Source organism: Ctenopharyngodon idella, chromosome 2 (assembly GCF_019924925.1).
Source record: "Ctenopharyngodon idella isolate HZGC_01 chromosome 2, HZGC01, whole genome shotgun sequence".
Classification (NCBI taxonomy): Eukaryota; Metazoa; Chordata; class Actinopteri; order Cypriniformes; family Xenocyprididae; genus Ctenopharyngodon; species Ctenopharyngodon idella.
Window position 1 is genome coordinate 11,864,071 of NC_067221.1, and position 144,179 is coordinate 12,008,249.

At 37.1% G+C, this 144,179-nt stretch overlaps 1 protein-coding gene across 1 annotated transcript; it reads right to left on the bottom strand.

Annotated features, from left to right (window-relative positions):
• Positions 1-46,211: 46,211 nt before the first annotated feature.
• cdh18a (cadherin 18, type 2a) lies at positions 46,212-96,700 on the bottom strand. Its single transcript, XM_051878050.1, has 12 exons — positions 96,527-96,700; positions 89,666-90,146; positions 75,090-75,384; positions 72,459-72,578; positions 63,257-63,424; positions 62,758-62,945; positions 62,345-62,598; positions 60,255-60,391; positions 57,997-58,118; positions 54,388-54,502; positions 49,828-50,079; positions 46,212-46,988 (listed from the first exon to the last, which is right to left on the bottom strand). The coding sequence occupies exons 2-12, from the start codon at positions 89,894-89,896 to the stop codon at positions 46,483-46,485; spliced, it is 2,388 nt and encodes a 795-aa protein (XP_051734010.1). The 5' UTR covers positions 89,897-90,146; positions 96,527-96,700; the 3' UTR covers positions 46,212-46,482.
• Positions 96,701-144,179: the final 47,479 nt, after the last annotated feature.

Sequence of the window (144,179 nt, forward strand, 5' to 3'; positions counted from 1 at the left end):
AAAAAAACCATCAAATTGACGTCAATTTTTTGACGTCAACACACTGATTTCCAATTGATGTAGAAAAAAACGTCAAATTGACGTCAATTTTTTGACGTCAACACACTGATTTCCAATTGATGTCGAAAAAAAACGTCAAATTGACGTCAATTTTTTTACTTCAATTTGACATCCTCACACTCATGTCAAATTGATGTCGAAAAAAAACATCAAATTGACCTAATTTTTTTGACGTCAAATTGACGTCCTCACACTGATGTCAAATTGATGTAGAAAAAAACATCAAATTGACATCAATTTTTTGATGTGAATTTGACGTCCACACAATGATGTCCAATTGATGTCCAAAAAACCCATCAAATTTACGTCAATTTGACGTCCTCACACTGATGTCAAATTGATGTCGAAAAAAAACATCAAATTGACGTCAAATTTTTTGACGTCCACACACTGATGTCAAATTGATGTCGAAAAAAACCCATCAAATTGACGTAAATTTTTTGACATCCACACACTGATGTCCAATTGATGTCGAAAAAAACCATCAAATTTACGTCAATTTGACGTCCTCACACTGATGTCACATTGATGTCTAAAAAAACCATCAAATTGACGTCAATTTTTTGACGTCAATTTGACGTCCACACACTGATGTCAAATTGATGTCGAAAAAAACATCAAATTGACGTAAATTTTTTGACGTCAACACACTGATTTCCAATTGATGTCGAAAAAAACCATCAAATTGATGTCAATTTTTTTACTTCAATTTGACATCCTCACACTCATGTCAAATTGATGTCGAAAAAAACCCATCAAATTGACGTCCTCACACTGATGTCACATTGATGTCTAAAAAAACCATCAAATTGATGTCAATTTTTTGACGTCAATTTGACATCCACACAATGTTCAAATTGATGTCGAAAAAAACCCATCAAATTGACGTCAATTTTTTGACGTCAATTTGACGTCCACACACTGATGTCCAATTGATGTCGAAAAAAAAACATCAAATTGACGTCAATTTTTTGACGTCAATCTGACGTCCTCACACTGATGTCAAATTGATGTCGAAAAAAACATCAAATTGACATAAATTTTTTGAAGTCAACACACTGATGTCCAATTGATGTCGAAAAAAACCATCAAATTTACGTCAATTTGACGTCCTCACACTGATGTCACATTGATGTCTAAAAAAACCATCAAATTGACGTCAATTTTTTGACGTGAATTTGACGTCCACACACTGATGTCCAATTGATGTCGAAAAAACCCATCAAATTTACGTCAACACACTGATTTCCAATTGATGTCGAAAAAAAACGTCAAATTGACGTCAATTTTTTTACTTCAATTTGACATCCTCACACTCATGTCAAATTGATGTAGAAAAAAAACATCAAATTGACCTAATTTTTTTGACGTCAAATTGACGTCCTCACACTGATGTCAAATTGTTGGCGAAAAAAACATCAAATTGACATCAATTTTTTGACGTGAATTTGACGTCCACACACTGATGTCCAATTGATGTCGAAAAAAAACATCAAATTGACGTCAAATTTTTTTGCCGTGAATTTGATGTCCACACACTGATGTCAAATTGATGTCGAAAAAAACCCATCAAATTGACGTAAATTTTTTGACGTCCACACACTGATGTCAAATTGATGTCGAAAAAAACCCATCAAATTGACGTAAATTTTTTGACGTCAACACACTGATTTCCAATTGATGTCGAAAAAAAACGTCAAATTGACGTCAATTTTTTTACTTCAATTTGACATCCTCACACTCATGTCAAATTGATGTCGAAAAAAAACATCAAATTGACCTAATTTTTTTGACGTCAAATTGACATCCTCACACTGATGTCAAATTGATGTAGAAAAAAACATCAAATTGACATCAATTTTTTGACGTGAATTTGACGTCCACACACTGATGTCCAATTGATGTCGAAAAAAACCATCAAATTTACGTCAATTTGACGTCCTCACACTGATGTCAAATTGATGTCGAAAAAAACCATGAAATTGACGTCAAATTTTTTTGCCGTGAATTTGATGTCCACACACTGATGTCAAATTGATGTCGAAAAAAACCCATCAAATTGACGTCAATTTTTTGACGTCAATTTGACGTCCACACACTGATGTCCAATTGATGTCGAAAAAAAAACATCAAATTGACGTCAATTTTTTGACGTCAATCTGACGTCCTCACACTGATGTCAAATTGATGTCGAAAAAAACATCAAATTGACATAAATTTTTTGAAGTCAACACACTGATGTCCAATTGATGTCGAAAAAAACCATCAAATTTACGTCAATTTGACGTCCTCACACTGATGTCACATTGATGTCTAAAAAAACCATCAAATTGACGTCAATTTTTTGACGTGAATTTGACGTCCACACACTGATGTCCAATTGATGTCGAAAAAACCCATCAAATTTACGTCAACACACTGATTTCCAATTGATGTCGAAAAAAAAACGTCAAATTGACGTCAATTTTTTTACTTCAATTTGACATCCTCACACTCATGTCAAATTGATGTAGAAAAAAAACATCAAATTGACCTAATTTTTTTGACGTCAAATTGACGTCCTCACACTGATGTCAAATTGTTGGCGAAAAAAACATCAAATTGACATCAATTTTTTGACGTGAATTTGACGTCCACACACTGATGTCCAATTGATGTCGAAAAAAAACATCAAATTGACGTCAAATTTTTTTGCCGTGAATTTGATGTCCACACACTGATGTCAAATTGATGTCGAAAAAAACCCATCAAATTGACGTAAATTTTTTGACGTCCACACACTGATGTCAAATTGATGTCGAAAAAAACCCATCAAATTGACGTAAATTTTTTGACGTCAACACACTGATTTCCAATTGATGTCGAAAAAAAACGTCAAATTGACGTCAATTTTTTTACTTCAATTTGACATCCTCACACTCATGTCAAATTGATGTCGAAAAAAAACATCAAATTGACCTAATTTTTTTGACGTCAAATTGACATCCTCACACTGATGTCAAATTGATGTAGAAAAAAACATCAAATTGACATCAATTTTTTGACGTGAATTTGACGTCCACACACTGATGTCCAATTGATGTCGAAAAAAACCATCAAATTTACGTCAATTTGACGTCCTCACACTGATGTCAAATTGATGTCGAAAAAAACCATGAAATTGACGTCAAATTTTTTTGCCGTGAATTTGATGTCCACACACTGATGTCAAATTGATGTCGAAAAAAACCCATCAAATTGACGTAAATTTTTTGACGTCCACACACTGATGTCAAATTGATGTCGAAAAAACCCCCATCAAATTGACATCAATTTTTTGACGTGAATTTGACGTCCACACACTGATGTCCAATTGATGTCGAAAAAACCCATCATATTTATGTCAATTTGATGTCCTCACACTGATGTCAAATTGATGTCGAAAAAAACCCATCAAATTGACGTCAAATTCACGGCAAAAAAATTTGACGTCAATTTGATGGGTTTTTTTCGACATCAATTTGACATCAGTGTGAGGACATCAAATTGACATAAATATGATGGGTTTTTTCAATTTGACATCCTCACACTCATGTCAAATTGATGTCGAAAAAAAACATCAAATTGACCTAATTTTTTTGACGTCAAATTGACGTCCTCACACTGATGTCAAATTGATGTAGAAAAAAACATCAAATTGACATCAATTTTTTGACGTGAATTTGACGTCCACACACTGATGTCCAATTGATGTCGAAAAAAACCATCAAATTTACGTCAATTTGACGTCCTCACACTGATGTCAAATTGATGTCGAAAAAAACCCCATCAAATTGACGTCAAATTTTTGACGTGAATTTGACGTCCACACACTGATGTCAAATTGATGTCGAAAAAAAACATCAAATTGACGTAAATTTTTTGACGTCCACACAGATGTCAAATTGATGTCGAAAAAAACCCCATCAAATTGACATCAATTTGACATCAATCAAATTGACATCAATTTGACGTCCACACACTGATATTCAAATTGATGTCGAAAAAAACCCATCAAATTGACGTCAATTTTTTGACGTCAATTTGACGTCCACACACTGATGTCAAATTGATGTCGAAAAAAAACCATCAAATTGACGTCAATTTTTTGACGTCAATCTGACGTCCTCGCACTGATGTCAAATTGATGTCGAAAAAAACATCAAATTGACGTAATTTTTTTGACGTCCACACACTGATGTCCGATTGATGTCGAAAGAAACCATCAAATTGACGTCAATTTGACGTCCTCACACTGATGTCAAATTGATGTTGAAAAAAAACATCAAATTGACGTCAATTTTTTTTGCCGTGAATTTGACGTCCACACACTGATGTCAAATTGATGTCGAAAAAAAAACATGAAATTGACGTAAATTTGACGTCCTGACACTGATGTCAAATTGATGTCGAAAAAAAACATCAAACTGACGTCAAATTTTTTTGCCGGGAATTTGACGTCCACACACTGATGTCAAATTGATGTAGAAAAAAAAACATCAAATTGACGTAAATTTTTTTTATAGCTTAACTAACGCTATCGTTATAAAGGTGTTTAAACAGCAAAACACATCCACTTGCACATAGTTGACAGTTGGAAAATCAGATATTTCATGCTACAAATAATATTTTTGTAAATATTTTGAATAAAAAAGGAAAAATGAAATAAAAGCAGATCATCAGTCATACAGTGCTATTGTGGCTGCGGTGTGTCACGTAACAAGCAATGACGCGTCACCATGTAAACAATAAAGTGATACGTTCTAAATAACAGTCACCTTGAAAAACTCGTGCTGGGGGTTCAGCCAGAATGTTTTAAACTTACGTGTGAAAGGGTTAACGCTGTCTCTCGTGACGCTTTGCAGACTCTGCTCTGGCTGTGCGCATTCATGTTTTGGAGGAGTCGTGGCTTTGGAGAGCACTCTGAATGGAAAGTGGGATCTTATGATTTTAAAGCTAGCTTGCTATTGCTAGCCTCTCCAAAACTGCCTACCCTACCTTTAATTTGGATCTTTGTTAATTTAGGTATTATTAGGTATAATTTAGGTTACCTTCTAAAAGGTTTTCTACCACTGATAATGCTGTGATGACTTTACAGAAGCAGCTGTATAACAGTGGAAAGAAAAACTCCCTAAGACGGTCAAAAGTTAAATACGCTTGTTGTGGCTCCTGGACATAACCCTTCAATGCTTGCCATTGTACAGTATCAACAGTTTCAAAGTTGCTGACCCAATACCCTATGATATGAATTTGCTTCCGGAAAGTGACTTAAGTTACACGCTGCTCCCAGTCATCATTAAGACTTGCCAGGCACATAATTAGCAATTATGAATGAGATAGATAAGTGAGTGCAATGATGGTCTCATTTCTCCATCTGTAAGTCTACCCTGGAATTTAATTATTAATACATGAGCTTTAATTGAGCTTCTGTCTGAGCACATGCTCAGAGTAATTAAAATGTGACTGAGATATGCTTTAAAAGTTAATCGGAATATCGGGGCCCAATTTAAAATATTTTATGAGAAAAGGAGGGATGCTGATAGCAGGGAACATTAAATTTGAGGAAGAAATGGGACAGTCATCAGCAAACTTTATGATATACTCACTCATTCATCATGGCTTCCAGGCAAACATTTCACTTCCGCAACATTATGAATCCATTGAAGAGATGTTTAAAGCATTTTTCATAGCAGCCATTAAAGGTGAAGTGTGTCATTTCTACACCACTAGCAGCTCCAAACTGAACTGCAATCTGTGTGTTTGAGTGGCCCAATCAGGCTAGACTTAACTCTGACTCAACCAATCGTGTTAGTTTGAGACAGGACTATATTTTTGTTGCACAATGGAAGGAAGGAGAAAGACTTAAACTTGTTTGAAAACAGATAATTATTCTTTACTATCCTGTTTGTTGCTGTTAGAAATGAAAAAGTATACACTTCACCTTTAAACAAGACACCACTGTCATTGCGTTGCAAATGAAATCGATATTTCACCATGTGATAACTGAGGTAAAACATGTGTCTTGGATGAATCAGTTTAACTTGGGGTTTGTCTGTTTTGCAGCAACATCCTTGCAAAAAAGTATAGTGGCAGTACCATGGTACAGTGCTGGTAACCTATACCACGATTACCACATGTCATGGTATTTAGATGATGCTACAATACATAAAAAAAAAAAAAAAATACTAGGGTATTGCCATGGCACGTTTTGTTAATAACAAATGTCGGGCTTCTCACAAATAATTTAATAACACAGTTAAATGTATAATCTTAAGCATATCTCGAAATGAATATCCATTTTTCAAACTGTACATTATAATGTTGTGATGCCTAAATTCACTTGTAGCATTTTAAAAGGCCACTTTTAGTGAATGTAGGCAAAATAGTGTATTTCTCGATTATAACATGAAAATGATCTTATTATCAATTATCTTATTGGCCATAATTGTAATATCGGTCAATCGAATCATACCAGCCCTCACATCTGTAAGCAATACAAATTGATTTCAGAGAAAAGTCAGGATTCGGTACCAAGCACATTGCAGGCACCGCATGCTACAGTAAGGTGGTCTGCTTTGAATTATGAAGGCTACAGTGTAAATAGCTTCCTTCAGCCTAGTATTCAGTGAATAGAAGCCTAGACCTGCACAAATGGGTGGAGAAGACCTCCCTACAGATACACGTAAAGGTCACCTTTGTTCGCGTTCACCACATTTCGACAAAAGCATTTCCCAACAGATTGGAGGGAATCAGAGCTGGCTGGAACTCCTTAAAGGGATGCTGTCTCTGTTTCATCCATTTTCTGAAATTCTCAGAGACACAATCCGCAGATCTGTTCGGTTCGGGTCTCCTGCAGAGCTCTGACCTTTGGCGAAATCAGAGAGAGAGAGAAGCAATCTGCTCGTCTGATCAAAGCTCTGGTGGACATTTCTCACATAAAACAGTGAGAGAGAGAGAGGATTGCAATGGTAATTGAGGCAGTATCTGAGATAGATTCAACAAATCATAGTGAGAGGGGTGCAAATATACATTACCAGTTAAAAGTCTGGGGTCGGTAAGGTTTTTTATAATGTTTTAGAAAGAAGTCTTTTATGCTCACCAAGGCAGCATTTATTTGATGAAATATTATTACGAATTAAAAAAAAGGTTTGTTTGTTTTATTGATGATGCTGACCCCAAACTTTTGAATGATAGTGTGTTTCTGATTACCTTAATTTTTTGATATAAGGGCTTATGCTGAAATGCTTAAATTAATTTTGTAAACAAATATAAATTGTACCTTTTTTCTTTACAAAACTAACATTTTAAATTTAAAATTATAATCACCATCACCTGCTCCTCATCACCGCAGCACTCAGCACCAGTACTGACGCACTCACCTCTCAGTCACTCATCATCTGGCCTTGAATGTGGAAACAGACAAGAAACAGAACATCCATTTACTCACCTGAAATGTGCCATTCATCCCTATGTTCAATAAACAACTGTTTGGATTGTTTATATCTGTCTTTGAGTCTGGTTATGTGCATTTACTTAAAAAAAGCAGTGTCAAGTGGTTCCACGTGACTATTTTGTGTAATTTGTATGAACAAAAGAAATTCAAGTAAAGTTGACAACATTTCTTTGAGTAAATATAAATCATTTGAATTTGTCACTGTTACATAATAAGTCCCTTTCAAGGAAAGTCTGTTCACTCGACGGCCATATTTGCAATGCCTCCAGGCAGCTATTTCGGGCATTCAAGACCAAGTCCTGTCTATTTGAATGGGGGAATCCTGAAATCTCAAAAACTGCTTGGAGAACTCACAATTAACATATTTCAAATCAGCAACAAAATCTGACATGAACTGTCCCATAAATATTGTTTCTTATGCTCAAATAGCGTTAAAAAGCTTCTTTTTCAGGCTAGACGAGCCAACGCGCATTTGCAGTCCTAAGCGCGAGTCTCAGGTTTCTATGGGAACCGGAACTTCTAAAGGCAGCTGCAGTAACGCAATGACTATCAATCCGCGATTGGCCTTTTTACTTAGAAGGCGGGACGTATTCCGCCATATTGCGTGTTGCAGTTTCTTCCATTCATAAGTAATAGGAGTGAACCGTCTTTCTATATCTATAGTCTTTGATAATATTTATATGTGCAGTTTACTTAATAATGTTATGTTAAATTTATAAAAGTTTATCACGTAAGGTGGCAGGTGCGCTCATAATGCGACGCGCATGTGTTGCGTTGTCCAGGCACATCGAGATGAAAAATTCTTCAAAACTTTTCAGAATGCTGCAAGCGCACCGCAGGACATGTGACAAGAACCAACCGATCAGCTTCGGCCTATTTCCGTAACAAAACATTGAAACATCCATAAATATATCTAGTAGTAAAGCTAATGCAAGGGCTAGAAATCAATTTATCTTTTGCTGAAACTTCCTTGTCGTCGTGGAGAGCGCAGTTCATGGTTGCATAGCAATGACAGACGCAACAGGAGTGCAAGCGCTTTGGAAGGAAGGAGAAAGCAGCGTGACCGCGCTTTCCATGCGTTTTTAGACCCGATATGTGAACCACCCCTAATGCAGTCCCTTGCAAAGCATGCTGGGAATTACGGATTCACTGCCCAGTAAGTTATGTCAACATTAATTTGTGCGTTTCACTCAGCAATGTAATGTTGACTAAACAAACACTTATTAAGTTAAGCTGGCAATACTCATTTTTAGTAGAAACAACTCAGTTAAATTAAGTTCATGTATGAGTTTATAAGTAATGTCAACAAGGATGGTTTGAGTGAAACTAACAACAGTGAAAGTTCTTTTTTTTTGAGTGTGGTATACTGACACGTGTTGTTTCATCATTTTGATGACCTTACTATTTTATTAAAATTGGAAAATAGAAATAAAGAATAAGTAGTGTCTAAACTTTTAACTGGTAGCTTATGTCTGAGAAAACAGCTTCATTCCATAATTGCCCGTAATTGCCTTTGCACATTTTGAAAACCAGCTCATCCGAGTTTACTCTTCTGCTAATTCATTGTTAAAATCTTTAATCATTCACCCTAATTGACTGAAGGGGCTTAATTAAAAGCGTTGTTAAAAGAGTGTCACATGTATCCTCTTACAAATGACAAATGCTTGACACTCATTGTCCTCCATTTAAGGATCCAACCTGTGATTTGTGTGACAACGGTTAAACAGAAAATAATTAATAAATACCTAAATAGGATATCATGAGGCAACAGAAGCATCATCTTCAGAGCTCAGTTGCATCCCTCAAATCTCAAAAGACACAGTGATAAGCATTCTTGTTTATGCAACACTTCACCTCTGGTTTTTAAGTTCACTGTCATGGAAGGTTCAGCAGTGTGACACTGTTATTAGATGTTTCAACTGTTCATTCTTACGGAGGACACATTCATGTGACACATTGCCCTAAAGAGAAAACTTTATTCAGAGACAAGAGCAATTTTTAAAAGTGAAAGTGTGAAATGAGATTTAAAAGACTGAATCGTGTCACAGCCAGATTAAAACAACAACAACAACAACAAAAAAACATATTAAAAATACATATAATATATATAAAAAAAGTACACTCGAAAAAATGCTGGGTTAAAAACAACTCAAGTTGGGTTTAAAAATGTTTGCCCAACCTGCTGGGTAGTTTTATTTAAATCAACTATTGTTTAAAAATGACTGTATAGCTTGCTTAAAATGAACCCAAAATATGTTGGAAATTAACATTTATTAATATGTTTAATAAATGAACGTTTATTAATACGTTTAATGAATAATAATTAAACAATGAACATTTATTTAATTGCTTATTAATATATGTTCACCTTTTGATTATTATTGTTGCCTCTAGTAATTTTGTGTCTGATTTTTAATTTCCAACCTATTTTGGGTTTATTTAAAGCCAGCCATATATGTGTATAGTAGAACATTACATATTTGCACTGGTTAAACTGTGTGGGAGTTTAGTGCTCTCAGAAAGGATGGCCACCAGATAAAATGACAGGTTTGATGACTGTCGTCTTTGAAATAAAGCAGAAATGGAGGCATGTTTCCCATAGGACACTATCTGAGCTGTACTTGTGACCTTCAAGCATCCGCCTTTTACTTTTAGGGATTCAGCAATGACCCAGTACACAACCAGTCTCTCTGTAAGCAGGGGCTGACATTTAATGCTTTTATCAGCATGCAGTGCATCTCGGAAAATATCAGCAAGCAATTATGTCACTAGCCAGGAAAAATGAATGTCGTCATGTGAGTCTTATTGAAGGTTTTCCTCCCACAAGAACGGTGGCTTAAACATTTTGACTTTATTACAGTGGTGATTCTTGCCTCATGGCCACACAGTCGAGAATAAATGCACACAGTCTACACTTGTTTAAATTATGCTAATGTGGACATTAGACGTGGCTCAAGGAATCCTGGAGAACAGGACACTCAGGAGACTTTGATTACGCTCGGAATGTGAAATCACCCAGGAGATATGTTTAATATCTCAATTGTTCATCCTAGAAGTGAGATATATGGAGAGAAAACCAAGAAAAAGAATTCTAATTCCAAAGTTAACATTATTTTTCTCTGGTGATTGAAATTATGCCTCAAATTCTGTCTATTGAGCTTAACTTGACATTCTTTTGAATAATAATTTGGGTGCAAAAAATGGCAGGGCACCACACTTTCTTACAATATAATTAGAGACAATAGTTACTCCTTTGTGCTACTGATACCTTTGTAAATTATAATAATACTGGCAAAAGTGACAAGCATTATATAAAGACCTGTCATCTATTTATGGAAGAAAACAAACAGCATGATGATTATAAACTGTACAATCATAGTATCATAAAAGATCTCTGAAAAAGAATATTGGTAACACTTTACAATAAGGTCCCATTTGTTAATGTTAGTTAATGCATTAAGTAACATTAACAATGAGCAATACATTTGTTACAGTATTTATTAATATTTGTTAATGTATAGTTAATAAAAAAATAATAATGTTAACCAATGGAACCTCACTGTAAAGTGTGAACAAAATATCTAAATATCTATTTGCAATATGAGCTGCTGTCTAGAGGGAAAACAAAACTTTCAGAGAGAAAACATAACATAAACATCTAGATTTACAAGAGACAGGCCCTATTTCCATTTTAGAAAAACAAGGCGGATAGCATCCTACTGCATTTGCAATTCCACCCTTGCCTACACCATTACGCACAGGCCATGTTTCCCAATCTAATGACCATGGTTTACAATATAACTAAAAATAAGCCCTGCATTAGCAGGAGATGGTTTCACAATGCGAGGTTTTAACCTTCCGAAGAGACGTGTCAGTCATGCCTGCCTGTCAGTTCTATCCATTTTCCATGACTGCTGTGGAGATCTGCTTAGGGATTCCACGAGCATGCACATCTTCCAATCAAAGGAAGGGCCAGAAGTGATGGAGTGGATGCATGCAATCAATACCACCCCCAGCCTCAGTGCTCACATTTCATTACAAATGAAATAAATGATCCTCCCTCTCCCTTTACATGAAAATAAATGAGTGTTAAAAGGGGAGTGTTAAGCCAGGTGTGAGTGTTATTGAAGGTTTTCCTCCCACAGGAGCAGTGGTTTAAGCCTTCCGACTTTATTACAGTGGTGCTCTCTATGGATCTTGTCTCATGTGGCCACACATTGAAGAATAGTTACACACGGTCTACCCTAATGTGGACATTAGATGTGGTTCAAGCAAACCTGCAGAACAGGACACTTTGGAGGCTTTGATTATGCTCAGAATGAGAAACTACACAAGATATATTTAATATATCAACTGTTAATCCAGACAGAAGTGAGATTACATGGAGAGCAAAAAGAGAAAAACAGCAAATTTTAGCTACTGTAACAATATTTGTGTAAAGGGTGGTTAGTTAAGATTAGCTAAATGCTTGCTAAAGACACAACAACAACACATTGTTTTTGTAATTAGAATTTGGGTGCAAAACTCCATATAGAGTAAATGACATTGTATCGGTCGAACCTGAGCCGCAGTCACAATTAACAAAACTTTTTTGGCGATTTAAAAACATGGCAAATAGGCTTTCAATACTTGGGACATGTGAACCACATTGGGACAACTCTGATGAACTGTAATAAAGTGCTCTCACCTTCATTACTGCCGTATCCAGTATCACTCTGGAGACTGTAAGCTGGATCACGAACAGTTTGTACTGATCTATCCTTGAGTAAGAAATTTTTAGCACAACCTCTGTTTTGTATTGTCCCTTTGTATTGACATTCATTCACAAAAGCAGTCCGGTGTGAAATGACTCGCGCAGACATAAATGAATTTCGGTAGAGTTGAGGGAGCATTTTCTTCGAAAACAAAATGAATCCACCTCGTCTTCAGCAGCTCAGATTTAGGGAGTAAATGGAGAGAGCTATGTGGATTAATCCATCCAGCTACAGAACACCTAAAACGCTTTGGTAGATGTTCTCGTCAGTGCAGCAATGGCGGACTGTGTAAACTTGCTGTGAACTCGCTCAGTGCGGTTCTATGTTAAAACGGCAGTGTCTGACAACATTCGTGGGTGGGGCCTGTGGCTAATGTGATGTCACATTTCCAGGGATCTGGAAGCGGCTTGTTCTGAGACACTGCTTATGATTTATGGGGATTAAAAAAAAAGGAGAGGTTGGATTTTGATCATTATAGGGTGGTTGTGTACACACACTAACAACACACATTTATGTCCAAACACCATGCAAAAGTGAATTTTGCAGAATAGGTCCCCTTTAATTTGTGTTCTGAATATGAACAAAGGTCTTACGGGTTTGGAACGACATGAGGGTGAGTAATTAATGACAGAATTTTCATTTTTGGGTGAACTAAACCTTTAACACACACATGGACAACTTTATTAACATAAAAAGGTATGTCTTTTTTTATTACTTTATAAATTCACTAAAAGAGGACAAGGTCTACTAAAAATGACTAAAAAATAAATTTTCTGCATGAATGACTTATTCAAATGAATTACGACTGTAGGCCTATGTAAGTTATGCTGTATTTTCTCTGTAACACTCATCAGTAAAACCAATTGACCCAGTCTAAAGTGGCATAGAGCTTTACAGCAAGTCTCAGAAATAGCTGTGAAACTCCCCTGGCACTTTGTGGGAAAGAGGCACGCAAATAGCCATAATAACAAGTGGATTGTGCTCTTGTGCATCTGCCTTGTCTCACTTACAGCTTATGAATTTCATCTGTACAGTGCAAAAAAAAAAAAAAAAAAATGGCACAGGATTCACTTCTCAGCCTGTTACAGATTGCTTTTCCTCCAGGATACATCTGAGATGGATACAAACTGGAGTCAGGACTGGCGTTACTCACAGTATGCCCTATATGATGTTTAGCAGTGTCAGGTTATAGTCCAGATTTTCAGTAAGCGATCATTTTCTACATGCTCCTCTCTACACGTCAAATACGCTAGTAAGATTCTCAACAGTTCTAGACACAAAGATTCAACTGACTTTGCAAAGTTTGCAGTGCATTGCATCAAGTTTGTTACAACCAATTTGAAGAGTTTGTGTCCAAATCTGTCTGTAAGTAAGCCAACAACGCCTTAGGGAACTTCTTTTCCAGTATATTCAGCTTATCATCTGTAATGTTCTTTGATACTTTCCATCACTCTGTTGTCCTTGAAAGAGCACTATTGAATCAAGACAAAGAGATCGAAATGTGCATGCAAATGATATTGTGCGGTGATGGCGCAAGGAAAGTCATCTTTTTACATTACAGATTTCATGCAGAGTATTTCTAGGTGGTCTCTGCACACCAGGATGGAACAACTGGCACTTGAAAGCCCACCCGATGTGCATTTGATACAGTCACGGCTGAAATTCTTCCTGCTAATGGAAACGTTTTGATCCAACGGAAATGTTAATCATCTACAAAAGTGGCCCACTCACTGAAATGTCATTGCCACCCTCTTCATTGCCTTCCTATAATTAAGAACCTGTTATGAAATTCTTTTTGCCTTTTTTTTTTTTTTATTTGAAACACTGTGAGCTCTTTTGAAAGTTTAAAGGATTGAATGTTTCATCATTTGGACCCCCTGAGTAGCTGCCAACAACATGTTCTCTCTGAATGATACCTCTCACTTAATCCATCCTCCCTTCATCCACACAAACTTAGAGCATGTCTGGAACAGACATAATTTAAATTTCAGTCAGCTTTCCAAATGCTCCAACAGGTGGTCCACTCAGCATTAGAAAACCATACACTTAGCTTTACACATTGCAATTATAAAGTAGACATGAACTTCAGACATGCCGCACCATATTGTAGAGAAAATATTAATGTTTTAATCTATATTTAGGGTACAACTGTCAAATTCAATAAAAAGCTAATGGCTGATGAAAGTGAGCTAGTCCTTATTCACTGTAATTTTCATACTGTTTACTGTTACACATTACCAGTGTTGGGTAAAGTTACTTTTAAAACTAATGTGTTACGATATTGCATTACGTCCTAAAAAATTAACTTAGTTACCTTCATGGAAAGTAACTTTTGCGTTACTTTTTCATCACCTGGGCTTGGCTCACTTGTTTTTTTTATTAACAAAAAACACAAAAGTTCTATTTTTGAAAATGCAAAAGCCCTTTCACACCAAAAGTGAAATTGATTAATGCCCGGTTCAGACAACACGATTTTAGCGATTTTGCAATGATCTGCTTGACGTAGGGTGTCGTGAGGATTCGTAAACGACAATGGGCGTCGGGATGCAAGATTCAATTGTTTCAGCTCGTGTAATGTGTCGTAATGGACGACAACTGATGCCGCGTCTGTGAAGCTCAAGACGTCACAACAGAAAGACTAGTATGTTTAAAGTAGTCATGAAATCAAAATTGACCCTATTTACTTTGTTAGCACATATTACTAGTCTTGTGGTTAATACACAGAAAAAAATTTGTTGTGGTAGTCTTTAATCAAAATCTGAAAAGTTACTTCCGGTCTGGAATGGGGTTCCTTCTCTGATGACGTCAGTTTGACGGCTTGGGTTGAAAACGCGTAAACCACTCCCCTCCAACCGTTAGTCTGCTATGAGCCAGAGATGGAGAGGAGGAGCGCTAAAGTAAAACCCTGCCCTCTATTCAATATTCCGTTTCACTTGGAAATACGTCACAACAGTGGAGAAAAGTCGTTTGCAACTTCCGGTTCACGGGGACTTTAATTTTTTCTCAGTCGTCCACTACGAGTTCCGTCACGTGTGTGACACTGGCCAATAGAAGCACAGAAGCGTCTTCCTACATGCTTTCAAACATGGCAAAACGAAAGAGAGACAATGGTATCGTCAAAGAATATACACTAACAAGAAGCGACACTTAATAGAACGTTCCATTGAAACACCGGCGCCCAGCAGACGCCCTGCGTTTCTGCCATTTTGGGGTGAAAGCGAGTTGGCAGTCCACTAGTTTCTATGGCAATATCAGCTGCTTTGTTTAAAAAAAGTACTTTAAAGCTGAAATCCAACCTGAATGATGACAACACAGAATAAAATACTATCACTAGTGATCATTAAATCCTTTTTACAGTTTATTTTACGCACTTTGTGTTTAAGTCTTCCACTTTTTTCACAAAACCTTTGCTCTCTAGAAACCCAGTCAGTTTGGGTTAAAATTCTTTAAAAGGCTTATAAACACTGAATTATTACCAACATATGAAATTAAATTAAGGACATGCATCAGAAAAATTGGGAATGTTGGACAATAAATATATGAATATAACAGCTTGATTTTGCAGTATTGTCTAATGTCCGTTAAAGCAAAAGTGTCCAAAAGTGGGAATTATGCGATAACGGACACAGCAATGCATCATGTATTATAAGATCGTTATGTTTGTAGCGTGATCCATTAAAACGTACAATATATATATATTTCAATACAGACCTAGACATTATTACTATTACTCCACTAGGTCTGAAATATATTGTTTGCTGCAAACATGATGATCTTAAATGTATTAATTATTAATTTATTATTAATAAATGAGTAAAGTTGCATAAAATGGAAATACTCAATAAAGTAGGCTAACTACGTTACCTCAGATGGTTGAATGGTTGGATTCCACAACTGGTAAAATAAAACATATATAAGACAATACAACATTTACTGTAGGAGCCATTCAATTTACTGGTGACTTAATTTAAAAAACTGTTCTATTGCGCTTCTGATTTGGCAGTGAAATTCACCGATTTTGGGTGCGTAAGATGTGAAGGATTCTATGGTCCAGTTAATATTTTCACCCCATAATGGCAGCCGCGCTACCGGAACGCCATCTAGTGGCTATTACCCAAAAAATATCAAAGTGTCGCCTCTTGGGTTCTAAGCTCTTTGGTATCATTCATGCTAGATGGAATTTACAATGAAAGAAAGTGTTTGTGGAGCTATGGCAACAATACTCCTGCGTTTATGATGTTTCCTCGAGGGACTAATTTACCGCGACAGAGTGAAAAATAAAATGAAACATATGTTACCTCAGTTCTCTTTGGAGGAAATCCAAATACCATTCCATGCAATCCAGATATGTGTCCACTTTTGGGCTTTTCTGACGACAAGACAAGCATATGACAAGCAAAACACGCTGCTAGCCATTGTTTGTTTATGCTCATGGCACCTTCTGTCAGTCGGTAGTCCCGCCTTCTAGATGACAGCACGCACGCGGTTAAAGACGGCATGCGATGAATGGTCGGGTAGTCTAACTGAGTCTGACATGTTTCTTCTCCATGAAACGACAAGATTTTAGGAATCAAAATCGTATAATCTGACACAGTGACTATCGTGACCGACAAAATTATCGTGTAGCCTCATGCTGAAGGAAATGCAAATTCACACCTGTACAGTTGAGGGCGCAGATCAAACAAACCTTTTAGCTGTGCTGCCATTCTGCCATATCTAAAGTCATTTTTGCTCATTAGAATGGCTTAATTGAATCATCGAAGTTTCAGCAGCAAAGACCTTGGTTAATAAAGTGAGATTAAATACATAAATTAATACTTCTGAGGAATACTGAGATGAATAAATACATTGTAACATTTAGTCTAGAACTAACAGTAACCATCATGTTTATACAGCGCACACAACTCCTATAACTTTCAACAGGGGAACAGGAGAGGTATCAATGAATAAATGGGAAAACAAAGTAACTTGTGTTACTAATTTGAAAAAGTAACTCAGATATTTTGTTGTAAATTTAAAAGTAATGCGTTACTTTACTAGGTACTAAAAAAAGGTAATCTGATTAGGTAATCATGTTACTTGTAATGTGTTACCCCCAACACTGCACATTACATGAGGTATACTTGCGTTATTTGTTATTTTATTGCATTTGAACAATTAAATATACAGAGGCGTAAGTGGCATACACACTAAGACAAAACACCATCAGGGTAACAAAATGCAACACAAAACACCCTAATATACTTTACTGATAACAAAAATAAAAAACACAATTATTAATATAAAATATAGTCATATGTCATGTGTCAGGGATTTCTGGAATTTCATGTTTCTCACCATGAATGATATGGTAAATCATAGTTTGTACTTCGAAAAAACATACATTTGACCATATTTTACAGTAAGGTTAAATATAATGCGACATCAAACAATTTGCAATTTTCACCATACAGTATATGTTAAGGTAAAAATAGCATTTTTGCAGTGTAATATGCTAGAACCTTAGCACTGATGAATCGATTATGGAGCAGCATTGCACTGAGAACAGCTGTCACCTTATCTGCGCATGAGTTTGTGATGATGAAGGCATCTTAAGCTATTTTGTATGCTCAGTCCTCCTTGCTGATATATACGGTACTGGTTTCTTTAATGTCGAACGTGCTCAGTAGCTGATAGCCTTGAATTAATGTGGAGGAAGGGAGTCATGACCACCAGATCAGGGCTCATGCAGCTAACACCATCATATCACATTCTTCGAAATGTGACCCCTAGATATGTTTCCCTTCTTAAGATATTGTGACAGGCTTGATTAATGGGAGATTACAATGGTTGTTGTAATCATTCTCTGCCGTATCATTGATAATATTTTACCATGATTTATATTGCTTGCTGCAAATATATTCATGGCAGGTAACCCAGCGGCGGTTACATGTGTCACGCCAAATAAGCAGGCTGCTTTATCAGCAGGAATAGAGATGGGCACAACAAATACAGTATTAGAAGCTTTTACAGAACCCTGTTAAACCAAAACCATATTGATTAGGACAGGTTTATATTTATTATGAAAAAGCAATCTGCTTAAATATATATGAAAAGTCTTTCCTGAACTCCAATATAAAACATTTGAGGAACCTATAATTCCCCAGCTAGTACAAAGTGCAGTATATTTTGACAGGCCAATTATAGAAGTTGGACCCTTTTTTGTTTTGTTTTATTGTTTATTCAATGGTAGTAGGATGCTGGATATTTTCTTTTCCTGAGGATAAAAAACACCCCTTTAAAAACTTTAATCAGTGAGTGATGTCTGTAATAAACAAATGTAATGGGACTCCGTTGCGCTAGTTAAGGTTTTAATTATTTCAAAGAAATTGTGTTTTTGTTGCTGGCTAATCAAAAAGGCTTTTCCCTAACTTTGAATCACACACAGCTTTACAAGTCAGTCACAGTTTGATGCCAGCTGCAAGCAGATGGAGACACAGCTGGCAGCTCTTGTCTTTTTACCCTCTAACGCAGTTCCAAGCGATGTACTCTGCTGGACACCTCCCAGTCCTCAACTCCAATGAGTAAGTGAGTAGCAAAAATGTACTTGGGTATGCTAAAGCACTCCACATGACAGTAGATAGACAAGTGCAATACACTGGAGCAATAATCAGCACTTATCCAGAGAAGTAACATGATACCTGAGAGTGCTTTTAGATAATTTTCTATCACTTTCTCCTTGTTTTTGTTGTTAAAATACTTTATCTTTTCCCAGTTTAATATGAAACAACTATAAGTGAGTTATTGGTTGATTTCCTGGGGGACCTCCACATTTCACTGCTTGTATTCCTGTGCAGTAATGATGGGCATTTTCAGGGACTCTTTCTCTAGGTTACATTGATAAGCCATTAGGTGGAGACAACTGACTGTCTTAAATGATCATTGAATTATTCATACAACTGATTCATTCCAAACGCATTCAAAAACTCGCTCACAATGGCAAAAAAGTATAGTCCTGCGTGCATACTATTCATCCTAAATAGTATGTGAGATTAGAATAAGTGTGTCTCAAAGCATAGTAGTTGAAAAGAGAATGCCAAAAGTCCCTGGATGGTCTATTATTTCCAGTAGATTTTCAAAGTGTGGATACATGCACACTATAATGGCTAATATTGCCCACAACCCATGCGCTTTGGAGGAGGATTTGACTTTAGATATACACACTCTGAAACACACACACACACACATGCATACAATATATATATATATAAATATATTCACTCATAAGCCGCTTTTCCACCATCGGACCGAACGGTTCTCATTACGTAACCGTTCCATTCCGTGCCGATCAGGGCCAACTGGTACGGTTACGGTTTTATTGTCCACTGTGGGGCTGATAATGGCCGCTCTTTTGAATGTAATACAAAAGCGTCAGTTGTTGCCTTGGTAACGCAACTGTTTACCGATGATCTCAGATGTAAATAACAACCGCATTATGGAGGATGATCAGATATTTCTTTTAATTTTATTATTAATTTGTGTTTACGATGCTCAAATAGAGCGCTTAGCCAGCTACGGAGAAACTGGTAGCCAGGTAACCATTCTAACAGCACGATTCAGGGTGGTTAGACAACCGTGCTGAGAATTCTGGGCCGAGAACAGTTTGTAATCGTGCCGTGCTGTACCAGGCTCCAGTGGAAACACAACTGGAACCGTTCCTTATCATTCTAAGAACCGTTTGGCCTGACGGTGGAAAAGCGGCTATACTTATCTATGGTTAAAAGCTACGGTTGCTATACAAACAGTCAGTGTTCTGAAACTCACACTTATGACTGCACATGTGCATTGGCTGGTCCACTTTGAAAAATGCAGTTTTTTTTTTGTCATGATTTGAGCGTTTAGAAACAAAATTTATGAGACAGTTGTTGTCAGATTTCACTGGCGATTTCAAATATGAAATTTAATTGTTAGCTTGGTGAACAGCTTTGTTGAATTTGATGTTTCCCCATTCAAAGAGATAAGAGCTGCACTTGCATGATTGAAATAGCTGCCTGAGAGGCGTTTCAGAGATGTCCGCCAAGTGAAATGACTAGCCTGAAAGGGACTTTGATTCGGTGTAAAACATACAGTGCCACTTGAAAGTTTGTGAACCCCTTGCAGAATCTGTGAAAATGTGGAAAATTTTTACAAAATAAAAGAGTTAATACAAAATGCATGTTATTTTTATTTAGTACTGTCCTGATTAAGATATTTTACATAAAAGATGTTTACATATAATTCACAAGACAAAAAAATAGCTGAATTTATTAAAATGACCACGTTCAAAAGTTTGTGAACCCTTGATTCCTAATACTGTGTGTGGTTACCTGGATGATCTACGACTGTTTTTTTTGTTTTGTGATGGTTGTTCATGAGTCCCTTGTTTGTCCTGAGCAGTTAAACTGAGCTCTGTTCTTCAGAAAAATCCTCCTGGTCCTGCAGATTCTTCAGATTTCCAGCATCTTTTGCACATTTAAACCCTTTCCAGCAGTGACTGAATGATTTTGAGATCCATCTTTTCACACTGAGGACAATTGAGGGACTCAAACACAACTATTAAAAAAGGTTCAAACATTCACTGATGCTACAGAAGGAAACACGATGCATTAAGAGTCAGGGGTGAAAACTTTTGAACAGGATGAAGATGTCCAAATTTTTCTTATTTTGTTTAAATATCAATTTTCTTCATTTAGTACTGCCCTTTGGAAGCAACAGAAGATACCTACATGTTTCCCGGAGACAAATTAAGTACAATTTACCTTGATCTTCAAATTCAAAAAGTTTTCACCTCCGGCTCTTAATGCATCGTGTTTCCTTCTGGAGCATCAGTGAATGTTTGAACCTTTTTTAATAGTTGTGTTTGAGTCCCTCAATTGTCCTCAGTGTGAAAAGATGGATCTCAAAATCATACAGTCACTGCTGGAAAGAGTTCAAATATGCAAAAAATGCTTGAAATCTGAAGAATCTGCAGGACCTAGAGGATTTTTCTGAAGAACGCTGGGCAATTTAACTGCTCAGAACAAACAAGGGACTTATGAACAACCATCACAAAACAAAAAAACAGTTGTAGATCATCCAGGTAACCACACACAGTATTAGGAATCAATGGTTCACATACTTTTGAATGTGGTAATTTTAATAAATTCAGCTATTTTTTTGTCTTGTGAATTATATGTAAACATCTTTTATGTAAAATATCTTAATCAGGACAGTACTAAATTAAAAAAAACATGCATTTTGTATTATCTCTTTTATTTTGTTAAAATTTTGCACATTTTCACAGATTCTGCAAGTGGTTCACAAACTTTCAAGTGGCAGTGTAGATATGTACAGTTCATGTAGATTCCACATTCGACTGCTCCAGACACATCAGTGCACCCACAATCTTGGAACGGTCAAGTTGTCGTCACTCACAGTAAGAATCAATGATGCCACAACATTGGGCAGCTTCTGGTTGTGAAACTGCCAAGATTTAAATTACCAAAGAGAATGTGTTGGTTTGTGTTTTTATATTGTATGTATCAATATTACAGGTTTTTACTATGGTACTTTTTAATGTTTTTACTTTTACTATGGTAACTTTTTAATGTTGTGTTAGCCTTCATCTTGTTGTATTGTGTTAGTTTAGCAAAATCATCTGCTGGAAATCATCTGCTATCTATTGCAGATATAGATATAGATCATACACGTATCTAACTATGGTTGCAAACGCTCAGTGAACTTGCTCTTGAATGTTTACAGACTGGCTTTGATTGTTCCAATATGACGGACTTCTTATGTATAACGGCCTATAGAAATAGATATGTATGGGTTCAGAACTACAAACACAAATAAAAAGTGTTAAAAAACTACAAACATGGTGGGCGACCAACGATTAAGTAGAGAGGTTTAGTGAAGGAGTGACTGATAATCAACATTTAACCTGATAAAAATTACAGATCATCATCACAACAAAAACAATGTTTATAAAGATGCATTTAGCCATTAACTTTGCATCATTATGCAAAAATATGAGGAGAGTTCTCCACATGAAAGATCCACGACTGGCAGATCAGCGTGATACTTCTTTTCTCTCTAATACAGAAGGTTATTATCAAGAAGCAGAATAAGCGTGTTCAGCTTGAAACGGTGCTGCACAGATCGATCGGTGTATGACATCAAAGTACCATGAGAGGGATTAGAGAGCAGACGGTTCGCATTTTTAGAGTGCCATGTCATGCACGAGACAATGCAAAAGATGCGAGACACAATATAAAAGCACTGAGTTTATGCTGGTCACATCCTTTACTTCAAACTCAAACCCAAACCCATATGCATGAACCTATAGTCTACAAGAAATGTAAAGTCAGTCTCACATTAAGACCGAGAAATAATTAGTGAAGTGAGAATATGCTTAACAAAAGGTTTAAAGTAGTTACTCAGGCACTGGATCTAATACAATCCAGTCTCAATAGCCAAAAACAAAGTGATCAGGGTGAGCCACCTTTTTATCCACTGCTGAGGGAGTCGATGCATTTGGCTCATACACAAAAGCTTTAATTGGCCGTGCACCTCCCACACACTCCAAAAGCCTAACAGCCTGCAGACAATATGGCTATTTATACTGAGAGCTTGGCATTGTCCACAGGTGCATTCTAGGAGGGTTCAAAACCTCTTGCGTGGTGGGGCTCACTTGTTTGAAAGGGACACCAGCAATCCGGTTATTACTCTTGTGCATGCTGAGATCCAACTTTAGCTTGCTTCATACAAACAAAGTGAACCTTATGAGGGCAGAATGTATATTATGAGTGACCATAGAGAAGGCACTGACTGTGCTATTAACACAACTTGCAACCTTCCATAATTCATGGGTTTGTACGCAACTACAATAGTAATGGAAATAAATAGCCTTGAGGTGTTTTTCTTGTGTTTTTCTGCTGCACCTAACACTTGGCTTATTGGTTTGTTCTACATCCTCCTCGAGCCAGATTCATAAGTGCACTTTTTGCACATGCTAACTCATTTACCTCATTTATTATGCCCTGTCCTGATTATGCCACAACAACTTCACCATGGGCTGACAGCTATTCACAAAGCTCTGTAAATATGTTTACATGCGCTGTTCTAAATGAACTACAGTGGGTTTTGGGTATTTGAGCTACAGTTTTCTTCATCCAAGTATACATGACAATGTATAATCGAGTATTTGAAGAATTTAATATGCATCACTTCTGTCTTTCAGAGCAAGCACAGGATTTGTAGTCTGGTTAATGTACTGTATGTACATGCTGGATGAAGCCAAGCTACAATCACATTAGCTAGGTTTTTTAGTCTGGTATGATTTCAATAAGACTAAAGAGTTTACACAAAAGAAAATGTATTGTTTTAATCCAATTCAAATTGAACTGTCTGTGTTTCAGACTCTTCCCTAAATTATGTGACCAAGATTATAGCAGGTTCATTTTCAAGGCAGAAAGGCAAGTGTTATGCTTTGTTTATGTGGACAGTTCCTCCCTATTCTGATCCACTGACTGTCTTCTGTCACACTCTCCCTTGAAGGTGACTGGCTTAGTGTTTACTGTGACCTTATCTCCACTGACTGTATCTGTAGGGATGCCTTTGACTTTTTCTGACACAGCGCCAACTAATCTAAAGAGGTAAATGCTGTGCTGAATTTTCCCCATGCTGGGTGTAATACTCCCTAGTACAAGAGCGTAAATGTCCTGTTCCTATAGGGCTCCAAGTGGATACAGTCAGGAATAAATCCCATATTAAAATTTGTCTACTTGTGTGCCTCAGACGAAACTCCTCAGATTATATTATAAGAACACATATTATTCACAAAATTCTACACTTACTGTGTTTGTTTATTAAACATTTGATTATTCTGTTAAAAACATTTAACATCCCCCTGTAGTCAATAATTTTATCCCTTAAAACTAATCTTTGATCACTAAAATGACATTAAAACATTTTTTTTTCCTGTGAATTTTTTTTTTCATGCCTTAAAATAGTTTGAATGTAACTCTACACCCTTGCCTCATTTATTATACGCGGATATATGAATATGCCAATTAGCTCCGCCTCCACTCACTCGCACAAGCTCAAGAAATCCACTCGGTGAACTTACTGAGGTAAACCCTGCACAATGGAAACACTTTTTACAACGCCAGACACATAACGATAATTAATATGATTAGCCTTTTGCTTGACTACATTATCAAACAGCTAATCATGTGTTGCACAAACCATGTTCACATTCATGTGTCAGACAGCTGTCTTCTAACTATCAGTATCCTTAGAAATGCTTTGAACACCTTAATGTCAGTGAAGTAAGGCATATAGTTCATCAAAACATTGTTATATACATCATACACCCGCTATATTGCCAAATCTACCTGATTTTTAATATGAACAGAAAAATATACTGGGATATATTCTCTAGAGAGAGACTCTCTTGCTTCAGAGTGGTCAGTTAATGATATGCTAAAGCTCGCCTGCACATTGACATGATTGGTTACAAGGTAGTTTGTGACGTCAGAAACACCAGCGATTTCAAACCACAGGTTTGAGACTGTCTTTTTTTTTTTCACTGCAGTTTTAAATAGAAAATACTCAGCAATAGAATGGAACTTATGAATTTGCACATGGTTTGTCTTAAAGCATATTAAAAACACCACATACACATATAAACAACATTAAAAACTTGATTTTCACCACAGAGGGACAGATCTCAACACATTTATTGAATGGTTATGCTTTTATTATTCTTGACTTTTCATGTGAACATCAAAAAATCTAATTTTGTTAATGGGGGATATGTGGGGTAAGATGCCCCTTAGGTATAGAGCAGAAGTTTTTTTTTTTTTTTTAATATTATATAATTCACGTAATTATGATTCTACAAATTCAATGTGGCATTATTTAAATGTACTAAACTTCAAATTTACATTATTATTATTTATGTATGAAAACATCAAATTTAAATAATCCTAAAATGCTGAATGTAAATGTAAATTAGAAACTAAATGCATCTCGTTACAATTCAGCAGTAAATGCACACTGATCTTAAGGATGGCATCTTCCCCATTATCAACTTCCACAGATTTACCCATAGAAGATTCAAAAGATGTTTGCAGATTCTGTCGGGTCCTGCCCTTGTGCACGGCAACACAAACAAGCCTCTTTATTTCAAGATCAAGAGGATCTATTTACATATAAGTTAATTTTCCATTTTACCATGATATTCTAACTGAAAATAAAACATCTGAAATGGGCCAAACCCCACCTGCACACTCTTATAGCAGCCGCATAATGTACAGTTGAGTAGAGAGGAGAGAAATTATTCTCTTTTTTCCTCCCTCAAAAGAAGAGTAAACTGCTGCGCTTCCATAATAATGAGATCAATTACACTTCTCCATCGTGTTTTGTGCCTCCATTCCCAATCGATTTTTTTGACAGTCCTCTTTGAAGTTTTTGCTGCTCCATTTCAAGAGCCATTCTGCTATTTGTCCTTGACTTCATTGAGGTATGTACCTGATAAAAACATACCCAGGGGATGGTACATGGTAAGAAGAAAAAAAAAAAATCTGCAATCCTTTGAAGGTGCAGTGAGTCAAATGTTTTGGAGTCAACCCAAAATAAAAATTAAATGTTTCTTCTCCATCTTGCTATAATGTAAGAACTCGGAATGACAATGCCTTAAAAGGAGATCAAAACCCCTGGGTTGCCCTTTGAATATCAGTCAGTTTCAATGTATTGCAGCAACCTCACTCTAATGAAAGATCACATTAAAACTTTCTTCAAAGTGTATAAAATCAGCCCTTCCAACCTTTTTAGCACAGGTATTTGTTTCTTTCACTAGTTTGAACTATTATTAAGGTGTGGTCACTGTAGCAAAATTTCAACAAGATGTATGAAGCAGCTCACACAAAAGGCACTTTCAAACCAAGCTGATTTTATTTATTAAATGCAGCAAATACATGCGACCAACTCGAACCCGTTGCAAAATTTGCATAGGGAGATCTCATGGATTCCAATTGAAATGATTGAATTTTATAGAGGGAAAAAAATATGAGTGAAGGAAAAAAATATGAGATGGAGGAAAAATTATTTGTCAATGTTTCTTGAGGGAACCCAAAGGTTATGCAAGAGAATGCAAAGTTTCTTGGGGGAACACAAAACATTTGCGAGAGAACACAAATGCATTGACTTCACTATTTTTCCTCCTATCTCATATTTTTTACCACCATGTCCCTTTAGGGGTAACCTGAAAAAAAGAAAGAAAGAAAGAAATTAAAGAACAACAGTAAATGTGACCTCACCTTTATTCTAATTTATTTCTGGAATATTCAGTTCTATACTGGTAAATCGCGTTATCTATTTCGCTGTAGCCATCAAATGAGACTGATCTTTCATGTCCCATATCACACTGCGGACTGACTTCCAATCATTTTATACAAACAGGACTGGTGCCATCTTGCATCTCAGTTATCAGTTGTACCGAAAATGACATTCAGTATTAAAATTACTGTTTATTTTTGCAGTGTTCGTCTTGTCGATGCCGGTTGTTTATTACATTGCACTATTTTTTTCTTAGTGGCAGCTTTATGATATACAGGTTCAATTATACAATAAAGGGTTAGTTCACACAAAAATTCTGTCATTAATTATTTACCCTCGTGTCGTTCCAAACCCGTAAGACCTTCGTTCATCATCGAAAAACAAATTAAGATATTTTTCATGAAATCCGAGAGCTAGAAAGATAAAGACGTCGTTAAAATAGTCCATGTGACTACAGTTATTCAACCTTAATGTTATGAAGCGACAAGAATACTTTTAAATAACATAAATAATGACTTTATTCAATAATTTCTTCTCTTCTGTGTCAGTCTCTGACGCTGTTCATGTGAGCACCATGACGCATGCTTGTGATGCTGACGCAGGAGTCAGTCAATACTGAGCCGGCGTTCCAACCCGATCTCATGGCAATTCATATGTATTTTACGAGGTGGCTAATTCATACAAATTCGTACGACCTCACTTGTATGAATTAGTATGTTTTTTGCTAAAGCATAAGTATTTTACGAGTTGCCAAATTCGTATGAATTTGTACAAATGACCTACCCCTAACCCCGCCCCTAAACCTACCCGTCACTGGAGTTTAGACAAATCGTATGAATTCGTACAAGTGAGGTCGTACAAAGTCGTATGAATTAGCCACGTCGTTAAATATGTACGAATTGGTCGTGAGATAGTGTTATTGGCATTCTGACGTAGAACCAGGAAGTAAACTGTGTTTACTACGTCAACAGCGTAGGAGACTGACAGAAATTGTAGAAATAAAGTGTTTTTGTTTTGTTTTTTTCGCACAAAAGTATTATTGCCACTTCATAACAATAAGGTTGAACAACTGTAGTCACATGGACTATTTTAACGATGTCTTTACTACCTTTCAGGGCCTTGAATGTGGTAATTACGTTGCAGTCTATGGGGGTCAGAAAGCTCTCAGATTTCATAAAAAATATCTTAATTTGTGTTCTGAAGATGAACGAAGGTCTTACAGGTTTGGAACGACTTGATGGTGAGTAATTAATGACAGAATTTTCAATTTTGGGTGAACTTTTTAACTCAAATCTATATTTTATGTCCACATATTTATTTATTTATTTGGTGAGTATAAAAAAATGTACACATGCCTCCCGTTTGCAAGATTTGTGAGCATTGTCTCCACTGCTCTTCCTTATATGTCACCAAAATATCATCAACTTCCCCATGCGTACCCCCATGACATCTCCGGCAGACAGCAATATGTCAACTTCCTTCATCACTCTTGTGTCATCAATCATCCCACTGAAGCAATCAAGCCAAGCCAGGGAAAATTGTTTTCGGAGGGATTGTGTTAACTCTGAAAAACCAACATGTCAAGCACAGAACTAAGAACTTAATATCAAAAAATTCATTATAAGCTAAACACTGTTGCAGACTGCAATTGTGACTGCATTATTTGCACTATTTAGGTCTTGCTTTTTATACTGCTGTGCAATTTTGACAGGCAGTCAGTTTTAAAACACCCTGATAGCCGAGTAAATACATTTGAATCTCTGTAGGGCCGATATAATGTGATCCTATGGGGCTGGAGTTGGACAGAACGGTCAAAGTGCTGTGTCACAGTAGACTGACATTATTTTCTCATCCTCTTTGTCTCCTTCTCGCCTGTCAGCCTCCCCACTGTGGTAGACAAGCAGAAGAGTAATCCCTGTGACTCAACCTACCCTGACATTCACAAAGCACCTGCGTCTGGATACAGACAAACAGCAGGATGCTTTTGCCTCCATATCAAAGCATTTGAGATGAGCTGAGTTTTACGCCCAGCTTAAGCTCACTACTCTATATTGGCCCTCCTGTGGCGCCAACATGATTCATTAGAACCATGCATTAAAACACTATTTGGACAAACAAACTGCTTTCTCACCCCCTGCTGTATTAGAGTGAGCCTAATTTTAAGAAAATAACTAATAAAAAGGGTAATAGACTGTGATTTGTCTTTTTACAAATTGTGCAGTTTAAGCTGTTTTAAATTTCTTGATTTTGTTGTGATCAGTATAAGGTCATGGTTGTTAAACATCTTGTGTTCTTTGTGGCTGGTCATGATAGAACTGATGTGATGCTAATTTAACAGCATATAACTATGGCAAATCAATTAACATGACACTATGGCTAAAATAGCAAAGGGAACTATTCATTACCTTTTTTTAAGGGGGTCTCTTGGAGAATTAAATTGAAATTCCAAATCAAATTGGGAGCTACGGATACATACAAATCGCATAATTAAATTATACTAAAAATGTGTCCACACGATGCAAAGTGATTCAAGCCTTAAAGCTACTTTGACTAAACTCCATTTTACAAAGTAGGTTACCCAAACTCACCTGTCATATGGTCACTTTTTTGAAAGCTTGAAATGAAGCAAAAGCTTAATACATTCTGTCTTTCATTACACCTCCATTAAGGATGGAACACCTCATTTGACTAAAGCTTTAATTTAATAACCTTCATCTAGATCTCATTAGGTATGCCTGTTTGACCTAAAAGCTGCCATTGGTCACTTATATGCCTATGAATAGAGCTCCAACCTACTTAGAATAATGTAAAAGGTTCTGACGTAAGCAGCATATTGTGTTATATGGAAAAAAAGATGTGCTAAATGCAAGTGACTAATGTTATGTGGCCTCAACTGTCTGAATTGCATCTGATCAATTTCTGTGAATAATCTCACTGAGGACATTGACAGTATGTGCTTCAAGGAAATGCCGTCTGGATACAGGCTACAAAAACAGAGGAAAAGCCAAATCAGATAGAGAAGCATAAAAGCACAGAACAACAACACTCAAGACGGTCTATGTCTAGTGCAAGCTTATTAAAGGGACAGTTCACCCAAAAATGAAAATTACCCCATGATTTACTCACCCTAAAGCAATCCTAGGTGTATATGACTTTCTTCTTTCAGATGAATACAGTCAGACAGCTGTATGCACGTACGCCAAAAGAGTTACCCCAGACGCAATGTAGGAGTATCGTAAACTTAGACGCCTCTTGCTGTTCAAACAAATACGGCTGGGCAACAAACTCAAGCTCCTCTTTTCTTATATCGAAATCCTCATTTCTCTTTAAAAATTCTCGTTTTAGACCACTGTAAAACCCGATAAGTTACAGTAACTCAAACCATTTGAGGAAACCGATTGCCTTAAACCATTTAAGTTTTAAAACCAATAAGTATGAGTACTGTAAACTGATATATTGAGTTAAATTCATTTATATTTTAGTGTTTTAGTCAAGTTTTAGTTTTAAGTTAATTCCACTCATTCAGTTTGAATTCGGGTAACAAATCTAAGTCTTAACAACTATATAGCTACTTAAATGTTTTGAGGAAACCGATTGCCTTAAATGGTTTAAGTTAATCAAACTCAAAGTAATAAAGTTACATTTATTTGACCCTATACAGTCCGATGCAACGCATACTGTGAATTAGAAATCTGCTGCAACTCAATCATACTTACTACAATCAAATTTTGAGTTCACGCTACTTTTTCTATTAAGTACAATGAACTTTCATTATTATTTGAGTGAAACGAACTAATTTAATTTAATTAATTTCACTGTTCGGTTTTACAGTGTTTTGTTTTGCTCTCTCCTCTGTGCTTCCGTGTTCATCAATACGTCATGCGTCAGGTCAGAGTACTCTTTTGCCGTAAATCGCTACGTCGGAAGCTAATTATTTTACTTTTTAAAGTTTTAAATATGGATATTTTTCTTACACAAATGCATTGTTTTGCTTCAGAAGGCCTTTATTAACCCCCAGAGCCGTGTGGATATCTTTTATGATGGATGGTTGCACTTTTTTGGGCTTCAAAATCTCATCCTTTATTTACTGCCAAATGCCATTATAAAGCTTGGAAGAGCCAGGACATTATTTAATATAACTCCAATTGTAATTATCTGAAAGTCATATGCACCTAGGATGGCTTGAGGGTGAGTAAATCATGGCGTAATTTCATTTTTGGGTCAATTAACCCTTTAATAACAACAGATTGTAAAGTAATTATTGATGTCAGTGTCACACAACTGACTCTTCACTAAGCCCCACCTTAAAAACATCACTGACCAATCATATCTTTGACTGTCTGCCTTATTTTCTAATATAAGTCTATGAAAGTCATGTTCATTTGAATGCTGGGAAATCATGTCAAACCTAGCAACAGTAAGCAAGTGGGAGGGGCTTAACAAAGAGTCATCACTACAAACTGCTGGACATTAGTCAAAGATTATAGGCCATTAGTGCTGCACGATAAGCATTGAAGCACTGATCAATACTGTAGTGAATTATTGTGACAGGCTAAATGTACTAATTCCTAATAAATCACTCTAATAGAATTAACTTCATTCTGTATTGACTAAACATCTTTCCATTTCTACAGTGTACTTTCTTCATGCTGTCATTCCTCATTCAAGATTTAACGGTACCTACTGTCTGCTTACCTTTTTTTTATTTATTTTTTATTCATTCTTGATTATGTGGCATATCCTTGTCTTGACTACAGAGGTTCTGATTGACTTCAGAGATTCTAGTCACACAAGAGTGGCAGGTAAAAATAGCTCCATGCTTCAGGAACAGAGCTGCCAAAGAGCTGTGACAGTGGCAGAACTGAACTGTGCCATGCAGGTGAGTTCCAGAACCTTGAAGGGACGGGTAAGTAGTAGTAAAGTCTCTTATCATGTATAAAATATGCCAGAAAGCCATGATATATAGTCTTATCTTAAAATGAGTTTGGTCACCTTTTTTAAATTTACAGGGTATTTTGCCATATAAAAATTAGTACATGAGTAGAAAGAAAGAAAGAAAGAAGTTTTGATTACACTAGTTTAACATTAGTTAATGCAACAGCTTACATGAAATGACAACCAACATTTTTTTACAGCATTTTTTATTCCCGGTTAATGTTCATTTCTACATAAAACAAAAATATAAATTAACAATGTATTATGTACAAAGAAAATTAATTAATGATAAACAATATAAATTAATATTAAAATATATTATTAAATGCTGTAAATTGTTTGTTCATGACACATAATGCTTTAAATAATGTTAAATTAAATCTTACTGTAAAGTGGTAAAGTGTTATCAAAATTTTTAATCTTATACATTAACATTACCTTTCAAATGTTTGGGGTTGGTAAGATGTTTTAATTATTTTTTTAAATGAGTCTTTTATGCTCACCAATGCTGCATTTATGTGATATTAAAATATAAAAACAGTAACATTGTGAAATAGTATTACAATGAATAAATGATCTATTTTAAATGTTTTCTATTTTAATACACTATAAAATATAATTAATGTGATGGCAAAGCTGTATTTTCAGCATCATTCCTCTAGTCTTCAGTGTCACATGATCCTTCAGAAATCATTTGATATGCTGATTTGCTGCTTGAGAATTTATTTTTTATTTATTTATTTACAATATTGAAAACAATGTTAATATTTTTGTGGAAATTATGATGGATTTTTTTTTTTTTTTAGGATTCTTTGATGATAAGTTTAGCATTTATTTGAAATATCTGAAGGTTTTTTTTTTTTTTTTGCATGACAATGCATATACTCTAAACAAAAATGGTGCTAAATAGCACTAAAAGTGGTTTATTTGGCTTGTAATCATAGGGGAACCATTTTAAGTGCGATGTAGCACCTATCTTTAAAGGTGCTTTGGCACCTTTGTCAAATTGTGCAATGTAGAACCATAAGAGTTGACTGAAAACATTACTTACAGAATGCTTCAATCACAAAGCATCAAAATATAGCCTAATTAGCTGACTACATAAATAACACAAAGCAGTTAACATATGAATATAGCCTTTTTATTGAAGTTTGTGACATAATTTCAGCATATAACTGACTTCACAAACATCTACTGTTAAGCCTCTTATCAGTTTACATTCATTCAAAAACCACAGCAATTCACCATGTCTTAGCTTTCTCTCATCCTCCAATTGTACTCCTCCTTCCACATAATTTAACCTGCAACTGACAGCTCTCAGTATCCAAACTCCGTCTTGTTGCATTGCACCACCACCCCATTCTCCTCCTTAGATTTTAGATATGCTACTCCACTCTCATATGTTTGCTATGAATGGGAATTTACTACAATGACAAAAGCTGTTTTGAATCACTTTTATGCTTTTCTGAGGTCAAAAAGTCTTGTGTGGGGGCCTTAGGGGCAAAAAGGTTTTTTAATCCTTTCCCCAACTAAACTAAGAGACTAAGATAAACGGGTTCTTTGTATGGCACTGGTGCTATCCACATTTTTCCTGATGAGCCTACTGCGTTTTGATTTATGGGTGGCACTTCCGGTTTGGGGAACTTCCATTCAAAAAGACTGCAATGAATCATTTCAAATCATATGGTTGCACTACAAATAAAGCTTATCCACCAGCTTGACTGAATGAGCTGTGAATTTTCCTTCATGTTTTATTTTCAGATGTCATGAGAATGTCATGTCTTTTTCCCTTTGTAGTTCGCTGTAACAGTATGAAAAAGGACAACATATACTGCACATTTGTGGTCTGTTCTCCTGATTTAATTTACGATATATTCCATTAATAATTCACTGGAATGCACGAAGAATCTCTTGTGTTTCTCCCCAAATCCTCTCTTCTCTTTTCAGGTTTGTTTTCACACAGATGCTTTAAAATGTAATCGTCTCCTCTTTTCACTTCGAATCCCTATATTAGCAGTGTTTACCGGAATGTTTCTAAAGCAGGTAAATACAATTTATTATCTGTCAAAATGATGGAAATCACTTTGAAATAGTATCACGCAATGCTGAAGTTAATGAACATTTTTGATTATGTATGTTACATATTACAGATATATATGACCACAGTGATATTTAACCCGTCCATATGTTGCTGTGGAAAGAATCGTGCTTTTGGGGTTATTCATGGTCTGTTAAAAGCAACTTGTTGGTGCTTTTACACTTTTAAATGTACTTTTAATGTTCAATGGTTGAAAGGTAAGTAGAATAATGTTATCTCATTGTACCCAGTTTTTTTTTTTTTTTTTTAAAGCATATTATTGTGTTCATAGAGCGAGCCTTTCACTGATTGTTTACAGTTTAACTGAAGTTACACCCATAATTCACGCAAAGTGTCGTGGGGCATAGGAATAAGGTGGATATAGCACCTCAATCACCCCAAGGAACCATTGAAGAACCAATTTTTTTGTGTGTATGTAATGGGTATCCTGTGTCTGTCTGGGTTGGTTTGGCAGTGGCACATGTTTTAGTTCAGTTTCCTGTGTTTGAGTTTGTCTCTATGGTTTCTCATTGATTGATTGATTTCTTGTTTTGTTGATTGGTTTAAGTATTTAAGCCCTGTGGGTTTTTTTTTTTTTTGTGTGTGTGTTTGTTTTGTTTTTTCAGTTCTTGGTCTTGCACGTTAATACCGTTCTTTGAGTTATCTTTTAATAAATCCAACTGCCGCATTTAGATCCAGATCTTTACTTCACTTTTGCAACCGAGTGTAACAGTGTATGTCTATACTACAAATTTTGACCAATTTAATGCTTACTTGCTGAATAAAACAATGCATTTCTTAATAAAAAAAAAAAATTCTGACCCCAAACTTTTGAACAGTAGCGTATATGACATTTCAAATAAAATATTCGAAAGGCGCTGTAGGAACCGTGGACGAACCAGACAAATGAATCATTCAGGTGATTCTTTCAAAACATTATTCCAGAAACCCAAACTCAGAGAACCTAATTTTCAGCTCCAGTCCGTCTACAGAACAACTCCCTGCTAGGTACTTTATGGCACCCATGCTTCCTGACTGAAGGAGAGGTGAAAAAACTCAAGCCATGTGTAAAAACCAAATGATCGAAAAGAAGATAAAGAGTCTTTGATCTCCAGATCAAAAGAGACAGAGACAATGCAGGCCTGTTTCTCTGAGTGACCTAACTTTACAGAAAAACTCACAGAGACTCTTTCTACAACTAAAACTGCATTGAATTGTTCCAAACAATTTGAAACGGACTTATCAAACATCTTTCAATTGCATACATTTTATATCATGTCCACACATGTAATCAGTTATGTTTTAGAACACCCACAACACATGTAACTCTATAACTATTGAATGGTTGAATGAAAGTATTTCGTGTTTGATATACATTTTAATCTCTTCTTCTCCTTTAAATCATGGCTTGAATGAAATCTGTGTAAAATGTATCATATTCCATTTAATAGAAATTATGTCTAAGGTACTCTCTGCCAAAGCCGGCAATTCCAGAAACCGGAGATAACGCTTATTTTATGATTGGGGCCGGAGAAAAGCCACCTTTTGAAACAAGATGATACCTGATTGGTCAGAACTCCTCTCAGAGGTGGGACAAACACCTAAGTTTAAATAGTCACAAGACAAAGAACTAGGTAACGAGTAACAATGGAGTAACAAGAAGAACAAAATGAAGACAAGACTAAGCTGACAAACGGACAGACAAGCAGCTCATTTAAGCCATCCAGCTTTTACTCACTTTTCTTCTCTTTTACTGTAACTTTCTTTTCCGTTGAGAGTCTCGTGTTCTAAGTTTTGCCGCAAAGTTTAACCAACGACTTTTGCCGCCTTAACTTTAAAATCCAGCCACTACAAGAGACTTCATTTCATTTGCCAGCACGCTCAAACATGATTGGTTTTTACCTAACCACAATCTGGACCTGAAAAGACAAATCATCGACTCAGAAAAACCCTTCTCGCCACGCCGACGACGAGTTTCCCATTTAAAGTCGACTCGACAAGCAAGTACCTCCAGATTCTAAAGCTAAACTGGTGCATTAAATTAATGATTCATGGTTCGTCCAGGTCAGGTCTTTTGAAGTGCATATTTTGCTAGAAATCCTGCTCATCATTTCATTTTCTCTCTTAAAAAACCTTTCTCTCCCATTTCCTTCCCAGACAGCAACATAGTGTTGGCCCAGATCCGGCCCACATCTGGTACGCATGTAATCCACATGTACCAGATGTGTGCCAGATCTGGGCCAACACTAGGTTGCTGTCTGGGTTTCTTTCTGCAACGTGAATGAATGTTTGTGTGTGTGTGTGCGTGTTTGTGTTAGATTAGTTTGTGTTAGAATAATCAATAAAGTCTCTAGTAAATTTTAAAAGAAAGTGTCTTGTATTATGTGTTTGTAAAATTTAATGTCTTAAACCGTCAATCTTAAAGTTACTGGGCTCTAATCAGGGTTTTCACGATAGTTGGATATTCATATCCGCTACAAGAGCTTATTACGGCCCGAGCGAATGAACGCTGGACGATTCAGTTGCTCGGTCGTAAACTAAATGACTCTTTATAATTCCTTATAAATTAATTATTTCATTTGAGCTGATTTTGGTCCTACAGCACAAACATGAAATAATGAAATGTGAATGGTAACAGTGGAAGGGGAAGCAGAATGCGATAACTAGATTGGACAGCTAAGGTTGATGACAATAGACTATATTACATGTCCTCACAGTATGTCATAGTAAACTCATTGGATTAGTGCCTCTACAGAGTAATGTCCTGGTGTGAGTAGTCTTCTAGTGTCAGAGCAAGTGTCAGATCTATAAACCTGCTCCCAGCTATGCCCGAAGGCACCACTTTCCCATTCAGCAATCCCCACACCTATGACAGCCTGACAAATGATTACTACTGTGGATAGACTATACTAAATCCCTCTCATGTGGCAGCTCTCGTTGCCTTGAAAGAAATCAACAAGAGTATGGAGACCAGTGGTCATGGCTTCAGTTAGTGAAAATGTTTATAGCAAGGCTTGAGCGGATGGTCAGGATTTTACAGGATTTGGATTTAATTTTTAGCACGTCAAAAATCTGGACTTCTGCCATTAGCACGGCAGTCGTGCCATTAACCTGCTTGTTAAGTGTCTGGATCCAATTATCACCTGAACAATCTGCCTAATTACACTTATATCACTTTCTGCAATTTTCACTCGCAAGGTTTAAAAGGGGAAACAGAAAACACTATTTGGGCAAAAATGTTTCACAGCATGCAGTTTTTTGCTGCAAAGTGTCCTGCCCAAATGTTCCATGGGGATGACGCTAATTGTTTTCATAATTTCCATAGTCTGGTAAGAGTGCCTTGAGTTGTTTCTGTCTGCTCTCTTGATCATCTAAAAGCAGAAGTAGTCTCATTCAGCCATCTGCCATTTATAACATCACTAAACAAGTTTGCGTGTATGCCTCAGGGATGTCTAGACTTAAATGGTGCGTTTTGTCGCATATGAGCTGATAAGTGCGGGTCCATTCCCGTTTTGTTATGTACATTCCTTTTAAACACTAACATCAGGACTGGGCTGTGCAGGGAGGATCATGGGTTCTGATAAAAAATGAATTTAAGATGGTACATGAGAAATTTCATAACCACTTATATATTAAGGCATTGTGCAAAAATGAAAATTCTGTCATCATTTAATCTGATGTAATTCCAAACCTGTATGACTTTTTACCTTCTGCAGAACACAGAAGAAGATATTTTAAATAATGTTGGTAACCAAACTGTTTTGGTGACCATTGACTTCCATTCTATGGAAAAAACAAACAAAAAAAAACACGGAGACATTTCTCAAAATATCTTCGTTTATATTCCACAGAAGAAAGAAAGTCACACAGGTTTGGAATGACATGAGGATGAGCAAATGATGACAGAATTTTCATTTTCAAGTGAATTTTACTTTAAAATTTTACTCGCATAAAGACAAAATACCACCACGATAACACAGTAAGGTAATACAGTAAACACTAAGTAAACAACATAAAATGTAAAATTAAACTAATGTAGATAACTGATAGCAAAAGTACATAGAAACACTACTATTTTGTCACAGATTAACTTCTAATAATGGCCTTTGTTTTCACTGTAAATAATGTGAATCTTATTTTTTATTCACAAAAATGTACAAAATTTTAACAATATTTTACTGTAAATATGCATATGTCATCTTAAGTGTGGTAAGTTATTAAGATCCAAAGGCCATACAGTGTCAATTACTAAGACTTTTCTGGTATCATTTAATGTGTTTTACACAGTAATTTTAAAACCGTCAAATAATTTGATATACAACAATAGTGTAACAGCAATTGTACACTAAATTTCACTCATTAGCTTTTTATGTCTTTGACACACAATTATATCATTTAAAGTCAGTGACTCCTAAGCAATTATTAAGAGGTTTTTCTTGTGTACTTTTTTAAGGGAACATAATATCCTACACAAAAAACTGATTGACCTTGGCGAGAAGTTACCATGATGCATTTCTCCTGTCTAGATTGGCCCCTAGTGCTCCTGTGACCAACTAGCCTATATAGACTGTATAGAGATGCTCATGTTAGTGGTTCACTGTAGTTCACTATCACTGAACAGTGTCCACTTAATCATATTCTGATCCCATCCAGTCTGAGCTTAAGGGCCAAAGTTCTAGAAAACAATTTTATCTGGCCCAACATATTGTAACAGGCTCAGGCCTCTTTCACTTAGGATAATGCTACTACACACCGCTAGCGGTGCTAGGATGCTCTAGTGACTGGTATATACCCAAGTGGGTAGTAGAGAAAGTCAGATTTGTTGGGCAGAGGAAGCATGGCCTACTTGCTGTATTACCGCAATACCGCATGGAACAATATCAGATAAGGCCTTCACATTCATTTCAACTCATGCACTGTTGTTTCTATAGCTCCATATCAGGCTATCATATGCTTGGGTTTCAAGGACTATAAGTATTTACAGCTGAGCCTGTCTACATCTATACTTTATTTCTTTCTCATATGCTCATTGTTGGTTTTGTTTTGATTGATTGATTGATCGATTGACTGACTGACTGATTGGTTGATTGATTGATTGATTGGTTGATTGATTGATGGATTGATTGATGGATTGATGGATTGATTGATTAATTGACTGGTTTATTTGATTGATTGACCAATTGACAAATCCTAGTGTGTAAAATTGCAAAAAGCCAATTTTAATTACCTTACTGTTTCATTACCTTACCTGGTTTAATTTATGTTCATGTAAATATAAGTTGGCAAATCCCTTCCTAAAATCATACTTATAGTAGTCTTATACTCAAAGAGGTTGAAGCTGTTATAATATACTAAAGTACTCTATTTATATTCTGCATAGCAAGTCTGATACACATTATCCCAAAAATTTTGATGTCTCTCATAATGTGTTGCCCAAGAGGAATCGTTGGTCACTTCTGTAAATACAGACCAATAAACGTAAAAACCAGGAAAGCCTTATATGGGCATTTGTAGTTCCACAAAGTCTCTGCCCTTTTGTTGAAATGGTTTCTAGAGAGAGCTCATTGTTCTTAGCGGAAAAGCGGTAGATAAACAAGACTCGCACTAGAGCACAATGTACGTCTCGGAAAGGGCATCTAGGTCCCGGGAAGTAATTACCCTCAATCTACACACAAAAAGGCTGTGTGTCATCTATGGGCCAGTAATGAAATGGGCAATTATGTAGTTCATTATTTTTAATGCAAGCTGCCATGTTGAACAGGGGCGTGGAGAATCCACCAGAGTTAGCTCCTGCGCCATAAAAGTAGTCATCAAAGGCAGCGTGGGAAATTGCTACACACTAGCAAGCTCTGTGTCGTACAGCTCATCACGGTTTGATTCCCCAAGCAATTTATGCAGACGGGATCAAATACATTTGACATTGCGGGACTCATTCAAGGTCTATTTTTGTGGCAACTAGTACATCTGAGGAAGACAAACAAAGAGGGCAAAAAAGGAATATGACAAAAGAAGCACTTTTCTATAATATCTGGGGTCTTGCAGGCTTGTATCAGTGTCTTTATTGTCACTTTTGATCAATTTAATGTATTCTTACTGAATAATGTAATACTTTCTTAAAATCTTACTGACCCTAAACTTTTGAAGGATAGTGTATCTCTACTGAATTGAACTCAAGTATCAAAGTCTAAGTTTTGTTAAAGAATATTCTCAGTAAAATGTCAACAACATTGGGACACACACACACACACACACAATTTTAATTTGCAGTAGCACCCCGAACGGAAGTCATTAACTGCTAGATGGGCTCATCAGACGTCCGAATAAAAACGAGAACAACGTCAAACTACAAGACAATAATCAATCACGCAAGAATCACAACTGATTGTTCCAACGTTTCATTATACTTTGGCCCTTCGGGAGAATTTTCCAACTGAATCGCAAATTATTCCAACCTTTGTAATGCTTTAATTGTTTCGAGAGCAAGACTGTGTAGAAAGATACGTTTGGTGGATCTGTTGGGTTGTATTAGGTTTCAAAATATTTGCATAATAACTTCACTGAGCATTATCTCAACAGAGACCTGTTAAAGCAGACTAACATGTTACAGTAAAACTCATTAGCGCTAGCATTCTCTTCTATTATGAATTATTATAAAGGCGTTTTATTAACAATTAGATCCATTATGTTTTTCTATATCGTTTGTAATTCTTTAGATTACATTACAATGACTCAGAATTCAGAAATGAATCTGATTGATAGGTCCAAACATTAAGTGTGCAACTGTGGAACAGAACTGGGCCACTCGCCTCAGCCACGGCATTGATGAGTTCCTCTAACACTAATTGGACTGTATAATTAGAACAGTGCAGGCTAAAAGACAAAGCTGAGGGGTATTAAAGGAGAAATCTGTCAACAAAATCTGTTGACTATGATTTTTTTTCTCTCTGAGGCATGAATATGAAATTGAACTGAAAGACTATACTAATAGCCTAGAAACAGATGAGGTCAGGTCCATTAGGGTGCCTCTCTTTTCACAGTGCCATTGTATTTTCTTTATTCAAGGAATAAATGTTGGGGGGGGAAAAAAAGAGGACAAGAAATTACACCCTTGTGGATGTGAAAGTAGCATTGTGAGCAGAAAGAGTATCACAAATCTGTTCACACTGTCAGAACAGAATAACACAGTTCTTAGATAATCACACGACAAAAAATCAGACTACAAAAATAATAATGATTTACACACAGGGAGGGAAGAACTTTAAAAATCTAATAAGATCATAACAACAATACCTTTCATAGATTAATTTAATGCATTTTCCATGCAAGTTACATTCTAAAAAATGCTGGGTTAAAAACAATCCAAGTTGGGTTGAGAATGGACAAACCCAGCGATTGGGTTAAATGTTTGCCCAGTGTACTTTGGGTTCATTTTAAGCAAACAATACAGTAATTTTTAAACAATAGTTGAGTTAAATAAAACTACCCAGCAGGTTGGGCAAACATTCAACCCAACCGCTGGGTTTGTCCATTTTCAACCCAGCATTTTGGGGGTTACAATCAAGTCATTGTTTACAGACTTACAATGTTTTTTTTTTTAAGTTGTTTTTAAGTTGTCAGATCATATTAATAAATAATGTTATAATAATTTTGTAACTTAATTAGCTCTAATGAATAAGAAAATATGAATAAAGAAATGTCTTGCTCTATAACTATAGTGGTTGATTTGTTAAATTCAATGTCAATTGCCATTCACAAACCATTTTGCTTTCATAATGTGATGTTTCTGGCAGGATATTCAACCAGAAAAATGTAATGCGAAACTTATCCATGACTGGATTAATATAATAATAAAAAAATAATAATATAAAAAAACCCTACTGATTGTGAATGTTGGGTCCATGGCATGCAAAAGTTTTAAATAAAATGCATTTAAATCCTTTAAAAGAAGCATTCTAAAACATCCACGTTAACTACAGCCCTCATAACAACATGACATCATACATCTTTTCCTAAAAGCAATTAATTTTTGATGCTAACCTAGATACAGCCAGAACCACTCTATTCTATTGTCATTGATCTCATTACAGGGACTTATAGGATCTTTTGCTCACATATATGTGATTCTCAAACTATTGCACGCTACACCCATCAGACAAGCAGGTCAAAACTAGTCTGTGAAGAAAGGAGTCACCAGATCGAGTCTAAATGTAATTGCCACAAAGTCAAGTCTCTCAAGTCATCCAAAAGTGTTATAGTTCAATTCTTAAATCCCCATGTCTGATATTATTGCACATTTTGAGTAGAATGGTCTTATACAATACCTGAATTATTTCCTTTCATGTTTGAACAATGTTGGTGAATTGATACACGCTGCCAATTCATTTTGAATTCAAATACCTGCAAGAAAAAAACCCTCAAAAGAAGAATCAAAAGTGACATGCCAATCTATGTGTACTTCATCCAGCGTCAGTCACCCAAATCGAACAGGTCAGTTACTATAAATCCAGACCGCATTTCACCCCACTTCAAATTGTGTTAAAACATTTTATCTGCTTTTGGTCGCATGATAATGATGTATTCAGCTCACAATAATCAGGGTCAGAGTGTTGATGAGCTGCCAGATTGTGTAGGAAAAGTCCATTTCTGTGATGAGGCTAATCAACAGTCTAGATCATCATCACCACCACCATCATCATCATTAACAGCAAAATAGCCTCTTCTTCAGTGCAAACAAAAACAACAAATTATCAATCAACATTGAAGGCTGAAACAGGAAGAAAAATGCACTGGTGGATTGGGTGTGGTGTGCGTGAGTAGTTTTTATTCTGTGTGTGTGGTTTGGTGGATGGGTGTAGAGGAGATAGAGGCACAGACATTTAAAAAAGTAAAAAAAATACTGTTTTAAATTAGATTAAAAATATACTTTTTTTTATACATTACAGTTATATAGTGTATATATAAAACATTATAATAAAATTTCCTTAAACATTGGTATACAGTATAACTCGAGTAGCCTCTATCAATACCTTTTATGTTTCAGTTTTAAATTTTAAAACTACTAACATAAGAGTTCAGCTGAATGCTGATTCATAAACAGTCAGATCAGTCAAGAAGGATGCCTGGGGCACACTGGCCTGATTAAGAGAGGTGTGAGAACAAAAATAAGAGCAATGATGCAATTATTATCATTACAATTATGTTTTGCCAATTAAATGTCAGGGTCTTAAATACCATGACTCTTTGCAAAGTGCTGTTTTCTGTTCATGGCCAGAATGTAAAACTTATAATATACCCAGAGGACCAACAATCACATGGTCAAGCAATATTCAGGATTCGAGCACTTGAATTATCCCTCCTTGCAATATTAAAATATGAGCTAAACATTGTGTAATTCTTTTAAAGACCAATTACAATGTCCAACGACACTCAAATGTAATCATTTAAAATGTATATTCCACACAGTAAACTCATTAAAACAATCATGTTGTCCTTGTTAAATGTTACTTGACATTGCATCTTTTTTGAAATTATGCTTCAAATATTTATTTATTTTTCTTCTACTTTTACTTCTTTGGCTTTAAAGTCCAAAAAATTAAGAATTTAAAGCTTAATAACTCAAAACAATCAAGTATAAAACCGAGCCTTCGGGAATACCCCTAAGCCCTTGTGCTTGAATAATTTAATTATGCATACTTGGTCAAAGCATAGGAGATTATGCAGACATGAAGTAGTTGTTTAATTATGTTGAGGTTGTTTTGTTACAGTTGATAGTCATGTTTTGTGAGTATTCACAAAACATTATTTGTTTTCCTCTGGTAAACTTGGGTGCTGTTAAATTCAAGCCATTTCTCCCCATACATATTTCTTCTTCTATTTAGAAAAAATATATATATACACCGATCAGGCATATCATTATGACCACTGACAGGTGAAGTGAATAACACTGATTATCTCTTTATCACGGGACCTGTTAGTGGGTGGGATATATTAGGCAGCAAGTGAACATTTTGTCTTCAAAGTTGATGTGTTAGAAGCAGGAAAATTGAGCGAGCAAATTTGAGCGAGTTTAACATGGGCCAAATTGTGATGGCTAGACGACTTGGTCAGAGCATCTCCAAAACTGCAGCTCTTGTGGGGTGTTCCCGGTCTGCAGTGGTCAGTATCTATCAAAAGTGGTCCAAGGAAGGAACAGTGCTGAACCAGCGACAGGGTCATGGGCGGCCAAGGATCATTGATGCACGTGGGGAGCAAAGGCTGGCTTATGTGGTCCGATCCAACAGACAGGCTACTGTAGCTCAAATTACTCAAGAAGTTAATGCTGGTTCTGATAGAAAGGTGTCAGAATACACAGTGCATCGCAGTTTGTCGCGTATGGGGCTGCATAGCCGCAGACCAGTCAGAGTGCCCATGCTGACCCCGGTCCATATATAATATATATGGGTCAATGACGTGATGGGTACTTTTTTGTCCAAAGGCCTTAATAACAATAAAAACAAAGATATGACATCCAAAGTATGTAAGGTAGTACAACTAGATCTCTTTTATTGAATCCAAAAGGTTTTAATTATATTTTGCTACATATAAATGTATTTTAAAGATTTTGAAGTGTCAAAAGGTCATTCGGTTTAACCGGCCAAAGGCCAATACAGCCATTTCATTTGTGATTAAAATATCTTTAAATGTACTAAATGTATATATTTTTTATTCTGGCATGATTTTATATCAACATAGTGCAAAATGGTATGAAAATTATGTGTAGAAGTCTTTGCTTTGTTATGAGAAAGAATGTCCGGTAAAATTAATTTCATTGATATCATTCGGAGTAACCAATATAAAGGGACTATTTTGGATCAAGTCATGCGGTCAATATCATGTGACAGGATGTGACATCATTCAGACACATGCAAAGGACCACATGGTCGTGAAACAAAGTAACTAACTCTCTTTTAACTATTTGAAAAATTTGTTTTCACTTGCTGCAAATGCATGTCCCGAAACATCAGAAAACATGGAAAATGTAATATTTTAAAAACTTTTACTAAATATAAAATGTTTGATTGTCCTTTTGTTAGCTAGCAAGCTAACTAGCTAGATATCAGCATGTTAGCATTGTTTGTTTGAAAATCGTCATTCAGTATAACCAGTCGGTAGTGTCAGTCGGTAGAACTGAAATTTTGCTTAAACCAAATGACTTTTTTTGTGACACATTTTGTCCATCTTGTAAAAAATGACAAAAAGCAGTGTTAATTGATTATAAAAACCACATAATCTCACTGTTAACACTTAATAAAACTTCAAAATTAATTATATCTCCATTGTTTTTTTTTTACACTTAAAAACCTTATTCGTCAATGACCCATTTATATATTATTCTCGTTTGTTTATGTGATAAATGAGATTTAAGCAACAAAAAAATACTGTTAATGTACACATATGTATACTGTATGTGTACACATACAATATTCAACAACATATGTACAACATATGTATACACTAACAATATTTCTATTATATTTTACTTATATTCTCATTCATCACATAAACAAACAAGAGTAAAATAAAAAATCTAAAAATAAAATTCTAAATATATAAAAAGTTTAGTTTAGTTGCATCTTGTATACTTAAATGGTTAAGTTCACTATTCAAGACTATTAAAACAACACATTAGGTGAACTTGATGATATGAGTCTTGTAGACTTAATTAATTTGGGGGAATGAGTTACCTCAAATAATTTGGGTACATTAAACCCATTAGGTCTACAGTGTAGAAAAATATAGTCTTGAGAAAGCAAGACTGTTTGATTAGCAAGCCCTTACATGTTAGCCTGTCAAAAACAAGGTTTTCATCTTATCATTTTAACCAACTGTCTTTTTAAAGTCATTGATTTTGCTGTCAGTAGGTATGTTTCCGGAATAGGCTTACTAATTAGCTAATGCTGCTGTCAGAGGAAATGATCCCACTTTTGAAACTCCTTCAGTTTTCAAAAAGTCATCCTCCTAAACAATCCAACACTACTTGTGACAGCCGAGCGCATTTAGATCAGTAAAAGCGGCCGTCGTGTTGATGCTCTCAAGTCATCATCATCATTACGCTGGCTATTAAAGCAGTCTGTGGGCTCTTTATCTGCGTGTTGTGAGGCTCGTGGGAATTGATCAGGACTGGATTGCAACACAGACTTTTCACAGTTGATTTATAAGTCCTAGGAAAGTAATAAAAGGTGCCCACTCAAGCATTTGAATCCAATTATCTTTCACAGAATGCCGTTGTTATCCAATTAAAACTCTCTCTGCTCATGAGAATTATAATAAGTTATTTTCTTGCTTTTGACAGAGGTGATTTATACTAAATGTTGCACACTATGTTCAATGTCGATCTAGTATAGAAGGGCACATTCATATTTGGTGTAAAAACTGAAACTTAAACACTACAGGCTGTGAAAACAGAAATCAAATTTCTATTTTGAGAAGGAAAATGATCAGTGTAGTAGTATGAAAGATGTCATCACAAACCAGCCAGGATATTGAATTGGACACCTTTGAAGCTAGAAAAAGAGGAATATGCAATAGAGCCATGTTTTACTTATCTGGAATCATGAATTTTATTAAGCAATAGAAAATATACACCAGGGAAAATAGCTTCCTTTATGAGTTCTCATTTTTTTCTCAATTTTAAACTTTTTCTTCAAAAATCAACTTCCACTTGTAGAGGCCAGTGAAAAACAACAGTCAAATAATCCCACAGCAAAACTGGATGACAAAAAAACTTCAGTCTTCACTGCGGTCCCATTTGACCAGACATCAGGGAAACGACACACAACTTCTGGTTGACGGAACATGCGCAGCCATTAGGGGGCGTGCTGCTGGCCTTTCTCTTGAAAGACTCTGCTAAGTATTTGTACCTCAGGGCCCCAGTTTTCTACCTCACTGAGGTCCAGCTCCGACTGAAGTTCCGGCAGGTCCAGAGAGCTGATGGAACCAGACGGGGAGCCGCGGCCCTCGTAAGCATACGTCTGAAGAGAATCGTAAGGAGGGCCGCTCGTGTCCCGGTCCGCCTCGACCACTTTGAGCTTAATCACCTCATGGATGTCCTCATCCATGACGGTCAATGACGGGCTGAGAGCCTCCGTTCCCATTGCCCTCCACACCTCCGACTGCAGGTCCTTCCTCATTCTCATCTCTTCGGCTGCCGCGGGGTTCCTCAGCGCCGCTATGTCAAAGGCCTCTGTGTCTTCCTCGCCTCCCCCCTCGTCATCGTACGTGACTACGTTCTCTCTGATATCCTCCGACGAGATGATCAGAGGCTCCTTTTTGCTCTTCTTGCTACGCAGGGTGACAAACAGAACCACGATGGCTACAAGAGAGGAGACACAAGCTCAGTTTGTTCGTCCATGTAAATGGTGATGTGAATTAGCTTTACTACTATTGTGAGTTAGAGAAGTATCGCACGGGAGTGCAGTCATCTGCCTGCTGACATTTTCATACAGGGAAAAGCTTTGTCTGGGTAAATAATCACCTAATCACTCATGTACTGATGTGAAATCAATGATGTTTTGCTATAAATAGCCATAATCCTCTTCATTTGAACAGATTAGCCTTGTTCTAAAACCTAGTGAGCTGCCTTACTGTCTACATACAGTAGGCAGCTACCTTTTAAGGCAGCATACTAAATAAAATGGACCCTCATAAGTAGGAGTTTTATAGTTAACTAAAACCATAAAACAACAACAACAAAGTTAAATATATAAAAAGACCTTAAACTTATTTTATTTCAGCTGGTTTCCAAAAAAATATTTCTCATCAACTTCATATACTAAAATAACTAAAACAGAAATAAAAGTTAATTTTAACTGTATAGACATTTAAAAAAATTAACTAAAATTAAAATGCAAAATATAATTTTTTTTTTTTTTTTAAAACCCTAGTATCTCAATACTAAAATAACACTGCTCATAAGTGACTGATTTGGAATGCATAAATCGATGTGCCACAAATAATTAACCTCATGTGAAGGGCAAGGGAGATTCTGCATAGCGTGTTGCGGTGCAATATTTTAATACATTTACTTTCCGTTTCACAGACAAGACTTAAGACTGGTAAAAGACTAAAATGCATTTTTAAGTAACTTGCACTGACATATCTTAAAAAATGTCAGTGCCATTGTTTTGTCTCAAGATGCACATCAGTAATGTTTTTTCTTATGGCATGATTATAAAAGCTGCACTCAAAAAAATTATACATTGGATTTACTTAACCCAATTATGTGGAACCTGTTGTCATAAAAAAAGTTATGTTGCATTTAATTAACATGATTTATTTCAGTTAACTTAACTTAACTCAATGCCATTTAGTTGAATCAGGTTAATATTCTTAATTTTGTCCAAAACTATTAATTTCAATTATCCAAATGTTAATATCAAACAAAAATTAAAACAAGTAATCCAGTTTAATTGGTTAGTTATTTAGTGACTGCGTTCATGGACAATTTTCACAATTTTTACAAAATCTTTACTCTGTAAAGACTATTATTGTTAGTTGTTAGCCAGAAGATGGTTTTATTACATCTATGGCATGCCCAAAATAGTTGTTTTTTATTTTTAAAACAACTTTAATTGTTGTTAGCAGGTCCTAAACTCAAGCACATGCTCTACACTTCACCATGGTAACCCCCCAAAACACTAACATACCAGAAACTCTTTTAAATATAAACATAAAAGAACATTAGACATTAACAAGTCTCCTAATTTTATCATCTTGATAAAAAATGCATTAAATAACATTTTATTTCAACATCGACACTATCCCTATCCTGTGCAAAGCATGATGCGAAGGGGAGATCCTGATTATGTAGTCTCAACTCAAATGGGTTAAGTGGATGAAAAGTATTGTGTTGGCTTAACTTAATTAGTAAATTGAACAAGCATCAAATGTTATTTTTGGCCTACTTGAAACATGTTTTTTTTTTTTTCCCAAAATAAAAATGTTGAGTTGAGCCAAAACGCAACTGTTTCAAGTCAGTTTAACACAATGCAATTGTTTGAATGAGAAACCTAATACAATGGTGTTAAATGAAAATGATTTTTTAACAATATTGTAAAATAATTTTTTTTGAGTGTACTTAAAAGTCCTTATTGAACTAAGGCCTAATCCTGGCTTAATCTAAGCCCTGTCTCTGAAACCAGGCCTTAAGATTACATAGCATATACATATTAGGTAAAGAATTCTATGTTCATTAGATAAAACTTAACTGTATTATTGACATTTGGATGAGTGTTTTCACTGAGCTTCATGAAGGATACATGGGATACTGCCTTATTTTGTTTTTATACCTTATTTTAATGTTGCTGTCTACTTCTTAAAACAACCTTCACATATTAACTGAAAATGTTGTCAACCCTGTTGAAAACACCCATCACATCTTATCTGGTTTAAGCCTGGCCAAGCCAGTGTTTAGCTAGTTTAACTGCACAAAATCCCTCTAAAAACCAGCCAACAGACCAGCATGACGAGGCAGGGAGACCAACTGACATTTGCAAACCAGCTTAGGCTTGCATAATATGTCATCTTCAACAAGGTAGGTAGGCAGCTCACTAGACTTTGGAATGGAGCTATTGTGTTTGAGTATTATGCACTGGTCAGACAAAATCAGCTGTATTGTGTTTTGCCGTAAATGGTAATGAGCATCTAAATTCAAGAAGACAAAAAGACTGTTTCCCAATATTTGAAGGTCTGCTCAGGTATGTGGATGTTACAATTGTTGTTCCTGGTTTCAGCCCACACAGTTGTGCAACATTCCTGAGTAGTGTCTATATTTGGCCTTGTCAGCAGACCAGAGAGAGACGGGGATTTCACACTTCCTACAGGGTGAAACTTCTCATCTACAACCAGTGAATTTCAAGCAGTGTGTCTTAGGAGGTAAGGTAAAAGAAATGAGCAGAGGAGAACATCCATCCATCCATCCATCCATCCATCCATCTATCTATCTATCTATCTATCTATCTATCTATCTATCTATCTATCTATCTATCTATCTATCTATCAAACAATGTAAAAAAAATAAACAGGTAAATAAACAGAACAACAGTGGATTCAAAACTTTGGACCCCATTGTATGCTTCTGCACTTTCCCTGATGGCAAATTCATTGAGGAAAAAAACAAGCACTTCTCTTGGCCCTTGAGTTTTCAATCTTACCCAAGAGGATGAGCACACATAGCAGGATGGCAATGAGGGCTCCAGTGCTGAGACCGGCCGAGGACAGGAAGGCTTGAGCCCTGCACACTGGCATTCTGGCCCCGCGTTGGCACGGACACACCCTGAGCGTAACCGTGCTGGTGCTGCTGAGAAGGGGCTCTCCTCCATCCCACACAACCACGGGCAGCTGGTACAGCTCCTGTTCTGCCTGGCTGAAGCCTTGCCTGCGCGCCAACACGCTCGCGCTGCTATCTGTCAGAGAGAGCAGAGGTTTATTCTCGCTGGCTGCATGCATGACGACGGCGTACAACAGAAGCCAACAAAACAATTCGCTCCCCATCCTCGACAGTCGCCTCCGAGAATGGAGAACAGCTTTTTGAATATTGCATTCTGTTACTTCATTTTCAAGCTGTCTGATATGATTTTTGGATTCTTCGCTGTTGAAATGACAGCGGCTATATAACGACAGCCACAGCACTATGATAAAAGACAACAATGTTCAATAAACAGTTACATTTATTAATAATGTGATTGCGATTGTTTAATGTTACTGGTTCATTAAGTAAAGTAGGCCAATATATTTAGGCTAATGAATTATAGTCAAATGATCATGGGACCCCACCATTTTCTAGTTGGCCTATCCACCTTATTTTGCAATGAGGAAGTAAGTATAGTTTGACAAACTAAATAAATGTAGTTTGATCAAATAAATGCAGCCTTGGTGATTCATTTCAAAAATATATTTAAAAAAATATAATCTCAAACCTCAAAATTTTGAACAGTAGCAGTCCGATCATCCAATCAGCCAGTCAGTGTTTTATAAATAAATTGCTGGGTGCACCAGATAATAATAAATAATAATTATCATATACATGTAGGTTTATGTTTTCTGATTCACATTGGTCCATCTCTACTTGTGTCTAATTTAAAATACAAAAAAAAAAAAAAAAAAAAAAAAAAAAACATTTGCTTTTCTGCTGTACCTCCCCAACAGGAATGTTGGAGCGCCGGTGTGCTGACAGACTGTAAACCCCACACAGTGACAAAAGTGTCATGCTTTATTAACTCCCTGCAGTGCATGCTCCAACTTTTCTCATTTTTGAGAGGCTTGTGCAAGGTTTTTCACCTTCTTTCTAGCTGTCGCTACCTTCCTTTCTCACATATGCACGCACCCACCGACAGGCAGGTCCTAAGCACCTCAGTGTATGCACGGTCATGCAGCTTCTTCACATTGCAAATGTGGTTTGAGCTATAGTGTCTTCTGACTCTGCAGCCTGGGAGGGTTTGAGGGGCCTTGGGATGCAAGACGAACCCTGTCACCCTCTGAATATAAACTACTGGGAGAGCCTAAGCGTGGATTTGGGTTTAACATTGCTAGAAACATTTTAGTATCAATCATACTGTGCAAATGCACCATGTTTACACCTATGGAGAAATTGCCTGTTTCAACTCATCAGGTGTTCTTGCTTACACAGAGTATTTACTGTATAGAAGTGTTTAGACACAATCTTTTGTATGCTGAATAAAAATATCCAAACAATATACTTGATTTTGATACAGGCTATTTCAGTTTTTTCACCTCCTGTCTATGATCAACCTCAAAAATTATTATTAGGCTATAACTGGGAATCAAAAAATGACTAATATTGGTATTCTATATTATTTTGTCAAAATAAAACACTAAAAACTAAAGTCAGTTAATTGAATTTAAGCATCACAACATTCTAATGTACAGTATGAAAAAGGATATTCATTTTGAGATAGATATTTAAATGTTATTAAGTTATTAGAGTTTGTAAAGATTAACTTTAATTAAACGTTAGAAGTCAAAGGTAATCTAAATGTACAAATAGAGAAAATCAGAATGCACAATTAAATACATCTGATATGGATTAAAAAAAAAGAAATAAAAAACATAATATCTGCTGATAACTGATATAGTACTGAAATATCATGCATCCCTAATTTAAAATAAAAACAATAAAGTCAGATATATAAAAATGGAGTATATAGTGATTTAAAAAGACATGTTAACTGCTGGAGAGAAAGAAACCAAGTAACTGAAGATTTTATTTATAAAGGGAAATAACATTCTTTCATTTTATGAATGAAAACAGTTTTCAATTACATTCCTTAACTGTGATTGCTAGAAAAATGTGATATTATTCACTAGTCTCTTTGGTGGAGTCTTTAACATCCATATGTAACCCCTCCTGTTCGAACTGCCCGCTCTAAGCGGGACTCGAACCAAGGTCCTCTAGCATGGGAGTCGGGCACTCTAACAAGGAGGCTAAAGACAGCAGTCTCTAGCATCAGTCGCTAGAGCGCCTTTTGAGATCGGGGAGTGAAGTTTACACGCACAGCTCTTACCGGCCTATGTCTGTTACACTCACCCCCTAAACCTCACTCCCAACCGGGTCACAGCTCCAATGTAACCGCTCCTGTTCGAACCGCCTGCTCTAAGCGGGACTCAAACCCGGGGCCGCTGGCATGGGAGTCGGGCACTCTAACAAGGAGGTTAAAGATCGCAGTCTCTAGCGTCAGTTGCAAGATCGCCTCTTGAGATCAGGGGAGGGAGGTTTACACGCACAGCTTTTACCGGCCTATGTCCGTTACACTCACCCCCCTAAACCTCACTCCCATCTGGGTCACGGCTCCAATGTAACCCCTCCTGCTCTAAGCAGGACTCGAACCCGGGTCCATTGGCATGGGAGTCAGGCGCTCTAACAAGGAGGCCAATGCAGAGGATGCAGGGCTGTTTCTCTTTAGGGGTCTAATTCATGCAGAACCAGCAACTATTGTGCATGCATTAGATACTACAGGAAGGAAAAATTTCAAACTCAAGGTTACGGTTAGCACTACCAAAATTAGCATCTCTGAAATATTTATGCATAAATCATCTCTTCATGTAGTGACCCCTAGGTTTAGCTCGTTTATGTTTGATTTCATGCTGTAGGGGTTTTATAAAATGGCCTGCAGGTAGACTCCATTTAATCTGTCCAAACACTATTAAAAAATGAACATGAAACGACAGAGGGTGGAACGATCATTAGCGCATCTTTACAAACAACATAGGAAACGTGGTCTGTAATTATACATGGATGGGAAATTCACAGTTGTGCTTTGATTTATGTAAACACTTTCCCTGTGAAAACACATGAGAGCGAATCATGCATGTACTGTGGATAATTAATCATCACTGTGAGATGCATAGTGCAAAAAATATTCAAAAAAATAAATAGGAAATAGCAACAAAAACAACAACAACATATACTGCCAATACTGCAGTTCTGGCATGAGTCCTGATCTCTCTAGCTGTTATAACTTAATGTGAGTATTTAAATGGTGGAGATAAATGGCCTCAGAGAGAACTGCAATGAATTGGCCCAGGAGGGACCCTCTCGATGTAATGTGTCCCATCCCAGATGACACAAACAGAAACACTCTTGCCAAAGCCGTGGCACGCTGTCAAACTTGACGTAGGCTATCTTTGCGGATTGGTCACACTGTGCATTCCCTTACCCATTCTACTGAACCAGTAGAGAGCTTCATTACGAATGCTTCCTAGATTCAGAATATGAACTATGTCGAAAAACATAACAGTCAAGATGATTATTATTCAATTGAACTCGCTGCCATTTCCCAGGGGGGAAATAAGTGCACCTCCGGAGGGAATTTCCGTCATATTTTTTTTTTTTCGCCTCATCTTGGCAAGCACTATGGTCATGTGGACGCTGGCATAATGACTGTGGTGGCAGGAGAGAAACATCTGCGTGATGAAGGATGACAGCCCTACACACCCACCCAATCACAGCAAGCACAACAGAGAGCTCCTCAAGTGTGTTCCGAGGAGTGCGCCAACCCCCAGTGTGTAAAATTGTCTGTAATGGTCCATCCGCTGGGATATTATTTAAGGATGGAGCGACCTGGGGGGTTCCTTGGCCAGGATACAAATTCAAATAAAGCTCTGAAGCGCTGGATACTCTGAACTCTGGGCTTTTAGCATCTGCCTTTTATCTCCCTGATTGCCCTGTTAAACTCAGACCGGTCCACCTGCAGCCCTGATTCACTGAAGCAGCAGTCCAGCATTAGAAGGAAATTATTACAGCCCGGCCGTCTCCACCAGGGAGCCTTGAGCTAACATAAACACAGACCTGGTTTCCAGGGAAACGGCACTGTTGGCCTTGCAACGATATTAAAAAAAGTGCAAGAAGAGGAGGGAAAGGCAGAAAATGAGGGTGATCTGTGTGACAACATGTGGTACTAAATATGTTTGTGGAGAGGCACTGAGGGTTTGCCCTGAGCAAACATCAGGAAATCAGTTGGAAAACATTAGAAAGATTCCATTACAGAGACGCCATCGGAGAGGCTCTTTAGATCAGTCGGATCTTATTTGACTTTCATGAGAGCCTGTGTACAACTTAAGTACTGAATATGGAATTTGTTTTTGTAACCAACTCCTAAAATACAGGCTTGACTCATCAAACTTTTTCTAATTAGATGTTTTACCAAGCCAAAACAAATCCTATGGGAGTGGTTTTGTTATTGTTTGTATTTTACCTTCATTGTCCTTCAGAGTAAAGTTTGGATTCGCTGGAAGGTCTTCTGGTAGAGCAAAGGTGAACCGTCCATTGGCGAAGTTGTCCTTGTCTGTGGCCCTGATGGTCTGAATGAGCTACAAGGAGAAAGAAACCAAACAGAACAAGAGAAAACAAGCTCAAGCTTAGCTCTTTCTTACTCCAAAATTAAAGCTGAATGAAAAGTGGCACTAAAAATATCTAAAACAGATGCTTTTGCTTCTCTGAGAGGCGGGTTGTGTCACTCTCTATAACCCAGAAATGTAATTGGACCACCTGGGCTTCTTCTTCCTCTCAACTTTTGAAAGACATTAACTTCAGACTGCTGACCCAAAGCCCCTTGGCCAGTTGGGTGTCTGGATCACAGTCATTGAAAAGAACTGGTTTGAAGCATTGCTCAGACTCATGATGTTTTGTCAGCTTGTTAACCTAATTGGCTCCTGCTAGCACATCAGCTGCAAGTGGGAATCTTCTCATGCAGAGTCTGGACCAATTATTGAAGCCTTTCACCTGTCTGTGCTGCAAGACCCATGTTAGACCAGGGGTTTCTTTCTCTAGGGCACTTTTACATCAGAGCATCTGGTGTGGATTCGAGTCGGTGTGATGTCAGAATTTAGACAGTTTGTTTGGTGTTTCGGTAGTTCACTTGCAAGGGGTACAGTTTATGTTTGGTATGAAATTGGTATGAAATCAACCTGTTCTAATAGGCGGAAGTGAACTGATATTCATTACATATAATAATGCACCTTTGCAAGCTACTGTTCACACTAATTAAAGTGTAATCAAAGTCCCTTTAAGACAAGTCACTTCACTCGGCGGCCATCTTTGAAATGCCTCTCGGGCATGCAAGTGCAGCTCCTATCACTTTGAATGGGGAAACATCAAATTCTCCAAAACTGTTCGCCAAGCTTATGATTAAATTTCATATTTGAAATCACCAATGAAATCTGACAACAAATGTCTCATAAATTTTGTTTCTAAATGTTCGAATCATGACAAAAAAAAAGAAAAAAGAAAAAAAAAGCATTTTTCAGGCTGGACCAAGCTAATGCATATGCGCAGTCCTAAGTGTGCGTCTTTGAACACTGACTGTTTCTATAACAACTGGAGCTTCTAACCGCAGCTGCAGTGACGCGATGACTTTACCAATCAGCGATTGGCTCTTTTACTTATAAGGCGGGACTTATTCCACCATATTGCGCCTTGCACTTTCTCCCATTCATAGTAATAAGAGTGCACCGTCTTTCTGTATATAAAGTCTTTGGTATAATGCAAATATTTAGCTACTTGTTTCTCAATAAACTGTATCTGGGAGCAGCTTGCATTTGTCTCCGTTTTGGTGGTTAATCCAAAGGGATAATTCAGGACTAAACAATAAGCTATTTACCTGCATCAACATTTTTACTGGCTGCATCAGAAAAAAACTGGCAATTATATCACAGAAATATATTACATATATTACATATTTCATAATATTAATGTTTCACTGTATCAAATAATCAGAGCATAAGCTAAATCTATAAATTCAACACACTTTAGCTGTAAAGTCATGGCATATAATGCAAACCATATTGATTGCTCTGTTTTAATCAAATTCATACTGATGCTTACAAGACTATCACATGTAATTTTCGCAATTTCATTGGTGCAAATACAAATTTTTGCATCACCCTAATTTAAGTAAAACTGAAAATTTTGTTCTCTAAGTTATATTATTAACCTTTCTTTCATGTTATAAGTTAAACAGATGTTATATAAAATTTAGTCTTGTCAACATTTTGGAAATTGTTTTTGTGTTCATTGAGATATTGTTTAAAATGTTACTTTTCAAAGGGGGTGTACTCATTTATGCTGAGCACTGTATACTACACATTACACACCTTAAAGTAACATGTGAAATAAATCATGCTGTTACATGCAGAAGGGAATAGAATAGAACTTGGGTTCGGACCAAGCAAGAGTCTGAAAACCACTAGTGTCACTGCATTACAGCTTTCTTCCCAAATTACAGTGCATGGTTTCATGCAGCGTACTGTTGTGGATCAGTGCAGTGCAGATCAAAAGGAAAAGGCTTCCTGTGAGTTGATGCCAGTACAAGCAATGTGGTTCTGCCTTATCTCTGTGGAAACACTTAATCAAGGGCCACAGCATGACAACAGGCCCTGATTATCTTACAAAGTTACAATCACGAATTTCAGTAATTGGGAGGAGGATTTTATTTAGATGTTAGATGGACCAATTTGAGCAGACTAAAAGTCATAATAAACAAGAGCCCATTTCTACGCTTATGAATGGACCTCTGCCTTATAACAGACAGTAAATGGGTTACTGGGCTTGAATGAAGCAGAATATAAAAAAAGCTCCATGGTGCTTTAAAAGCAGCCTTTAATTAAGCAAGGCTCCAAAACGAAAACACAACTATGTACATTAATCACACACTTTCTTTCAGATAGAATAATTAACCATACCTTAAGACTTGGATTAAACCATTCTATTCATATTGATTCATTTTATGACGCTTTTATGACCTTTTTGGATCTTCGAAGTTTTGGTTACTATCAATGGAGGGACAGAAACATTTCATGTTTCATGAAAAATATTGTTAACACTTTAGTTTAGGGTCCAAATTTCACTATCAACTAGTTGCTTACTAGCATGTATATTACTAGGATATTGGCTGTTTATTAGTACTTATAAAGCACATATTAATCTGCATGATCATATTCTACATCCCTTAAACCTACCCAATACCTAAACTTAACAACTACATTATTATGCAGTAATTAGGAGTTTATTAAGGAAAAAATCATAGTCAATAGTTAATGATGAGTGAGAATTGGACCCTAATCTAAATTGTGACCGAAATATCTGGTTATGGCTTTGGAATGACATGAAGGTGAGTAAATTTTCATCATTTACCCTTCAAATACCCTTTATAGTTTACCACCAGCACAGCAGACACAAATGTCCGGAGAGGACATTTGATATTTAATCACCAAAGAAATAATAATAAATAAAAAAATAAAAAAAATGCATTGTCACCCACTGTGTGTGAATTGTGTGTGTCCAACCACTTAAATCGTAATCTCATTCAAGGGTAAAGCTATAACGGTTATGCCGCTGCACTGCTGTGCATTGCTGCACATGGGCCTAGATTTCAATGTGCAATGATTAACATTTCTGTGAGCCATTCTTAGTGCGCTTGATGCGGACTCCTATCTGTCGGTGAATACATTGGTACATGCTGAATTATTTATAGGTTTAAGAGCCTCCGAAGACTGTCGAGCCACAGATAAATCCATCCTTGATGGTGTCAGACATATCATAAAGGAAGCGTATGTATTTCTCATTTAGTATGCATGTGTCCATAGCGTTTGTGTACATAGGAGTGTGTGGGTTTATACATATGTGAGAACTGAAAGACAGAATTAAAGCATGAAAAAGAAGGTTTGAGAAAATAATAGGACAGGAGAAAAAGACAGGAGAAAAGTGCAGTAAGAAAAAACGGTTTCAGGGGTTCAGATGGGAGCTGACAGGTCGAAAAAGAATGATAAGGACACACGGAGAAAAGGACTGAGAGGCGATAACTAACCTGGCCTGCCTTGGAGCCTTCACACACAACCAGAGCGCTGTCTGTGGCAATATAGGGGGCATTGTCATTGACATCCAAGACCTGGACTGTGACTGGTACATAGCTCACCAGATTTGGATTGTCTGGAAAAAAATATGACAAGTATTCAATCATGGATATTTTCTGTCAGGACAATTAAAAATAACTGGCAAAACAATAATGAATGATTGATGTATGAGGGATTTCACATGATTGAAGTCATGCCATATCAGGACACACTGGCATGACGTTTGAATCAGCAATATTTGCTGATGAACACCATGTTTTATTTACAATAAAGAGATATTGTGACCCTTTTGGGGTCACAGTGTAATTTCCAGCATAGCTCAAATGCTGTATTGTGGAAATGACATTTTAAAGTCCCCCTGTGGTGAAAATCAAGTTTTTAATGTTGTTCATATGTCTATCTGGTGTTTTTAACATGCTTTAAGACAAACCATGTGCAAATTCATAAGTCAACACCATTGCTGAGTATTTTCTATTTAAAACTACAGTGAACCAAAGACATTGCTGGTGTTTCTGACGTCACAAACTACCTTGTAGCCATATCATATCATTAAATGGCCACGCAAGGGGGTCTCAAAAGAAGGTTATCCCAGTATATTTTACTGTTGATATGGAAAATCGGGTAGATTTAGCAATATAGCGGGTGTATGAAGTATATTACGATGTTATGATGAACTATATGTCTTTCTCCACTGACATTCTGAGTTGTTCAATGCGTTTGTAAGGATACTGATTGTTAGAAGGCAGCTGACTCGCGAACGGGAACATGGTTTTTGTAACATTAGCAACACATTATTAGCTGTTTGATAACGCAGTCAAGCAAAACGATAATCATATTAATTATGTGTCCGACGTCGTAAAAAGCGATACCATTATGCAGCGTTTACCTCAGTAATTTGACTGAGTGGATCTCATCTGAGCTTGTGCGATTTAGTAGGGGCGGGGCTAATTAGCATATTCATAGATCCGTGTATATTAAATGAGGCAAGGGTGTAGAGTTACATTCAAGTTAACTCAAAGATGAGTTTTAAGGGATAAAATTATTGACTACAGGGGGACTTTAAACATTTATTGAACAAAATGACTGACACCTTTGTCTTGCTACAGCTAATTTCCCATTTTCATGTATTTCAAATATGAACAATTAAATAATATTTTCACATTTTTGGCATAATTTGAGAAAATTACTACACACATCACATCTCATATTTCATCTCAAGCTCTTCACTGACTCTTTATTGTTTCCTTTGCTAACACTAATGTTGGGAGGGGGAGGGTATGGAACTGTAACACTTTACAATAGAGTTCCATTATATAATATAATTAACTAATGTTAACAAATCAAACCTTATTGTAAAGTGTTACCAAAAAAACCTTATTGAAGAAAATTTTTGTGTTGGGGTGGAAATGACACTATAACACCATAATCATTTTCACACAATAAATTTTGAGAAGACTAATTAAAGCTTTCAACATGTAATTGCTTCCTGCCAAGCCTTTACTGTCCTATACACTAAAGGCAAAAATGTGAAAAATAAATCCTGAAAAGCCTAAAGAAATATCTTTTGATATAACATGTTTTTTACATTTACCATGTTGAAAACCTTACAGTGAGATATAAATGATTCATGCTTCTCTCGTGGGATTCACTGAAGCATGACAAGAATTTAAAATTGGTGTGGGAAACATTAGACTCATTTTGGAGTCATGTGCAGGAAACGTCGTTCAATATGATGGAACTGAGATTAACTACAGTGACCTAACTTTATCAGTCCACTATCAGCAAGCGTTAACAGAGGGCAGTTCAGCCCATTAGCTGAACACCATTGTGAAGAAAAGTGTAGAGGAAAGATAATTGCTTAGATAATCATCTGTTAAAAAAAGAAGAAGAAACAAACAGGAAAAAGAGAAGAAAAATTGATTGACCCCGTCCACCTTCAAAGCCACACCAGCATGCTAGTAGCAGCCTCACCATCAATCCCAAAATACAACAAGGAGACATTTGTTTTGGTTAGTATCGATGATTCAGACTTCAGGGCCTATGATTCCCTCTTGGACAAGGTGTTGCCTGTCCAAACTTCAAGAAGAATGCTTGATTCAAAGTGAAGATATCATTGGTAAAATGGTTCCCTGTGTTTTCCTCAGAAACCAACATAAAAAAAAAAAAAAATCAATGAATACAGACAGGTTTCTGGCCTGAGAGCAGTACATACCAATCTCTGAAGCCATCACTGTGATGTTGTGCCAGGCTACCTCTTCTCGGTCTAGACTCCTGGTGGTTGTAACGAGTCCACTGTCAACGTCAATGCTGAAAAGTGCATCACCTTCTGCATTTTGGTCAATGGAATACCTAAAATTGAAATACAGAACAGTGAAACTCAGAGATATTATTCAAGTTATGATGACATGTATTTCAGTATATATTATGCTTCAATAGCCATTTTAATTTAAGTGTCCTTGAGTTTGAAAAAATGACTTCTGTTAACCAAAAAGCAGATTCTTATAAGCCTCATGATTATAAACACATTTCCTGTCACCTACAACGTACACATCATCTCTGTTTAGACAGGACTTCAAGATGCTTTGACACACTTAACCTAAACAGTTGATAATTAATAAACTATTTATGAATGCATTTAGCTAGCTGCAGAAGAAAACCCTTAAAGGAACACTCCACTTTTTTTGAAAATAGGCTCATTTTCCAACTCCCCTAGAGTTAAACAGTTGAGTTTTACCGTTTTTGAATCCATTCAGCCGATCTCCGGGTCTGGCGGTAGCACTTTTAGCTTAGCTTAGCATAGTTCATTGAATCTGATTAGACCGTTAGCATCTCGCTCAAAAATGACCAAAGAGTTTCGATATTTTTCCTATTTAAAACTTGACTCTTCTGTAGTTACATCGTGTACTAAGACCGTCGGAAAATGAAAAGTTGTGATTTTCTAGGCCGATGTGGCTAGGAACTATACTCTCATTACGTGATTCAATGAACTATGCTAAGCTATGCTAAAAGTGGTACCGCCAGACCCGGAGATTGGCTGAATGGATTCGAAAACGGTAAAACTCAACTGTTTAACTCTAGGGGAGTTGGAAAATGAGCCTATTTTTAAAAAAAGTGGAGTGTTCCTTTAAGGTGATGATACACGGGGCAACTTTTTGAGCAATGTTGCTGAGTGATGTTTCTTGGGCACTTTCCCACTGAGAATGGGCAACAAATTTCTATCTGGATACTTTAGACTGAAATTTGCTGCCCATTCTCAATGGAAAAGTGCCAAAGCAACATCACTCGACAACATTGCTCAAAAAGTTGCTCCGTTTATCATCACCTTTAGATCTCTCTGGTATATAAACCTTCAAACCTTCAAGGCCTTTTAAAGTTTTTATTTTTTCTCTCAAAACTTTCAGATAAATCTTGGTCAAGTGAACATTCTCTTGCCAAACTTTGCTGGGAAAAAAAAAAAAAAACAGTTACAGTCAAACAAAAATTTATTCAGACCCCTTGAACATTAATTTCAGTTTATATAGTTTATTCACTATAGTTTAAAAAAATGGTAATACAATATGACAAGATCTCAGAGTTAAACTGTGTCAGAAAAAAAAAAATAATTCTTAATTGTGTCAGATGACACTTAAGCAAAACATGGTCAGGTCAAAGTGTCTTAATAATATTTGGTTCAAAATTTTTATCAATTTTACTGGTAGTCCACTGTATGAAGATTTTTTATGGGTATAATATGTCACAGTTTACTTTATTTTGCTATCCTCCATTACATAAATGAACTATAGTGTCTTGCACCCACTAGTAAAAATATATAAAAAATGTCTGAATAATTTTTGGTTTGACTGTATATGAATGAACTTTATGCAAGGCTTTTTCCACATTAGCCTTAGTTGCCACTGCAACGTCTGGTACTGTGCAAGGCATGGGAATTTTAAGAAAATTAAGCACAAAATTTAGTAAATATTAATATGATCCTCCTTTACACTAAAGCTAGTTAAAGTTTCTGGAGCAAACACATTATGTTTTAATATAGTAAAATGTTATGTTTACTATAATTGATATAATATATACTATATTATATATTTCAATTCATTTTGAATGTATATACTTAAATTTGAATTCGAACTGCAATTCTGCATCCTATTTGCTACCTCCATTCAAATTCAGTAATTTGAAAGGTATTCTCAATTCACTACTGAATGGAGGACAACATTACTTCTTGTACACTACTACCAGAGGCATGCAATGACATTTGCTCTGATAACCATTTAAAATATATAAGCATTACTCTCTCTAAAAACTCACCTGACTTTGCTTCTAGTGCTGTCCGGGTCTTGAGCAGTTACCATGCCAACCTCTGTCCCAGCTGGAGTGTTTTCATACACATCCATGATATAGTAGTCCATAGTAAACACCGGAGCCTCATCAACATCCCCGATGATGAGCTTGAGCGTGGTAGTGTCTTTGAAAGGGCCCAGGTAAGAAAAACGAGGATCCAGATGGGTGTTGACACCTTCGATGTTCAAAGAGTATGCCTTCTTCTTCTCATAGTCCAGAGGCTAGAAAAGACATCGGTAATAAGATCAAGAGAGAACCAGAAATGACATTTTTGCCAGCATGCGAAAAGACAGGGCATGGCTGAATGAGCAGACATGAATTTACATGGCTATAGAACCCAAATCTGAAGCATCGGTTCTGTGTGAACATCTAGTTCAGACCTTTCTGAGGGAGATGATTCCTTCTCTCTTGTCACTGTCTGTAGAGATGGAAAACATGGCAGCTCCTTCTTCATTGGTAATTCTGTAGGTCATCTCAGCGTTGACGCCAAGGTCTTCATCGTTCGCTTTGATTTTACCAACTGCTTTCCCTACCTCAGCAGATTCTGGCACATAAAGCTGATAGTTCTCTGAAGTGGAGAATAAACACAAACAGAACAGATGTGATTTTATTAAACATTTGAAAGCTTTTGATACAAATATTAAAAAGTGTTACTTGTGCTCAGCTAATTTGCAGGGTTTATATGGGATAAACCTGAGCAAGCTCAATAAAAGTTGTTTACTTGCACAAAATAAAGCTCAAACGAATGCAGCCATTTGGGATAAATTCACAGTACATTCAAAAGGATTTAGGGATTAGATGGTCTCTGTAGAAGGGGCGTGCCTAAAATCCTGACTTTTTTCAATGGTGAAAGAGACCGAATGAAGCAGAGGCTCATACTTTGAGGGAATCGTGGTGGATTGTCATTGACGTCTGTCAGTGAGATGTTGACTGTGGTAGATCCGGACAGACCACCAACAGAGCCGGCCATGTCTTTGGCTTGGATGATGACGGAGTACATCTCTCTAGTTTCTCTGTCCATGTTCGGCAAAGCTGTCCTGATGACACCTGTGACCCAGAGGTTAGAAAGCATAAATATAGCTCCCGCTGACCTACATACCCCATATCCCATTATTGGATGTTCAAAATAGTATTTTCTGCAAATTAAAGTGATAAAGTAAAAATATCAAAACGGCCCACATTCCGACACCACACAAATGTTGAGGGGGTCTTGAACCCTCCAAATGAAGTGAAAAAAGTTGCATATTTCGTATAATCAAGGTGTGTATTTTCTCTTACCTGCAACAATAGACAGCCAAAGCCCTTTTTGGTAGCATTATTATCAGACTAAACATTGACAAAATAAATACTGTCATTATTAATTATTTTATATTAGACTATATTAGATATTTTTCTTACAAAAAACCCGTCGCTTCACTTCAGAAGGCATTTATTGACACACTGGAGTCGTATGGATTACATTTATGATGGATGGATGTACTTTTTGGAACTCCAAAAACTCGGCCACCATTCAATCCCATTACAACTCTGGGAAGAGCCAGGATATTTTTAATATAACTCCAGTTGTGTTCGGCTGAAAGAAAAGAGTCCTATAGGATACACCTATAGGATGGCTTGAGGGTGAGTATATTTTTTTTGGGTGAACTATCCCTTTAAGTTTTTTTTTTTTTTTTTGTATTTTATTGAGAAATTAATACTTTTATTCATCAAGGATGCATTAAATCAATGCAATTAAAAGACAGTAAAGACATTTATAATGTTACAAAGATTTCTATTTTAAATAAATGCTGTTCTTTTGAACTTTCAGTTTCCACAACATATCAAGCAGCCCAACTGTTTTCAACAAGCAGCCCAAATGTTTTGATAATAATAGAAATTATGTTTCTTGAACACCAAATCAACATATTAGAATGATTGCATATTAGAAGGATGATGTGACACTGAAGACTGAAGTAATGACTGCTGAAAATTCAGCTTTACCAACACAGGAATAAATTATTTAATCGTTATTTAAAAATTTTATATTATTTCACAACATTACTGTTTTACTGTATTTTTAAATAAATAAATAAATGCAGCCTTGATGAAGATAAGAGACCTCTTTCAAAAACATTTAAAAATACTGTCCTCAAACAGTAGTGCACATACCACATATATCTCACAAAAGCTTTATTTTATTTATCTATAAGTTAGCTGGCTTTAAGTAGAACAAAAGACATAAAGAATGTTCTCAATGCTCACTGACTTACTTACAGTGAAGGTTTGCTCCTACAAAGGAAAAAAGAACCATAAAAGCAACATACAAGTCATCCAAACAACTTGTGGACTATATTTCAAGTTCTTTGAAGCCATATATTGTATCGCTGTGTGAGGACTAGACTAATATGAAGTCATTATTCACAGAAAATATAGCTTGATTGCCATGACCACCTTTCACTTTCATCATATGGAAAAGAGCAGCTTGAACATTCAGCCTAACACCACCTTTTGTTTTCCACAGAAGAAATGAAGTGAAATGGGTTTTGAAAGACATTAGGGTGAGTAAATAATTCATTTTTGGGTGAAGTACCCCTTTAAATCAAACTTCTAGTCATTTGATGGCATTTCCAGCAATAATAGCCCTGTTCACTGGAAGGGTACGTGTCGAGAATATCATGTGTACACTGCAGATCCTTGACCCCTAGATATTGAGGTGGTGAGCTCACAACGAGTGGTTATCCTCGGATTTGCCCCTGCTCTGATCTGGTACAGGTACTTTTCAAGCTTGACAACATACCAGCAGGTGTGTGCTGACCCCTCACCTCCATGCACTGCTCATATGTGGTGTAAGCCCTTAGCATGAACCTTCCTGTCCAGATGTGCACATACACATGTGCAAAAAGCATGCTGGTGATCATCTCCCGCATACTCCACAACTCTAAAGCAAAGTCTGCCATCTGCTCCAACTGTTCCCTCAGGAGATAGAGGATAAGACAGGGATGAAAGGAAGGCTGCAAAGCAGAACAGCTTGGGTTTGCCACGTGAACTTGCATTTGAGCCCCTTTACGCCATTAAATCCCATGGTAATATTTACTGTGAAATGAGCACCAACTGACAAGAGTCACCCAGGTGCCAGTGCACCAACACAGCCGACAAAGGGGTGTTTAAAAACAAATGGAAATCGATAGCATTATTTTAAAAAGCATAAGCTCTATCAGTACATAGCACTAGGTGCATTTTATTTACTTGTTAGTGAATTTATCGGTATAGAGTACTTCTTGACAGCTTAACCCTGTATCCCAAGACAGGTTGCCCACTGATGCTAAGCAGGGTTGAGCCTGGTCAGTACCTGTATGGGAGACCTCCTGGGAAAACTGCTGGAAGAGGTGTTAGTGAGGCCAGCAGGAGTGCTCACCCTGTGGTCTGTGTGCGTCCTAATGCCCCAGTATAGTGATGGGGACACTATACTGTGAAAAAGCACTGTCCTTCGGATCAGACATTAAACCGAGGTCCTGACTCTCTGTGGTCATTAAAAATCCAAGGATGTTCTTTGAAAAAGAGTAGGGGTATTACCCGGCATCCTGGCCAGATTTACCCATTGGCCTCTGTCTATCATCACAGCCTCCTAATCATCCCCAATAATGTATACTGATTGGCTTCATCACTGTCTCCTCTTCACCAATATGCTGGTGTGTGGTGGGCGTTCTGACGCAATATGGCTGCCGTCGCATCATCCAGGTGGATGCTGCATATTGGTGGTGGTTGAGGAGATTTCCCCCTTCAATATGTAAAGCGTTTTGAGTGCAGTGAAAAGCGTTATATAAATGTAATGTATTATTATTATTATTATAACTGTAGGAAATGCCTTGAAATCGTCACACTCAAGGTTACCCATCATCCTTATGGAGAAAAGTGTGCATTTTTAAGTCAAGCTTCAAATGTAGGAATGTAGGAAATGTATGTCCCATTCTTTTCAAATTATGTTTTACAATTACGTAACCTGATGATTTGCTGATATATAACTAGGGCTCATTTCATGTGTCATTTTTTTTTTTTTTTGCCTGGCGAAAACCTAAGAAGACCTAAATGTGGGTGTGTGTGAGTATGTGTGTGTGTGTGTGTGTGTGTGTTCATATATATTTTAGGTCCTCTTAGGTTTTAACCAGACATAAAAAAAAACAAAAATAACAACAACAACAACAACAACAACAACAAAAAAAAAAAAAACGAAATCAATCAGATACATAAGCACAGAAACATCGACAGAGGATATGTCCTATATTTTTGTAATGGCACACTGATATTGATGTTCAACAATATATTACACACACATACACACATACAACATGCACCACTGCCAGATTTTCTATATATTGTAATCATTATGATAACAACTTGTAATAATTGCTTTAATGAGATCATTGTTTCTGCCTTAAGCCCTGGATACACTGCAGGATTTTAGCAATCCTATGGACATGGATCTATTAAACTTGGGTATGACAAGCATGTAGACTGTACGATGATGACACCTGTTGACTCGTAGTTTACGATGCAAGTTTCTATAGAAGAATAAAATGTCATCAGCATGCGCTAGTGGTAAACAAAAAACATGTTGAATCACACTTTGGCAGTTGTAGTTTTTATGTGTGCTGAAAATAAAAAGGAAGCGGCGAAAGAAGAAGGGAAAAGAGCTTGAGGTAAGCAGTTTTAAGTTTTAGCGCCATGTCGCGTTGATTTAATGTCGCATTTTTATTGGCTGGTCAGTAGACGTAGATCGTAGCAGCTAACACACTGTGCATTGATCATGCTGAATTTCTGACACTGTCAGAAAATGATCGTAGGCTATCTTTGGTCGCAAAAAAAACGCCCGTCTTTGAACCTCTCTCACTGTACGACATAGGACCACCGATTAAGAGCCACGATTGTTTCACGATGGCAATCTTTTGTCTGGGACAGCCAAAAATCGTGCAGTGTATCCTGGGCTTAAAGCACTGCGAGTTTGAGTCACTTATAACTAACATTTGAAAAAGACATGTCCAGACACATCTTTCCAGACTTGAGAAGCATTTATTAACATCTTGTCCAACAAAAGACAACATTTAATAACATGTTTTTACTCCAAACTCACTTTATAACGACAGTTGAGCATCCTTCTGTGAGATGATGTGGCTTCTTACACAGAATAAGGCAGTCGTGTGTTTATTAATCATGTTTAATCAATCAAAGCATTTCAATCATCTGTTTATTCAGCTACAGATATGACACGTGTTATCTTCTTCTGCGGCAGGACATATTTGGAGTTTCTGCGCAAGAGCGCCTTTCAGATGGAGAAGCATTTACTACTGATCACAGAGCCGTACAGCTCTGACAAGCTGTGCATAAAATAATCAGTCTTTGCCAAATCGCGTGCGGTTTAAACGTGATAAATCGTGCAGCCCTAATATAAAAAAAACTGTGTATATATAAAATATATGGACAGCATTTACTCATATTTGTGTCTGAATGTATGCACACACAACACAACACAACACAACACAACACAACACATAAGCAAGCCCAAAATATTAGCGAGGAGCACATAGGACCTGTGAGGGAATAACAAGTAGGGAATTTCAATTTTATGTTATGTGTGAAAGTGTGAGAAGGACAATTTATATATTCAAACATGCAGTTCCCTTTTTAAATGGACACGACCAGTGGGAGTGAGAAAAAAAATATGCAAACAGATACCTCAATCCGCCAGAACAAATAAACACACGCCAGTGTTCAGCCCCAGAGAATGTCATAGAGATTGCACCCAGCCCATTGAGAGCAGACACCACCTGCCAGGACAGGGGATTTCAGCAGACAACACAACGAAAAAAGCAAAATGTTCATGTTAAACAGGCTCTTAGTATTCAGCTAGTAGCCACAAAGCAGAGACAGAAAGTAAATAACGCAAACAGGACCAGACACTGATGCAGAACTGGGTAAGCCCTGATCTATGTAGTCGGAGTTTGATTTCCTATGGAACAACAGATAGTCAGCCCTTCCTAGAGAAAGTGCGAAACATCACACAGGTTAAGCATCACCCGCCGGCAAATGGGGAAATCTAACTACTACACAAAGGTAATTCTCAGCTAAGAGGATTAGACACAATGATGCAAGTTATTGTACTTTATATAGAAGTGGAAGGGTGGAAACAGTAGCTTCTACAGCTGGAAGAAAAACAAATAAAGCATACTCTACTATACCAAAATACTTTACCATACTGTATACACTATATTATACAGTACTACACCATTCTGTACTATACCATACCACACCACATTACTACAAATACTAAAATATAAAATAGACTATAAGAACAAAAAATAACCTCTAGGAATGTTATACTCTTATACTGAAAAAAAAAAAAAAAAAAAATCATGCATTTTAACGTCACACTAAAATGGCGCTGAATTCTTATATTAAATACTTTATACTAATACTAAATAAATGTTTGTATATATTTTATATCATCAATCATATTTTTTCAAAGACCAGGTAATGCAACTGTAATTTTACATACAGGACACAGTGAATATAACATAGCGGCCAAATGGATGCAGTTTAAAAGTTTAAAAATCAAGGATGACGAAGACGAAGAATCAGAGCTCATGTGCATCTGCATTTAGGTGCTGGCATTCTCAGTGCTGTCTGGTGTTATCATCATGAGCAGTATGAAAAATCAAAGTTATATTCAAATTATGAATGGGCTATATACAGAAATTGAGCAAAGGTATATACAATAACCAAAATATTTAAATATGAACCAAAGCAAAATAGTTATATATATATATATATACAAACATTTAGGTATTCTGAGAGTATAGGAAGAGCAACCTGTGACCTGTTGCAACTCTTTTGAATTTTTGTATGTGTAGTTTTTCACAACAAATTTCATAGGGGAACACAATTATCCTTAAAATAAGTTGAAATAATGCGAACAGATGGCTTCAACAAAAGCACATACCATTGATTAACAGCCTCCGAACTCACAGTAGGTCTGTCTTTAAACATTTCAAAATTAAAAAAAAAAAAAATCCATATGGAGAAAATGAATGTAGTTTTTACTTCCGGAACCTAACCGTTGCTCTCTATTGGATTCTGACTAACTTAAATGCCTCTGATTGGCCAATGCATTCACATGCTCAACAAATATGATTTGTTATAATATGATATATATGATTTGACTTTTTTAACTTTAGTTAGTGTGTAATGTTGCTGTTAGAGCATAAACAACATCTGCAAAGTTACGACGCTCAAAGTTCAAAGCAAAGGGAGATATTTTCTTTTAAAGAATTCTCTGTTTAAGGACTACAACAAACGGCTGGTAGGGACTACAACGAGCTTCTTCCTGGGTTGGTGACACTAACCATAAAATATACATAAACCCTGTCCCCGAGAACAAGCAACAGGGAGTGAGGCCATGTTATTGCAATACAGTACATAACACAAATGCAATAGCATGTCATAAAAGCAAGATGCCAACATAAGTTATAACCGTAATTAAACTGAACTATACCTGTTCTGTCTTCATGCAGTATATTCTCTGGCTCTGTAGGCATCTTACAACAGTTCCCACATGAGCGATTTATAGATTATCATGACAGAATATGCTAATCGATGACTTTAAGATATACCACATCAGCTACATAAATTAAGCAACCATTCAGAAACATCCTGTTGCATTCTACATGTTGCCACTTCTTCTTGAGTCTCTCCATCATTGTCCGACTTTGGTTTGAACACAAAAGGCTGAACAGTTTCTGACATTTTCAGTGAGTCTTTGTGAGGTACTGTACTCGGCGCCGCTAACACGAGCTCTTGAAACCCCGCCCTCTGCTTAGGAGCAGCAGCTCATTTGCATTTAAAGGGACACACAAAAACGGAGCGTTTTTGCTCACCCTCAAAAAGTGACAAATTTAACATGCTATAAAAAATTATCTGTAGGGTATTTTGAGCTAAAACCTCACATACACACTCTGTGGACATCAGAGACTTATTTTACATTTTGTAAAAATGGCATTATACCAACCCTTTAATACACTGGCCTTGGCGATATATCGGTGTACCATTAGTTGGAAGTAACTAACTAGCAACACTACTAACTTAACTACATATATATATGTAGGAGTCTGACAACAGCCGCTATGCTCCACGCGGAGATCTGATCTCACCATCATCAAGTCTATCTGGGAATACATGAAGAAACAAAAAAAAAAAAAAAAAAAAAAAAAACATATATATATATATACACGAGTTTAATACTCGTCACCCCTATTGAGATTGCTCATTCAAAAACCCTCATTGTTATTTTTTAGCAAAAAATATGTCTCATTAAATTATATTAAATTATCATCTTGTAGCTTGCCAAACTACACTTTCAAAAGTGGCTTTCCCAACCCCACTTATATGAATAAACTCAAAATGTACTAAGTTTTATAGTTGTGATGCTCAGAGCAAAACTGTCTCTCTAGACCTTGAGTATTGGATTATTTGAGAGCAATTTAAACACACACTGCTCTCAGTTCTAAGGATACAGGCACATTCTGCCAAAACAAGGAATCAACGCTGATATGCGAGAGTGCAACGTTAAACCAACACCCTATGATAAAACCCCCGATGTGAACATTATCATATGGCCTCTTAATCCCATCAAAACCTCCATAATAGCCACAAACAGGGGATTAGAGATGAGAAAAGAGTTGAAAGAGTGACCGCAGCAGGATTACAGTCCATCCAATCTCATCGTTTTAGCACCAAAGACACCACTAAAAGACAAACCGCCATTAGAGATCCCGCTTCAGTGGAGGACGGCAACAATCCCATGGGTCCCAGTGGGAGGGAGACTGAATGAGCAATTACACATAATAAATAAATGCACAGTGGAGTACCCATGTGTAAATTGGCGTGGTTTTGTGGAGGATATCTGAGGGATGAAAGTATGTAGTGGTGCTAAGCTGAGTCCCTTGGGTCAGCAGCTCATGCTGTTGCTGACAAGGCTCTGTTGAAGAACTACGCACACAATAACAGCTGGAATAGATGCTACCATTTTACCTTGTACACTGCTGATATAGACATTTACACACACTACCCTGGCACGCTCAAACGTATATAAGCCAAGCAAATTTATCCTGCACCAAATAAGCTCTATCATGGGATAAACACTCTGCAGGTTGGCGCTTTCAAACTGGGACAAACACCCTCCAGGCACATTCAACTTGACATAAACAAACACCACCACTGCGGAAATTGAACCAAATGGCTACTAAGCACAGAATGAAAAAAGGAGGGAGCAAGGGAAACATTAAATTAGGATATACACTGTAGGCGAGTGGTACATCATAACAAGTAGGCCACGGTTTGGGTGTTTTTTGTCACCACAGAACATTGTAGTCTGGGTCGAACGGTGCCACGCTCTTGATGTTTCAATCATGTGTTGATAATATTATGAAAATGATTTGTTTATCCACCCGGGCTTTGCAAGAGTAATTGAGTGTACCATGTAAGTCTCAGAAGAAAACCTTCCATATTCATCGCCCTCAATGTAGGTTTATTGATTTATTTCTAAGATACAATTGAGAGTAATATTTCCCGCATTATTTAACAGAAATTCCAATGTGTGTGCCTGACTCCCAGTGTCATTCGAAAGAGCATACAAATCCAAACATATTCTTTTACTGCTCGACTGACATCGCTGCGACAAAAGACGCATTCTGGTATTGGTCAGGAGGGGTTTTTCCCCTCACACTTGGGAACTTTTTGGTGTTTTTATTTCTTCAAAGGTGGAAACAATATGTATGAAAGCCCCTCAACAATGTGAGTACCCATTAATTATGATCCACATAGGGTAGCGCAATAAATTGGGAGTTCTTTTGTGAGCCTGAAAAGCAGTTTTACAGAAAAACTGTATCTGTGTTTCCTACAGCCTATTATTGTGGAATGACTCATCCGCTGGTGACTTTGCACAAACTTGCAGGAAAAATCAGAAAATATTCAAGTGGAGCCTTCCACAATCGAAGGCATCTCAAAGCGTCAATAAAACAGGTTATTCGGAGAAAGCAAGGTCTTTGCGTACCGGTTTTGGGGTCAACGGTGAAGAAGGGCTGGCCTTGGAGAATGCTGTATACGATCTTGGCACTGTTTCCGTAGGTGGGATCATCGGCGTCTGTGGCAGTGATCTGGAATACCGACGTTCCTGTGTGGACATAAAAAATATGTCCAAGTTAAACTGCTAAAATTATTCACATGCTCAGATTTGCATTCATTCTCATTAATGCATGCCACAAGCATGCTCCGACAGCCTCATATGCCGCTTGCTAATTCAAGTGATTCATCTCATGCCTCCTTGACCTGTACCAAGTTGAATTCACCTGTTGTGAGCCTCTCTCCTCCAAGCCTTAAAGCATCTAATGCTATTACAAAGTGTGTGGGGCTTAGATGTTGGTGATAACACTGCTCTAGCCTGAGACACATTCTCAGTTTAAGAAAGAACACAAACACAAAAGAGAGATGGCCCCAGGCTCTAGAATAGCCCTTCTTCAAAGGCCAGAGACCCTCAACTGACTTATATGGCTCTATCAATGCTGCTAGTGATTACTCCATCACAGATAGGTGAGTGGAGTCAGATAGCTTTCCAGCTCACTCGTGGTGTTTGTCATGTACCAGAATATCTTATTTGGAAAGGCACAAATAATGACTTGTGGATAACAAATTCTATCAAACTATAGGCAAAAAAGCAAATTATTTAGCAAAGAATAAAGCAATATTTAAGTGAACATATTTAAAATTATAATGAAATGGCGTGCCTGTGAAGCTAATAAACTAAAATGAGAAATTTATGAATGAAAATGTGATTTTAAGCTTAATAATTCGCTTTTATGGTGCACTGATATATTGTTTTAAACTAATATTCTATATTATGCATATTACCTATATTTTGAAATGTCTATATTAATGTTTTAAACATTCTGAGCAACATTTAAAAAATATAGGGAAAAAAATGTAGGCGTAAAAATGTATATACATGCATACAGTATATTACCGTTCCAAAGTTTGGGGTCGATATTTTTTAATTAATACTTTAATTTAGCAAGCACGCATTAAATTGGTCAAAAGTAACAGTAAAGGCTTTTATACTGATACAAAAAAAAATCTATAACTTTATATTCATCAAAGAATCCTCGAAAAAAAAATGTCTACAAAAATATTAAGCAGCACAACTGTTTTCAACATTGATAATAAAAAATATTTCTTGAGTACCAAATCATAAAATGGTTTCTGAATTATGCTGAAAATTCAGCTTTGTCATCATTGTCATCACATTTTAATATATATATTAGGGCTGTCAAACGATTAATCGCGATTAATCGCATACAAAATAAAAGTTTGAGTTGTGTGTGTACTGTGTGTAATTATTATGTATATATAAATACAAACACATTCATGTATATATTTGAGAAATATTTACAAGTATATGTATTTATATTTTTATATAATTTATATTATATATAAATAAAAATATTTTGTACATAAATAACATATTTCTCTTAAATATATACATTAATTTGTGTGTGTGTATATATATATATATATATATATATATATATATATATTTAAAAGAGAAAAGAGTCATTTTAAATTGTAATCTTATTTCACACCATTAATTGTTTACTGTATTTTTGATCAAATAAATGCAGTCTTGGTGAGAATAAGATACATCTTTTAGAAACATCCCCCAAACATCTCAACGGTATTGTATAATATAAATAATTTATATTATTTTATTATAATAATAAAAAAAGAAATAATTTATTAGTTGTACAAGCATATTTGCTGTATGGAAACTATAATTATTTTTGACGCACTTCCAGTTTAAGTGTCACCCACATCCAGTTCTATCTGAATACTGTAAAGAAAGTTTTTGTCATTGCAACAGATACATATTTAGACAATGGCCTTCTGTTTGTTTTATATTTGTAAAGACTCAAAGCATGAGAGCGAAGTGAAGTGGTGGAGGAGAGCGAGAGACCAAAAGTGAGAAATAAACCTTGCCCTTATCCTAGCTGTGCCCCGGGGGGGAACATTGTGCCGACAGGTTGTGAGGAATGATAATTTCACAGCTCTTTGGCTTGAGTCCAGCCAATTGATTCGGATAGGAAGGAAGAACTCTGCGGACAATTAGCACTTTCCTGACAGTCCATTTACTGCAGGGTTGATGTGCACTGCCATTGATGCAGACTGCAAGCTCTGCATGTGGAATACTCATGTATTAGGGTGGATAGCACAGATCTATAATACATTGATGTTTCAAATTGAGATACAGGTGTAAACACAGCTGGATTTTGTTTATCAAATGCTGTGTGAATGAACATACTTTTAAGGCTTTTATATGAGATTCTGGTTTGATTTTGACATTACTTCTGAAATCACTTTTTCTACAACAGACAATACACAGTATCCTCTTGAGAGGCTTTCTATAAGAAACAATAGCTTTAATAAATCCCACTTTAAATCCACCGCAACCAAGCAGTAGCATGCAATGAGCTCGGGTCCAGACCAGAAAGGCTCCGATCTGCAATTGGACTCTGCGGTCTGAAGCTGATGAGCCAGCTAATAAAACCTATGCTCTACTGACAAAACGTTCTTGTGTTCCCCAGGCACAGCTCAGACACCCCCCAGAGCCAGGAGGTCCTGACTGTTGGCTCACCGATGTCTGCCATCTCAGGCACGGAGGCTGAAAAAGGACCGTCTGGGAATTTGGGGGCGTTGTCGTTCACATCCTGGACCTTGATAATGAATTCGGACTCGGGTTCCACGGCTCTGTTGGTGAAGCGGTCGACGGCCCGAGCGTGGAGCACATAATGGCTCTTCTTTTCTCTGTCCAGGCTTTTCTTTGCATGAATATCTCCCGTTAATTCGTTGATTATGAATATGGTACCGGCACCTTCTCCAGAGAGTAGATACTGGACGGAGCCATCACCTTTGTCTGAGTTTGAGTGTAACTGAAAGTAACAAAGAAAAGATATATTTATTTTCTGTAACACTGTTATTTTGCCTTAAACCAAATGTAAATGTTCTGTGGTGTTAACACCACACAATTACGTATTCTGACACATTGTGGTATGTTGAAATGCAGATTATTTGTGCAGTAGTTTAGAAAGAGAGACACAGTGGGGTCCAAATGTCTGAGACCACATTTAAAACTTAGGCAGGGTTGTGAAAAATTCAGAATTGAAGAACTGTCTCCCTTTCAGTTGATTAGATAGAATTTGAACTGAATTTCAATGACAATAAGAAGAATTTACAGAATTGTAATTCAAAAGAAATGCAACATCCATCCATCCAGAGTGCCTACAGTCTTCAGATTATTCACTAGTGTCTAATTTACAAATTCTTATCAAACTTTATTGAATTGACAACTAAAGATGTATTTAAAACAGTTCATGTGACTACAGTGGTTCAACCTTAATGTTATGAAGCTACGAGAATACTTTTTGTGCACCAAAAAAAACAAAATAACGACTTCATGACAATATCTAGTGATGGGTGATTTCAAAACATTGCTTCATGAAGCTTTACGAATCTTTTGTTTTGAATCAGGGATTAGAAGCGCCAAACTCACATGATTTCAGTAAACGAGACTTCGTTATGTGATTTCGAAATTTCAATGGTTCACCACTGGGGGGTGTGACTTTGACAGTTTGATACGTGCTCGAACCACTGAATTGAATGAAAAGGTTTGTAAAGCTTCGAAGCTTCATGAAGCAGTGTTTTGAAATAGCCCATCACTAGATATTGTAATAAAGTCCTTATTTTGTTTTTTTGGTGCACAAAAAGTATTCTCGTCGCTTCATAACATTAAGGTTGAACCACTGTAGTCACATGAACTGTTTTAAATATGTTTTTAGTAGCTTTCTGGGCATTGAAAGTGTTAATTATCTTGCTGGCAATGCAGGCCTCACTGAGCCATTGGATTTTATGAAAAATATCTTAATTTGTGTTCTGAAGATGAATGAAGGTCTTGCAAGTTTGGAACAACATGAGGGTGAGTAATTAAAGACAGAATTTTCATTTTTGGGTGAATTAACCCTTTAACAGTTAAACTAATCAAGAGCAAAATAAAAAATATGTGTGTGTATGTATATTTCATAATAAAAATGTTGTATTTTTTTGACCAGTTTTAAAGTTTTATTACATTTTTGCTCCTGAAATCCACCTTTCTGATGGGATCAGTATAATCCAGATTTTTTGGATCAAAGGTATCTCAATCTTACTTAAAATTTTTGAACAAAACAAACTGATGATTTTATCCAGATCAAAACTAAAATTGGATTTTGTGATCTAATCTTTTTTTCCTTTTGAACAACCCATTTTCAAGATTTGATCCAATCCGATAGCCGAAATCTGATCAGATTACTTCTGAACAACTGGCCCCAGGAAATAAACAAAGTTTTAGAATTTTGAAAAATAAGAAACATTTCAGATCCTGTATTGTATCTACAGCAGGTCACACTAATCAAATTAGCGACATTGGTCATGTGACTCTTTGTACAGACAATCACTTGTTATTGCTTCCACTGAAGCACAAAATTCTTTAGATGCTCAAATCATGCTGAAGTTCAAGATCATTTCTCCATTCAACCCTTTTATTAAAATTGTAAGGAAGATAAAACAGTTTCCAATAAAAAGCATAACTGCTAAATAGAAACATTTTCCTTAATGGTCTCAGACTTTTGGTCCCCATTAGAAATACAGCAACTTCATAGCATAGTTTTAAATGTCAGTCTTTGCACTTTTAAATCATCTAACTTTAAGAAAACAGGAAATTAAATGACATAGACCTAGAAATAAATGATCAAAGTCAGAAGACAAAGACTTGAAAACACTCCTGTCATAACCTTTACATATGGAGGATAAATGACATGTCATACAGTTCAAGCTTTTACATCATTTTTTCATGACAAATCTATCACGATAATGACTATGGTGTGTCCCCGCTCCTGTCACAGAATGCTCTTGATTTGTAATTAGCATGCACTTTAAATAGAACTCACATTACATTTACAAAATGAGCTCAAGGATACCCCATGTGTTCTGAGGAAATATTTTTCAGAGGAAATGGTTGTCATTCACTCACAATTTCCTCAGACTAAAAAGAAGTTTAAAATATACCCTTGCTGTTACTTTTTTCTGCATTAGAGTATAAATTATTTCATGACATTTTTTGTTTTCTTGGTAGAGACTCAGCTACACTGACATTATGAAGCTAAAGCCTGTGGCTCCGAACCAGAACAAAATTGAGTTTCGTGTGAAATACACATGCATCACAGGGGTGAAAGGATACCTCCTAATAAACATGGGTTAATCCCACCACATTCATATTAGTTATGCAATAAAATATTCTGTAACAGAATATTGCTTTTACTGCCTCAAGGTAAGAATTTTCTGTGATACCGAATATAAATATCCAAATAAGTATTAGAATTTGCATAAGGAAATATTCAGTCTACAGCTATTATGCTGATCCTTCAAAGACCCCATTTTGCTTATTTATTTATTTACGCACTAGTTACAGCCCTTGGTCTGTTGACTTTACTTTATGTCTGACTAGTACTTATTTTATCTTCACGTCAACCACAAGCGCTGGTATAATATTATAACATTCTTTCACCAGCAAAATCATGTGGTGCAACCAATATGAATAAAAACTGACAGGATATAATATCATAAAGATATCTCCTGCACCTTTTTTATGACAAAACAAGATTAGTTCAGGTTGCGAAATGTCATGTGGTGCGACTTCCCAAAAACTGGACACTCTTATATGTAACTGACCCATATGTTTGCAGAGATGCAACATAAAGGATCATTTCTGTTCATGTCAGCTTTCAGTGTAAAATCAATACATGAAACCATCTGTGGCACATATTTCATTAGTATCACATATGCTATGCTCATGCAATTAAAGTAACACAAACTGAAAAAAAAAAATTGCATAGAAAACAGCAGAAAGCTTCAAATGTACAGAGAAGCTGGATGAGACCACCCGAAACGGGGAGACACAGCTATTTTCAAGCCACTTATCCAACAATAAATGTTGCCATTTCAGTTGCTAATTATCACTAATGTGGCCTCAAAAAAGGCAATGTGTCTGATCCAAAAAAATAAAAATCTGAGCAGCAGGAATTGGCAGAGCATGGCCCTTGGTGTGAAGAAAAAAAAAAAAAAAAAAAAAAAAAAAAACATTACTTGGCATGTTGCTGGGTTGCTATTCAAGCAGCTTTCTTTTTCCACTGTGTTCCCATAATTCTTGGCAGCCTGTGTAATCCCACCTCAGTGAGCAATTAGTCAGAATGACGTTCACCTTCCAAACCTTTTCCCCCTGGCTAAGAGGGACATTCAACTTCATAGATATATATATGGCAGGCGGGCCTGAAGGCACACTATTTCTGGGGCTATTGCTTTATCTACAAAACTTTGTGTATATGCCTGGTTATAGCTGCAATGCAGCAGGGCACATACAGTATTAAACCACACCAAACATGCACTCTTATGTACACAGCTAAACCTGAGACCCAGACCCAAATCAGTGCCATTGTTTGAGGATGCTCTTGTCCACCTCTTTCATCCTGCTATGTTTCCTAACGTTCACCTGCTGCATCCAGCAGTACGAAAGACTTAAGAATCCTCCTACATTGTACTTAAAAAAAAGTGACCCTTGTTTTGAACTTGCCTTATATTTATGGAAGCACCATTCACTCCTCCGAATGCATTAGGTTCCCCTAAGAGATGGGTAGAGTATTTGAATCATGTGTTCTATCACTACACAACTCACTAGTCACTACAAACCTTCTTAAACAGAGGATAAAATAGATTTTTTCTTTGAGAAAATGTCCTAATGCAGGTCATTTATCCTTTCATTTCTCTAAAAATTATACACATATATACTAAGACAGACTAAGATCTTCAACATTAAATTTACTCTATTTACTGACTGGTCCTGGTCTTATTGTACATGATCTGTGCATGTTACTTCTAAGAAAAAATAGCTTTCTTTTGTAATCTGAAACAACTTTTCTTTTTCTGCTGATGTCACTTAGGCCAAGTAGGCTATTGGTGAGTCAAGTTTACCACTATCCAAATCACTGTTAAGCCATTACTTATTTATATATATATTTTTCTAGATGAATAACCTGTGTCACTTGAAAATATGTTTCATCACCAAAGTAAAATGGGTAGGGCTACAATGTCTAATCAATAAAAATGTTAAATAAATAAATACATTAAATTAAATGTAAATGTGAATTATTAAATAATAAATGTAAATATTTACTGAAATTTATTATTATCATTATTATATTATTATTATTATTAGTAGTAGTAGTAGTAGTAGTAGTAGCAGTAGTAGCAGTACTAAATTATTTTTTGAAAATGAAAATAAAAATAATGTCTTTCTTCTTAAAATTACATCACCTTAGTGAAAGTTTAGAACTTCTTTAATAAGAAGAACATATCAAATTGGATATGAAAATTGGCAGTGTGTTCTTAATATAAAAACAAACAAACATGTTTTTAATGCTGCTGGCATTAAAATGACTTTAAAGTTCACCCAAAAAGTTCACCCAAAAATGCAAATTCTGTCATAATTTACTCACCCTCATGTCGTTCCAAATCCGTAAGACTTTTGTTCATCTTTGGAACACAAATTAAGATACAAACCCAATTCCAAAAAAGTTGGGACACTGTACAAATTGTGAATAAAAAAGGAATGCAATGATGTGGAAGTTTCAAATTTCAATATTTTATTCAGAATACAACATAGATGACATATCAAATGTTTAAACTGAGAAAATGTATCATTTTAAGGGAAAAATAAGTTGATTTTAAATTTCATAGCATCAACACATCTCAAAAAAGTTGGGTCAAGGCCATGTTTACCACTGTGTGGCATCCCCTCTTCTTTTTATAACAGTCTGCAAACGTCTGGGGACTGAGGAGACAAGTTGCTCAAGTTTAGGAATAGGAATGTTGTCCCATTCTTGTCTAATACAGGCTTCTAGTTGCTCAAGTACCCGGATCCTTCTTCTACGCAGCCATGATGTTGTAATTGATGCAGTATGTGGTCTGGCATTGTCATGTTGGAAAATGCAAGGTCTTCCCTGAAAGAGATGACGTCTGGATGGGAGCATATGTTGTTCTAGAACTTGGATATACCTTTCAGCATTGATGGTGCCTTTCCAGATGTGTAAGCTGCCCATGCCACACGCACTCATGCAACCCCATACCATCAGAGATGCAGGCTTCTGAACTGAGCGCTGATAACAACTTGGGTTGTCCTTGTCCTCTTTAGTCCGGATGGCATGGCGTCCCAGTTTTCCAAAAAGAACTTCAAATTTTGATTCGTCTGACCACAGAACAGTTTTCCACTTTGCCACAGTCCATTTCAAATGAGCCTTGGCCCAGAGAAAACGCCTGCGCTTCTGGATCATGTTTAGATATGGCTTCTTTTTTGACCTATAGAGTTTTAGCTGGCAACGGCGAATGGCACGGTGGATTGTGCTCACCGACAATGTTTTCTGGAAGTATTCCTGAGCCCATGTTGTGATTTCCATTACAGTAGCATTCCTGTATGTGATGCAGTGCCGTCTAAGGGCCCAAAGATCACGGGCATCCAGTATGGTTTTCCGGCCTTGACCCTTACGCACAGAGATTGTTCCAGATTCTCTGAATCTTTGGATGATATTATGCACTGTAGATGATGATAACTTCAAACTCTTTGCAATTTTTCTCTGAGAAAATCCTTTCTGATATTGCTCCACTATTTTTCGCCGCAGCATTGGGGGAATTGGTGATCCTCTGCCCATCTTGACTTCTGAGAGACACTGCCGCCCTGAGAGGCTCTTTTTATACCCAATCATGTTGCCAATTGACCTAATAAGTTGCAAATTGGTCCTCCAGCTGTTCCTTATATGTACATTTAACTTTTCCGGCCTCTTATTGCTACCTGTCCCAACTTTTTTGGAATGTGTAGCTCTCATGAAATCCAAAATGAGCCAATATTTGGCATGACATTTCAAAATGTCTCACTTTCAACATTTGATATGTTATCTATATTCTATTGTGAATAAAATATAAGTTTATGAAATTTGTAAATTATTGCATTCCTTTTTTTATTCACAATTTGTACAGTGTCCCAACTTTTTTGGAATCGGGTTTGTATTTTTAATGATATCTGAGCGATTTCTGTCCCTCCATTGACAGCTACACAAATTTGAAAATGAATTTTTTGAAGTGTCAAAGCGGTAGTTGTGTAGCTGTCAATAGAGGAACAGAAATCATTTAGATTTCATTAAAAAATATCTTCATTTGTGTTCCGAAGATGAACGAAAGTTTTATGGGTCTGGAACGACATGAGCGTGAGTAAATGATGACAGAATTTTCATTTTTGGGTGAACTAACCCTTTAAGAATTAACCTCCTGTGTGCAAAAAGTCACATAAAACAACAAGAGAGGAGGGGAGGCAGATGAGTGGGAGATAGAATGCATTGACTCGTCTTGCAGAAAGTGTGACGCTGTACCCCTTCACAACATTACCACACAAATGAAAGGCTTTGAGAAACCTGCCAGACAGATATAGACTCAAATCTGAAAGCAGCCAGCCTAGAAAACACAAATGCATCAAATGCGATTAATAGGATTATGAATGAAAGCAAACACTTGAGCACAATGAAAACTCATTAACCATTTGAAACAAACTGGGTGTGTTGTACATCTTGCATGCTAAGCAGACTGATCCGGCTCGGAATACATTCTGTCATTAACTTGACCACTGAGTATTTGCACACCCTCTCAAACATACAGACACTTTAGTCTACACTCCATTCAGGCTTTAAGACATTTTATTGTGGTGCTAAAGTGATCCATTTAGATGCATTAGAGCACCTATTACGGATCAGAAGCCTTTTAATGTATGCATGTTAGGAGGTGACACTACTCAATCTTGCAGCATGAACATTTAAGTGCTTTAAAGGGACAGAGACCCTCATGGCGTTCCAAGCCTCTTCTTTCTTTCGCGGAACACAAAAGATTATATATTTGAAGAATGTTAGTAAACAGTTTCAGTTCCCATTAACTTTCATTGTATGGACAAAAAAATACAATGGAAGTCAATGGGAACTGAAACTGTTTGTCACAAACATTTTTTTTTTTTTTTTTTTAAATATCTTCTTTTATATTCCACAGAAGAAAGAATGTCATACAAATTTCGAATGACTTGAATGTGAGCAAATGATATCAGAATTTTCATTATGGGTGGACTATCCTTGAATACACTTTAGTGTGTGAACATATAAATGAGACTTTAAAGAAAAACAGCCTATATTGTCAAAACAAGTGCCTCATTAGAGGTGTCTTGGATCAACCGACCTCATTCCGGAAGCTGTTTTAAAATTCATAACAATGTCTACATTAAGAATTCACTGAAAGAATACAGTATATACGAAAAACATTTCTCTCTGCAGAATGCAGACATGACCATGATGCAAGGTGTGCGGTTACTGCTGCCGCAGACCTGAGAGCACAGGTTGCCTTGTGCAGGGGCTTGATAAACTGCCCACGCTACAAGAAGGAAAGGACTGATTAAATCAGGGCTCAGCCTTCACCGCTAACCGCAAATTAAAGCCGGCGTGCTGATGGAAAGGTCAATTTTACACTGCACCAAGAGCCCTTCACGTCAGAATAAGGAAGCGGGCATGGGCGGCACTGAGTTTGGTAATTTGCCATTAGTGAGAAGGAGGTGAGCGGTTTAATGTAATCCTCCATTTTAAAAGCTGCAGTGACAGATATTCATCAACCAGACCGACTCCAATAGAACGGCAGTGGACTGATCTCTATCAGTCTTCCTCTATTCCGAAGTCTACTTTATTGTAGACCCTCTCTAGTTATCACACGTTCACACTAATGTGTGCTACCCAGTCTGCTGGTAAGGAGATTAACAGAGAAAGAGACCATCCAGAGCGCCAGCAGCTTGCTAGCTCTCTATTACAAATTTCAAAGCTTAAGCTGTTTGTGTGCGTATGCATCTCTTTCTGGGTGTTTGTGTGTGCGTGTGTTTTTCTACATGAAAAGGGAGCATATTTACCACAGCAATAATCTACAGTACGAAGAACAAATTGTATCTGCTAGGCAAAAATATACTAAACAAATATTTTCTCTTTTGCTTTTTTTCCAAACTGAAAAAGTGCTCAAGTGCATGCTGCCAACATTTTCACGTTATTCATTTGATATAAAAGAGAAGCGTGAAATAAATCAAAGAGCAGCTGAATTGAACCCTGTGAGAGTGTTGTGTCTCTCATTCAGCCAGAACCTTCATCGGCTATTGTGTAGATTGTGTAACCAATGGATACCACTGATGTATCACTTCTATGACAAGAATCATACAATGAGCATAATGCTACATGACAAAAAACAAAACAAAACATATACAACGGTCAGGCATAACATTATGACCACTGACAGGTGAAGTGAATAACACTGATTATCTCTTCATCACGGCACCTGTTAGTGGGTGGGATATATTAGGCAGCAAGTGAACATTTTGTCCTCAAAGTTGATGTGTTAGAAGCAGGAAAAACGGCAAGCATGAGGATTTGAGCGAGTTTGACAAGGGCCAAATTGTGATAGCTAGACGACTGGGTCAGAGCATCTCCAAAACTGCAGCTCTTGTGGGGTGTTCCCGGTCTGCAGTGGTCAGTATCTTTCAAAAGTGGTCCAAGGAAGAAACAGTGGTGAACCGGCGACAGGGTCATGGGTGGCCAAGGCGAGGGGAGCGAAGGCTGTTCTGTGGGGTCCGATCCAACAGATGAGCTACTGTAGCTCAAATTGCTCAAGAAGTTATTGCTGGTTCTGATAGAAAGGTGTCAGAATACACAGTGCATCGCAGTTTGGTGCGTATGGGGCTGCATGGCTGCAGTTCACCATTGGTTACACAATCCGACCCGTGTCCATCGCCGAAAGCGCCAACAGTGGGCACGTGAGAATCAGACCTGGACTACGGAGAAATGGAAGAAGGTGGCCTGGTCTGATGAATCACGTGGATGGCCGTGTGCGTGAACACATGGCACCAGGATGCACTATGGGAAGAAGGCAAGCCAGTGGAGGCAGTGTGATGCTTTAGGCAATGTTCTGCTGGGAAACTTTGGGTCCTGCCATCCATGTGGATGTTACTTTGACATGTACCACCTACCTAAGCATTGTTGCAGACCATGTATACCCTTTCATGGAAACATTATTTCCTGGTGGCTGTGGTCTCTTTCAGCAGGATAATGCACCCTGCCAATGGTTTGAGGAGCACAACAACGAGTTTGAAATGTTGACTTGGCCTCCAAATTCCCCAGATCTCAATCCAAACGAGCATCTGTGGGATGTGCTGAACACACAGGTCTGATCCATGGAGGCCCCACCTCACAACTTAAAGGACTTAAAGGATCTGCTGCTAACAGCTTGGTGCCAGATGCCATAGCACACCTTTAGGGGTTTAGTGGAGTCTATGCCTCGACGGGTCAGGGCTGTTTTGGCAGCAAAAGGGGGACCAACACAATATTAGGAAGGTGGTCATAATGTTATGCCTGATCAGTGTATATATACATCCTCTACAGTTAAAAACCTGGATGTTATGTGTTATATTGGACAGCAAGTTATTTTTTTTTTTTCAAATGTTACAAAAACAGTCTTATTCCAACTCAGAAACATCGCTAAGCTACGGAACATGTTATCTGTTTCCAGAAAAGCTAGTTCATGCTCTCATGACCTCTAGACTGGATTACTGTAATGCACTACTAAGTAATTGTCCTGCTTCCTCACAAACTACAAACAAACTACAGTTTGTACAAAATGTAGCTGCCATAGTTCTTATCAGGTCAAGTAAATTATGATCATATAACCCCAATTTTATCATCTCTACACTGGTTAAGTTCCGTATCGATTACAAATTATTGCTACTGACTTAAAAGCAGTGTTGGGGAAGCTACTCTGAAACTGTAGTTTGACAAGTTACAAGCTACTCATAAGTTCAAGTAGTTAAGATGCAGTCAAGCTACCAATCTGAAAATGTAGCTAGCTACATTAAAAATACTTTGATTGATTGATTTTTATAATGACATTGTATATTACAAATAACTAAATAATTGTTAATAAAGAATGCTTTAAGTAAAATATTTGGGGTTTAAAACATCCTAATTCAATACAAATATGATTTCAAACAGTATTGTTTTATTTTCTAAACTATCCAAAGATGTACACAATTCTCAAATATATATCTCAAATTGACTGTTTGTCAAAGTCAAAGTGCAAAATTTCTACAGTTGTAACATCAATGCAAGAGCAAAACGTATGCAACTTAAATTGGATACACAGGAGTCGTCAAAAATGAATGTTAAACTCACAGCACAGCACATGCAGTGATGGAGCTCCCAGCAATTACTGTGTGAACAGAGCAGCTCTGAAACGCAAATCATGATTTTCTGCTTGCTGGGGCTGCTGGTCTGAAACTGCTGGTGCTGTGGTTCTGCAGCTGGATACTAATGACTGAAACTCACCACAATCTAATTAATTAGACCACAGCCTTTTCTGTGTGATAAGCACACTAAGCTATAGCCTATCGCAATTTTGTTTTCTGTTCGATTGACAGATGCTTTGCCAAATCAATGGCGCAAAAAATAATGTTAGTGATCTTTTATGTTCATTATAAAACTGTTGTTTTGTTTGGTTTCAAACCCTCAAAAGATTCCCCGCCTCCACTCTCTCATTTCATGTTGCGTCCTTTACCCCTAGACAGGGCATAACATGAAATTGGGGGCTCGTCCGGGATCTATGCATATGTCCTCCTCAGACTTGAGCTCCATTTCTAAAGCTTCTAAATCATCAGAAAACACTGGATTTGTTGCAACGCCCGTTACCTCAGTTTCACCAGGTAAGATCCTTTTACCAACTCCTTGTGCAAGGCTTCCTTAATCTCCCTCTTCAGCGCATTTCGAGGCATGTCTGTATCAAAAAAAAATCTGGTCTAAAAAACCCTGGTCCTCTCTCGTCCTTCACTGTCGTCGCTCCCCTTTTATGCTTCCGGAGCTCCTCCGTGAGAGATTCGAGACCGGTGCAACGCGCAGCTGACGCTTGTTAACACTCGTGCCACCGCCCTCGCGCCGTTCCCTTACGGCTCTCGCCGGCCCTGCTCGTCACACATACCTTGTCACTAAACGTGCCATAAAATGAATATGATGAGCCCCCAATTACATGTTACGCCCTGTAACCAGAGAAGCTACACTATTTTAAAAGCAACTGAGCTACTGTCAATCGAATGAAAAATGTAGATAATTCTATAGCTTATATATATCTTAAAGAGTTTCTTTCCATTTCGCTGATACTTTTTTTGCAAAGCACAATACAGTGTTTTGCTCAAGGGATCAGTGTTGAAAGACTCATTCCAGTACTTAATTAACTATAATTCACCCTCTTTTGCAGTCCTCCTGATTGAAAATTTGGTCTGGTCTCTTAGAGGTTATTTTCATCAACTATATAATCAAATGACTAAAATTAAAATTAATAAATGCAATATGATGAAAAAAATGTGAAAGTCAAAAAGACAAAAACTGTGTAAAGTTATTTAATAATTATTAATTATTTTTATGAAATACGATGGCCAAACATTAACAAAATCACTAGTTTCCATAGCTGAATTGTATTTCAGCCAACACATTTCAGGATCATTTCTTTCTAACCAAATATCATCTGTGTGTGTTCCATTTCTAACCCACAAAAGTTGGTCCCACTGAAAATTTTCATCTGTTTTTATAAAGTGACATAGTTTATGTTCCCATCACTAGATATTTGAGGACAGAAAGAGTTTTAGTAGAACAGGTCTGTCTGGGCCCCCAAAACCTCTTTTTGTCTGACCACTGAAGTGGAGAGAAGAAAAGATGGTGGTCTGAAGGGACCAGACAGGAGAAGGTGTGAAAAAAAGGAGAGGAGTGTAGGAGGCTACTGAGAGCCTCAACCCATTTCTGTCACTGCAGTTTAAGAAGGCCTGAGAGAAAATATTCAGCTCGCTCAAATATCTTACAGACAGGTCACACCACAGCAGCATAAAATTAAGTGGCACCCATGTGAGCAGAACAAGGGCCCTGTTTAGCTTCATATTTTGCAGTTCAATACAAGAATGTTCTTATGGCAGGAACACACCAAGCCGACGCCGACGAACTAGAGGCGACGAAAGCAGCGGGGTTGGTTCACGTCGACAGCGTCTGGGTCCAATGTTGCCCTGACACACCAAACCGATGCTCGACAGCAGACGGCCAAGTAGCACGTCCGTTCTGCGCCTGCATAAGATGAAATGCCTTTCCGTACCAGCAGGTGGCAGTAGCTGAACAGCCAATCAGAATGATCAGATGGCCCGATGGACCGACGAGCTCCGACGCCGATTCAACATGTCGAATCGGCTGAAAAAAGCCGACGAGGACCAACTTCAGCCGACGGTGCGGAATACACTGAGAAAACTTAGTCGGCCGACCGTCGGCTTGGTGTGTTCCTGCCTTTACACTTTGTTTCTAGACAGGGGCTAAGCATGTCTATTCTGCTACAACAAGAGCTCAATTGAATTGATTCCAATGATTTTTAAAGACTAAGTTTAAAAAGACTACTTGCAGTGAGACTGCTCTAAAAAAAATGCTGGGTTGTTTCAACCCAAATTTGGGTCAAACCCAACTGCTTAATTTAAAACTGCTGAATTTGAATTTGGAGCAAATCTGGGTTGAAACAACCCAGCAATTTTTTAGAGTGTAGTTTTTAGAGTCCAATTCCTGATCTGTCCAATGCCTGATTTCTCTTCTGACTCAGTTCTTCTCAGTGAATCAAAATCATACAACACAGCCAGTGTGGTCAGATTTTCAAAAGAATGAGTCTTATGAGCGTTTCTATGTAGTGAATCAAAATCATACCACAAGACCGGACCAGTGTAGTCCAATTATAGAACAAATTACTCTAATGAATCAGTTCTTCTCAGTGAATCAAAACTATATAGCACAACCAGTAGTCCAATTACAGGAGGAATGACTCCTATGAGTCAGTTCATTTCAGTGAATCAAAATCATACAGTGCAAACAGTGTAGTCCGATTCCAGAACAAATGACTCTTATAAGCCAGCTCTTCGCTGTGAATCAAAATCAGTGTAATCCAATTATAGAACCAATTACTATAATGAATCGGTTCTTGTCAGTGAATCAAAACCATATAGCACAACCTGTAATCCAATTACAGAAAGTGACTCCTATGAGTCATTCTTTCTGTAGTTCTTCTCAGTAAATCAAAAGTGGGACCAGTGTAGTGAGACTCCTGAGCTGACTCTTATCCTTTACTAATCTAGTGTACTGGTTGTTCAAATTACTACTCCCCCCCCCCCCCCGCAGATCTGAAGCAACCTGTCCAATGGAGCTGAAGGAACACGGCGCACACACAGTTGGCTCAGTTCCTGAGGGATGTAGGTGTAGACAATTGATGGCTCCTCAGCCATTTCTTCATAAACTCTGCTATCTTCACTTAACCTTCACCTTGCTGAGTCAATGTCAAAAGCTGTCAGTGTCACCCTGTATTATTCCAACCCATGAAACACAGTGGTTTCATCTGAGCTGACAGAGTTGTCCAGTATTCACAGAACCGAATGGGCAAAATAATTGATTGTATCGCTGCTGACGTTTATAAGCTGCAGAGGGATCTCTGGATTTTGTCCAGACTTGCAGAATATACAGTGTTCTAATTATCATAAGAACATGTTAGCTGTCTCCAATTTTGCGTAAGAAGACAATGGAATAAACAGAGACAAAAAAGGCCTCTGGATGACTGCATCCTTTCGTTTCTCTGTAGTCGACAGTGAAAATAATTACGCTCTTATTAGCAGGATGGATGTCAGTCACAGGTCAGTCTTTAATTTGCAAGCCAAATCAATGTTCTGACAAAAACATGCTGTTCGGAGAAAAATGGATTTCATTTCTGATTAGTCACCTGTACTGTTTACTCCCTTCCAAGAAAATATGATTACAAGAATACATTGACATCACACATTTCAATTATAGTCCAAAAACATGACGCACAGCCATTGTCATTGGTTAAAACAGTGCTCTTTCAAGGAACCATTTGCTCAACAAACCAAACAAAATTTGATTCAGACAATCACCTGAGCAGTTTAAGCACATTTCCCACACCTGCACATGGATCCAAACAAAAAAGGGCTCATACCTTCCCCACGTACTGGGCATCCGGCCCAATGTGCTCTTCCAAAACAAAGAACTGATTCCAGATCCAGCCTCGCTTGGGACGATGATGCGAGTCCTTGTCGCCATCGGGCAGTTTGGTCTGGTTGTGGGTGAACGTGGGGCTGGGTGGAGAAGGGGTCCCATAGCTCCTCTGGAGCACACATAGGCATAGCAGCAGAGGGGACAGACAGGCAGGTCTGCTGGCTGCTCTCATGTTAAAGAGTCACAACGTTTGAACTCCTGCTCTCGCTCACCCAGAGGTCTCTCTCGCGGTGGGCGGCTCTAGATGCCGATCGGACCAGTTCGCAGGACTTGGCTGACGGCCATGGTTTAAAATCCTGTTGTCGCAGAGACCCGGCGGGCAGCACTCACATCGTGGGCCAAGAGCTAGACGTGTTGATTCGTTGGGGAGTCGCCGTCCACTGGAGACTCACTGGAGGCAATGGCAGATTTCCACGAAACATCTGTGTGAAGGAAAGAGGACAAACTGTACTTTCATGGAGGGCGAAATGAAACGCAGCCAGCGATTACATTTTAATTCCACAGAAAATTTCAGATTAGCTGTTGCCTGTGAAGATATAAGATATGAAATTTGGCCTAAAAGCCCACTGCGATCTTGCTGTTTGCCATTCAGTGAAACATCTAATACATTTTTTGATGGAACAGATGTTCCCTTATAATAGCAGGGATCATGACTGCTGGTGCATGGGACATGTAATGAGAGCTTCAGTGTGGCGAGTCTATTCAAATGGATGAACGGCATTCTGAGGATCAATGGTCTGCAATGCATGTCCATAGATACCTCGGAAAAAAAGCTGATAGCTCTCGACTCCTCTGCCTCCCTGACAATTCGGATTCATCACTTGTTAAAGAGAAACTCCCTCATACTCTTCATTCCTCAACGGCATTAGGGTTACTGACATGGGTGAGTGAAATACCTAGCGCTTTAGGGTTAGTCTTTTTTGAAACGAATGGAATTTGCGATGTTGCTAAGATGCTAAAAAAAAGCTAAGAATAAATAAACAAACAACAGTGGAAACGCTGCAGGGTGGGTATTTCCTGTCAACTTAGCAACATCTGAACATTTAATTTCTAAGACGTGTTTAAAATAGTCACAGTAAAGCTGAAGCCATGTCCCAGGGGTCTAACATTATATGACCAGAATAAAAAATTTCATGGTGCAGTACAAACTGACAGTGAGATATCTGAGAAACTCACTTTTGTTTGGGAGGAAAGATGGCAGAGTGACATGTGAATGCACCTTTAATCTCTCAAGATTTTTTTTTTTTTTTTTTTTTTTACAGAAAATGTTTTTGATTATGCTGAGATTCAGCATTTTAGGTCAATTCCACATAGGTCAATAATTCAGTAGCTGAAATAAGTGGTCGGAATTAATGTATGAATCTAAGACACATTAATATGAGTCTGAATGAATTTCATTAAAAGTGCTTGCTGTTATATTATCTCAATGAAAGAGCAACTGATATATCAAATTATGAACATCCTGTGAGAATCTTTTAGACTACCAACACAATAGATAGAGCTTCATAATTATTATTTTCTTGAAGTTTTAGTCACAATAGCTTGAATACAACAGGGGAAAAAACAGTTAGGTTAGGTTAAACAGCCATTAGCATGTTCTTCAAGACAGGTCGATTTAAACCATCATAATGCAAAACAGAACAACAAGAGTCTAGTTAAATTTACTTTATGATGCATCATGACGTTACTGTGGAAGCAATGGTGCATGTCAGAAAACAAATTCACAAATGTCATGACATGTTGAATACTTGTTTCCAAGAGCAAAATATTTTTGAATGAGAATTTTTCATCTTGTTCGCATATTCTTGTTTGCTTACTCTTGAGCTATTTAAGAATTTGCTTAACTTTGAAACTGGATGATATAGTTTTATGCTCAGAAATGTAATGAGAACAACTGAACTTGTGACATGGATCAACTGAAATCACTAGAATAAAATACTGAATTAATATGCAAATGGATGAGTGAATTAATGAGAAGAAAAAGAAGAAAAAGCATATTCTGAAGTGTTTTGGTGTCCCAAATTCACTGACCAGGCCACTACTGTGACTATTTTACTCAGTATAGAAGGAGAATAAGTGTCACCATTCTGTCACAGGTCACTGAACAGGGTTTCTACAGCGCTAAACTATGGAATAATATTTATTTTTGTAGCATACTGAGCCATTCAGGTACAAGGCCACATGTCGCCAGCATTATTGTATTGTGTGTAGCATATTGCTCCAGTTGAATAAACAAGAAGTTAATATGGAGTAAATTATAGACACACTATTGCCAATTACTTTGTCCATTTTTTGCTCCGCAAACAAAAATAATTCCCAATGAACAATGCCAAACAGTTGATAGATGTGTGTTCCTGAGCAACACAGCAGTGATGTTTCATTCCTGAATTATTAGATAAAATGGATTACTGTTTTTGAACAAATCGGTTAGAGAATGATTCAATGACTCTCTCATTGAATACTCTCTTCGGTAGGTTGTTTTAAGTACTTACTTGGTGACCGCTAAAAAGTGTGTTCTATATAGTATGAATGTGTGTACTTTGAATGTAATCATGACGTACTACTGTACATCTGCCATGTTATCATTATCATATGACCTATCAGCATCAGTTGCGTCGTTTCATTGTCTTTCATAAATCCTCTCCCGTGGCCTCATGGGTTAGTAAAGTGTCGTATGCGCACTTCCGAATCTCACTGAAAGAATTAAATCATCCGGGTACTTTTTGCCTACTTTTGAGCACTGTGAAATCGGACATACTACTCGTCACATACTGATTTTCACCTACTATATAGTATGGAAGTATGTGATTTTAGATGCAGCAAGGAACTTCACTTATGAATGAATCAGTGTTTTTGAATAAATCGATTGAGTGAACAATTCAAAGACTCACTTATTACATTCCTGAATGAATCAGTGTTTTTGAACAAATCAGTTAGAGAATGATTCAATGACTTACTCATAAAGACAGGTGCTTGTTTGTTTATGAATGAATCAGTGTTTTTGAACAAATCCATTGTTTGAATGATTTAAAGTCAGTGAGGCAAGTGAGTAAAACACTGTGACTTGTCACCAACTTCTGATGTAACAATGTAACTTCAAAAAGAATAATTTCAAAATACCCACCAACAGACTGACAGTCAAGTTTGACGACTAGAATCATTAAAAATTCTAAACAATGTTCAGAAATGACAGAGAGGTTCTCGGGAAGATTAGTTTAGTAACTAATACATATGAGATGTCTGTACCATACTGTAGCTATACACAAAAAAACTCATATGAAGAACAGTCTCAGACTTGTATTTTGAACTATAAATGATTTTGATGAGTCAGAGCTCAAAATAAACATCTAAATACAGCAACTCACATCTGTGAATCTGGATTAATCTGTGTGATGAAACATAACTGATGGGAACCTGCCTGACTGAACTCACCGTGCTTGATGCAACTCTGAGCACCAGTCTGATAAGAATTACCAGACTATTGGCCTCAGGCCACTGGACAGTGAGTTTGTCACATGGATCATATTTTGAGATTTTTTGACAAGGAATCTCAGCATGTTTGACACCTTGTACCTCGATTAGTAGGAGCAGGAGTGTAGAAATGTTGGATTGGACTCCACTGTCTCAAAACAAAACGCTGTGTATGCTAATTACACACAAATTAAATTCTAATTATGTAAATTAGTTTATCTATTTTGTATTCCTTAAAAAAAAAAGCCATGCTAGCCAGATGTGCTTTTAAAAAAAAACAAATATTTTAAAAGGAAAAAAAAATAAAAAATGTGATTGCTTTTTACTGGCTAAACATGAAAGAAAAAGAGCAAACATTTTTTTTTTCAAAGGAATAAAAGCAGAGGCCTATGTCTAGTTTCGAAGGGAAATGAATATGCTAGCTTCTCATTCAGAATAATGTCCATCTGCTCAATCAGAAGCGCAATTTATTTACTGAGTCTTGCTGAAGATTTTTCAAGAGGAGGAGGGAGGGCAAAGCCTTTACTCGCTCTTTCAAGCTTATTGTGTTGCCTTGAAAAGAAATTGCTTTTTGAGTGCATTTTGACTAATACTAGGCGACAGCTCTCCTTCCTTTCATGCTGTTCCAGTGGTTTATGTTAAAACAGATGGTTGTAAAAGTTTACAGTTGCTTAACCCTCATCCTTGCAATTTGTCATGCCAACTGCATCTATCTGTAATATTTGACATCTAGACCAATTTTCCAAATGTGACTTGTTTTATATAAAGATCAATTTCCAAGTTTAAGCATTTTTATAAGGTGATTTATTTATTTTTTTTGTAGACATTCCATAGTGTGAATTTGATTGAAAGAATCAGTTCATTAGTTAAATGAATTAAGCTGAGATTCACAGGAACCGTCAAAACTCAATACCCACATGGTTAAATAATGAACATCTTGAGCAAGAGAAAAAGGTGTTACACGTGTGAACAAAACACTGTTCCGGCAACACCTGAAAGCACAGTAGGCCAGGAGGCACCGATAACATGCATGCCCTTGTTCTGCACTTCAACAGCAAAGGGGTCTCGACTGATTCAAGCAGGTTTCTTGAGGTCTTCAAAACAAATTTGTAATACTGATTAGAATCCAGTGCAGCTAATTAGGATGCTAATTGGAATGGAGTGAGGCTCGGATGGAACAGTGGCTGAGAGGCGTCTTCTCACAATGACATTTTTCCATGTTTGTTCCTGTCGGCTCTCTACCCCACTCATTGCTTGAATTAATCTTTTTATACAAGTTTAAAGAAACGTCACTGAGGGAATTTGAATCTATAGGAGTCATTCTGTATTGTGAGACAGCGTTAAATTAATATTTTCCAGGTTCAGTGCAAATTAAGCTCAATTAACAGCACTTACTCCAAAAATTAGTTTAGACTTGCCCCTCTTTTTCTTTAAAAGAAGCAAAAATCTGGGTTACAATAAGTCACTTACAATGGAAGTGAATGGGGCCAATAGGTAAACATTAAAATACCCTCTTTTTTAATAGTAAAGCCAATAATATACATGATTTTAGCGTGATGTTCACTTACTAACCTTTTCTGTGTATACAGAAAGTTATATTAAATTTTACAACTTGGTTGTCTTGGCAACATAACACCTAAACCCCTAAAATGACCATAAAAATGATGAGAAAAAATTACAGCAAATGTCATTTCTCTCGGCGGCCATCTTTGAAATGCCTCTCGGGCATGCAAGTGCAGTTCCTATCTCTTTGAATGGGGAAACATCAAATTCTCCAAAGCTGTTTGCCTAGCTTTAGATTAAATTTCATATTTGAAATCACCAAATAAATTTGACAATAACGGTCTCATAAATTTTGTTTCTAAATGCTTGAATCATGACAAAAAACGGCATTTTTCAGGTTAGATCAAGCTAATGAACATGCGCAGTCCTAAATGCGCGTCTCTTTAGGAAGTTCGCGTCTCACTGTTTCTATAGGAACCGGAGCTTCTAACGGCAGCTGCAGTGACGTGATGACTTTACCAATCGCCGATTGGCTCTTATTTAGAAGACGGGACTTATTCCGCCATATTGCCGGTTGCACTTTTTTCCATTCATAATAATACAAGTGACGCGTCTTTCTATATATAAAGTCTCAGATAATACACAAGTTTTAAGTGTTTTTTTTTTTAAATTCTAAGTTTCACATTTCTAATTTCTGCTTTTAAACTGGCCCCATTCACATCCATTATAAGTGCCTCACACAGCAAGTAATCAAATGTAATTAAATTTTTTAGTAATCAAAATTATGCCAAAAGTGCTGTCAATTGAGATTAACTTGTACTAAACCTAAAGTATTCCTACCACGTTGAAGTCGGCTCACACATCATAGAGAACCTTCGAGACATGAAGCAGTAAAATTTCCCCAGTGTAGTTGATTCAGCCCACTTTATTCAATTTAATATTTTTTCCCTCTACTTCTCATGTCTTATTCACTTCTCAGCAGTAAATTGCAGATCTTTTTATAGAACTGAAGAGGTTTTGTAACCTCAAAGCTCTCCCTGCTGTTTGCACTCCATCCAGTGGCATGAGGAGAAGGTGATGCTGAGACTGATTGCCAGCTACAGGATTAGTAATATTGGGGGAGGGTCTCAAGGGATCCATTGATGTGCATTTGTCACTTTGGCATGTCCACTGCATGGAGGCATTGGTTGAAGCACACCCCACTTCTCCTATGCACAGCCTGGTCTAATCACTTAATCATTGTCAGGCAACCCTCAATGTCTGATTGTTAGGCATCCCCAATTTACTCTGAATGCACTTCTGTATGTACACTATATATACATACTAATTTACAAATATAACAATAAAGCATTCTCACATGTGGAGTTTTGAAGCCCACTGCAACTATTTCTTTATCATCTTAGCTGTAAATGATAAACTGTAGATAAAAATTAAAAATAAGTAAACAAATAAATAAATATTTGTAGAAAGAAAGGTTGTAGTCCATTTTTCACAAGCCAATCAAGAAACACTAGAGAATCAGACACAAGGGCTTTCAACAGCTTCACTTACTGTGCTGTTTGTTCACTGGAAAGTGAGACGGAGCTTTGAACAATTACATGCAGCCACGATAAAGTGCTGGAGTAATGAAAGAGGCACAGATCAATGGACAGACACTGCCTTCCTTCCCTCGTCCCGCTGCTCCATTTCGTCTATGACCACATGTACACTAGAACAACTCTCAGACTTTCTCTGAATGCCTCCTCACCACAAGCCAGATAAACAGAGGCAGCACTCAAGCTTCAATCATCAGATGAGTAAAGAGAAAAACACACAGAGTGCCTCTTACCTTCTCAGTCTTTCCTTAAAAGATGACAAGGCTTTGGAATATGGAGGAGTGCTCCTGATGTTCCACCACATTTTTTTAAGTCACACAGAGAGTATGTGTGCAGCAGCTCAATCCAGTCCAGAAGAGAACCGCTAGAGCTCCCAAATCTGCCAGCCTGCTGCAGCTCAGGAGGCGAGCTCTGATTGGCCGGCTACACGCGCTGTCATATTCACACACACACACATACGCACACGCAGGGAAAGTCAGCTCTGCTTTTTTCCCTCTCACATTTCCTATCCGTTCGCTCTCTCTTTCTCTTGCTTTACATCTATGACTCTACCTCCCTCACTTTATCCTTTAGTCTCTTTCTCACTCTCCCCCTCCATTTGCAGCAAGGAGAGGCACACATGTTCTCAGTGGTGAGCAGTGCAGGCAGTGTTTGGTTTAAGGCAATAATGTGGCTCCAGAAGGAAACCTAATTAATAATATAGGGGGAGCGAGGGGAAAGCAAGAGGGATGTGAAGCGTGTGTATGCGGAGCCCCTCAAGACCGAAGGCCTTTTTTTTTTCCAGGAGGAAGGCTACTCTGTCAGCTCATAACATAACAGAGGACATCAGGAACAGGGCGATAGCTCTGCGGAAAGGTAAAATGAAAATGTGATAAAACAAAGGCCTTGAGGGAGAAGAAGGAGCTTTATGTACCGCAACTCCGAGTCATCAAACTCTCAGCTTGCTCTCGGAGGCTATCCATCATTTACCTCCAGGTCTCTCCCTTTCCTTTCAGCCTCAGCACAGGTTGATGATTTATCTTTTCGACTCCATTTATTTATTTACATTCTCTCCACCCTTTTCTCAGCTCTGCTGGTGTCCTTGCAGGTGGGCTTGAGGATGGCTTATGTAAAATGAAGCTGCACTGAGATTATGATATTAAATACTGTCACTAAAATATGCATATTGTGATGGCAATTTTAAAAAAATATACACAAACATGATGGCTTGGTACGAGGTCATGGTTCAGTACGGGTTCGGTAAGGGGGGGGGTCTAAACATAAAATTACTTTTTTTGGTTATTAAACTGGGGTATTGTCTCTATGTTTAAATAAATTCAATTATAATTAAAATTAGGCTATATATAGGTAACCCTTAAGTACACATTATAAGCCCAACAGAGCTCAAATTATTAAATTCAGTTGCTATTCATTTTTAGATATAATAATCAACACTCAAATAAAAAAAATAAAAATAAAATAAAAAACTTTTAAATTGCACATAAGGCAGGTTTTGCATTAACTTCTAAATCAAAATATAAGGTGAATAAAATATAATTCATTTACACAGTGGCTGTCATAACTTGTTATGACAAATTTATTTAAACATATGACGGCATTACTAACAGGTTAAGTAAATATAATGAATAGACTAATATAGTGCGTATACGAAATGCTCCTCTCTAGAGTTCATTTCTCTAGCGAAATAACATGCTGTAGACACTAAATGCCTGAGGTAAACGTAATGCTACATGAGATATTATTCTAGCTGTTTTATTGATGTCTTTCTGCAGTTGGAGCACTGACTGAGAGATTACTGGTGAAGACTGCATCCTACGAAGGCGGCATATCTTGGCTGCCACAACATCAAACGTCGCTGAAGGCCATCTCAATCGGAAGGATCCTTGGAAGGCAGCCTTCATTTCGCGTCCTTCTTTCAGCCTGTTTTGAAGGACGCATTGGATGTCTTAAATGGCCCACAATCCTTTGCACACATTTAAATTCACGAAAATAAACTGAAATGGGTTGGTACTGAGCTCGTCTGAGTTTATTATGAAATGTAAGACAAAAATTATGTTTTCGGACATGAAAGCTTACATATTATCTTTTGTTTTGCTGTAAATAAATAACTTAACATTAAACTGCCAATAATGTAAGCCACTGGAAGACCTCAGACAGCTGTCAAAGAAGCCAGTTAATATAAAAATTTATACTACGGGGCTGTTGAATGCTCAAATCTGATTCAAATCTCATTACCTCGGGTATGGATTATTTTCTAAGAATTCAACGGCCTGTCGTCAATTATTTCTTACTTGTAATACAAAGTATTTTTCTAAAATTAAGTTTAAATAGTATTTTCGTGACGTGACCGCGGGGCGGAAACATTTATGACATAGCCATTCGTTCTTACTAGACTGACTCATTCTAGTGTTTAAAGGGGGGGGGTTGATTATTATTTCCCTTTTTTAACTTTAGTTAGTGTGTAATGTTGCTGTACAACAGCATAAACAACATCTGCAAAGTCACATTGCGCAAAGTTCAATGCAAAGGGAAATATTTTCTTTTAAAGAATTCAACATCACTAACCCTAAAATTTACATAAACCCTGTCCCCGAGAACACGCAACAAAGGGTGTGAGGCCATGTTGGAGTGCTTTAGAGAAGAGGAAGAGTATTTGTAAAAGAGTGTTGTCATGCCGTCATTTTATGCCAGACTGTCTCACAAACGAGGGTCAATTCAATGCTGGATTTGCACAAAAGATTAACATGACGGCACATGCTAGTTGATGAGTTGAATCAACTCCACAACAACTACGTAAATTTATCAACTAACCATTCAGAAATGTCCAGTTGCATTCTAAAAGTAACTTCTTCCTGAGTCTCTCCATCAGCATCAGACTCTGGTTTGAACATTGTAAGGCTGAACACTGTTACTGACAATCGTCATTTTGGCTGCGTGAGATTCTCCAGTTTTGTTGTTGCTGAGCAGCCGAAGCACGAGCTGTTAAAGCTCCACCCTCTTTTGGAAAGCAGGCCAGGAGCAGCAGCTCATTTGCATTTAAAGGGACACACACAAAAGCGGCATGTTTTTGCTCAAACCCAAATAAGGGCAAATTTAACAAGCTATAATAAATGATCTGTGGGGTATTTTGAGCTGAAACTTCACAGACACATTCTGAGGACTTATATTACATCTTGTAAAAGGGGTATTAGGTCCCCTTTAATGCTGAGGAGGACTATAGTTTAGAAGTCTCCAAAGGTCTGGACTAAAAAGGACGCAACCTCAGTAGGAAGCAGCCTTCTTGAGAAGCACCCTACATGTAAACATATCGATCGATCGTCTCTCGTTCTTCTACGCTTTTTACTGGTAGCAAACAGCATTGCATTACCACGCGCGCCAACTTCAGGATTGGAGTGTGGATCGTCTGTGACTGACTGTAATCGTCGTGTTACTGCATGCACCGAAATGTGACGTCCGTACTGTTACGGTTCGGGACGAATACATGTACCATTATGCCTACCTAGCGTAATGGTACGTGTTTTTTAAAATTGTTTTTTTGATTTTTGCAAAAACAAAACTATTATATCACCTGCTAAGCATGACATGTGTAAAGCTGCAACAGAATTATAAAACAATTAATGACCAGGTGTCCAAGTTTATGCTAGGATAAACATAGATTTGCCAGATCATTTTGAGAAAAAAAGGCTTGTTGCTTAGGAAACAAATCTGTTAGGCTAGTGACTTTTGTAAGTGTTATAAGAATATAATGAAACAAACAAACAAAAACAAAAAAATCACCTTGACAGTACAACAGCTGACTAACTATTAGAAACATTACTGATGGTGTTTGTGAAGACATGCATAAGACAGCAAATGGGAGTGTGGATATTGAATAGACCAGATCATTGCTCAGCAAATTGTGGGAAAAAAATAGATTATGCACTTGGATGAATCTTATGTCAAACTCTTAGGTGGAGTTTAAGCATGAGTGGGTGTCAAGAGTGGTGATAAATGACCACATTCACTCACAAATTTGAGATGGATCCCATTTCTCTCTCTTTTTTTCTCTGCAAATATTTATTTATTTTTGCAATATTGTAAACAATATAAATTGATATTCACAGGAACCAAATGTTGAGCCATATTTTGATATATATATGAGTATTTAAGTCTTTTTTTTTTAAAGACTGACAACAAATTTCTATCAAGTTCAGTTACCATTTGAGTAAATTGTGCACATAATGATAATTCAGAATAAATGTTTTTGATACATCTTTTAAAAATAATTTAATAAAATTCATAACTTTTAAACAGTGCAGTTTAGTAAATGGCAAAGAAACCACATTTTCTTTGACATGAATTAAGCTAATTTAATACTCAATTTAAGCATATTTAAATACATCTAATTTAAACCATTTGTGTAGTGAATATTTTGGGTGTATCAGAAAAGGAAAACAAAGACTAATATATTCAATCTGACAACATTTTAGGCTGAACACATTCTTGAACCAAAAAATAAACTTAAACTCACAAATATTAAACTCAAAGTGAACCCTGTGGTTTTGAAAAAGAAGACTAGCGAAAAAGTAAATAGAACTGAGCACCTGTTGACTACGTACATTTGAAAGCAAAGATGCCAGCAAGAGGATTATGATCTTCAAAAAATAGCATCTGAATTTACTGTGCAAATGGCACCAAATGCAGGCTGCATTCCAGCGAGAGAAAGGCTCTGATTTTATGCTTCTACTTACATAATATTATGTAAACATCTCAATCCAATATCTGAAATACCTTCTCTCCATTCGAGGCTCCATTGAGATGCATGTTTAATTGGGTTGGGGTGGAGGATTTGTTCCAAGGCCCGTCCTCACAAGCTTTCATATGTCACTTTAAGCCTGTATAACCCAGAGCTGCTCGGGGCAAAACAAAAGACCACATTGCACACTGTCCTACTGTCCTTCTCTAAAAATGTTTAAGATTATCTCAGTGTCCCGATAGAGAGAGAGAGAGAGAGAGAGAGAGAGAGAGAGAGAGATATGTTTTTCAATGAACATGACATAAAACATACTTACTGCTAACAAATGTATATATTTTGTCATGAAGGTTCGAGTGGCTCCTCATTTTCAAGACTGATGGACTGCCTCTTTTTCCATTATTCTTGAGAAAATTATCTATGGTCTCCAGACTGGGTTTATTCATTCAACTTGAAATTATACTTAATGAAAAAGACCATCAAGATTTCAATTACATCCTTTGTTCCTTTTTATCTATTCAAACATCCAGACACACAGCAGGATGTATTATATTAGGGTAACCAACTATGAGTAATAACTGTGTCAGTGTGATAATAACAGTAAAGGTAATGCATTATGGGTAAATCAAGTGACCTTATACTATTCTAGGAGCTGCTTTAAAGAGCACTGTAGACCATTTATTTTTTAGTTCTCAAGTGGGAATGAACTGAACAGTCTGAATAGTCTTTCCCAAAAAGCTGTAACAGTACATCCTCTTACATTTGGCCCATTCCAAATCGTCAAGTTTGCAACTCTCCAATAATAACAAATGCAAATAGAAAAAGCATAAAAATGCAAACGCATGGCAACACTAGTCACAGTATATGTGTTACATACAATAAATCCATTAAACAGGTATCTGGTTAACGACCCGTGCTCTCAAGACAGAAGTGAGAACCCATTAGCTCCTTTCCAGATTAAGCACTTAGTCAGTTCATTCATACTTTATGGATGAATAGCCTATACTTGGTGTTTTTTTTCTTTGCTTGGTAGAAAGAAAGAAAGAAAGAAAGAAAGAAAGAAAGAAAGAAAGAAAGAAAATAGTGGGGGTGGGGTGGGGGGGATTGTTCTCCCGCGGTAGAAATTGCATTCCGGGGAGAGAAATGGGAACGCGGGGGCACCGCGATGCGACCGCAAAGGGCAATTTCACTTTCGCGATCAAAGGGTCAGGGGCTCAAGCCCCCCCGTGCACGCCACTGTGCCGTGCCGTACCGGGCTCAATTGGAAATACGTTCCTTACTATTCATCCGTTCGGCCCGACGTTGGAAAGCGGATTTTGTGAGCAGTGCAGTGTAATGGCAATTTACAATAAAATCTTTCATTACAGATTTCGTTTCCAAACAAATCAAACATCAAACACTTGCTTTTCATATGTCCAGTGGGCCATATTTAAAGACATTGCGGGCCACCAGTTGCCCATCCCTGATCTATGTAAACAGTTTTAAGCCATCTTTAAGCCTTCTATCGACACATTTCTGCATTGACTGCATTCTGCAAATGGACATCACTTCCATTTAGCACAGCTAGAAGCCTCATTTTTGCAGCAGTCAGATTCTTGAGTCAATTTCAGTCAAAGCCTCGTGGCTCTAATTACTATATTCTTTCCTATTACAGAGGTAGTGTGAGATAGTGCCACCAACAGCCCCATAAATCACATGACATCCATCCCTGAGGTTAGACCTTTCAGTGTATTATCTGCGCTATCTCCCACAGACACTTAACGACTCTCTCTAATGGTAATAGTTACATCTATGTACAAGAAAACTCAAAAACTCATGTGATTTGTCATAATCACCGGCCTTCAACTATAGCATCAAATTGTAAAATTTCTCAAATATAATTCATGAAATATATGTATATGCAATTACAGGACATGCTTTATTTCAAATAACTGCAGATTTTGTGACAAATGGCATCATAACTGGCATTGTCAGCAGTCCGTGGCCTGTGATGATAAATACATTTGGCTGCATGATCAGAGTATGTTTTAGGCTTAATATAAAGGGATCTGACATCCCAATACTTTCAGAGCGAAGTTAAACCAGACCCTCCAGCCATAGCAATGACTTAAAATGAGCAGATTTGACAGGGGCCCATTATCCGATCTCTTAATCTGGCATCTGTGTTACACAATGTCAGAGAGCATTTATCCCTGAAGCAAATCAAAAATTTAAAAACTAAACTTGTTTTCATGCATTACGAAATCAGTAGCAGGACTTTTCTTATAATTACCAACTTGTATAATTGCCAATTCCAGTTCTGCTTAAAGAATGAGGTAAAACAGTAAATCTTTGAAAGGGAATGATTATAATGAATTATACCACAGTTACTTCCGGTCCATGAATTTGTATGGCTGAACGACATTCCAACAGTGTTGATATACAGACTAACTAAAAGGGACTTTTCACTGTTTGTTTCACTCTGCTTTACTGTGTTTGTGTTCCTCACAGAATGTCAGTTCTTTCTTGCACTAGTGGTGGAAATTTTGGTAACACTTTACAATAATTTCCCATTAGTTAACGTATTAATGTTTTACATTAATGCATTAACATTGTTCATGCATTAACTATGATTAACAAACAATGAGAGATACATTTTAGTATCTATTAATCTTTGTTAATGTTAGTTAATAAATTATAACTGTTCACTGTTACTTAGCTCAGGTCCATCAAATGACACACACACACACACACACACACACATAGTAATGCATGTAAAATGATTTGTCAAATAGCATAATAAAGACATTTGGGAAGAGAAGGAATAATTGTAACAATTTTTGATTTTAATTTATTTATTTAGAAAAGGTTCCACTTAAATGATATATATATATATATATATATATGGGGAAATGCGTTTTTGAGTGAATTAAATTATTCATTCAATCGATTCTTAAAAATAAGGAACGAAATAAGTGAGTCATTGAATCATTCATTCAACCTATTTGTTTAAAACACTGATTCATTCAGGAATGAAACAAGTGAATCACTGAATCATTCGTCTAGGCGATTCTTTCAAAAACACTGATTCATTCAGAAACCATACAAGTTGTCTGTATGATTGAGTCATTAAATTACTGATTTAATCAGAAACTAAACACCACAGTGGTTCTGCTTTGGATGTGTTTGGAACTATTTTCATTGGCAGAGCAAATATTGGCAAATAACTCTCAATATTGTTTCTAAAATGTAAGTTACTCAATATTAATATTTTGTTTATTGAATTGTTGGCATGATATTCAGTGCTGAGCACAGATATAGCTTGTGTAATAGCTATTCCTTAATTATAAACATGCTCTCATTCTATACATGATGGCTACTCTTATCCTCACTAAATGTGATAAAGTCCACACAGTGTGAAAAGCAACAGCAAGACAGTGCACAGGGTCAAAGTGTTGACATAGAGACAGAATTCATCACAGCGGGTAATGGTCCGTTAGACAGTGGGCTAGTCAGAGGCTACTAGCTTATTGACATTCAGGGGGCCACGCGGTGCTACGACATACTGGGGGGCTTCTATACTGCTGTGACAAAACACAGGCTCTGCTGAGACAATCACAACAGTGTGTGTTACACCTCAGTAAAATAGAGAAAAGCCTAGCAGTGGAAAACATGATAGCCTCTCATTTCCTGCGATGCCCAGCTTGTATATTTGAGCACATCAGTGTGTGTATATATATGAGCATGATTGAAAAGACACGATTTTTATCATGGAATGTTCACAAACAAATAAACATTTTTATCGTGATATGGAGCTTTCATTTCAGCCTCGGCCACGGTGTATATGCCCCGGCAGATTATCTGCTACCTTGTAACGCCTCAGTCTGTTGCCTGGATTCTCCCTCACCACATTTACTGTCATTTTTGGCTCAACTCCAATAAATGAACACTGTTCCATAGCCAGAAGATGAGAATAAGAGTCTGTCTGCAGTTAAAGAATGTAAAATCCAGTTTCATTTGCCTCTTTGAGAGAAACTGAATAGCATCATTAAGCATTTATTGCATAGCATATGGAGACAAATCGTGGATACATTTCAGGAGGATATAAGTATAAGCTATAATTCAGTAGCTGACAAAGGTGATGTGTTTGTTGTTACAGGGAGAAACATTACTATTTTAATGCATGTAAAATGAATAGTCAAATAGCAGTACAGCTGCCATACTTTCTAATGAAGAGAGTTGGGAAGAGAAGGTATAATTGTAACACTTTTTTATTTTAATTTATTTTAATATATTATATATTAGGACAGAGAATTTAACGAGTTAATTAGATTAATTAGTTACGCGAAAAAATAATGTGTTAAAATTTTTAATGTATTTAACGCACTTGCCCTGCCCCCAGACCTACATAGGTCATCTGACATTTCATACAGTTGACTGATGATGAGTATGACGCAGGGCAACAACTCACTGCACGATATAGCCTATAGAATGCAGTTAGAATGTCCATAAAATTCAAGATATGAAAGGCAAAAGGCGATCGATTTGAACTCTTTTATGTGTACGACAACACCAGTAAGAAGTTCATGATAGGCTATAGTTAAAGGAATAGTTCATTTTCAAATAAAAATTTCCTGATAATTTACTCACCACCATGTCATCCAAGATGTCCATGTCCTTCTTTCTTCAGTCGAAAAGAAATTAAGTTTTTAATGAAAACATTCCAGGATTATTCTCCTTATAGTGGACTTCAATGGTCTCCAAACGGTTGAAGGTCAAAATTACAGTTTTAGTGCAGCTTCAAAGGGCTACCAGACGAGGAATAAGGGTCTTATCTAGCGAAACGATCGGTCATTTTCTAAAAAAAAATCAAAATGTATATGCTTTATAGGCACAAATGATCGCATCACAAGTGCTTCCACCAGAACGCGATTCCGTATTCTTCAAAAAGCTTACGCTAAATGTCCTACACCTTCCCTATTCAACTTATGGAAAAAACGGAACTGGCGCCACTGTTAATTTTGACCTTCAACCGTTTGGAGACCACTGAAGTCCACTATAAGGAGAATAATCCTGGAATGTTTTCTTTAAAAACCTTAATTTCTTTTCGACTGAAGAAAGAAGGACATGGACATCTTGGATGACATGGGGGTAAGTAAATTTTCAGGAAATTTTTATTTGAAAGTGAACTATTCCTTTAACAAGTTTGTGAATATTTTAAATAAAAAAGGAAAAACAAAAAAGTGATACATCTGTCATACAGTGCTATTGTGCCTGCATGACGCGTCACCCCCCACATTAATGATATATGTGCACATATTGTGGATTCATTTAATAAAATTAGTAACCTAGCTTTCTTGGTATAACCTTCAGTAAATTAACGTCTCTAAGAAAATTATTCATAAAACATCAGTTGACCATATGTTTACTTTCAATTTTATATTTCCATATTGATAAAAATAAATAAATAAAGATATTGCGTAGTTCACCCAAAAATTCAAATTCAGTCATCATTTACTCAACTTCATGGTCCAAACGTTTGTGTAATAAATTCTATGTTGAATCAAATAAAATATTTCTTTCTGAATCTACTTTTGTAATGTCTATTTGATGCTTTCCACAATAATGACTTCAAATTATCTTTTGGATATAATTTCTCAGCCAAATTTGATGTACGAAAGATTAATTAATCGCCACATCATGTAATTAATTAGATAAAAAAATTTAATCACTTCCCAGCCCTAATATATATACAGTCAAACCAAAATTTATTCAGACAACTTGAACATTTCATTCATTAATACAGTTTATTCACTATAGTTTAAAAAATGGCAATAAAATATGACAAGATCTCAGAATTAAACTGTGTCAGAAAAAAATAATCTTAATTATGTCAGATAAAATTTAAGCAAAACATGGTCAGGTCAAAGTATCTGAATAATTTTTGATGCAAAATTTATATCAATTTTACTGATAGTCCACTGTATAAAGAATTTTTGGGTATATTATTTTGCTATCCTCACTTACATAAATGAACTATAGTGTCCTGCATCTGCTAGTAAAAAAATATAAAAAATATATCTATTGTCTGAATAATTTTTGGTTTGACTGTATATATATATATACTTTTTACTTATGTAATTGTTAATATTATTTGATTTTTTTAATCAGATTTTTGTAATATTATGATCAAATCAGTCTAAAACAGCACACAAATTAAGAATGATGAGTTATTGTAAATAAAAATGACTCTAAAGACAAAAATTATACAACTTAATCTGCTCAAAACAGATATTTAAAAAATATTTGTGTTGAATGTTACTGTAACTGTTCATTAATTTGGGAAATGGTAGAGGAATTTGAGTTATTACAGATGTTATATGTATTGAGTATCCAAGCTATCCAGTAAGATTTCACATATATTTTGAGTTATGAATGGCTAAATGTCTTCACATAAATTTATATTAAAAATTAAAAATAAATAATTTATATTAGCTATATATACATTTATCAGCTAATATAAGATTAAATGTTATGAATGAACAAATGAGAGCATGAATGAACTTATGAATGAATGACATAGTAGTTGACAGCTTATTATGTTAATTTGCTTGGCAGCTCGTGCTTGTGTTTATCTTTAATTATTTTTTTTTCCTAAGTACACCCTCAGACATTGATTGAATGTCAATGTTGAAAGAAAATGCCGTCATGTGTTTATGGCCGCTGTTCTCCTGAGGTTTTATAATGAGACGGGAGACCGCACATCTCATATCTTTTGAATTTGGGGATAAGTGTCACATTGAAATTCTACACTTTGGCATTAGTTAAACATGATGGATGGATGCGCCAACTTGTAATTTATTTTCATGGCCAGGGCAACGGCTCTGAGAGTCGAGATCACTAAAGAGGAAGCATTAATCTGGACACTGTCACTCTGGTGGCCATTTGAGTTACAAGGTCAGAAATGAAGTTTATTAAAAAAAAAAAAAAAAAAAAATGGCCAAAATAAAAGGCAGGTTGACATGTTTTAGAAATTTGAAGACATTAGAAGTATCGCGTCTTAATATACTAGTGAATTGCTTACTAACAAAAGATGTGTGGGCATGTTTCTAAAGGGCTTTCAATGAATTTTCAATTATATGAACCATTAATTAAATTTTGTTAAGCTATATATAACAGAACTGTAAGGTACAGTACTTAGTAAACCTAATCCATTCATTCAAGAAATCAATTCATTCATTGCAACAGCTGAAGAGATAATTCAAAACCACTGAGCAATGAAATCCCTTCTGGAGAGGCAAATGCAGCAGTGTTTGGACCTGCGCTTCCAGGGGAGGAAAGTGACTCAACCCCTGCTGGAGTACTACTGGTTGCCGCTTACATTCAGAGTCAACATAAAGGGAGATTGCATTCAGTGCTGGGTGTTCTGTTAGCAGCCGTGACAACTTTTATCCTACATAAGCTTCTTTATCCTTTATTACCCATTCTCCTTTGGAAATTAACTCAGGGAATGCCCATTGCAATGTTGCAAATGGTTACTGCACTAATGAACATTCTCTGTGGTACGACGCAGTACACACAAGCGCACAACAGCAGGTCTATTACACCAGAACACAGTAACTACTACAAGTATAGCAACAAGCTGTTGCAAAATTATATATAAATGTTGTTGTTTTTCCCTTTTTACCAAATTGGTCTCAGAGAGAACTCTTTTAATCTTCTCAACCATTGGCATTCTTCTAAATTCTACTGTAAAATCATCCTGACGTTCATGCTTAAGAACATGTATTGTTTTATCTAGAGTTATAAAAGGCAGAAGCCAAGATCTTTAAACATATGCATGTAAGACTGTCTAATTGCGCAATGCCTCACTACAAGAGGCCACTTCACATGCTTTTAACGCAATTAATGTGAAAGCACAAAGGATTGTAATACAACAACTCTAGCACTCTGCTAACTTCAATCCAACACCCATTACATTTCTTTTAATTGTAATGTTTTTTTCTTTTTCCAGCTGGAATAGAGGTATTTAAGACATATTTTGTATATTCTGTCATCAGTTACTCATTCTCAAGCCGTTCTGAACCTGTACGACTTTCTTTCTCCTGTGAAAAATAAAGGAAGTTTATCCAAATGTGGATGCTACTCTCTTTCATATCAAGCTCCAAAAATGACAAAAGCACCATACAAATATTCCATATGATTTGATATTTGATGGAGAGAAATGATTTGAATAAATAATGGCATAGATTCTGGTTCGTATATGGTCTACTTTTATGGGTCTTTTGTTTCATTTTTGAAACTTAACAGTCTCTGGTCACCGAAAAGAGCAGTGTCAACATCCTGAGCATCTGTATTTGCAACAAAGAAAATCACACAGGTTTGGAACAACATTTATGATGACAGATTGTTCATTTGTGGCTAAAATATACCTTTTAGACTGTAGAATTATAAAAGTGACTGGTAATACTCTCTGTTTAAGAGGAAGCATCACTTCTGACTGGGTAATATCTCAAAAAACTGAAATATCCTGTTTATTTTGAGCTTAAACCTTGGATAGTGTTGATGCAGACACCTATTTTGCTGACAGTGATGGATTCTAATGTCAGCTGCACTGACAGGGATCGAAAGAGGACTTTATTTCTGTACAGCTTGCTTGTTTTCCAAGGGTAATACTCTTGATCAAAGTGAAGGGGTGGTCTGCTGTTATGCTCTAAACTTTATCTTGCTAGTGGACTCACTTCCCAACAGGAAGCTATGGATGAATTATAGGATTATAGGAAGATGCCACTTTATGTGTTTAGAACAGATGTAATTGCTTTCAGATTTAAGATTCAGTTGCTTTTTGTGTAATTTGAGGCAGAGAAAAAAATATTGCTAATATATCTTGAAAATATATGTGCATTTTAATATGTAAGGGATAATTTTAAGCTAGCTGGCCATCACCGCAAAATAGTCTGACAGGATGATTTAAATCAGTTCATGTGAGTACAGTAGTTCTACCTTAAGAATATTTTTTGTGTGCCAAAAAAACCCCCAAAATAACGACTTTTTAACAATATCTAGTGATGGCCGATTTCAAAACACTGCTTCATGAAGCTTCGGAGCTTTACGAATCAAATCAGTGGTTCGGAGCGCCAAAGTCACGTGATTTCAGCAGTTTGATACACAATCCGAATCACTGATTCGACTCAAAAGATTCATAATACTCCAAAGCAGTGTAGAATATAGAATAGAATAGAATAGAATAGAATAGAATAGAATAGAATATCCGCGCGTCGCCGTCGCGGCTGGTTAGGACAAAAACTCTGATTAACATGAAAAAGATACCTTTTATCGCGTGTCGCGGCGTCGCATCGCGTCTGGATAGGACATGGTGTAACGCTCCGGCTCTGGCGGTACACATAGGCGGTACACAGGAGTTTTGAATGGTGGACTTTGATGTCACTGCCATAACACAATAGGCTGAGAGGTGCCGCACGTGAATAAGTTAGCCGTTACGCTTTCTCCAATGGTAAGAGATACAAACCCTCTCATCTCCCTATAATATACAATCTCTGACGATGACGTCATGTACATGCGTATTACATGTTCAGTCTATGGTGTTTCATTGCCATCTAATGGCCTGGCAGCAGAATACAGCGTTTTTAGTCGTTTTCGCGGATCCGTGTGAATGGGAATCATTTTGATAATGGTGTCGTCTTGTACGCCGAAAACTCAAAAGAAAAAATTCTCAGTTTTAAGCATATCGTTGTCGTGTAAACCTACCCTAAATCAGCATAAATGACCTCTGAAGTATCATGTGACTGAAGACTGGAGCAATGATGCTTGCCATCACAGGAATAAATTACTTTTTAAAAATATATTAAAATAGAAAAATTGTTTCAAATTACAATAGGCCTAATTTTTGATAAATTACTGTTTTACTGTATTTTTAATCAAATAAATGCAGACTGGGAGCAACCTAACTCCTGAGCTACTATAGTTATCTCTCTAAAGGCTATATTACTGTATTCTTCAAGTTCATTATATATAATGTAACCTGAAACAATAACATATGTGTGTTAAATGTTGATATTTTCAGATCAATGGCAGAAGAGCTGTGCGATTCTCTTGCATTACACTTCAAACTTGAGCATGTTATTGTGTTTAAACAGCAAAGATACATGAGACAATTCACAGCATGCTCAGTCCTGAAAGAGAAAACGCTAACAGTGACCTCTCTTCTACTCCATTTCCTCCATGCTCTCCTGCCCCGTGTGAACTGAAGCTTTGTTCTCTTTGCTTTCTTGCTCCATGGCTGGGAGCGTAGAACATGTGCTGATTATTTCACTGAGAGTTTCCATCACAATCTCTCCCTTTCTTCACTGTTAATGTCCTCACACTGTCTGCCCCTACAAGAGGTTCAAAGCAGTAGTAAGCTGTTGTGAATGCCAATCTCTAGGGAGACCTTGAATTCAGTCAGTGCATCAAACGTTTCCTTTTCTTCATTCCCTGTTTTGTGCCTTGGCTTTTTTCGTTGTCTGAGAATTGCCATTTCGACCCGCTGTCACTCCACTTTGTCTTAACCCACGGCGCTGTTGTCAGATATGTAGGAGATGGAGAGGTGGTAGAGAATGTTAATATTTCCTCTGCCCTCATCTCTGCTCCTGTCACAGGCCAAATGTCAGAGGAATGTGAGATGTCTGTGGGATGATGCTTAGAGGATAATAAAGCAATACTGTCAGGGGCTGTACAGAAAACCAAGAACAGAACCACAGGTCGCTCATAGTATTATTGTATTAGCCATGATATACAGTACATGATATACATCTACTGCTGAAAAAAACTTTTGCAGAAATACTTTATATACTAACAGTAACTGTACATTATCCTACTTAAAGGGTTAGTTCACCCAAAAATTACATTTCTTTCATTACTCACCCTCATGTCGTTCCACACCCGTAAGACCTTCTGAACACAAATTTTGATGAAATCCAAGAGTTTTTTTCAAATCCTCCACTGAAAGCAACGGAATTACCACATTCAAGGTCCAGAAAAGTAGTAAAAACGCTGTTAAAATAGTCAACATAAAGTCGTTATTTTTGTTCTGTTTTTGCGCGCAAAAAGTATTCTCATCACTTCATAATATTAAAACGTTAGTTCACCCAAAAATGAAAATGATGTAATTTATTACTCACCCTCATGCCGTTCTACACCTGTAAGACCTTCGTTCATCTTCGGAAAACAAATTAAGATATTTTTGATGAAGTCCGATGGCTCAGTGAGGCCTCTATTGACAGCAAGATAATTAACACTTTCAATGCCCAGAAAAGTACTAAAAACATATTTAAAACAGTTCATGTGAGTACAGTGGTTCAACCTTAATATTATAAAGCGACGAGAATACTTTTTGTGTGCCAAAAAAAACAAAATAATTTTTTTTAACAATATCTAGTGATAGCCGATTTCAAAACACTACTTAATGAAGCTTCAAAGCTTTACAGAGTGCCAAAGTCACATGATTTCAGTAAACGAGGCTTCGTTACATCATAAGTGTTTCGAAATTTCAATAGTTCACGTGACTTTGGCAGTTTGATACGTGATCTGAACTACTGATTCGAAACAAAAGATTCATAAAGCTTCGAAGCAGTGTTTTGAAATCGTCCATCACTAGATATTGTTAAAAGTCGTTATTTTTTTTTATTTTTTTTTTTGCCTCACAAAAAGTATTCTCGATGCTTTATAATATTAAGGTTGAACCACTGTACTCACATGAACTGTTTTAAATACGTCTTTAGTAGCTTTCTGGGCATCTGAAAGTGTTAATTATCTTGCTGACAATAGAGGCCTCACTGAGCCATCAGATTTGATCAAAAATATCTTAATTTGTGTTCTGATGATGAACGAAGGTCTTACGGGTGTGGAACAACATGAGGGTGAGTAATTAATAACATAATTTTCATTATTGGGTGAACTAACCCTTTAAGGTTGAACCACTTCAGTCACGCTGATTATTTTAACGATGTTTTTACTACTTTTCTGGACCTTGAATGTGGTATGACCTTGAATGTGTTTGATTTCATCAAAATATCTTAATTTGTTTTCCGAAGATGAACAAAGTTCTTACGGGAGTGGGACGGCATGCGAGTGAATAATTAATGACAGAATTTTCATTTTTGGGTGAACTAACCCTTTAATACATGGCTAAATAAATAAATACTTGAAATATAGATTTCAGAAAGTTTTATTTTTATTTTAGACTTAGATTACCCTAAAGCTTCAGCTAAGATAAAAAAGTCATTTACAATGTAGAAAACAATCAGTAACAATATAACAGTATTAATTTGCATATTATTAAATACATATTTAACATATTAAATATAATTACATTAATTATTAATTATTATTAAATATTATTAAAATATAATACACAATATAATATTTAATAAAACTTTCTGTAGCTGCAATATTTTTACCTAAAATATTTGTGCAGCTTTATTTTCAAAGAATCTGATCATGGAAAGAATGTAATAGAAACCAGGCTCAGCTACATAACACTTCTTCTCACTCCATAATTATACCAACTTGTAAAGAGTTGCATGATTCACTTCTAGATCTATAGATTCTGCAACTGCATTGGGTTTCCAGCGTTATGACAAAGCATCTGTCCATGTGAGTGACACAGTGACCAGAGAGCACGCTGTAACAGAAGGCATTAATCACCAGCGGGTTCAGCCTGAGAGCTTTTTGATCTGGGCTAGAGGCTAAGCCCTGGCCGTGGCAGCAGGTTTATGTCACCGTAACAAGACAGGTCAGTGATCAATTACTTTGGCACGCTGGTAGACGCCTGGCAGTGGATGTCCTCACTCTTTGTTCTGCCCTTGAAAAACCTAATGCAAATCAAACAGAGTGAAGTGTTGTATTGGACACTATTGTTGCCATTTGCAATAATGCACGAAAAAGAGAGATGTCACTGTTAAACTGACAGACGTTCTAAATGTCTTTTTCCTGAAAGGCATTGATGGACCTGTTTACAGTTGCCTGCCAATCAGCTGCTCTGTCTTTTCAATTCACAAGATAATAAATAACATAAAGAACTTTTGTGTTGAAACCTCGTGTTCTCGTGACACATAAGGTTCTGATTGCTAAAAAAGTCAATATCTGTTAGCTTTACCTTTGAAAATAAATGTTTACCCTGAACAAAATGACTTTGACTATCATTATGAACCAATAGAGGCTCTCATTACGAGTAAATCTCTGCATACACTCTTGACCTTTGGTAAATGGTTAAAACTTCTTTGCTGTTGATAAGAGCAGCCATTTTCTCCAGCTCAGTCATTTAGGAAACAAATACCCACCTCTCTTACAAACCACTGCTAATCTGAGCAAAGAGCTCTCACTCAATCTAATCTCTCTTCATATGGAGCAATACTGTGCTTAGATTTCATATGAAAAAAGGAAAAGCTGATTTAAGAGTATCTAATAGTGACCATTATCTGGCACACACCTTGTGATTCTAAACCCTTTCACATTTTGGCCATAATGAGAACTCTTACAAAAAAGACTCTTATAACAGATAATACCAAAAAAGGACAATTTTAATACTGTCTTTGGTAATTGGCCTTATAAATTATGAATAGTCTCGCTGTCATTTTCAGCCTCAAATTAGAGGGACAGTTAATATACCAAAGCAGAACCGATTACAATTGGTACATAACGTTATAATGGCCTGCAATTAAGTGAGGCTATCAACATTTCACATAATCAAATCGTTAAGTGCTAATACGTCATTAAAGTTCAATTATTCTTAAAAAAAAAAAAAAAAAAAAAAAAGTCTATTACAATGTAGAAAGCAATCAGTAGCAATATTTCTGTCATGACAACTATCTGAGTGTTTGGCATGGTAATGGATATGACAGTGTTGATATGCTTGGTGGAATAGATCTGCTATGCTGCTGCTGTTGGTTATTGCTGCTGCAGAGCAAGTACGGGAATTGCTACTGCCAATACATATACGACACACTGCTGTGAGCAAGAAATGCTGCTGCTGTACAATATAGCATACATGAATTACCCATAGCTGATCTATACAGGTGGAGCTGGGGAAGGTGGAGGGTTTCTGAAAGCGTGCTGCAACTACAGCCAAATGTTAACCAAGTGTTTGAAGGTTGAGCAGCGAGCTCATTGGCTACTGTTACAGCAGGAACCAAACAGCTGTGCCCTATAGATAATGATGTGATTGCAAGCAGATTGAGTTAAGGATCTATCAGCAGCCTGTGCCATCTAGAATTTCAGGACAGAACTTTGTATATTACTAAAAATATTATAAAAAATTGTACAAATATTAAATATTATTTAAAATATAAACAATAAATTGTATTAAAAATAATTAATGCTAATATGAACTGAATATTAAAGTTCACTAAAATGTACCAAAATTCAGCATGATTCTGAGCAGTTACTTTTGTTTATTTGTTTGTGTCCTTTGTATGAACTTTTGCAAGACAGTCTGTTCACTGTATATTTAACTGGATATTTTAATAAACTTTTCAAATAGATTCTAAACTAAACTCCAAGTCCTGCATGCTGCACCTGGATACAGGCAGACAAAGCTGTTTTACCCAATGGAGGAAGTGAAGATTTGCAGATGTGGTGATTTTGTCTGATGGTAGATGAGATGTTGTTGTTTTAATACATATCTTTTCAACACCGATTAGTGTTTTTGCTGGATAGGTAATAGCTTTTTTTTTTTTTTTTTTGTCTTCAAAGCAAGATTTTACATTTTATTTATTTATTTATTGCAGGAGAAAAATTTGTCTTCTGACCCTTGCAGTGATTAGGTGCAGAACAATTTGATTGCTATCATCTTTAAGGAACTTCTTCAAAAGCTTTAATGTGTTTTAAAGCTGTTGGTTTGATAAACATGCAAAAATGCCTGTTTAATCCATTTAAAGGCATTAAATTGTCTAGTCTGTTTTGGTGGATGAGCATTAGTATCACCTTTAGGCTATGTTGAATGAGATTGTACTCTGAGCGGTAACAGTGAACCATTAACTGACCCTGCCATGTTAACATGCATCCACTGCCATGATATCTCACCCAAGGATAATGTCATGTGTCTCAACACATTTCTGATATGATTTTATGAAGTCTTATCCTTAATTTCAGTTCAGTTCAGAATTAGCTTGTTCTAAGTCTTTTATCTGGATATAAATGTGTAATGCCCAAGATGCAACTCAACAAGGATTGGCTTGATTAGCTATGCAGGGATGATTGCCCACAATCCTTTAGCATATAAAATTCCAGCAGTGTAGGCTACATGCATCTTAACACATTATTAAGCTCTTAATAAAAGTCCACTCTGGTGGGAGCTTTCCACACTTTCAAATGAGAACATTTTATTCTGCAATTAGGTTTTTTTTTTTTTTTTTATGTGAAGTGCTACAGAAAGTAAATAACAAAAATCTGCACTGCAAGTTAAATAAAAACATACATATGCATGTTCTCAGTGAAATGTCTTTATAAGGTTCTTAAAATTCCTCCAAATTGGCTGCCGGCAGATTCATTTGACAGCATAGCGCTGTAACAGGGTACATCCAGCAAAGTGAGGGTGTTATAGGTGAGGGGTGTTGTCTTTAATGTTTACCGGCATGTAGATGTTTCAATAGCTAACTGTGCTTGTTATCAAATATGTTACTGCTGTCACAAGTATGTCAGTTTCATTGTGTTTTGGTTTTGTTCTGTTCCATTCCTGTTTGCCTGTGTTCCCAAACCTTGTTTGTTTCTATGGTTACTGATGGTTTTTCTGTTGATTAGCCTTCTTTGTGTATTTAAGCAATGTATTTGTTCAGTGTTCGGTTTTATCTTAGTTTGCATATGGTTGTGCTATTCTGCTTCCTGGTTTATCTCCTGCGTGTTACTTTTGGATTTATTACTGACAGAAAACCGAACCTGGATTCTTTTTTTTTTTGTTTTTTTTTTTTTATGGTGAAAAATCAGGAATGAACATGGATTTACCTGCCTTGTGCCTCCTATTGTTGGAGCAAGGAGAGCACTCCCTCGAGGACCACATGAAGGACTTTTTAGATCTGGCGTGCCTCACCCACTATCCGGACTGCTCACTCCGGTCCGCTCGTGGACAGTCCTCAGGGGAATTTCGCTGCCTATGTGGAGTTGGAGCTGGTTAATTGTGGATCTTCATTCACTGTCTGCGCTGCAGAAAAATACGTCATCAGTCCCACTCCAGATCTAGAGCCCAGCCACCAACCAAGCCCCCCAAGGATAGGATACCCGAGTCCACCACAGACACAAAGCTTGAGCCTGCCATGATGCCAGTGCCAGAGCCAACGCCTAAGCCAATCATCTTCCCAAAGCCTGAGCTCAACAGAAATTCTGACCAGGTGTGTGATCCAGCAACATTATCTGTTCATGTAGGTGTCCTTGTGGATTACGAGGGGATGGATTGGAGCTCATACTCCCGACACTGAAGGTAGTGCCTGGTAATGGGGAAGTAGAAGAGGTTATTTCCCAAAGAAGAAATAGAAAAAGTAAGTGCTAATATTACTGGGTCAAGTGTTGACAAAAAAGATGTGTCTTTAGCAGTTTTTTGAAAATGGCTAAAGACTCAGCTGCTCGGATTGAGCTAGGCAGGTCATTCCACCAGCAGTGAACAGACAAGGAAAAGGTCTGTGAGAGTGATTTTGTTCCTCTTTGGAATGGCACAACAAGGTGCTGTTCACTTGCAGAACACAAGCTTCTAGAGAGCGCATAGGTCTGAAGTAGTAAGTTTAGGTATAGTGGTGCAGAACCAGTAGTTGTCTTGTAGGCAAACATCAGAGCCTTGAATTTGATGCGAGCAGCTATTGGCAGCCAGTGCAAACTGATGAAGAGAGGTCTCTCTTCAGCTCGTTAAAGACCACTCTTGCTGCTGCGTTCTGGATCAGTTGCACAGGTATGACAGGTATGTAAGAGAGAATTACAATAGTCCAGCTTGGACAAGAATTTGTGTGGAATGCTCTGAAAGGAAGGGTCTAATCTTCCTAATGTTGTAAAAGGCAAATCTGCAGGACCGGGCAATATGATCTGTGAAGTTTAAACAATCATCCATCAAAACTCCAAGGTTCCTGGCTGTCCTGGAAGGAATTATGGTTGACGAAACAAGTTGAATGAAGAGATTATGATGAAGTGTTGGGTTGGCACGGACCACAAGCAGTTTTGTCTTTGCAAGGTTGAGTTGAAGGTGGGGTTCCTTTATCCAGGCAGAAATGGTCAGGCAGGCTGCAATGCGAGCAGCAACCATCGGATCATCTGTTTGGAATGAGAAGTAGAGTTGTGTGTCACCAGCATAGCAGTGATAAATGTAAATGTAAAAAAAAATATTTTTCTGAATGACAGATCCTATTGAAGACATGTAGATAGAGAAGAGAAGTGGTTCAAGCACTGAGCCCTGAGGTACCCCAGTAGCAAGATGACATGACTTAGACACCTCACCCCTCCAAGAGACCCTGAAGGACCTACCTGAGATGTAAGACTTGAACCATTTGAGTGCAGTTCTCGATATGTCCTTTATCATGAAGGCTGAAAGGAGGATCTGGTGGTTAACTGTGTCAAAAGCAGCAGACAGATCCAGCAAAATGAGTACTGATGATTTGGAAGCTGTTCTTGCCAGTCTCAGGGCTTCAGTAACTGAGAACAGGGCAGTCTCAGTTAAGTGGCCACTCTTGAAGTTAGACTTACTGTTGTCCAGGAGGATGTTCTGTTTGAGATAAGTAGACAGTTGGTTAAACACAACTCTCTCAAGTGTATCTAAAAATTGTTGGATTTAGAGTGGGTTTCTTAAACAGTGGTGTTATCCTAGCCTGCTTAAATGCTGTGGGAAATGTACCAGAGTGAAGTGAAGTGTTAATAATGTGGGTGAGTGCAGGTACAATTGAAAAAGAGATGGCCTGAAGAAGATGAGTGGGGATAGGATCAAGCAGACAGGTAGTAGAGTGATTGGAAAGGATGAGTTCGGAAGATGTTTCCTTCTTCGCTGATGGTCCTACCCAGCCTCCCTCTCCCGCCTCCTCTACCTAAGACAGCCAGTTCTTCAGCCCCACCTCCGCTGGCCCCCTTCAGTTCCTCGGCTCCTCCCCTGTTTGTTTCACTCTGCTGCACGGATCTACCTCGGGTCTTCCAGTCTTTAGATATACCTTGGCAAGTGGATCCCCTGGCTCGGTTGCGAACTTGCAGCTGCAACTCGTCCTTCCACCCCTTCAGCTTCGTCTGGCTCCACCTTGGTCCTCAGTCCCACTCTCCTGGCTCCACCGCTGGTGGTCAGATCGCTGACTCCACCCTGGCTCCTCCCACCATCAGTTCCACCATGGGGCTTCATCATGGCCGTGCTCTGGTTGTCAGCAGTCTCCTCCTTTCAGCATCTCCTCCCTGGGTCCTCCCTCCATCAACTCTCCCATGGTGGTTTCCACTGTCACATTCCTCTCCAGCTACACGTCCTCCACCAGAGCCCCCACCCTCCCTCTTCTGTTGGACTGTTATTTAGTTACAGGAGGGGGGTGTTCTCTTTGTCCAGTTTCATCTTAGTTTGCATATGGTTATGCTATTCTGTTTTCTAGTTCATCTCCTGCATGTTACTTTTGGATTTATTATTAAAGACGGTTTGTTTGTACTCCATCGTTATCGTGCACTCATTACAGCCACATCCTGACAACTGCCTCAGGTTAAAGGAAATTGAGCATGTATTAAATTTCTTTATACTGTAGATTCATGAACCAGATTAATTTTTTATGCTTAATTGTTTTAATAAATATGACAGCTAATATTCTAACAATAATGATCAATAATCCATCATGAATCCAGATGACATTTTCACTTTAATTTGATCCTGTTAGTGTGAAATTTGTCAGTTGTAAAACACTGCAGTGCACAAATAGAGATGAATGTGATTTGCCCTTTTTAACAATGTTATATAATCTGGTGCTAAATCCTCTTTTAAGCATTTGTCACTCTGTCTACGTTCGTAATTTTCTGGCTTAGCTTTACAACACAGATTATTATGTTATTTTAAATATATTAGCCTCTATTTCTCTAAAGTCTTTTTATATAATACTGCCATCCACAGTGAATGTTATTTGAGATGAATGTGCAGCAGTATTTAGCAGGTGCCCTGTACTATGTTAATCTGAATATAACATGCATAACTATATCTATTTATGTCATATTAACATAACACAGTGATCTCAAACAAAAGAATTTGTAAAAGGAGACATTTCTACCCGAGGTTTAAAAAGGCAGTGCAAATTCATAACCGATGTCTCGCAATTCCTCAGAATGTAAATGTTCACTCTGAGATGTGTGAAGAGGCATGACTGTCATGTATTTTCATGACTTTTTTCCTATAAGCCATATGCTTGTTCCCTAGAGCACAATCAATTAAGTGAGTCACAAAAAGAGAAAAGAACATGTGACATCCTACACTCACAGGAAGTCCAATATGTGTCTTATATGAATTAAATAAGCAACACAAGCAACAATGAATCTTTTGAACACTAGGCACTCTGCTCCGAAGACTGCTCTAAGGACTGAAATTTCAGTACAATGCATTTTCATTTCTGCTTCAGCTGCCACTGATAAGAGGATGTTCACATTTATGCATTTTTTAAACCAAAATTTTAAAAAATCTATTCACCCATATGTTGTTTCAAATGTGTATAATAATACTGACTTTTTCATTAGATAGATAGATAGATAGATAGATAGATACAGTGGGTACGGAAAGTATTCAGACCCCCTTAAATTTTTCACTCTTTGTTATATTGCAGCCATTTGCTAAAATCATTTAAGTTCATTTTTTTTTCCTCATTAATGTACACACAGCACCCCATATTGACAGAAAAACACAGAATTGTTGACATTTTTGCAGATTTATTAAAAAAGAAAAACTGAAATATCACATGGTCCTAAGTATTCAGACCCTTTGCTCAGTATTTAGTAGAAGCACCCTTTTGATCTAATACAGCCATGAGTCTTTTTGGGAAAGATGCAACAAGTTTTTCACACCTGGATTTGGGGATCCTCTGCCATTCCTCCTTGCAGATCCTCTCCAGTTCTGTCAGGTTGGATGGTAAACGTTGGTGAACAGCCATTTTTAGGTCTCTCCAGAGATGCTCAATTGAGTTTAAGTCAGGGCTCTGGCTGGGCCATTCAAGAACAGTCACGGAGTTGTTGTGAAGCCACTCCTTCGTTATTTAAGCTGTGTGCTTAGGGTCATTGTCTTGTTGGAAGGTAAACCTTCGGCCCAGTCTGAGGTCCTGAGCACTCTGGAGAAGGTTTTCGTCCAGGATATCCCTGTACTTGGCCGCATTCATCTTTCCCTCGATTGCAACCAGTCGTCCTGTCCCTGCAGCTGAAAAACACCCCCACAGCATGATGCTGCCACCACCATGCTTCACTGTTGGGACTGTATTGGACAGGTGATGAGCAGTGCCTGGTTTTCTCCACACATACCGCTTAGAATTAAGGCCAAAAAGTTCTATCTTGGTCTCATCAGACCAGAGAATCTTATTTCTCACCATCTTAGCAAACTCCATGCGGGCTTTCATGTGTCTTGCACTGAGGAGAGGCTTCCGTCGGGCCACTCTGCCATAAAGCCCCGACTGGTGGAGGGCTGCAGTGATGGTTGACTTTCTACAACTTTCTCCCATCTCCCGACTGCATCTCTGGAGCTCAGCCACAGTGATCTTTGGGTTCTTCTTTACCTCTCTCACCAAGGCTCTTCTCCCCCGATAGCGTCTTCCATTTAAGGATTATGGAGGCCACTGTGCTCTTAGGAACCTTAAGTGCAGCAGAAATTTTTTTGTAACCTTGGCCAGATCTGTGCCTTGCCACAATTCTGTCTCTGAGCTCTTCAGGCAGTTCCTTTGACCTCATGATTCTCATTTGCTCTGACATGCACTGTGAGCTGTAAGGTCTTATATAGACAGGTGTGTGGCTTTCCTAATCAAGTCCAATCAGTATAATCAAACACAGCTGGACTCAAATGAAGGTGTAGAACCATCTCAAGGATCAGAAGAAATGGACAGCACCTGAGTTAAATATATGAGTCACAGCAAAGGGTCTGAATACTTAGGACCATGTGATATTTCAGTTTTTCTTTTTTAATAAATCTGCAAAAATGTCAACAATTCTGTGTTTTTCTGTCAATATGGGGTGCTGTGTGTACATTAATGAGGAAAAAAAAATGAACTTAAATGATTTTAGCAAATGGCTGCAATATAACAAAGAGTGAAAAATTTAAGGGGGTTTGAATACTTTCCGTACCCACTGTAGATACTGTAGGTAGGTAGGTAGAAAGAAGCAGATCTATGAACACAATGTTGACCTTAATTTATATTTAGATCAATTTCATCATCTTCAGTACTAAAGGTTTATCTGGATCTCTTATTAGAAGAAGCTCTTTTCAACCCCTTGCATAACGTGACATTTTCATAACCACTTCTATGTAATTTTTTCATGCTACGGTGCCCATCGCTTTGCTAAAATGGGCTTTGTTCTGGTTTGTCATGTTTTCTGTTTTAAACAAGAAAATAGAAGAGAGACATGATGAGACATTTATATGATCGGTTATGTGCACAATTCTAAAGGGTTATGGACCAGACAGTCCTGGTTTATCTCTTTATCACTTATAATAACATATCAGATTATAAGTCATATCATGCACAGTACACTCACAAAAAATGAGCTATTTTAAGAATGAATTTCAAACAACATAAGATCCCATTGACTTCTATTGTATAGACAAAAAAAGAGACATTTTCAAATATCTTCATTTGTGTTCTACAGAAGATAGAAAGTCACACAGGTTTGAAACAACATGAGGTTTAGTAAATGACGATGAACTATCCCTTTAAATGACATGTAGCAGGTGAAGTAGTCTTTGGTTTCCTCCGCCTACAGTTGCTCTCATGTTATCAGCACTGCAGTGTTACATCTTGGCCCTCTTCGGGCTCAGAGCTAAATGTCTGCCTCTGGTCAAATGGCCCATTACACTGTCTGCTCCTCTCTGCTCTCCTTCATTACTTATTATATCCCATTGGATCAGACCCAGCTCAGATACTGTGCCAAGGTCACATGGCTAATACAATTTAGTGATTCTCACAACAGCATTTCCCACTGGCAAAGAACTGCACTATCAGGTGGTCTACAATAAGGCGCCAAGGTTCCTTAGCTCTGGTCTTTGTTCAACTAACGTTTAAATGAATAGGCTATACATTACTTGGAATTAATAGTTTAATTTTTCCATAACAACAAACTAAACTCCTCAACATAAATACGTAGAATTTACACTGTAATAAATTATTCTAAAGGTAAAGGTGAAACCCATTTTTAAACAGGTAAAATCTTCATGTAGATAAAACTCACACCTCTTGCGGTAAGTTCCCTTATTATATACAGTGAAAAATTGTAATAGATGTCACGAATGGTCGCAGCACAGATGAGAAAAGTCGAGGATCTATGCGCAGGCAGTTGATTTTTTTAAACTCAAAGAAATAGAACAACCAGTGTTAACGTGTGAGAACACACACACACACACACACATACACACACACACACACACACACACACACAAAACTAATCAACAAAACGTGCATTAGGTGTATGAATTTATCAATCAATGAGAAACCAACTTAAACACAAGAAACAGAACCAAAACACATGCAAAACCCACCCAAAACAGACACAAGCACAGTGATAATGGGACAGTTCATTTACTTTTACAATAAAAATACCGTTAAATGTAGTGTTTGTAAGTAAAAAAGAGCAAGTCATCTTATAATTTTATAGTGAAAAATTATAAATTGACATACCACAGAAAGTTAAATTATGCACCAATTAAATTTTCAGGCAAAAGACCTCTGGAAAGAACTTTAAATATGCTAGATTAGAAATCTTTAAAACCAAATAATGCACATTTAAAAGTATAGATGTGATCTCATCTAAAATGTATGCATTTTTCAATTATATTATTCAGTATTTACTTTTGTTGATGACAGTGGTTGCAGTCAGCAGGGAGAGTTGGGAGTCAATGGATCAACCTTCCATCCACAAGCCAATTAACTCTGTGTGGTTAGTCTGATCTGCTGGGAGTTGAGCTTATCTAAAAGTGGGTATTTATGAAACACATTGATTTCTCCCTAGAGTCTAATCTCTGTCTACAAATAATTTAATGAGAACCTTGGGAAAAATTTTGTCTTTGTCTCTTTTTTTTTTCTTCATTTTGCAGAAGTAATCATGGGTATAACGTTTTAATTCCCAGCACAGGAAGTGTGTGACTATTATGTTGATGTGATTTGGAATTCTGTAACTATTCAAGCCCTTATTACTCAACAATGGTTTGCATCTAAACTACTTGATGCTGTTATGAATGATGTACTGGTGACTCTGAAGCCATAAATTGTAAACTGGCGGTATCCATATTTTCAAAGGGCAACGTGAACATTCATTTAGCATTTCAAAATGGCCAGCAGTCAAATATTATACCAGTATATCATTGTTTGTTCACTCTTGAACTGAACCCACACTAAAGAACTGCACAGCAAAATCTAATTATGTTGTTCATCACTACTACCTGGGAGATTATTTCCTTTTAAATTTGCATGTTTGATCTGTCAGATACCTGAATTGATGCTTGGTCATATACAGTGCCTTCTGAAAACCATATCAAGAGAAGCTCATGGAGGTGATAAGTCAGTCAGTTTGACCAAAGGCAAATCAACAGTGGTGTTTCAATACTTTAAATGATCCTCCTTCCATACTCTCCATTACTGTTGATGTTCCAACAAGCTAAATAGATAATAGAGAGAAAGAGCTTGGTGTCTTTGTTTCACTACTCCAGCACTTATGAAGTCACAATATATTCAAAGTTATAACTTCTCATAAGTCAGACCCATTACACGCCATTTGTTGCCATACAGGACATTCTCATTTGGTCAATCCACTGCTTGCATGCAGAAATCTACTCGCGCCGCGCCAAGTGGGATTCGAACGGGCGTTTCCTGTATGGGAGGCAAGCACGCTAACAAGGACACTAAAGAATGCAGCCTCTAGCGCTCCTCTTGAGGCCAGGGGAGTGAGGTTTACTTTCACAAATCTTACTAGCTGGCCTCCGTTATACTCACTCCATATTCTAATTTCTAATATGCTGATTTGGTGCTAAAGAAATATTTCTTATTATCAATGTTGATAAGAGTTGTGGTGATTAATATTTTTGTAATGATAATTTTTTTTCAGGATTCTTTGATGAATAAAAAAGTAAAATAAATAAATAAATAAAAAACAGTATTCATTAGAAATCTGAATATTTTGTAGCATTTACTGTCACTTTCTTCATAATTTAAATCACCCTTACCAATAAAAGTATTCATATTTTCCAAAAAAAATAAATAAATCTTTCTGACCCCAAACTTTTGAATGGAAGTGCTTCTGCATTTTATTAGCTTAGATAACCCTCTAAATTCTTAAAGTTTATAAATATGTTCAGTAAAAATATTATTAATCAGACATTTTTTGTTGTTGTTGTACCATATTGATCTCAAATGGGAGTAGCAGTGAGATGGGTTTGTTATGTGTAATAAGTCCCACAGCATTGAATTCATGTCAGTATGGTTGAACTTGACCAGTTTAATGTAAAAGATTTCCTGCCATGAGTCTATGACAAAGACTTCTGTATTCATCCGCATTACATTGTAGGTCATGGATGCCCAATTTTACTATTAGATTATCGGCAAGTGCCCCTTTGAATTTAAAAAAGCTTTTAATTCGCTTAGGTAGGTGAGCCAGGTCTCTCACAACATGAATGAACCATGAAGGAAAAGCCATAATTTGAATATAATTGCATGATTGATTACTCTCATATTCCTTTTCCCCTGAAAAAAAACCCCTACTTTTAGTAGTACTTAAAATCTTTTTTTTGTCCAATGTTTTTTTGGTCCCCACTGACTTTCATTGTATAGACAAAAACAGCTGAACCATTTGTGAATGAGTAAATGGTAACAGAAATACAGATTTTTATTTTTGATGAACTATCCCTTTAAGGGGCAACTGTAATTCTGATAAAATGCTCTCAAAATCTGCATGTATTATTGTTCGCAACGAAATCCAGGATTAATTAATTATTTTAGGGATGCACCGATACCATTTTTTTAGGACAGAGTATGAGTACCGATATTTTTTTCTCCAAGCACAGTGAGACTAATGAATGTAGGACAGCTTCTTTATTATTACTCTAATAAAAAAAGTAATACATTATTATGTGCTTGTCACAAACTTAAAGAACAAAAATTTTACAGTGTCCAATAACCTTCAAAGGGCATAATTACCAACATATATATAATTGTTGTTATATAAAAACAAATGTACAAACAAATTACAAACAATACAACAAATACTATAGAGATACAAATTAAATAAACTTGTTTTTCAGATACAGTAGGTTTATATACCATGTATACATTTATTTAACATCTTTTGTTGTTTTATTAACATTAATGACAAATATTTAATTAGGCTACGGTCCCTTTAAGACCGAATCCATGGATACTGACACATATCCTGTTTTCACCCAAATGTTTACGTCCACTTAAGCCATAACCGACTGTATTTACGTGAGATACTCCGCACGATGGACATTTTGACAACTATGCGTGCACTTGACCATTCAGGCGCAAGGAGAACTGATCGCGCGCTGTCTGAGAGAACTGGGATCGCACGCGAGAGAGAGCGCTTCTGGTCTGTGTCATTCATCGCGTTTCCGCCTATCCCGCCTTCACTAATCGATAACGAATTGTGATTGAAAGCATGCAGTTCGCAATGTGTGGGTTGTCATCATTAATTTTGAAGTATTTACACACCCCTGAGGCTAACATTGTTTCTGCTGCTGCCGTCGGTGCATCTGTGCATGGAAAATTCTGTCAGTTACGTCACGTAAGGTAGTATCGGTCTTTGGTATCGGGGGTATTTTAACAAGTACATGAGCTTGGTATCGGTGCATCCCTAAATTATTTTGTTATTAAATAAATTAATAATTATTATGCCTAATTGTAAAAAGAAGATACATCAGTGTGTTTAATACAAAACTGTTTTATGCATTTGCTATTTACAGTACATATTTTTATAGACATTTTTGTTGTCTGTAAGAAGCTCTAGATGAAAACTGTAAAGTGCATCAATCTATCAGAGCTTTACATTACCTGGGCAGGTACTGTAAGCAGAAGTGGTCTGTCACCATTACACAACAACCATTTTACTGAGCTGGCGGCCTATCAGAGGCATTCCTAGATTTCATTTCTGTGCCTGGATGACCATAAATCCACAGCAGGATGATCAATAAAAAACAGTGAAGGTTTGAGTTAGAAAGAAATGGGGATGAATGCACACCTCAGTACATTTCACACTTTTAGGTCTTATCACTAATACAGCTCCAGATTGCTTTGTTGGCCTTTGCCATCCACTTTGAATATCTGCGGTTCTGTGCATTGGTGTGTACCGGTTGGATGGAGTAGAGGAGGGTTTGTGTGGTTTAGGTTAATCGGGTTGAATATTATTCCATATGTGGTATTCAGAACTACCTGGTAATGTTTCCCTGAACAGGTTGGCATTTTCAATGTATTCCACCTCCATATCCATCAGTGATAATCATAAACGCACTGTTGCTGGTTGTCATAGATCAGTGGTTCTTGACTGTCAGACCTTGGCAAGCATCCTGACCTAAACATGTTTTCATCCAGATCGACCAGTGTGCATTCTGATAGTATGCTGCATAGGAGTGTGTATCATCTGGCAGCTTGCATGCTGCTGTTGCTATGGTAGCCTGTTCTCCTTGTGAGCTCTTGTCAATGAATGTGTAGCCCTCTAGCATGAGAGCAAATTTACCAGCTCTACATACAAGTAGCCCATATCATTAATAGTTTATGAAAGATTTAAAACCATTGTGCAGTTATGATATTCGTTAGCACAGGACCTTTACATTTTATACTTAAACTGTAAACAGATTGGTATAAAAACAGGCCTTAAAGGTGCAGTAAGTGATTTCTGAGAAACTGTGTTACAGATTGGTATAAAAACAGGCCTTAAAGGTACAGTAAGTGATTTCTGAGAAACTGTGTTAAGAGTGGATCGGACCACAACACACCTGTTGCCGATCAGCAGAAGGGGCGTATACATTCATGATGAAGGAGGTGAGAGATTGAGCAAGAGGAAGATTTGAAGAAAGACTGTAGAAAGAGAAATGGCTGAGAGACATTACAAAAGAGAAAATGTCAGAGGAATATCATTGGGAAAAGAAGGGTTATGATCAAGCAAGAGCTTTAAAAATCAGATATATATTAGAAAAGCTTTCCAGCACTGGAGAGACCTAAGTGGGAAGGCCTGCAAACAGCAGGTTGTGTTGTGTCTGCTTCATACAGTACATGAGTAACACTGGTTGTGCTATGTTTCACAGAACCAAGATATGCTGTTGATGTAATGTTAGCTACAGTAACAGGAGTGTCATTGTTTGTCTAGAACAGGTGTACTAAAGTTCAATAAGTGCTATTGCTCTTGAAGATTAGTCTCTGACATAGCAGAATGTTACTGTACAGTAAATCCTTTATGGGAGATTCACAGTAATATTGTGAACTGGAAGACTATATTGTGGAATAACATGGTATGTTGTATTGGCCAATCAGCATCCAGTACTGGAACTGTCTATTTTAGTTATACAACTTTTACTTATTGCTGGCAGTCTATTTGTAGGCCCTAAACTTAGTAACTACCCATAACTTCAAAAAAATTAAATAAATTAAAAAAAAAAAAAAAAAAAAAGAGAGAGAGAGAGAGAGAAAAAAAGATTTGCTTCAACTTAATGACTGAAAATCTAAAAAAAAAAAAAAAAAAAAAAAAAAATACACAGCTTATATTATAGTTATATTTTTCTGGTTTATAAACGGTTTATTAATGAGTACATTTTCATGCCCGTCTTTCATAAGAAGCATAATGATCTACCCCATTTCTTCTCTTTGGCTTCAATTCCAATTGCAAATCTGACATTTTACTCTTGTTTTTAGTAATTTCCTCCTCTCAATCCACTTCATCAGTTTCAGTGTGTTCCTCTTAGATGTGCTCCCATTAATAAACCTCATCAGCATATTTCTTGAGAGAGAAATATGACATTATTCTACATCTTGTATAAAAAGGTCTAATTATACTTGCAAATATAGTGGAATGTGCTTATCAGTTATTTGTTTGCTTTGTTCATTAGCTACTGTACAAATTAATTTTAGCCATTAATTTTAAGTTTGGTCAGGTCTTGCAGTAAATGAACAATGTGGTATTTGTGTTATCAGACTTATAGAATTGGCTTTTAGAACTTTTAATTCAAAGGAAAGTTTTGCAAGAAGGACTTAGATAATAAAGGATGCCGCATTGACAAACCACACTGAAGGTAAGCAAATTTACTTGCTTTTTAAATATTTAAAACAATCATTTAATGAAATGGCTATTGCTCCCAAATATTTTTTAAATTGGACCAAAAAGGGCTGTTTCAAGCTCAAATGTGCTTTTCAGTATTTATGAGTTAGAGATTTGCTAATTGACAAATGATAAGTCACTATTCCTACAAGCACAGTTGTATTGATGCTGCCTTCACATGCTATCAGAATTATCATAAATATGAGTTTCCTAGTTAAAAGTTGGACATGAATGCTCTCTCAAGTCTTATGTACCACTGGAAGGCTCGGGGATAATTTTGATACCCAAGTTCCAGAGTTGGGCAGGCCATAAACTTTAAACATGGCGGAGGGAAGAGCGATTGCTGTGACTGCTAATCTTTATTAGTTTTTTTCCCCCAAAACAGCTACATCGCATTGTCTTATCATTAAAGTATTAAAGTATGCATTTTTACTAATATTAATAATCATTTGAATTGTTCTACACACAGCAAAAATAGCCTGTATTTAACCGAAATTCCAGAATCGTCAGAAAGCTGACTATCTAGATAGCACAGTGAATGTTTATATGGTTCTCAATGAATTTGATGCTATTATTTTTGGCTTTAATAAGATTTTCCCAATAAATAAGCAAGAATAAACCTGGTATCCTCCATTATTCCTGTTCTTTCTGACAACAAAGCACTTGAATGTGACAAGCTCATAATCTCGACTTGGGAAGTAGGAAATTTCCGATAGCATGTGAAGGAAGCATGAGTCAAAGGGGATCATGAGCTGCAATTCAGGGCATTGACCACTAGTAGGGCACCAGTGATCACTAGTAAAGCAGATTGAATTTACATTTGTGAGACCCTTTTTTAAAGACTTAAAATGCATTAAAAAAATATTAGACAAAGGGGCATGAAGAGCGAATTTAGGAAGGCTTAGAACATGAATATTTAGTGACTGACAAATGGGGTCTCACTTGGGAGCCCCAATCACCTCTGAGTTTTAGAATGGCCAATGAAATTGGCGAGTGGAATTTGCATGCCGAGCCACTCCTCGTACATATTGGTATAAAAGATCAGCGGGTTTCGCCTTAAAAGAGTATTGCAGTTCAACAGAATTCCCCTGGGCGCTTCAGCATGAAGAGCAGATTTCCCTTAAAACAACAAGCATGATCGGCAAGCGTCTTTTTAAAGATGCCTTTCTGTCCTTGTGTTTCTGGATGTGGTCGTTTCCTGTCTTCATCTGAAGGCCACAATCACTGTCTCAAATGCCTGGGGCAAGAGCATGCTGAGACGCCGTTTGTGGATGGTTCATGCCCTTACTGCTAGCCCGGATAAGTTCCTTCTGGGATCAGGTGATAAACTTGCAAGCGCTGCCCTCGGAGGAGGCAGACCCAGCCCTGGCATTGCTGTGTCCCGTTCACGCCCTAAATGTTTACTTGGACCACACGCAGAGCTTCAGAAGCTCTGAGCAGCTCTTTGTCTGCTTTGGTCAGCAGAAGGGAAAGGCTGTCTCCAAACAGAGGTTGGCCCACTGGATAGTTGATGCCATCGCCTTGGCGTACCAATCCCATGGTGAGCGTGCCCTCTCGGAGTGAGGGCTCACTCCACTCAGAGTGTTGCCTCCTCCAGGGTGTTGGTGTGCATCACCTCTTTGCCTCTTTGGCAGACATCTGCAGAGCCGCGGGCTGGGCGACACCTAATACCTTTGCAAGATTCTACAATCTCCAGGTGGATCCAGTTTCTTTTCATGTGTTGTGTACAAACAGATAATGTGCAGAAAGGCTGGCTCTGTGTCTCGCTTGCACACCATTCCCCTCTAAGGGGGGAATACGAGGGCCTTCTTGGCTTTTCTTTTTTTTTTCTTTTCTTCCGAGCATCCTTCAGCAGTCAGACGCGGCAGAGGTGTCCGATGCCATGCCAAGTACTAGAGTCCATGCCAGCTCAGTTAGCCCCTGTACTGTCTAGATGCCCCATGTGTTGTGATTTCCCCATTGGTAATCTCATATGTTTTTTCTTCCACGGTACGGTTTCCCTGTCGGTAAACTTGTGTCTTTCCCTGGGCGGATTTTGCTCTGCCCCACCTCTGCGTCTGTAGTAGTTTCATCCCTGTCTAGGCAGGACCTACCACAGAGTTCTTTCCATATGTAGCACTGCCCCACGGGTCAGTCCATATGTGTGTTTCCACATGTTCCTCCTTACGAATATGTGGCTTCTGTACTGTCCCTCTCCATAGGTACGCTTTTCCAGCGTTAATAATACTGGTCATGGCTGAAAAAAAAAGAAAAGAAAATGGGAATTGAGAACCGAACGAACAGCAGCTATGACTGTCTCCATGGTAAGCCCTGTCCTTTCCATCCCGTTGGTATGGAGGTCTATCATTCTGGGATTACATAGGGCGTTGGGTAGGTTACAACTCTACGGGAGCAGTTGCCAAATGGGCACACTACAGCTTGCCAGTGTCTGCATCTCCATCACTCGTAACACATTTCAGTGGTTGTGGCGCTTTCCATAGGGACCCCATTTGTCAGTTGACATAACGTCGTAGTGACTGACAAATGGGGAACGTCTTGGGTACTTATGTAACCCTCGTTCCCTGATGGAGGGAACAAAGACGTTATGTCCCCCCTGCCACAACCCTGAACCACAACTGAATGGCCGGGGCCCTTGTCTCGGCTCCTCAGCATAAACCTGACTAAGTGGATCCATGCTGCCATCTTATATACCCGTATGTACGGGGAATGGCTCAGCGTGCAAATTCCACTTGCCAATTCAGTGGTCAGTGTCAGTCAACAAAAATCTCTGTTCCCTCCATCAGGAAAGAGGGTTACATAAGTAACCAAGATGTTAATATTGATGTTACTTGATAACCTTTGTAGAGTGCTCAGTCACATGACCTAGCTAATTAAGATTAATGAATTAAACAAGAAGGCCCTGGTGTAAGAACACTCCAGATTTTTAAAGTGAGCCACAGAGAAGAGTAAAATGTTCAGGTATTGGTCTCTCAAAAAATAGTGCTAACGTTAACTGAATCTTCCAACTGATGCAACAAAACAACCAAGATGAAAGAAGTCCAGAATTCCTTCAGGGCTGCTTGTGCCACTGCTAGTTGGAACACAGAAAAGCTTTATCTAGTCTCAAGTGACTACACTGGCATGCAAGGATGACTTCTCTATTGTGACTGGTGATTCTTTCCCTTTCTCTTGATTTCTTTTCTCATGGAAGGCTGAAATATGTTGAGGTGTACGCTAGAGATCTTCCCTAAAAAAAAAAAAAAAAAAAATAGCTAAAGTATCATTCAGATCTGATCTTTTATGAGAGCAGAAAAGATGGTACAAGGTTTCTTTATAGGCAAGTTTAGCTTCTTCTTTGGTGGCCAGTAAAACACTCAACTTCTAGCTCATTTGTCTTTTTGTGGCAATGTCATGTGAATTTATAAAATGGTGTGCAACATTCTACAAGTACTGTATAGCCCTTTAATGACCCTGCGAGGAAGTGGATATTAGCAACACAGTTTGATGGCGTCACTGGCTTTGCCGGTGTTAGCATGCTTACTTGAAGACAGCAAGCTGATGCAGTTTTGTAACAGGGCAAAAGTTTGAAAGTATCACCTTTCATTTCTTATTTGATCTTACTTGGAATACCATGGTATATATTCTATATGTTTTGTTCTTTAAAATATTTACATTTTTTGAAATATTCACATTTTGATACAGTATGACTTCATATTCACCAATAACTTTAAGCAGGTTTCAAGAATCAACAGAATCAATGGCACTGTAAGCAAACCTCCCTTGTGATAACTTACATGCTTGGCTGATAAAATATGGCAGAAAGAACAATGAACGCCATAACATATTGCTTTTGATATTACATTTCACCAGTGTTTGAAATACCACCTATAGAAATCGTTGAACTGATAAAAGTACTCTATAACTCTATAATCTATCTATAATGACTATAGCTTATTTTTGATATGATAAAATTTGAAATGATCCATTCTCATGCCCAAATACATATTTACAGAGTGAAGGGTGTAATGCCTCAGTCACACAGAGCTTAAATAGGTTAGTTAAGATTAGTGGATGCATGCATTAATTATTCATAATCTGCAAGTGTTCCTTTTTAACAAAAATGGTCTTACACTATGTATCATACTGATGTGAAAAAAAAGCAAAATATACCACACGTTATTAAAAACCAAAAAGGAGGTACAAACATAGTACACTGAGAAGTCTGAAATGTTACAATTCAATATAAGTATTGTTACTGTTTCCTGCAGTTAGCACATCTGTGGGTCTCAACATGTGTTTACATCTGTGTACGTGTGTGTGTGTGTGCAGTATGTGTACATTTCTGCATGTATCTCTGTATAAATCCCAGTGAATAATATAAATAAATGTGTGCTAAATGTGTAAATCGATGCACCTCTGTGCCTGTATGTGTGGTGACAACATGGTACAAATATACTGTATAAAACCCCACATGGGGCAAAATGTGTTAAAAATGATTCAAACCTTGCAATTGTTTATCATTATAAAACCGCTACAACAGGGATGCACCAGGCAGTGGAGTAAAAAGTAATATATTATGTTAAGTTTTTCCAAAATGAGAATAAATACTGTTTATTATACTGTTTACTGACCCCAAAAATTGTTTGGGGTCTATAAGATTTGCAGTATAAGATTTTTTTTTAATGTTTTTAAAATAAATCTCGGTAACACTTTAGAATACTGTTCTGTCATTAATGAATAATTCACAGGAACAAATGAGTAACACAATATTAACATTAGTAACTACAATTAACTAATAAGAAACTCTGATTACTGACTTAGTAAGTAATAGCGCTCCGTTGAATGAGGTCATTTACTATTTTCAGTAACTACTTTTTTTTTTTCATACCTCCAGTAGGGCAACTAAGAACTACTATATACAGGTTCATAATTAATGTGAATAATGCATAATATATAATTAATTATATAATGGCTTGAATGTAACCAAATCCATCGGAAGGAATTATTAATTATTTGGATCAGTATTCTAAAATGAAGATCATGGTAACCCACTAGTAATGACTCAAGTTCTACCAAATCCATCACAAGGAATTACTATCCTAAACCTCACAAAAACCTAAATTCTTGCAATGACTTCAGTCATTACTAGGGAGTTATCATGCTTTTCACTTTAGAATACTGATCCAAATTATAAGTAATTCCTCAGAAGGATGTAGCAACACTTGAGTCATTATTAGTAGGTTACCAGATCTTCACTTTAGAAATGATTATATATTATGCATTATCCACATCAATAATGAACCTATATTGTAGTTCTTAGTAGTCCTCTGGGAGGTATGAAAAAAATAGTAGTTACTGATTAGCTAATTAATGCATTTAATGCATGATTAATTATTTAATGCATCTTCACAGAAGTGCACACACAGAAAGCCGTGTCTCAGACAGTGTGAAATATTGAGTTCTTTCAAGTCTTGCACTTGAACAGACAAATTCACACAAATGTTATGCCAACATGGCCGTCTTGGCGAGTATCCTGTCTTAAGTGAATATAAACAGTCGATAAAAAAGACAATGCATGTTAATCAGTATCAGTATTTTGGACCTGTGCATTAAAGTATCCATCTTAAAGTGACAGCAGCCTAATATTCATTGGCCCAGTTTCACAGACAGGGCTTAGACTAAGCCAGGATTAGGCATTTATAAATGTTCACTAGGAAAAATCTTTACTGGTGTGCATCATGAGACAAAACAATGGCACTGACATATTTTAAGATATATCAGTACAAGTTGCTTTCAGTTAAAATAGCGCAAACATGCATTTTAGTCTGAGACTAGCTTAAGCCTTGTCTGTGAAATTGGGGGCTTGTGTTTTTAATATTAATCAAACATCAAAAGACAAGGAAATCACTCACTTCTCTTGACTGAATAGCTTTTGTAACTTTAATAATGATTAATCTTCATTTAATTTATACAGTGATGATATGCAATGTTATTTTACATTTGATTACTTTATTCAATTTCTGTACCTGCAAACTGCTGTTAAACTGCTGAAAAGCACTGTTTATTAGGGCCCGAGCTCCGGTGGTGTGAGGACCTATTGTAATTGCTTAGTCAATTATTCTTCTTCTCCGAAATGAATCGCATTTTTGAGGGCCTAAACATGCTCGAAAACTCATGAAACTTTGCACACACGTCAGAAGTGGTGAAAATTTACATCTGATATGGGTTTCAGAATTAGGTGTGGCAAAATGACTCGATAGCGCCACATACAAAATTTCAATTAAGCGCCATTCGCGCTACGTTTCACGTACAGGTATGAAATTAGGTAGACGCGTAACAGCCCAATACCTACAAAAAAGTCCCTGGGTGCAAAATCTGAAAACCCAACAGGAAGTGAGATATTTTGAATTTTCTCTGCAAAATTTTAGCAGTTTTTGCCATTTCCAGACGTTGTACTTTAACAAACTCCTCCTAGAGCTTTAATCAGATCAAGGTCATATTTGGTCAGTCTAAAGGCCTTTGTGATGTTAAATTGTGAAGATCTTGACTTTTCACTGAAGGCTGTGTCCGTGGCGGCCTGACAAAGTTCGATGTTTCGCCATGAAACAGGAAGTTGTTGTAACTTGGGCATACAATGTCCGATCTGCCCCAAACTTCACATGATTCATTAGAGTCCTGACCTGAAGACATCTACAATGCAATATTCAGTTACAGTCATTGCGCCACTTGCGGGCAACAGGAAATTACATGTTTTACACTGTGATTAACTCCTCATAGAGATTTAATCAGATCAACATAATATTTGGTCAGTCTAATCTTAAGGCCTTAGCAATGTTACACTGCAAAGATCTTGAGTTTTCGCTGAAGGGCGTGTCTGTGGCGGCCTGACAAATTCGGATGTTTCGCCATGAAGAAGGAAGCTGTTGTAACTCAGGCATACAGTGTCCAATCTGCCCCAAACTTCACATGTTTGATAGGAGTCCTGCCCTGAAGACATCTCTATGCCAATATTCAGTTAGTCATAGAGCCACCTGCTGGCAACAGGAAATGGCATGCTTTGCACAGTAATTCACTCCCAGAAACCCATTTAAATATGCCATGAAGTACCAAACATACTAGAAACTCGTTAAATCATGCAACACTTGGCTAAATGCTAATGTTTCAATTAACACCACGAAACAGGAAGTTGTTGTAACTCATGCAAACAATGTCCGATCTGCTCCAAACCTCACATGACTGATCATAGTCCTGGCCTGAAGACATCTACATGGCAATATTCAGTAGTGCCACCTGTTGGCAGCAGGAAGTGTGGCACGTCGAAATGACTTTGCCATATTTCAACTGTATTTACTCGCTTACATGCATGTCACCCACTATTCACTGTTTTCCTAAGGCCACCGGGTGGTGGTAGCCCCGGGTGTGAGGGCCCTTTCATCGCTGCTTGCAGCTTTAATTTTATTTGTATCTTTGCATTATTGTATTTATTTTCTATTGCTTGTAGTTTGATTATTTGTTCTTATTTTCTTTATTTTTATTTGACAGTAATCCTTTTTCCTCTGAACATAGCACACCGTACCGTACCGAAACGGTGACCCTAAAACCATGTTAAAAAACAAACTGTGAGTAATCTTAACCGTTACACCCCTACTCTCTATGTACAAAAAATCTGTCCGCCATTGGAAATGGAACATGATAAAGGTTAAATTACTGTAAATGCCGAAACACTCATCTAGTTCCCACAACAAGAATAGTCTCACACAGTATTTAGCATGGATAAGACATAATTTGCAATGCAGCCTTTGCTCTGCTGTCTTCGTAATTAGTGTCACTTTGTATATAAAGTCTGTCTCATAAATGACTAACAACTAAATACTCCACAACAACATTTTTCAACATTAAATAAATGCTTGGCACTTCTCATATTTCAACTATTTCTTGCTGTCAAAGTGTTAAATCTACTACCTAAAAACATTTTTGCACTCAGTTGGCAGAATACAGGCACAGTGAGTGTTAATTGATGACACACATTTCTGCTTATCCAAAATAATCCAAACATTTGCCACAATGGCAAAAATGAATCATAAATAGAATGATTCTGAACTATTGTTAATAAATCTAAAATGCAGTTATTATGGGAATTGTACTTTTACGTGAATGAGAATTTAATGAATGTTTCATCATGCCAAATGAAACTGTGAGAAAGGACATTTGCCTCTAGGATGGTGTTGAACTAAACTGGCTTCTAGACGTGCTAGACCAATCACAGAAAGATCTTTGATCAAGAACATGAAGACGCCATTAACCACACCTCATAAAAGCTGAGGAACCCCACAGAGTCCACTAATCAAAACTTGTAAAATAAAGTAAATGAAGAGACTGACCCTCAGACATCTGCTGGGCCATGATTTACTGTATAAACTGCATCACACTGAGATTTGACTACTCAGATACAATCAAATCACCCACACTATTTTGAACGAAACACAATATTTTGAATGAAACATGCACACAGATGTCTTTTACACATCACTATTTACCCTAGAGTGGTGCTTGTTTTCAGCCTCTTCAAATATTACAAAAACTGTTAATGACATTTTTGTTAATAAGTTAGTGTCAAGCTTATTGACACATACAGTACACACCATCTGGAATACGGTTATTTGTTTGAAGTGACCATGTTCGTGACCTCTGATTGAGTAGGAGTACAAACTCAAGTAGCATTGCAAAATTTGATTAGGTTTTGTCATTGCAGAGCATAAAATACACATACCTATTTTAATATATGGCCCTCTTTAGAACTATAACCAGTCAGCTCATTTTCATTCTCCTTGAAAATAATTGTCTTTTTTCAAGGGGCTTATAGGTGAGAGCGGCTTATTTGGCCAGATAATTTTGAGTTTTATAGCATGCACTGGATACTTGTTTTGTTTTATGCGAGACCTGTCAGCTGCTCCGGGCCCATGATGAAGCATCTTGCCTCAGGTTTAAGTGATAACAGAGAAGCTGCTAGGCCATAAAACCACATGCTCACAGTCACTAATCACAGCCATTCATCAGCACCACCTCATTTCCATGGACCACAAGGTTCCTGCTCCCATATCTGCGTTTAAACCACGAGTCTTATTGGCAAGGGAAAGCCTCAGATGACATTCAACAGTTAGATATTGACAGTGGAAATGACTTTTCTGTGGAAGTATATTGTTTTTTCGCATACATTTAGGTGAGATGTAATGCTGAGCAACATAATGCTAGTAGCAAACAGTAGTAGCAAACAGGATGCATAACTGCAATGCAAATTTGATTTTTTTTTTTTTGGGATGTGGCATTAAAATGAATTGTAATTCAAAAAGAAAGAAAAGCAAATTTGTCAAGATAACTTTAAATGTTGGCTTGACTTTGGAAAAAGGTATACATGATCTGCGATGGATGGATGGATAGAGTGACAGACAGACTCACTGATAGATAGATAGATAGATAGATAGACTCATTGATTGATTGATTGATAGATAGATAGATAGATAGATAGATAGACTGACAGACTCATTGATTGATTGATTGATGGACTCATTGATTGATGGACTCATTGATTGATTGATTGATTGATTGATAGACTGACAGACTCATTGATTGATTGATTGATTGATTGATTGATTGATGGACTCTTTGATTGATTGATTGATTGATTGATTGATTGATTGACAGAGACAGACAGACAGATTGATTAATTGATTGATTGATTGATTGATTTAGGTACAATAAACTCATCTTCCTATCGTTTACATTTCATGCATTATCTACTCAGCTTCAATTTCAGAATCATGTCTTGAACCCTCCAGCCAGAATAAATATCTGAATATTTTTAGGCAACCACAGAGGTGCTGAGATTCTTCTCCAGAGCATGTTTGTGCATGACACCTCACTCTTGCGCTACTGATTTAGCACAAAGATGCACTTCATGCCAGAGTGCTCCAAGACAGCATTTTGGTGAAAACAGAAAACCGCATTGTTTTCTTATTAAAAATATGCTCCACTTGGATGCCCAAAGCACTATTCATATCATTCAGACTGGGTAGATGGAGTGTGCTGACAATACCCTGTTTAATACGTTCCCATTTCCTCTCAGCACAATGCCTCATAGTGGCACAACCTCCAAATGTAATGAGACAACAAGGGTAATGAATGATGTGCGATATGAGATCATTGGTCTTTGTATGGAACTGATAAATAAGCAGCACTTAACCTGACTCTCTGTAAAAAGTCACATACAAATGGCTATGCAACTATACCTTGCAAAAATCTCATTGGCTCCTATTGACAAACCAGACAATAGCTGCATCTCATTTCAAAGGCTGCGTCGTCGTTTACTGAAATCACATGACTTTGGCAGTTTGATACACGAACCACTGATTCGAAACAAAAAATTCGCACAAAAAGTATTCTCGTCGCTTCATAACACATGAACTGTTAAATGTATTTAGTAGCTTTCTGGGCAGTGTTAATTATCTTGCTGGCAATGCAGGGCTCACTGAAAAATATCTTAATTTGTTTTCTTACAGGTGATCTTACAGGTGTGGAACGACATGAAGGTGAGTAATTAATGACATAATTTTCATTTTTTGGGTGAACTAACCCTTTAAGCATTCCAGTGATCAAGTGACAGTAAAGACTTTTCATTGTTACAAAAAAAAACAAACAAACAAACAAAAAAAAAAAAAACAAATTCAAATAAATGCTGGTCTTTTGAACTTTTTATTTATCAAGGAATAAATAAAAAGAAAAATATACCACAGTTTCCACAAAAATAATAAGCAGCACAACGGTTTTCACAACTGAAATTTCAGCTTTACCATCACAGAATCAAAAATACATTTTAAAATATATTAAGATGGAAATATTTTAATTGTAGTATTTCACAATATTGCTGTTTTTATTCATAAATAATACATCTAAATAGAATAATATATACAGAAGTGGCCAAAAGTAATGTCCAGCCTAGAAAAATTGACATCTTTGCCCTTTATACAAATTATTAAAAATTTTAAAATAATTAATGATTTTGTAAGCATTTTGCATAGTTGTGCTTGGAGTCAATTGTTTTATTTGTGATAATGCAATTAAACATGCCAAATTGTGTAGACATAATTTTTGGCCAGGCTGTCTTACTAATAAATTATGAACACATGCAAAAACAAGAATCAACAAAATATTAATTATAGATTATGTTGTAGTCAATGTATGCTTTTTTGTTTTTCTATGCATTCTTTTGCATAGTAGTATAAGTAGGAAATTTTTAATACAGATTAATTAATGTACTGGCTCAACAATTAATCTCTAACAAAAATTAAATGGATAATATTCCAAGACTGAAGTTTTGCATCAAGATGCACTGTAGGTCTGATTTGACAATGTGGAGAAGAAAACATAAAAGTAGTGTATATCAGTAAACCACAGGTTGGCTGCCCTCTCAGACTTTATAATCCATTTGTCGATCTATCATTTGCGTCAATCAAAATATCAAAAGTGCCAAATTTATCAGAGCAAATCCAACATCTCAGTCTATCTTTGATAAAATGTTATTTGGTTTAGCTGATAAATTGAGCAATATGGCTGGACACAAACTCTGTGCTATACCCGAATGAAGATGGCAGCAGATTGTATTGTCTGAGGCAGAAGTTGAGCCGGGGGCTGCTTTGGGTACTCACTCTTTCAAAGACATTGCCTCTAAATTGAACACAGCTGCAAGATGCCATATTGCTTGGCGGAGACCCAACTCCTGTATCATCAACATAAATTCACTTCACACCTGAGCAACAGAAGCCATATTGGCAGTCAGCTTGCATTGTATTGTGAGTGTTTGTGAATGCTCACAACTAATGAGCCATGATATGCATGTGCACATGTGGCATGTACACTCACACTCAAGAACACACATGAGCGTCCACACGCACACACACGCACAAAGTGTTCACTTGACAGATGGCCTCAAAGGGAAATTTACCTAATAATGGATACTGGCAAACAACATGCAACAACTGGATGCAGCAGCAATTGCACTAGAAAAAAGTTGCATGAGAAACTTCTTAAAAGATGTCATGAAACCTATTTAAAAGTGCTATATTGTCCTCAAAACAAAGTGTGACCAAATCACCTTGAGAGCAGCATCCGATCCCTAACTCATATTTACCATTGATATGGATTGAGTCAAGATGTTTAATCGCCTGCTGTCAACCACAGAGCTCCAATTTCTACTGCAATCCAGCTGGCTTAAAGCATCAGGTCCCGAATGGATATGACAGGAAAGTAATTAAACAACTTCGCTGTGATCACACAGCTTCATTGAGTCTGAAACCTTCATTTTCTCCCTAGATACTTACAGTAACTAAATTACTAAATCACACCAAAAGTGTCTTCGAAAAGATATATATTAGCCATATCATTTCCAGTGTTGTGAGTAATCAGAAGTCCCAAAGCATGTCTCACCTGCTCATGTAGAACGCAGTGCCTCCAGCTGTGAGGAGGGGAATAACAGCATAAAACAGAGAGTGTAGCTCTGCTCCAGGGACCCCGATACTTGAGGATTTTTTCTCTGCTGTCACTCTGTCCATGAAAGGTTATGTCCTCACTTGTGTATATCAAGCTCACAGTTCACTGGAGAACTGCGTCCACCCGTGGCAGAATATGATGAGGAGGCTGATAAGGGATAAAGTGGCAGAAAAGGAGCACAGCCTTCTGCACTCTGCCATGCTCCAGTTCATCTTTAGTGTTGTGATCCACTCAGTGTTATGACTCTTTCTTCCTTCATCGCTCTCCTCTTCTCTTCATCTCTCTCTATCTGTCTTCTCAATGTCCCTCCCTTCTTCTCCATATCTGCAGCTCTATTTAACCATCAGTGTCTGTGAATCACAGTTGGCATGGACTAAATTTGCATCCTTTCTCCACTCTAAAAGGGTGTTTTCCCCAAAATGAAAATTCTGCCATCATTTGCTTGCTATCATGTCCAGGATGAGAAATTATTTGCCCCCTAGTAAAATATTTTTTGATCAATCCTTATCTGTCAATGGACATAACCATATACCGATCTGAGAATAATTTTCCTTGACTATATTTCAACAAACATATCATGTGTTTTCTATCAGCTGTTTAGAATCATAACCAGCGATGTGAGATTCGAGAATAAATCACTCTTTTGATCTAATCGTTTAATCGCTTTTTTGCAAAAAGATCTGAATTTTTTTACGATTCAGTATGATCCATTCAGACACTTTACTTGCACATTAAATCATTTCTTACATTGCATGTAAAGCTTGTGAATGACTCTGTACTGCATATTTATATATATACATATATATATATATATATACACCGATCAGGCATAACATTATGACCACTGACACTGACTTAATCTCTTCATCACGGCACCTGTTAGTGGGTGGGATATATTAGGCAGCAAGTGAACATTTTGTCCTCAAAGCTGATGTGTTAGAAGCAGGAAAAATGGGCAAGAGTAAGGATTTGAGCAAGTTTAACAAAGGCCAAATTGTGATGGCTAGACAGCTGGGTCAGAGCATCTCCAAAACTGCAGCTCTTGTGGGGTGTTCCCGGTCTGCAGTGGTCAGTATCTATCAAAAGTGGTCCAAGGAAGGAACAGTGGTGAACTTGATGCACATGGGGAGCAAAGGCTGGCCCGTGTGGCCTCCAAATTCCCCAGATCTCAATCCAATCGAGCATCTGTGGGATGTGCTGAACAAACAAGTCTGATCCATGGAGGCTCCACCTCGCAACTTACAGGACTTAAATGATCTGCTGCTAACATCTTGGTGCCAGATGCCACAGCACACCTTCAGGGGTCTAGTGGAGTCTATGCCTCGATGGGTCAGGGCTATTTTGGCAGCAAAAGGGGGACCAACACAATATTAGGAAGGTGGTAGGATTAGGGTTAGGACGGTATATAAAAGACAGTATATAAAAAAGTATCAAAATATAGGGACAATTTTTTGATGGGGTGGCCTATACCTGCCCCTGGCGCTGAATCCAAGTTGTAATTGTTAAAATTTCCAAGGATCAGCATTCTCCCATAAAAGTGATCGGGCAGGCCAAACCGTAAGTCGTAGAGACTTGAAACTTTGAGGGCTGGTAGTACTCATACCATCTACGTGTCTTACTAGTGCCTTATATTGTTGTAATTCTTGGCTTATAGCGGACAAACTGCATGTCGATCAGATTTGCTCGTTGTTTTTGAAATACCTACTTTTGTGAACTAGTCCTAAGTTTTTGGCCCAATCGGAACCAAACCAGTGCAAGATTCTCTGGAGTCTGATTGTCAATAATTATCAAAAAAAAGTTGAATTTTCAATTCATGGTCCCTAAGGGCCGCCAAATCGTTTGACTAAAATGGCTTGTGAATGAAATTAGATATTTTCACCAAACTCCGCACATCTATAGGATGTAAAAACCTAGCATATCTTGTCAGCTCTAAACACCTCTCAAAATTAAATACTACCTTAATAAAAAATGTAAAAACCTCAATAAAGGATGTAAAATGAATGGTAGCATATCTTGTCAGCTCTAAACACCTCTCAGAATGAACTACCACCTTAATAAAATACGTAAAAACCTCAACAAAGGATGTAAAAAGAGTGGTGGCACATCCTGTCAGCTCTAAACACCCCTCAAAATGAACTACCACCTTAATAAAGGACGTAAAAAGAGGGGTA

Excerpts from the sequence above, each read along its gene's own strand:
- cdh18a (XM_051878050.1), bottom strand. The coding sequence starts at position 89,896 with ATGAGAGCAGCCAGCAGACCTGCCTGTCTGTCCCCTCTGCTGCTATGC. Across the intron at positions 72,579-75,089 it reads GCCTGAGATGGCAGACATCG|GAACGTCGGTATTCCAGATC; the intron begins GTGAGCCAACAG and ends ATGTCCACACAG. Across the intron at positions 46,989-49,827 it reads ATGTGTGCTCATCCTCTTGG|CCATCGTGGTTCTGTTTGTC; the intron begins GTAAGATTGAAA and ends CCTCTCTTGTAG.